The sequence below is a fragment of the Ochotona princeps genome, chromosome 1 (assembly GCF_030435755.1).
Source record: "Ochotona princeps isolate mOchPri1 chromosome 1, mOchPri1.hap1, whole genome shotgun sequence".
Taxonomy (NCBI): domain Eukaryota; kingdom Metazoa; phylum Chordata; class Mammalia; order Lagomorpha; family Ochotonidae; genus Ochotona; species Ochotona princeps.
In genome coordinates, this window is record NC_080832.1 from 61,375,291 (window position 1) to 61,519,469 (window position 144,179).

Here is a 144,179-nt window from a genome sequence, read left to right on the forward strand (position 1 = left end):
TTATAAAAGGTACATGAATTATCACCTGCTGTAACTATAGAGAAGATTCTAGGTAATAAATTACTTGTTGCTATAGAACATGTTAACAAATGCAATAGTTTTGTTGCTTCTAAGTGTCCTACAGGACTTGGGGAAAACATGTAATGAGTTCACAGCTTTAATTCCAGGACTGGATTCTGCATAATAGAGCTTAAGATCCTCTGTAGCTGCTTTAAAACATGAAACAAAATGAAATAATTTCTTATGCACTGTGATCACAGAGTTGAGATTCTGTACAAAGCCAAATCCAAAGTCTAATCTTGGTGCTGAATTCAATTTACCCAAAAAGTGGCCCTTTTGGTTAAAGTTAGGGCATTACAAGGCTGTGATTTAGACGTGACTTGCTCATGTGCCTCAGAAGTTTCACAGTTAGTTTCTGGTGTGGCAGCGCTAACCCAGTGAGAGCATTAGGAGGGAAGGAGGGTGATTAGGTCACTGAGGTCCTGTTCTCGGAAGGAGTGAATGCTGTTCTCACAGGACCCTGCCTAGTTCCTGGGATAGTAGACTGACTCCTGACTATCCCCTGCTTGCTGTTTCACCACATGCTCTCTCACACACAAGCCGATTCCCCATCAGGCTGCCTTCTACCACTGAGCAATATGGCCAGGAACTGAGGAGCTGCCAGCACCATGCTCTTGGACTGATGCCTAAACAAACTTCTTTTCTTTAGGAAGTACACAGCTTATTTTGCTCTGTGGTAGCAACAGGTAATGAACTCATGGAAGAAATGGAATCCTGTTAGGATAGGGTAGTATGGGCTGATTCTAATGGAACTAAAAAACCTTGTATCCCCAGATTCCACCAACACTTCTTTGGCCAAAGAAACATCTTGATGATTTTCACCTCGAATCTGATCTCCCCTAAGCTGAAGAAGTAATAATGACCTTCACTAAGTCAAGCTGTTTTACAAGAGACTGCTAGTGTTCCCAGGATACACCTTATCACTCACTTCTTATTTCCAAAGCTTGTAACTAGATTCAGTTATACATATAGCCCCCTAAGGATAAGACAGAAAATATGATCTATAAGAGTATGAAAGATATGTGAAAATAATTACATAATCTGATAATTTATATTGACAAAATCCTGAAGACGATATGTGGGTGTTGATCTTAAGGTTTAGGGCATGGGGTTGTGACAGATGGAATACAGCCTGTACTTAATGATTTTGGATCACTTAAGTAAGCATGGATTCGTTTGTGTATTAGGTTGAAGGGTTGGGAATGACTCTAATTGCTTGGTTGATTTTTGTTTGCTGGATGTCTGAAATATAGTGCAAAAAATGATACATAATAAATAAAGTTGAAAGTTCAGAACTTTTTGGTACACTGTAAAGCAGTGGAGAGCATAAGCAACTGCACATAGAGGATATGGCAGTCTATCGGAACCTGCAGAGGATACCCGGCATCACAACAGAGGTCAGAACAAATCAACTACCCCAGCCGTATGTTGGCAGTGAAAAATCTGGGCAAACTTAGACTTTAAGGTGGACTATGTCAATCAGTGGATTCTGCAGCGACCTCATCATGCTTGGAATGGCGAGATTGGCAGCAATTCATAACTGTTGAACTATTAAAACCACTTGAGCAAGACCCTTGGAGCATGCCCCACATCAGGGACCTGGGGTGGGTGGGAGATTGGTGGAGCTTCTCCCTTTGTCTCCCCATTTACCCCAGATACAGGAAAAAAAACAATGTGGAAATAATAGTTTTACCCACATTCCTGTAGCCCTTAAACCTTTGTGCCATAATTAACTATGTAAAGATTGTCAAAAATAAAGAAAAAAGAACACCTTGGAAAGTACAGAAAATCACCATGCACAAAGATAACTACTTGATGACATGTAATCTATGTTATTCTGGCTTTTTCTTTATAATTCCAAAATCTATAACTGGACTGTTAGGTTTAACCTGTAGCAAGTGGAAATCGTGGAGCAAATCAAATAGTTTTTTCTTCAGCCACCAATATATCCTCATGAACTCACATCATGGTGTTGCGTGTGAGTAACTTGTTTTCCAAGATAAAATTTTATTCTGAGGGCATTCTGGATTTAGGAACTGCACGTTTTTCACTAGGGAAGACTTTGATGATTCAGGAATCTGAATGGTTTATATCAAAAAGCAAGATGGGCATTGCATCTCTTACCTATCCATCTAGCTGTACTCTCACTATTTAGTTTGTACTATTGCTGTTTCTTCTCAACAACTTCCCAGCAATTTGGTGACAGTGCACTTTCTCCCAGAAGTTACATGTTACTCCCTATTAAGACATTAACATTTTTTAAAATTATTGATTACATTTCATTTTGTTACAGTTTCGTAGGCTCTGGGATTCCCTGAACCCCTCCCCGTACCCTCCCCCCATGGTGGATTCCTCCACCTTGTTGCAATATTACAGTTAAAATCCAGTCAAGATTCTTTCATTGCAGGTATATACCAAGCATAGAGTCCAGCCTCTTATAGTCCAGATACATTCAACGGTTTTTGGGGGAGGCCATCTCTGATCTGAAGGCTGAGCTGGCCAAATATTATCCCGATCACTTAAAACCCCAACATAACATCAACAACAATTTACAACAGTATGGAATTAATTGACATGGTATTGAGCAACCAATATGTTAAAAAATGCAGGTTGTATATAAACCAAAATTGAAATGTCAATGAAGTAGTCACAGGATGTGATTAAGAACCTGCATTTTTTCAAAGATTTATTTATTTTTATTACAAAGTCAGATATACAGAGAAGAAGAGAGACAGAGGGGAAGATCCTCTGTCCGATGATCCACTCCCCAAGTGAGTGCAACGTCCGGTGCTCTGCCGATCCGAAGCCAGGAGCCAGGAACCTCCTCCAGGTCTCCCACATGTAGAAAGACACTTTCTAAGATTTAGTTTGTAACGTAGTTCTTAGCCTGGAAATCGGTACTTTTATACATGAACGTTGTTCGCTTTAAAACACTGGAATCAAAGCGTTGTTTTCTAGGAATCGCATTACATTATCTCCCCGTTGGGAGGCCATCTTGTAGTTGGGAGAAAGGAACAGCAAGACGAAAAACAGACCTGTCACTTTTCCTTAAAGATCCCCTGGCGAGACTCAGAGGTCGGTACCAGCTTAGAGAGAGCGGAGCAAGTGTCCCCAGGAGGGGGCGCGATGCTGAGGGGTCGGCCCAGGCCCCGCTCTCATCGAGTCCAGACCGGCCTGGACACCTTCTCAGAGCCCGTTTTCCTGAGGCGGAGCCCTCAGCGGCGCCCAGTGAGACACAAGGCCGGGCTACTTCGGGAAGTTTCGGCGCAGATCCTGGCCTGACTGAAATGCCACCAGACACGCCGAGCCAGCAGCGCGCGGGGGGGGGGGGGGGGGTTCGTTTTGACCCTGAGGCCGTTCCGTAGTCTCAAAGTGGCGTGGCCAACTCAGCTCCTTTTCCGAAGCGGAAGGGTTTCTGGCCGAGAAGAGACTTTCCCTTGAAAAAGGAACAGGTTGCTAAACTGGAAAACCGGAGGGCTCCTTCTATGTAGAACTCTAAAGCTCTTAGCTTTTGGCCCAGTGAAAGACGAAAGGGGGCGTGGCATTGCGGCGCCCACGTACAGAAATGTGGTGACAATTGTTTCGAGCACGTAAGTGGCTTTGCCCTCAAGAAAAATGGCGTGGACACGTTACCAGCCCGGTAGTCACGTGCTCACAAACCGGGGTAATTGCGAGTATGGCTTCAAATGACAAGCGGATATTCTCATCCACTTCCGGGTGAGAGCAGTCAGGCGCCATCTTGTCTTGTTCGTGAAGTAGAAGCATCAAAAGGGTTGGAGAGATATTACAGGAACGGTTAGAGAAAGGCGTGTTCCGGCAGCGGAGTGGGTAAGTGATGGAGGGCGATGGTACGTGAGGCTCTGCCGGACAATGACAGTGCTCTGGGTTTCTGTGATGAGATTACCATAAGTCAGGCTGCGTACACTGCTCGGCGCGAGCGCCGGAGCTTCATCGGCGTGAAGCGGCGGCGTCTGCCCGACTCAGGGAGTTGGAGCGGCGCTCTCGGCGGAAAGGGAGTGTTCCCAGCCGGCGAGCGCTCACGACCCTCCTGAGAGCCTCCCCTCGCAGGGGAAGGGGCTGGTGGTTGGGTTCCTGGCCGGCCGTTGAGCACTGCGCGTGCGCGGCGGGGCCGCGGGCGGCGGTAGCGCGGGCGGCGGGCGGACCGACCACGCATGCGCGCCGCGGACCGCGCGGGTCTCCGACCTGAGTGTTTCTCGTGTTCTCATCTGATGATGGACATTGTGTGTGAGGCGTCTGTGATGGAACAGGCCGGAGCCAGTGGACGAATTTTGAACTGTGGCAAATTGTTACCTGCATGTTATGGTTTAATATGTTGACTTCTCATGGATGTTCGTGCCTCCTCTGCTCCCAAGGAAAGCAAAATAAACTTGGAATTTCTCACTTATCTGCAGCAAGAGAAACTAATAACAGAAAAGTGACAAAGCTCTCAAGGTTTTTCTCATGAAATTGTGTTGCATAGCGCCAGAGGCTGTGGGGAAAGTAACAGAAATTCACTTATTTCAACACGTGTTTGAGGAGCCCCGTATCTTAACGTTTTTGAATAGGTTCTGTGTTCGTTTTTTTTTAAAGATTTATTTATTTTTATTACAAAGTCAGATATACAGAGAGGAGGAGAGACAGAGGAAGATCTTCCATCCAATGTTTCACTCCCCAAGTGAGCCGCAACAGCCGGTGCTGCGTCGATCCGAAGCCGGCAACCAGGAACCTCTTCCGGGTCTCCCATGTGGGTGCAGGTTCCCAAATCTTTGGGCCGTCCTCGACTGCCTTCCCAGGCCACAAGCAGGGAGCTGGATGGGAAGTGGAGCCGCCAGGATTAGACCGGCGCCCATATGGGATCCCAGGGCGTTCTGGGCCAGGACCTTAGCCGCTGGGCCACGCCGCCAGGCTCCTGAATAGGTTCTGTGTTTTAGAGCAATGTTTGGTTTACGGAACAATTGAGCAAGTAGTAGTTACTGCTTCCCCATCCGCGCCCCACAGCACGCAGAGGGAGAGGCGTCTTTGATCAGTGGTTCACTCCCTAACGGCCACAGCAGTCAGCGCTGGGCCAGCCAGGAGCCAGGAACCTGCGGCTTCTCTGTGAGTGGCAGGGGTTTAAATACTGGGGTCAACTTTGGCTGCTTTCCCAGGCCATAAGCTGGGGAACTGGATGGGAAGTGCAGCAGCCAGGGCACGAACAGAAGCCCATATGGGATGCTGGTTTTGCTGGAGTAGGCTTTACTTGCCGTGCTGTGATGTGGGCCCGTATATTTTCTTTTGTAACACACATTAGTGTGACGTTTTTATTGCAGCTGGTGGAGTGATAACTGGTGAATAATTGCTAATTAAGGTACATATTCTGCTCTTATTTTCTTAGTTTTTAGCTGTACTTTACTTTTTCTGTTCCAGGATCACATCTACAATATCACATTATGTTTAGTTGTTCAGTCTCCTTAGGTTTTTCTGGGCTAGGACAGTTTGTTAGGCTTTCTTGTTTTGTTGTGGTGGCTGATTCCCCCCTCCCCACTTTATGTGAAATAGAGAAATACACACACACAGACAAATAAGGATCCTGCACCTGCTGGTTCACTGCCTAGGTTTCTGCAGCAGCCTAGGCTGGACCATCCTTAGCTAGTAGTAGCCAAGAACTCTGAGTTCTCTGTGATTGCAGGGATCCTTGTACTTGACCTGTCGTCATCCCCTGCTGCATCCCGAAGTGCACATTCACAGGAAGCTGGATCCAGAAATGGAGCTGTGACTCAAACCTTGACACTTTTGTTTGGATTGTGGGTAGCTGGCGCAGTTGCTGCTTTCTTGGTTTTTGTTGACTGCTAAAAGCTACATTGGGTTCTTTCTTATCCTCCCTGTTCATTCATATGACAAAGCCCTAACCCTGGTACTTTATTGGGAGATGGGGGTCTTTAAGAAAGCAAAATGAGGTCATTAGTGTGTGCTCTGTGCTCTAACTCCATATGACTGGTTATGTTAAAAATGAGATTAAGACAGAGGTAAGACTGCTGATGCTTTAATATTGAACATGTAGGCTCCAAAACTATGAAGAAAATTTCTGTTGTTTAGGCCAGTCTGTGGTGTTTGTTGTGACAGTCCTAGCTGTCATGCTCAACAACTTTGACATTTTTGAGGAGTACTGCTTGAGTGTTTTCTCGTGATTATAAAAAGTTTGGGAGGATAATTGGAGGGGTGAGGTACAGGTGCCTACCAGTCTGACTTAGCAAGTGGGTAATGATACTGATCACCTGCCTGAGGGAACGTTTGTCAGCTTTCTCCGCTGTAATACTACTTTCTCCATTTTCCCAGACTCCACCCTTTGTGTGGAAGTCATTTTGTGTAGGGATTGAGAGTCATAAGGGCTTGAGAATTCTGCTCTTGCAGTTTGTTTGAAATTCTTGGCCTTCAGAGATGTGTCCTGTTGGTGTGTATCCATGGATATTTATTCCATAGTTTGTTTTAGCCACTACTGCAGTATCTGTTGCTCCTGTTGTTCCAGCGTGACCGCTGGCAGCTTTTTCTGCGTGTGTACTTTCCCCCTTTGACCTGTCTCATCAATTTCTTTTTATAGCACTGTCTTCCTGGCACTGGAAGATACTCCAGACTCATTTTTTTATGTTCTTGTCCTATACTAAAATCAGTTATTTCTTGAAGTAGCCCTAATTCCTTTTTACTGAAGAATGGTGTGAGGACCAGGTTTGAAGTGGTTACTGATGCTGTGACATCATGTTAGTCCTCTCTCTATTTACTTATAGTAGCCACTATTCTGGGGAATCTTTACAAGCAAAATTTCCAAGTCTGTCATGTTTTTTAATGTAGTATGTTTTTTGAGCTACTAGTGCAAAATGTTTCAGTAGTACTAAAACATATGTCACTTCCAGCAGCAGCAGAAGGGAAAAAAAGAAACAGTTACCACAAATAAAATGGTTAGAAGATTCAGTCTTAATCAGTGCCATTTCCACTTGACCTGAATTCAGTAAGTGAATTATTTTTGATGTTAACATTAGTCAATGGTGTGTAGGGCTGAAATGCGAGGTGAAGAGTGTTTTTTGCATTTTGTGATGGGAAAACTGTTTGACCATGTATACGAAAGAACAGTTGTGTTTCTGTATTTTGATTTTGCAGTTGATGCACATTTCGTTACTCATCTTCTTGTCACAGTCTGAGTGACTTTTGTAAATGTTAATGGTTATCATTTGAACAAGTCATTTTAGCAAATCTCAGGGCTATCCAAGTTGCAATATAATCACTTAAGAAAAAGCTAACGGCTGGCTCCTGTTATGTTAGGATAAGCCTGGGGCATGAGCACCCCGTATGGTCGTTGGTGGGGTCCTGGCTGCTCCACTACCTATCCAGCTCCCTGCTCACATCCTGGAAAAGTGGTGGAGGATGGCCCAATCCTTAGGACCTGCTCCCACGTGGGAGATCCAGAAGAGGTTCCTGGCTTCAGATTGGCTCAGCTCAACTTCATCCATTGTGGCCAGTTGGGGACTGAACAGCAGATGGAAGATCCCCCTGTCTCTCTAAATCTACCTTTCTAATAAAAATAAATAAATCTAAAAAAAAAAAGGTTGAGATAAATGATGGTCATTTCTAGTTGTATAAGTTTCCCAGGGGTGTCACAAACTGGGTGACTTAAAACAGCAGAAATTCATTTATTTTGAAGGCTAGAAATATAAAATTGAGATTTTTGTATAGCCACGCTCTTAGAGCTTTAGCTTAGGATACCGTTTTCTTTCCAGGTTTCATTGGTTCCTGTCAGTGTTTGGTGTTTCGTGGCTTTTGGATCCATCATTGAAATCTCTGCAATTGTCACATGGGGTTCTCTCTGTATCCTTGCCTTTTCTTAAAGAAGACACTAGGCATTTGACTAGCTACCACTGTAATCATGTATTACCTTATTTTAATTTGAAAATGTCTGCAAAGCCTTGTTTCCATATAAGGAGGCTTTTGGAGGTATGGGTGAGGGTTTAGGACTTCTGACTTTTAGGTGTCTTTGATGGCTGGGGACATAGTTGGAGCCATGACATTAATAACAATCACAGGTTGCTTGGGTTCTTTTTTCTCCTGCCATGTGTGATAGTTTTCATTATGCAGTTCCTCTTGATTATCATTCTGTTCTCAGTTCTAATTTGTTTTCCAAGAAAGTTAGTTAACTTTGTCCTAAAGGAAAGTAGTCTCAAAAAGGTCTTGCATTCTGACTCAGTAACCAGATTTCTCAAAATTTGTATGCCCAACCATCTTTATAATTGAATCTGAAGAAAGAATGAGTACATTGGAATCAATTTTTTTATATTGTAAGATCACAGTAGCAGTGTTAGGATGTTATTACACTGAAACATTTAAGTGAATATGTAGAATGCTTTAACTGCTCAATATGGGTAAAGAACTATGAAGAATTGAAATAATTATAAAATATTTCCCCTGCTGTCAAGATTACTTGAGCCAAGACAAAAAAAAAAAAAAAAAGAGAGAGAGAGAGAAAAGAAAATTCTAAGCAATTCTTCTGTAAGAATTACTGAGTCATCTTGTCATTTTGGAAATTTTCAGACAGTGCAGAAGTAGAGTGTACTGACAGTTATCAGCATTTTCAGAATAATTCAAAGATTTATTTTATTTTTATTGCAAAGTCAGATATGCACAGGGGAAGATCTTCTGTCCAATGATTCACTCCCTAAGTGACCACATTAGCTGGTGCTGTGCCAATCCAAAGCCAGGAGCCAGGAACTTCCTACAGGTCTCCCACATGAGTGCAGGGTCCCAAGGCTTTGGGCTGTCCTTGACTGCTTTCCCAGACTGCAAGCAGGGAGCTGGATGGGAAGTGGAGCTGCCGGGATTAGAACCGGCGCCCATATGGGATCCTGGCGGATTCAAAGGCGAGGACTTTAGCCACTAGGCCACGCCGCCTGGGCCCCAAATCATTATTAAACTAGTGTATAAATGTTATTTTTTAAAAAGAATATCTTTATTTTAAAAAGCAGATTTTCAGGGAGAAAAAGAGACAGAGAGGAAAGATCTTCCATTCATTGGTTCACTCTCCAAATGGCTGCCATGGCTGGTGCTCAGTCGATCCAAATCCAGGAGCCAGGAGCCTCTTCTGAGTCTCCCATGGAGGTTCTAGGTCCCAAGACTTTTGACTATTCCTCCGCTGCTTTCTCAGGCCACAAACAGGGAGCTGGATGGGAAATAGAGTAGCCAGGACATGAAACCGGCACCCATAACGGATCCCAGAACTTGCAGGCTGAGAATTAGCCTGTTGAGCTGTGGGTAGGCCCCTGTAAATATCCCACCCCCAAAAAAGTATTTATTTTTATTAGAAAGACAGATTTATACAGAAAAGGAGAGATTAGGTATGTGGTGGTTCACTCCTCAGATGTGTACAGTGGCCAGAGCTGAGGCAACCTGAAGCCAGGAGCCAGCAGCTCTCTCAGGGTCTCCCATGCAGGTGCAGGGTCCCAAGCCTTTGGGCCGTCCTCGACAGCTTTCCTAGGCCACAAGCAGGGAGCTGGATGGGAAGTGGAGCAGCTGGGTTATGAATCAGTACCTATACAGGATCCCAATGTATGCAAGGCGAGGACGTTAGCATCTAGGCTATTGCACTGGGCCCAAATCAAGTTTCATAGAGCACTTAATTAAATGGAGCCTTACTTTTTCCTTGACTTTTCCTATCTTTCTTATGTTTTTACTTTTCTTTTTCTCAGAATTTGACATCTTTTTCTTAGCTTAAGTATTTTCAGTGCTAGAATAGTAGTTTCTGTAAAAAACTTGGGATAAACAGTTTTGGACAACAACAAAAATAGAAATGGTTTAAATAATAGTTTCAATTTATATTGTGTGACATACAGAAAGAAAGGCAAACTTAGACAGATACAGAATTGTTGTAAAGAAATAATGAGGAGAGGGTAAATATTTGCTTCTGGGGAAGAAAATAGGGTTGAGAGTGGTGTTGTGGCACAGTGTGTTAAGCCACTGCCAGCTAACTTCTGATTCAGCTTCCTGCTAGTGCTTCTGAGAAAGCAGAATAAGATGCTTGGTCCAAGTACTTTGGCCCCTGGACCCACATGGGAGGCTTGAATGGAACTCCTGGCTTTTTCCTGGCCCAGCTCTGGCTTCTGGGGAGTGAACCAGCAGATGGACAATGTCCCAGTGTGTTTCTCCCCCTGTGTTATTCTCCCTTTTAGATAAATGTAAGTAAACTCTCAGAAAGAGTTGAAGAGGAATAAGTTGTTTTGATATATATGTGTGTGTGTGTGTGTGTGTATATATGTGTGTGTGTATATATATATATATATATATATATATATATATATATATATATATATATATTTTAATCCCATGCTGTTGATTAAATTTCAGGAGTGCTGCCAGAAATGATGTTGGGAAAACCCTCATAACAATATTAGCCATCACTTCCTGTGCTGAGTTTGCCTGTGTTGCTCGTTTAATTCTAACAAGCACCCTGTGAGGTAGACACTATTGTGAGTAGGAAAACCAAGGACTGGAGAGTGACTTGTCCCTGCTCACACAGCTAGTGCAGGAGTACGTGTTGGCATCTCACACCAGTGAAATGCTGTAAAGTGTAGGTGGCAAATGGTGACCAAACCATTTAAAAGAATTGAAAAAGTTATCTGTGGCAGGCACTCGTTGACAGTTTATCTAGAGTGACTTATTTAGTCATGAATTTGTACCATTGAAGTTCAGACCAGAGGCGCTCATCCATCTTTCCAAGTGTTCTTTTTGTCTTCCGTCTCAGTTGTTTGACATCACTTTGGATTGTGAATTAATTCATTTTAGAAAGGAAAAAAAAAGATGTTAAAAAGTTTTACATCTAATTCTATGTATCTCTTCTCCTTCACTTCATAATGATGAAATAATTCTGACTTAAGTTGATGACAGGCAAAGTTTCAAATGAATTTGGAGATGACCACACTTTCACGCTGCAAGTTTCACAATTATTTTTGTTCTAGTAAATCTTTCTAATCTGTGATTAGACACATTTTTTTTTCCTTCATAGGGTATAAATATTCTTGCTGCTATGCTTCCAAGCTGTGATCTGAATCAACCTAAGTTTTAATCAGAAGGTCATCCTCTGAGGTCAGTAAAATATCAGCGTTCCCTTGCGTTAATTTGTTTATTAACTTTTAATTAAAGTTTTAGTAAAGTTACTTTTCAAAGGTTCTCATGACACAGTTAACTTTAATAAGCTTTAAAGATGTTATAGGAAATGAGAGGTAAAAGGGAAGTGGGGTAAGAAAAGAAACACTGAAGACAGATTAGAAGAAAAGGAAGTATTCCAGCATTTACTTGATACTGATATCTACTCCAGTTATTGGCCTCAGGTGAGGAGCCTTTTTTAGTGCACATATTTATACATTTATTCCGTTAATGCCACTGTAATGACTATATTGGTGTAAACAGAAAATAAGTACATTTAATTCTTAATGGTAGCAAATGTACCTTTCCTAACTCTGTCCTGCAGCTGAGAAATCAGAACCTGCCACTGATGAAACTAGGTATTACAAAAACTAGAGTTGGAAGTTCTTAAAAACCCTGCATTTGTCTGGCTTTCCTAGTCTGTGTATTAAGACTTCATTGGCTTTGTTTTCAGGATAAAGGAAAGGGTTGATCTAGAAGCATTCATTTAGTAAATACTTAGGGATTATCTGCTGTGTGCTAAGTCCTAGAATACAAAACAGAAACATACCGTTTCTTGTGTGTGTGTCCTTGGTTCTTGAATAGGATTATGTATCATTGTTGAGTCAGGTACAAAAATATTAGACTTGTAGGGATTTTAAACTTTCTATAATGAATGTTTTTAAACTAGCCTAAACAATAAGCTAGTGTGATGATCCATGCCTCTCCGTCTTACCTTTCTGGTGACACACACAATACCTGCCACCTAGATCCAACAGTTTTTGATGTGAAGCGTCCTTCCTCTTTTCCATACTATATGTGTTAAGAAATAAGTCAGTCGCAGTTCTCTCTAATAATAGGAAACTTTCTTGCAAAATACAAAGTCAATAGATAAATAGGTAAACATGCATGTACGTGTAATCATCTAGAGGAGCTACATAATAGAGACTGTGCTATCCAGATGTGAGGATACATTGCAGTATGCATCTCTACTTGCAAATCAGAGCTGGACTCCCATTGAAACTCTTAAGCATATCTAATTTTTAAGATTTATTTATTTTTATTACGAAGTCGGATATGCAGAGAGGAGGAGAGACAGAGGAGAAGATCTTCCGTCCAATGATTCACTCCCCAACTGATTGCAATGGCTGGTGCTGCACCGATCCAAAGCCAGGAGCCAGGAACTTCCTCCAGGACTCCCACACGGGTGCAGGGTCCCAAGGCTTTGGACCGTCCTCCACTACTTTCCCAGGCCACAAGCAGGGAGCTGGATGGGAAGTGGAGCTGCCGGGATTAGACGAGATGGGGCGCGTTCAGGGTGGTATGGCCGTAGACAGAGCTGCCGGGATTAGAACCGGCGCCCATATGGGATCCTGGCTCATTCAAGGCAAGGACTTTAGCCACTAGGCCATCGTTCTGGGTCCTGTTAAATATATCTTGACAATAAGATGCTGGACTCTGTCATTCTCCATACCAAGAATGTCAGGATACACTTAAATGTCAGAATGATGGGCTTAAAGACTGTTTTATGAAGGACTGTATTGTAATAAAACGGGAAATCAGTGGAGGGAGTGGTGGAGAGGAGAAGTCCTAGAACCTATGGAATTGTATCATAAAATAAGTTAATTTTTAAAAATTCAGGTTTTATAAACTGTCTCACTTCTGGCTTTGTTTCTTTCTTTGTCTCTTGTAATTTGTTTTTACTAGAAATAAAATCCAAAACTCAGTTGGGTTTAGTTAATAATAATAATAACTACGAATATTGTTTAGGGGATGGGGAGATAATACTGAATCTTATAGATAGCTAGTAACCTGTGGGGTGATATTTTGGCATTTGTATTTTGAATTTCTGATTTCTTATTAACTTTTGTAAAGTTCGTAATTATTAGATTTGACCATATTGTAATATTCTCTTTGTAGTCTTCATCTGCCTTTATTTTTTTTATTAAAAATTTTGTTAGGACTTTATTTATTTACTCATTTTTTTTAAGATTTATTTATTTTTATTGGAAAGCCAGATAAACAGAGAGGAGGAGAGACAGAGAGGAAGATTTTCCGTCTGATGATTCACTCCCCAAGTGGCCATAATGGCTGAAGCTGAGCTGTTCCGAAGTCAGGAGCTTCTTCCATGTCTCCCACGTGGGTACAGGATCCCAAAGCTTTGGGCCGTCCTTGACTTGCTTTCTCAGGCAACTGGCCTGAAGCTGGATGGGAAACAGGGCTGACAGGATTAGAACCAGTGCCCATATGGGATTCTGGTGCATGCAAGGCTAGGACTTTAGCCGCTAGGCTACCGTGCTGGGCCCATCTGCCTTTATTTTTATGATTATTTTAAAAGGAACAATTTTTGTCACTTTAGTGCTATCTGTTTACCCTCTTAAAGGAGTTTTGGCTGGATTAAATTGCCTTGTTCTTAAAATAATTCATTTTCCAAAGGTTTATATTAGGAGAATTAGGTGGTTGGTTTTGTTCATTTTTGCCATTTTTAAGATAAAATGATTACAGCTGTATACTTCCTGCCAAACTCTGATGCCAACATTAACATAACAATTTCGAGTTTTGCTTGCTAACCTAAAAACTTCAGTTGCTGCTCAGAGCCTGTTGAATTGTAGAGTTGTTGTCAAGTAAGCACACCATAAGATTTCTGATGTGTTTAGTATTAAAATTAAAGAACTCTCTAATTTAGTTTTTAAACTTTTTATTTTACTGAGGATAGCTGTTGTCACATAAGCATATCATAAAACTTCTGATATGTGAAGTTTTAAAATTAAGGAACTCTCTAATTTTTAAAACTATTTTTATTTTATTGAAGATAAAGAATCAAGTGTATTTTAGGAGAAAAGATGTGGGATCAAGGAGGACAGCCTTGGCAACAGTGGCCCTTGAATCAGCAGCAATGGATGCAGTCATTTCAGCACCAGCAGGATCCAAGTAAGGATAAACATTGAATTTTGCCTGGAGGAGGGTTGCATATATGGGGATGGGTATGAGATAAAGTTAAGGGAGATGAGATTAGGATTGGGTTGCTTTATGGTCAGAATACAATTTTTTATCATAAATGCTCATATTCAGTTAATCATTTATACCTGAGGCATATGTTTATCCTAGCAGTTCGGAGTAAGTGGATTACAGTCTTGGCACCGCTCCCAAAACCTTCCTGCTAAAACACTCTCAGGTAATGACTCAGGTAGTTGAGTCCTTGCTGTGCACCTGGGAGATCTGAATTGAGTTCTTAGCTTCCCGAGTCTGGTCAGACCCAGTTTGGACCCTCTGGGCTTTAGCAGATAAGCCAGCAGATCGGAACTCTTCATTTCTCTGCTCTTCAAATAAATAAAAGTAAAAAATTAAAATATGTATCCATTATTTTCTTTTTTCTTTTAAAGACTTTTTTTTTTTAAACTTGAAATTCAGATCTAGGTAGAAGGAGAGAGATTTTCCATCTTCTGCATCACTTCCCAAATGTCACAGTGGCCAGAGCTGGGCCAGTCTGAAGCCAGGAGCTTCTTCTGGATCTGCCTTGTGGGTGTTGGCTCCCAAGGCCAGGAGACGGCCATCCTCTTCTGCTTTCCCAGGCCATACGCAGGGAGCTGGGTAGGAAGTGGAGCAGCCAGGATACGAACTGGTGCCTATATGGAATGCTGGTACTTGAAGGATTAGCTTGCTGCACCACTGTGCCCAACCTAGGATCTCTTATTTTGTTAGGAAAAAAGCTAGTTGCACATTTGAGAAGTCTTATACATATTGCTTAACTTCATAAATTTTATGCCATTCTTACAGTTTTTTTTAAGTACTTATATGAGAAAAAAAAAACAGATAAGCAAAGAACTCCCATCTGTTGCTTTATTTCCCAGAAGCACACAGTATTTCCCAGTAGTTACTGAAGAAGTGAACTTGAAAGCTGAAAAAATTCAGGTCTCTCTTGTGTGGCAGGAACTCAGTTACCAAAGCCATTGCTAATACCTGCCAGCATCCTGAGGGAGTCAGGAACCAAAGCCAGGTTTCACACACTTACCCCTGTCCCTGCAGCTGTGGTTTTTTTTGTTGTTGTTGCTTGTTTGTTTGAAGATTTTTGTTGGAAAGTCAAATTTACAGAGAGAAGGACCTTCGATCTACTGGTTCACTCCCCAAGTGACCACCATGGCTGGAGCTGAGCTAATCTGAAGTCAGGAGCCAAGAACTTTTTCCAGGTCTCCGATATGGGTGCAGGGACCCAAGGCTGTGGGCTGTCCTCAGCTTCTTTCCCAGGCCACAAGCAGAGCATTGGATAGGAAGTGGAGCAGCGGGGGCACAAGTTGGTGTCCATATGGGATCCTAGCATGTGCACAGCAAGGACATTAGTAACTAGGCTACTGCTCTGGACCCAGACAGTGTATTTTGAATATAGAATGTCTAGGAGATATAGCCAGGCTAGAGATGACAGGGAGCTTCAAGTTAAGGCCAGCGTGTGGAGGAGCAAGGATAACTAGCTATACTCCTCTAAAGCCTCTAGGCTCAAAATATACTTGAAGAAATAAATAAGAAACGCAGATGCTAGAAATGATTGTCTTTTCACAAGATTTATTTTTTTTATTTAGAAAGTAAGAGTTACAGAAAGATATCTTTTATTCCCTACTTTACTTCCTAGATGACCACAGTGACCAGCTCTAGGCCACGCAGAAGCCAAGAGCCAGGAACTTCTTCTGGTCTCCCATGTTTGTGGCAGGAGCCAAAACATTTGGGCCATCTTTTGCTGCTTTTGCCAAGCTAGTAGCAGAGAGCTGGGATCAAAAGTGGAGTAGCCATGGTAGAAACTGGAGCCCATATAGGGTGCTAATGTCACAGGCAACAGCTTGACTGCTGTGCAGTAGTGCTTGGGCAGTGGAAGGTGACCCAAGCTCCTTGCTGCCAGCTTCAGCCTGGCCCAGCTTTAACCATTGCAGTCTTTGGGGGAGTGAACCAGCGGCTGGAAGATCTGTCTTATCTCTCCTACTCGTTCCTCTATTTTTTAAATAGAAAAAAATAGAAATTAAAAGAAATAAAGAGATGGGTTAAGAGTGTTTTTATGAGGACCTTGCCTGAAAATCTGAAATAGTTTATATTCTAGCCTGAATTTGGATTCTTTTTTAAGATTTTTAAAATTAATTTATTTGAAAGGTAGAATTACAGAGTGAAGGAAGACAGAGATGATCAGCTGCTTTAGCAGTTGCAGCAGCCAGGGCTGGGCCCAGGTGAAGCCAGGAGTCCGTGTGTGTGCAGGGGCCCAAGCACTTGGGCTGTCTTCCACTGCTTTCCCAGGCACAAAAGTAGGGAGATGCAAGGGAAGTGGAGAAGCTGGTTCTCGAACTGGTGTCCCTGAGGGATACTGGCGTCACAGGCAGAGGCTTAACATACTGTTCCACAGCAGTGGCTCCTGGGTTATTTTCTAAGCATCCTTTCAGCATTAACATTCTGTAATAGTTAAAATAGTTGTAAAAAAAAAAAATAGCTTAAAAGCTTGTTTTGACTAGAGACATTATTTAGCCCCTACATTTTGAAGCTAAATATCATGCTGATTTGTGTTAGGTCAGATTGACTGGGCTGCATTGGCTCAAGCTTGGATTGCTCAAAGAGAAGCTTCGGGACAGCAAAGCATGGTAGAACAGCCACCAGGAATGATGCCAAATGGACAAGACATGTCTACGATGGAATCTGGTCCGAACAATCATGGAAATTTTCAAGGGGATTCAAACTTTAACAGGATGTGGCAACCAGGTTTGTTTTTGTTTGTTTGTTTGTTTGTTTGTTTTGTTTTCCAAGTTGTAGGACTGTCTTTATAATAAAATGAGGATGATTTGAATTATTTAATTTGCTTAATTTTTATGACTTCCTGAACTTACTGCTCCTTAAAGAATAGGTAGAATTCAGTTTGATTTAACCTTAACGTTTTACGGTTAAAATTATTCTGTACTCAGTTGGCTAGCATTGTGGCACTCAGTTTGATTCTTCTCTTGGTTCTTCATTCCTAGGCTGACAGGGGCTGGGAACACTCTGGAAACCTCACTTGGCATCTAGGGAAGAGAGCATTCTTTGCCTCTCTGTTGCAACCTCTGGCCTTTTCAGAAGCAGCAGTGGCAGAGTAAAAACATGGCTAGCCTCTAATTAAGGAAAATTGTGTCACTATGTGACAAATAAATCTGTCAGATATACTCTGCCCCTACCATCTACCCACCTTTTTCTTCCCTTTTTTCAGATAGTGAAAATATTTCTTAAATTTTTGTCTGTTTTGTTTTTCTGTTTGCTTGATTTTTACTTCATAGAATGATTTAGAATCTTTGATGCTAACTTTTCCATGACTTGTGTTGTTAATTTTTAAGTCATCTCAAGTTATTTATAGAGTAATTTCATTTGGCTGTGTTGGTATAGTCATATCTTTTCCCTGTGAATATTACTGGTTTTCATACTATGTAAGAATGAAAAACTAAGCTAATCCCCTAACATCACTTTTGAAAGGATAGCAAATCTTGTGTATTTGATTTTGTGAGGTGATTTATTATTAGCTTTTTTCAATGCCAGATTTATTCCTGTTTGAAAATGTTTCGATTCCCCAGTCTAGTGTATAAGTGAATCATGCTCTCCCACCTCCACCCAGCCTCCTGTTTTACTATACTGGATTCTTTTGTGACCCTAGCAAATACTTTATTTCTGTATATTTCTATTTTCCCTCCTGAAATTGGCAACAATAGTGCCTGATTTTTTTACCCCTACCTCACAGGGATGTTGTGAGGATAAATGTGTTCATAGAAGAAAGAAATTATATAAAATCTCAAGGTATTATTTTTATGGTGTGTTACTGAACAGAAATAGAAAATCTATTGAAACAATTGCTTTTGATTTTGTTAACGTTCATTAAAAGTAATTTTGGGCTTTTGGTCTCCATTTGTTTGAGGAATGAATTAGTGTTGATGTAGTGCATTTAAGTTATTTATAAGATAATTTAGTTCATTGCTTACTTTTAAGATATGCAGAAGGAGTTTGGCCAAGAAGTTATGTGTTTTCTATATTTGGTTATAAAAAAAAAATCTAGTTTTCTTAAGATGTTAAAAATTTGTATTGATTTTGTTATAACGCCCTGTTGAATGTTTTTATGCCTAAACCCTAAATAGAATGGGGAATGCACCAGCAACCCCCACACCCCCCTCCAGATCAGCCATGGATGCCACCAACACCAGGCCCAATGGACATTGTTCCTCCTTCTGAAGACAGCAACAGTCAGGACAGTGGGGAATTTGCCCCTGACAACAGGCATATATTTAACCAGAACAATCACAACTTTGGTGGACCACCCGATAATTTTGCAGTGGGGCCAGTGAACCAGTTTGACTATCAGGTGAAAGATATTTTGTTGTTTTAATATTGTAGATGTGCACGTAACCCATTCTTTGGAAGTGTCTCATCAAGAATTCCTAAGATATGTGTTTCACTTACTAGATTTGTACAGATAAGCACATACTATGTCTTAGAAGTTTTTGAGTATTAGAAATCATTAGATTGCTAAGGGATTATTAGGAGGTTTTGATTTGCTAAGAGATCATTAGGGAAAAAATTTGTATAAAATAAAAATGTTTAAGTACAGCATTTACCTATTACAGTTCCTGTGAAATGGGAGCCTCCACAAATTGGTAGCTATTTACTTTAGTGAATTCATTTTCTAATTTATAATTCCAGAATGGCACATTTAAATGTTAAGTAAAGTTTAGAAAAACAGTAGTTGAATATATTATTTTATCATTAAGCCATGAATAAAACACATGGACATGGATCATCTTACTAGTTACAGTTCCTTCTATGTAGAATTGTGACTGGTTCTCTAATAGTTTTTGTTTTTTCATTTTGACATGACATGTTAATAGGTTGTACAGAATTTCCTTTGTAGGGTCCAGTTCATTCCTAGGGACATAGAACTCTATGGGAATAGTGGCCTTGTGTAACAGGCTTTATCTTCATTACCCACTTGGCTAGAATCTATAATTAAGTTATAGTGAATTATTTAAAAATACTTCACAATTGCAACCAGCCTTTTTAAAATAACTGGTTTCAATTGTCACTTTATAAACTGAGTTATCATAATTCAAAACCTTGAAAAAATGCGTACTTTTGTAAAAATTCTGGAGTGCATTTTGTGTCTTTTGCTAATAAACACACAGTGATCACCTTAAGACAGCATTCCTTTAATTCAAATATAGTCAGATGCTTGTTGTATACTCATGTGAAATACAAGAGACAATTTTTGGTTCTGTTTTGAAGAAATGCAGCATCAGGGAGCTTCTGCTTATCCCACTATCACTGGTGGGTCCCATTGACAGCTAAAAATATTCTGAAAAATATATCAGTATCTTTTGTCTTTGCTTGTAAATAAATATGTCTTATCATAAAAACAAGTTCACTAGAAATAAATGAAATTGACAGAAGTTTTCTGAATTTTCTAATTAGAGCAAATCTGTTACTTATTTGTTGTCTGTTTATAAATGGATTCAGAATGAAAAGGTTCATATATGTTCATAAAACACACGTGTGTGTGCATATATATAGATCCTTTTCTATACTTCTTGAAAATAGCATATCAACTTACTTTTTAGAAATCAGAAATCTCTATGTAGGCTCTTGGGGCTACAGCAGTTATCGGTGGATGCTAGAGCATGGAATTCTTGGATTTGCTGCACACATGGATTTCTACTGTCCCAGTTCATAACACGTGTGTGTCCCAGAGAGTACATTGTATTAATGTGAAGAAAAATAAACTGCAATACTCTTTCAGCATGGGGCTGCTTTTGGTCCACCGCAAGGTGGATTTCATCCTCCTTATTGGCAACCAGGACCTCCAGGACCTCCTGCACCTCCTCAGAATCGAAGAGAAAGGCCATCATCGTTCAGGGATCGGCAGCGTTCGCCTATTACACTCCCTGTGAAACAGGAGCCTCCACAAATTGGTAGCTATTTACCTTAGTGAACCGTATTTGGCTTGCCTTTTTTTTGTTGTTGTTGTTGTTGTTGTTGTTAAAGGATATGTTGTTTTCTTAAATTTTTCTCATATGTTAAAATTGATTATTTAAAGAATGCTGTTCTTTTTTTATGTTCAAATATTATATGTTGTATTTATTTTTTCTTTTTTTTATGTATTTTTGTGAGAATGCTATTCTTTTTAAATATTTGTATATTTGGAAAGGCAGAGTGTGAGAGAGTGCTTTCATTTGTTAATTTACTCCCCAAATGACTGCAATAGCTAGAGTTGAACCAGGCTGTCACCAGTAGCCAACAGCTTCATCCTGGTCTCCAATAAAACTGTGCCCCTATATATCTGGAGGGTCCCAGACCGTCCCGTATTTAATAGACCAGAACATTTAAGTGTTTCCCTTTTTACATTTTCTGGATGTACATTTTCTTTTTTAACTGGTAATACTTGTTCAAATGAAATTTTAGTTTGAAAACAGCTTATCCTTTAGACTCTGCTCTTATTTTATATTTTATAAAGAACTTATAAGAAGTTGGTTCTGAGTTAACCTACATCCCTGCAGACCGGCTTTTTAGCCTTTGGTATATGGCTTAATCTGTTAGAGCCTGTTTGCTCACCCTCAAATGAAATCTAATAGAGGTGATCTCTTAAGGCTTTTATAAGGATTAAGGAAGGTTTTTGTTTGTTTGCAAAAAGAGGTGTTTATGGGCCCGGCGGCATGGCCTAGCGGCTAAAGTCCTCACCTTGAACGCCCTGGGATCCCATATGGGTGCCGGTTCTAATCCCGGCAGCTCCACTTCCCATCCAGCTTCCTGCTTGTGGCCTGGGAAAGCAGTCGAGGACGGCCCAAAGCTTTGGGACCCTGCACCCATGTGGGAGACCCGGAAGAGGTTCCTGGTTGCCGGCATCGGATTGGCGCGTACTGGCCTGTTGTGGCTCACTTGGGGAATGAAGCATCGGATGGAAGATCTTCCTCTCTGTCTCTCCTCTTCTCTGTATATCCGGCTTTCCAATAACAATAAAAATCTTTTTTTTTTTTTTTTAAAAAAAGAGGTGTTTATTTGTTTGTAAGGCAGACTGACACAGAGAAGAGATCTTCCATCTGTTGGTTTGATTTCCTGAATTGTTGTGGCTAGGCAAGGCTAAAGCCAGGAGCCTAAAACTCCATCCAGGTCACCATGTGAATGGATGGGGCCCAGCTACTTGGGCCATCTGCTGCTGCTTTCCCAGGCATAATAGCGGAGAGATGAGTCAAAAGTGGAGCAGCCACGATTTGAACCAGCACTCATGGATGCCAGAGTCATAGATTGCAGCTTTACCCACTGTATTTTATTGCCAGCATCAAGATGATATTTTAATTTAATTCTGGCCCGAAAAAAATCTAAGCATAAGACCTGTTATTACTGTTAAAAAGGCTTGGTTTTGAAAAAAAGTGTGATATTTGATACGCTTCAGAAATTTACTCATAGCGTTTAACATACTTGGAAATGCTTTTTCAGATGCAGTAAAACGCAGGACTCTTCCAGCTTGGATTCGTGAAGGTCTTGAAAAAATGGAACGTGAAAAGCAGAAGAAGTTAGAAAAAGAAAGAATGGAACAGCAACGTTCACAGTTGTCCAAAAAAGAAAAGAAGACCACAGAAGATGCTGAAGGAGGAGATGGGCCTCGTTTACCGCAGAGAAGTAAATTTGTAAGTAAAATCTGCTCACATGAGACTCCATGTGAGGGTTTTGTCTGTCTAAAGAAATCATTAAAATAAATTTTTAGCTTGTAGAAAAGAATTGTTCCTGAGATTACATTTAGTTACTGTTCCAGGAGGTTTATGGTTTGATGTGTGTTTTTATCTGAGAAAAGTTTCATCTGCTGGTTTACTCTCCAAATGCCTCCAGCAGCTGGGAGCTGGGAGCTGGGTCTCCCATATGGGTGGTGGGGACTCAACAACTTAATCCATTGCTTGCTGCCTCCCTAGGATGTACGTTACTAGCAAGGGCTAATCAAATATGGAGCTGATATTCAAAGCCAGGTACTCTGCTAACGGATGCAGGAGTCCCAGTGGATGTGCTCCTGGGGATTATGCTGTAATGTAATTAAACTTAACGGAAATTTTGATGGTTATCTTCCATCTGATGATTCATTCTTTTAAAATGTTCATGATCTCTGCCATCGGCCCAGGCTGCAGCCAGTATCGTGGAGCTCAGTGCAGGTCTCCCGTTAGGTGGCAGGGACTATTGAGGTATCTATCACTTGTTATCTTCCGGCATATACATTAGTAGCAGCTGAAGGCTGAGCTGGGACTTGAACCAGGCACTTTGATATGGAATAAGGTCTAATGACACCATGACTGCTTTGACAGATGCCTGACTTAAGTATTCTTTTATTCAGCAATAACATGATTCTAGCTGATTTGACATTGGCGCTGGTCAGTAAGAAACTCAGGAAATCAGTCCTTCTCCCAGGGACATTTTCTGAGTCAGAAGTAAATCTCAGGGAGAGGAAGGCAGCTACATTTCAGCTAAAACTTAGTTTTAAATTCTGTAATTAGAGTAAATTATTTTTTCTAAACAAAATATGTCATAGCTATGCTTTTGTTTTGGATATTACAGAAATAAATTATTGAAAATATTATTTAATTTTATCAGTTTTGATTTTTTAAAAAAGATTTATTTAGGAGCCTCTTCTGGGTCTCCCAAGTGGTTCAGGGTCCCACGGCTTTGGGCCGTACTTGACTGCTTTCCCAGGCCACATGCCTGGGAAGGGAGCTGGATGGGAAGCAGGGCCACCGGGACACGAACCGGTGCCCTTATGGGATCCCAGTGCGTGCAAGGTGAGGACTTTAGCCTTTAGACTACTGCACCAGGCCCACCAGTTTGGGTTTTTAAATCTTAACATTAAATTGTGTATTTTCAGATTTTACACACTATTTATAACCCCACCACCACTACACAGTCTGTTCTGTCTGTTTGCTCTAGTCCAGGTCGACTTTACAGGGTAGAATTGAAGTGGTCATCTTGTCTTTGACTTAATAGGATCATCCAGAATCACTAGAAGTGTCTGACTAAGGAAGGTCCCCTTATTAGCTTGTGCTGTGGATATAGAAACATAAAACTGAAGATCAAGACAAACTGCTGGCATTTACTCAGTCTAAAGTAGATGAAAACTTTTTTTTTATGTAGTTGTTCATTATATGGCTAAAGAAAAATAAGTTTCACTACGTTATGTGGTCAGTTGAAATCTTGGAACTCAATAAAGGTGTTTCACTTTAACTCACAGAGTTTTAGGTAATACGATGCTGCAAAAGGCTGAATGATAAATATGCCATTTATCTGAAGCTCCACAAGCCATTCATTTTAGAACTGTCATTTTCTAAATTTACTAAATCTTTCTCTGGACATACTTTTCTGGTTGTTTTCAAACAAATTAGGGAGAAAGAAAATTTAAGAATTAAAATAATTCTTGGGGGCCTATGTTGTGGTATAGTGCGTAAATCTTCTACTTGCAACAGGAGGATCTCATGTGGGCATTAGTTTGTATCCTGACTGCTCCATCTTTGATCCAGCTCCTTCCTAATGGCCTGGGGAAAGCAGCAGCAGATGACCCTAGTGCCTGACCTCTGGTGTCAGTGAGGAAGACCTTGAAGAAGCTCCTGTCTTTGGCCTAACGCAGCTTTGCTTGTTTTGGCCATGGAAGATGGATCTCTCTGTTCTCTGTTGCTTGTCTCTGTCCCTGCTATGTCTTTTCCTTTTTCTCTAATTCTGACTTTGAAAAAAAGAATTAAAATGATTTTTAAATTTTTTTCATCTTTTACTAATGTAAAAAGGGGAATATTTAGCAAAAAACACACAGATAATGAAAGGCTACAGCCCAGGAGGAAAGGCAGGGAGCTTGTGCCAACCTGCTGAGCCTCAGCCCTGGGCTGAGCAGGAGAAAAGCTAGGGGAGGGTGAGAATCAAAACTGGACAGGTCACCTGGCAGGGAGCACGGTGACCTCATTGCCCACTCTGGTGCACAGGGGTCTGGCGAGGGCTGCAGGCTGTAACCAGGGCTATGCCTGGTTTCTGGTCTGGCACCATCCCCCATTCCCGCTGAATGGGAAATATAGAGGCCAGGAGGGGCAGGTGCTGAAATAATTATTTCATGAACCTTACATTCCTAAATTTGTTTCCAGGTAGTAATAATTGAAGCCATCACAACTGTTAATTATAGAGGAACTTTACTCTTATACTTGTGTTTTAATCATTTCTTAACCTGGAGTTTTAATTTTTGATATGTAAGGTAAAGATTTTTGCATTGTAAGTATGAATTTGGGCTACCGTACTTTTTTTTTTTTATAGGATAGTGATGATGAAGATGAAGACACTGAAAACCTTGAGGCTGCCAGCAGTGGAAAAGCCACAAGAAGTCCATCTCCCGTTCCTCAGGAAGAGCAGAGTGAGCCAGAGATGACTGAAGAAGAGAAGGAATATCAAATGGTAGAATGTTAAGTTCCTTATTGTATATAAGGATTTATTTTATTTGTAATTGTGACTGACCTAAACATTTAAGCTGAAAATTATAACAGTTAGAAAATGTTTCTTCATAGATTGTTATATTAGGCAAATAATGTCTACAAAATTCAGATAATACTTAAAATCCAAAATCGCAGGGGGGCCAGTGCTGTGGTTTAGTGGGCTAACCTACTGCCTGTGGCACCATGATCCATGTGAGTTCCGGTTCATGTCTTGGCTCGCTCCCTCTGGTCTGGGAAAGCAGTGTGGGATGGCCTAAGTTCTTGATCCCCTGCACTCATGTAGCAGACCTGGAGAAAGTTCCTGGCTCTTGGCTTCATATGGGCCCAGCTCCGGTTGTTGCAGTCACTTGGGGAGTAAACCAGTGGATGGAAGATCCCTATCTCACCCTCTCTCTCTGACTCTGACTTTCATGTAAAATAAATAAATGTAAAAAAGATATAAAATCACAGCCTAAGAACACCCATCAAGCCTGTTTCCTATTACTAGTGTTGCAATATAAACAATTTTTTACCGTATGAAATCAAAGAGAATATTTATTAAAAACATAATGTTTTCTTAAATAGAAACACTGAGACAGAACTGAAGAGCTCATATAAATCTGTTTAGGAAGCATGGGAATGAGACATATATTTTATTTCTTCATTGTAAGAATTCTGAATGCCTCTGTCTTCTGTAATGTGTATTGTCATTTTGTGAGATTAGGATTTTTTTTTAAGGTGTATTTATTTTTATTGGAAAGTCAGATGTACAGAAAGGAGGAGGGACAGAGAGGAAGATGTTCCGTCTGTTAATTCACTTCACTCCCCAAGTGACTGCAACAACCAGAGCTGCGCCAATCTGAAGCCAGGAGCCAGGATCTTCTGATGCTCCCATGTGGGTGCAGGATCCTGAGGCTTTGGGCCGTCCTTGACTGCTTTCCCAGGCCACAGGCTGGGAGCTGGATGGGAAGTGTGGCCACAAGGATATGAGTCGGTGCCCATGTGAGATCCTGGCGCTTGCAAGGCGTGGACTTTAGCCGCTAGGGTACCACGCTGGGCCCAAGATTAGTATTCTTAATGTGCTGTGTTTCTCACATGAAAGACCTATGGTTTTTAGAGTGTATTTAGAAAATACCGAGTCACTTTACTCTTTATTGCTTGCTTTTTAAAGTTTATTGATTTGAATGGCATAGTTAGAAGGACAGACAGAAGGAGCGATTTTCCATCTGTGGTTCAGTTCTCAAATGGTTGTACTGGCTGGGACTGTGCCAGACTGAAGCCAAGAACCCAGAGCTGCTTCTGAGTCTGGCACATGGTCACAGGGGGCCAATTGCTTGGGGCGTGTCCTGCTGCTTTTCAAGCTGCTAGCAGGCAGCTGGATTGGAAGTAGAGTGGCTGGCCTTGGATTTGAACCTGAGATCATTTGGGTTGCAGGCATCACCGGTGAAGGCTTAACCAGTTATGCAATAGCACCAGCTCCAAGTCATTTTACTTTTATTTTAATAGATGAGCAATGTGGAGCACAGAGTTTCAGAGACTAACAAAGAACAATCTACATTTCAGGAAATTGTTGGTAGCCCAGCCAGAGCTAGAATCCAGCACTTGCTTTAGCTCTGTTGAACTTGCCATTTCATATTGTTGACTCTTGAATCAGTTCTGTTATGGTTTATTTGCATATTGCAGTACTCAGGAATAAAAGAATTTCATTTGGTAGAATAACATCTTTATATAACTTCTTTTTCACCAGAGGTTTATCAACCTAATCTTGAAAAATTGGCTTAGGAAGCTAGTATTATACTGTTTACCAGTATTATTTAGTGAAGGGATGCTCCTTTTGAGAACTTCTTTTGCCTCGGTAAGAATTCATTGTCTTTATAGATGAATTCATAATACAAGTTTTCTTTGATTTGTATGATCCTGGAATTTTTTTAAACTTTTAATATTTTGGAACAGTTTTCAAAATATTTCAGTGGCTGATCTGATTCAGAATTGTTGTACAATGGATTTACATTTAGGTTTTCTGAGAAACTATATAAAATATTCTTCCTTAGATGTTGTTGACAAAAATGCTGTTGACTGAAATTCTATTGGATGTCACAGATGAAGAAATTTATTACATAGCCAAAGATGCACACCGAAAAGCAACGAAAGGTATATTGTGGATGTTCTTGGTTTTATTTTTCTGGGGTTTTAATTTTGGTGACTATTTCGGACTCCTTTTGTGGTCCTTGTTGGATTATTATCAGAGATTTGAATATTCTCCTCTTGCATGTTCTAACTCTGGGAAAGGTTAGATTTGTAGATAGCATATTAAAATTATACGAATACTTTTGTTTTGTCTGACCCACCTCAACGCAAATTGGCTACATGCTGTTGTTTGTAAAATGTATTGTGAAAAATTCCTAATGTTTTTTTTTCACCTTTTTTTTTATAGATACCATGGTATTGGTGTATGACTTCTGATATAACTTTTTCTGACTAGTGAATTTTGAATTACAAATCTTCAGAATTTTCAGTGTATCAGTTATTCTTTCACAAACAAGTGATTCTTTTCTCCCCCATATTTTTAGTAACACTTTAAAAATATATGGAAAACAAAAATTACATGCCATATTTCAGAAACATGAATACAGATATAGTGGTCAACATTTTTTCTCATTTTAAACCATTTTCAAGTCACATCAGAATTAGAATTTCAAAGCCAGACGTGCTACTGGTTTGAAGTGAATGTTATGCTTTTAATGTTTCTTTTCTCCCCAAAAAGCAGCACTAGTAGTAGATTTAACAATACCATAGACTCATGACTATGAAATCGTGGCTATTTGTGTTAACATGTTGTTCCTGTTGTTGATGTGATACAAAGCTCCTGCAAAACAGCTGGCACAGTCCAGTGCACTGGCTTCCCTCACTGGACTCGGTAAGTGTTCTCATTATTTATGAGAGGGCCTAAAGGGAAAGTCACACTTACATTGTCTCTCTCCATGTTCTGTTTTAAAACTGTACTATTTTTACTCAGTTTATAAATCTGGGTCTCAGGGTTATAACAGCAGTCTATTAAAATTTTTTTTTTTTTTAACTAAGACATTCACCATTGGGAATATTTAAATGTGATAGCTAATTCAGTTATTGGGGCAAATTGTAATGTGGATTTCCTCATCAGTTGCTCCAATGCATGCATTTTGTAGATATTAAATTATATATTTTATATATATATTTATATATAGATACATATCATATCTATATATAGATGTGTGTATATATATGTATATATGATATGTGCCTTAATAGCTCAGATTTAGCCCAGATAATATCTAAATTCACTTTCAGAATTGATGCATACATGCCTTAGGGAAAAATCTGTTCATTAATGCTTTGAACAGCTGTTATGTAGATTGTGTTGCAGCAAGTCAGGTTTTAACAGTAGAGATATATTCATAATTTACTACTTGCATGTGTATTACCAAGGCTATAAAAGTTTAAATTTGCCTTTTCCACATCTCCCTTCAATTTAGTTTTGTGAGGATTAAGAAGATGGGTTGAATCACTTGCCCATGTAATTTTGTTATGATTGCTATTTAGATTGCTTCAGGGTGGGGAGTAGTTTGAATACCATTTCTGTTAGAAGGATTACAGTATTATGATTTTCTTGTTTTAAAGAGAAAAATTAGTGTACTACCTGGGGTTCTTATACTTTGAACAATGAAACAGAAGTTCAGAAATATCTTCAATAGTCATTATCATACATTTTGTAAATATGGTTGAATTAAGTTTTAGTGAGTCATTGTTACTGCCTTGTTAAATAAATGGTTTTGTTCTTAGCATGGATGGCAAAGCAGAGTCATTATCGTGCTTCATTTATGATGAGCAATGTATGAAATATTCCAGAAAGATGAAAATGCAGAGTAGCCACTGCCTGAGGCTTCAGTGACCTCCTTAATTTTTAAAATTTATACTTCTCCCCACCCCGAATAAGCAAACATCTTCCAGGAAAAGGCAATGGAAAAAGAAATGAATTTTTTCTTCTCGGGCCTTAAAATTTTTTGAATGGAGATTATAATTTTTCATATGATAGACTGAGCTTTATGCACACAGGTGGACTGGGTGGTTATGGATCAGGAGACAGTGAAGAGGAGAGGAGTGACAGAGGCTCTGAGTCATCCGACACTGACGACGAGGAATTACGGCACCGAATCCGGCAAAAACAGGAAGCTTTTTGGAGAAAAGAAAAAGAACAACAGCTGTTACATGACAAACAGATGGAAGGTATATAATGAAGCTTGTTTTTGTCATGTTTTATATGTTAAAAAAAAAAGGGTCTTTGTGTGTTTGTAAGGATTTATTTAGATACTGGAAATGCAAAGTTACAGAGGACAGACAAGCAGATCTCCTTGGGTTCGCTCTTCAGTTGGCCACAAGAACTAAGATTGGGCCAGGCTGAAGTCAGAAGCCAAGAGCCTTATCTAGGCCTCCCACGTTGTGGCCAGGGCCTACTATTTGGAGTATTATTATGTCTTTCTAAATTTATTTCTTTGTAAAATTTATTTATTTGAAAGGTGAGGTAGGGGAGAGAAGAGAGTGAGTGAGAGGTATCTACCTTCCATCCACTGGTTCATTCCCAAAATGCCCTCAGCAGCTGGGGTTGAATCAGGCAAGGTCAGGAGCCTAGAGCTGCATCCAGGTCTCTCACATGGGGCCCAAGCACTTCGGCCATATTCTGTTGCTTTCTAAGATGCTTTTGCAAAGAGCTGGATTAAAAGTGGAGCAAATAGGACTTGAACTGGTAACCATATGGGATCCTGACACTAAGGGGTGTGTTTTAACTTGCCATGCCACACCATTGCCCTGGCCCCAGTGTTAAAATTCTTCTTCATTTTTTTTTTTTTTTTCAATTGGAAACTCAGATATACATAGGAGGAGAGACAGGGAGGAAGATGTTGCATCTGATGATTTTCTCCGTGAGCGGCCGCAATGGCCAGAGCTGCGCCAATCCAAAGCCAGGAGCCTCTTCCTGGTCTCCCACGTGGGAGCAGGGTCCTTAGGCTTAGGGTCATCCTCAACTGCTTTCCTGGGCCACAAGCAGGAAGTTGGATGGGAAGCGGGGCTGCCGGGATTAGAACTGGCACCCATATGGGATCATGGCACTTGCAAGGCAAGGACTTTAGCTGCTAGGCTGCTGAGCTGGGCCCTGTTAAAATTCTTAAAATGAAAATTATGGCTTTGAAGATATAAGAAATGTATTTGTAAAACTAGGTGGGGGGGGGCCGGCGGCATGGCCTAGCGGCTAAAGTCCTCGCCTTGAAAGCCCCGGGATCCCATATGGGCGCCGGTTCTAGTCCCGACAGCTCCACTTCCCATCCAGCTCCCTGCTTGTGGCCTGGGAAAGCAGTTGAGGACGGCCCAATGCATTGGGACCCTGCATCCGCGTGGGAGACCTGGAAGAGGTTCCAGGTTCCCAGCTTCGGATCAGTACGCACCGGCCTGTTGCGGCTCACTTGGGGAGTGAATCATCGGACAGAAGATCTTCCTCTCTGTCTCTCCTCCTCTGTGTATATCTGGCTGTAATAAAATGAATAAATCTTTTTTTAAAAAAAAAACTAGGTAGGGGGCCCAGCGCTGTAGCCTAGTGACTAAAGTCCTTGCCTTTCTTACACTGTGATCCCATACGAGTGCTGGTTTGTGTCCCGGCTGTTCCACTTCCCTTCCAGTTCCCTGCTTGTGACCTGGGAAAGAGGTGCAGGATGGCCCAAAGCCCTGGGACCCTGCACCCATGTAGGAGATTTGGAAAAGGTTCCTGGCTGCTGGCTTCAGATCAGCTCAGCTCTGGCCATTGCGGCCACTTGGGGAGTGAATCAGCAGATGGAGGAGCTTTCTGTCTTTCCTCCCTGTGGATCTGACTTTCCAATAAAAATAAATCTTTAAAAAAAAAAAAAAAACCTAGCTACAATATTTTAGTTTGTAAGACCATTGAAATTTGTTGTGAGGCTGTGTATGGATATTAGATAGGAGAACCAGAAAGATGTTTAACTGTCTAGTTACTTAGGGAGTTGCTCCTACCTGCTAGTTCATTGGCCAGATGTCCATGATAGCCAGTACTGACCAAGCTGAGGCTGGGATCTTTGCACGCAGTCCAGATGGGTGGCAGAGCCCAATTACCTGAAGCCGTCACCACTGCCTCCTGGGGCTTGCAGCCCAGACGTGGAGCGAGGCATTCCAAGTGTGACGACTAGGCTAAACGCCTGCCTGAGTGTATTTGTTAGGTGTTTATAGAATAGTACTAGGTGTAATGAAAGAGAATATTTAGAATTTCATTTTTGAAACAATCTGATTTTGGTAATTGGAAAAATAATTTAGGAGGACATAAAATTTTCTTGTAATTCATTTGTTTTTAAGTTGCTTGAATTGGACAAAAGGGAAATCCTTCTGACTTGCATTATTTTCCTCTCTACATTTTGCTGTTCATTGCTACACCAGGAAGGGTAGCTCACTTGTTACAGATATTAAACCCTAATGACCTAATATATAGTAACCACTAGATTTAAAAAATATTGTAATGCAAAAAGTTAGAATATTTCTGGATTCTTTAAAAATTAATAATGTGTTAAATGCTAATTTTTTGGACGAAGTCTAGTATCTTAAAGTTTCAGGTTTGTTTAGTTTTTCATTTTATATTAGACTTTTCTTAATATTTTTTGTCTTTTTCTTTTTCAGAAGAAAAGCAACAAACAGAAAGGGTTACAAAAGAAATGAATGAATTTATCCATAAAGAGCAAAATAGTTTATCACTACTAGAAGCAAGAGAAGCAGATGGCGATGTGGTTAATGAAAAGAAAAGAACTGCAAATGAGACATCAGTTTTAGAACCAAAAAAAGAGCATAAAGAAAAAGAAAAACAGGGAAGAAGTAGGTCAGGAAGTTCTAGTAGTGGTAGTTCAAGTAGCAATAGCAGAACTAGTAGTACTAGTAGTAGTGTGTCTAGCTCTTCGTACAGTTCTAGCTCAGGTAGTAGTCGTACTTCTTCTAGGTCTTCTTCTCCTAAGAGGAAAAAGAGACATAGTAGGAGTAGGTCTCCCACAATTAAAGCTAGACGTAGCCGAAGTAGAAGCTATTCTCACAGAATTAAAATAGAGAGCAATAGGGCTAGGGTAAAGATGAGAGATAGGAGGAGATCTAATAGAAATAGTATGGAAAGAGAAAGACGGCGAAATCGGAGTCCTTCCCGAGAGAGACGTAGAAGTAGAAGCCGTTCGAGGGATAGGCGGACCAATCGTTCCAGTCGCAGTAGGAGTCGAGATAGGCGTAAAATTGATGACCATCGTGGAAATCTTAGTGGAAGCAGTCATAAGCATAAAGGTGAGGTTAAAGAACAAGAGAGGAAAAAAGAGAGGAGTCGAAGTATAGATAAAGATAGAAAAAAGAAAGACAAAGAAAGGGAGCGTGAGCAGGATAAAAGAAAAGAGAAACAAAAAAGGGAGGAAAAAGATTTTAAGTTTAGTAGTCAGGATGACAGGTTAAAAAGGAAACGAGAAAGTGAAAGAACATTCTCCAGAAGTGGCTCCATATCTGTTAAAATCATAAGACATGATTCTAGACAGGACAGTAAGAAAAGTAATACCAAAGATCGTAAGAAACACTCAGGCTCTGACTCTAGTGGAAGGAGCAGTTCTGAATCTCCAGGAAGTAGCAAAGAAAAGAAGGCGAAGAAGCCTAAGCATAGTCGCTCGCGATCCATGGAGAAATCTCAAAGGTCTGGTAAGAAGGCAAGCCGCAAACACAAGTCTAAGTCCCGATCAAGGTAGTATACTTTTTAAAGTATTTTGTCTGATTTAAAAAAAAAAATTTTTTTGACAATTTATTCAAAGTTGAAAGTGTCCTTTCTCTCTCTCTCTCTTTAATAACTCAGTTTGGTACTTGATAAATGATTAGTCTTAAGTATTAGAAATCCTATATGATATTATGTATTAAAAGTTACAGTTTTTTAGTTTAAAATACATTTTTATTTTTAAATCTGTTTTTTCCCTATTCTTTTTCAGATCAACCACGCCTCCCCGTCGTAACCGCTGAGGAATGATGTGGCAAGATTGCCATGATGTTGTTTTAAAAATTCCATGAGTTTTAAGGGCTTGTCTCATTATAGAGGCACATTGTGGCTGTGTAGGTGAAACCAGAATTTTTTTTTTTTTAATCTGTAAATAGGTGTACTTTTTTCAAATGCTGCTCCAAGTTACGTAATAGTATTTCTTTGTATTTTTTTTTCAAAAATAGTACATAATAAGACTATAAATATGCCATTCTCTTTCAGCTGTAATGTTCTTAAAATTATTCTTGAATGTACTGTGATGTCAATAAAGCTCTTTAGTTCATTTTTGTTAAACTCTTGTACCTTAATTTTATGACTTTAATCTAAAGAATGTACTTTTCTAAGAAAGGCAGCTGGAATTTTTGTATAACAGGTTTTAAAGGAACCTCCTTCCATATCCCCATGGCCCCGAAATGGTTTTAATTCAATAGTTTGTCAGTTTGTAAATTGTACCCATGGCTTTTTGTCAAATTCCAACTTTAAAAGTGTGGAGGGAGAAAGCCAGATATAGACCTTCACTTTTCATCTGGAAGCATTTGACAGCTTTCTAAAGTTACTATTTTGGGGATTTTTCAAATAATATATATATATGTATATATGTATGTAGAAAATATGGTTCACTCTTGTAAAATGAAATTGCTGGAATCAGTCAAACCAGTGCACCAAATAATTATTTTTGACAAATAATTGTGTTGGACACTAATAGTCAAATTAGAAGCCTATTTAAATACGTGGGTATTACAGAAGTGGGACTCATTAAATATATTTATATTTTTTAATTGTAATATGACCTCAGTGGAAGAAGGTGGTATTATACAGGTTCTTGTCAATTTCACAACATTGAAGTGATCTAATATTGTCAGTTTCCTAAAATCATGATTAGTCATGGGTCTAATGGTTTATCACAGTCATAGCTCACATAAAGAATGGGGTTCTCAAGGTATTTTAAGTGCACAACTGCTTACAGCTTCCATTTTCCTAAGATTATGCACTTACAAAATGATTGATGAATCTCTTCAAATGCTCTCAAATTTAATCTAAAATAAGAGTTTGTGCAGGACACAGAGAAGGTTTCAAGTATGCCTTTTTATCAGCCATAGTTCATTTAAAAAATAATGTCAGATTTCTGCCAACATCAGTGTTATCCTAAATGAAGATAGAAACGGATTTGTGTAGTGTGCTGTTGTACCTCCATATAGGTTCTTAAATAATTTTGAGCACTTACGCATTTATCTAAAGGAAATAAGTCAACTGAGTAAATGCATGTTTATGAAAATGGCTATTTACAGTGCACTTAGTTCCGGTAATTATAAAAATGACATTTTACAGAGTAATTTTAAAATACTTTTGAAATTAAATATAATTTAGACATCAATGATATCTGAAGACCAAGGAAAATGTACAATATTTTTTAAGAAGGTGAGCTAATACGTTTAAGTTAATTGCAGAATGAACTGATAAATCTGTAATAGATAAATTATATATATAATGTTTTCGCATCTTTAAATGGTTTTTAGATTCATCTTCAAGTGAAATACTATTTTTAAAATAAAACCCAGAAAAATTCTGCTGCCTGTGGATATGCACATTTTGGGGCAGAATTTGAACTAGAGCCAGAAGTGGTTGATAGTTTGAAGTGCTCTGCCATGATTTTCCAGCTTTTTGTCAGTTAAATCTGTTGGTTAAAAAAAAAAAAAAAAAAGAAAGAAAACACTTGATTTTTGTGATTAGTAGTGTTATAATTAGATATTTGGATTTTTCAGGTTTGTATGGAAACTTCAGATTTCATTATTTCTTCGAAATGTGACTGGTTACCCTGAGTGTTAAGACCTTATAAAAAAACATCCAGCAACTTGGGATGTGAATTCTAAACCATACATATAAGTTAATCACGTGTAGTTTGGTATGAAATTTTTTTCTAAGATGACAGAAAATTAATAGGTTCCATTTTTTTGTGAGGCAATTGGTATGGATTGGTTATTAAAAATTGTCTTTTTAAACAGATTCTCTTTTAAAGTATTTTTAGTGTATTAATGATACTTGGTTTTGTTGGGGGAAGGGTAAACCACACCATTAAGATAATAAATGTGATTTGGAAGAGGTTATTATCTGTTTCAGGCCCCAGAGTATAAATAAAGATTGGTGTGGAGTATCATTAGTGTATATGTTTTCTACCACTGCAAAATGTCTTTAGCATCTGTTTCTATGGTTGTAATATGACAGAGGTAAACTTCCCATGCAGAATTTATTTTTGTGCCATTTTCTTTTTCCAAAGGAACAGATGGAATGTAATGCTAGATGAGATTTTTTTAAACTTTTTTTTAAAAAAATGCATTTTATTTTTATTGGAAAGGCAGATTTACAGAGAGAAGGAGAAAAGGAGGGAAAGATCTTACATCCACTGGTTCACTCCTCAAGTGGTTCTAACGGCAGAGCTGAGCCGATCTGAAGTCAGGAGATTCTTCGAGGTCTTCTATGTGGGTGTAGGTTCCCAAGGCTTTGGGCCGTCCTCGACTGCTTTCTCAGGCCACAAGCAGGGGGCTGGATGGGAAATGGAGCACCTGGACATGAATAGGTGCTGTGTGGGATCCTGGCACATGCCAGGCAAGGATTTGATACTGAGCCTTTACATGGCACTGAGGTGTTATTTTTTTTTAACGTAGGAGTTATGTTAGATCCAAAGTTCCTATATACTGGCTTCTGGTAGGTTTCTATATTTAAATTGAATTTTTCTTCTCATACATAACAATATAAATGAAAATACACTTTCGTTTATTGAAGTTTGTAAAATGTATTACAGTTTAATTGAAATATTAGAGACTTTGGATTGACCTAATTCTGCTGCTTTTTAGGCGAATTGCTAAATCACTATGGACTGCATTTTCTTCAACTGTGTGAAGCAGTTACAGATCATTTGTTAGATCTTGGGTACTCCCAGCCGTTAAGCAGTTCAGTTTCAGGTAGAATTTGGTTGTAATGTCCATAGTCTAAGGAAGAAAATCATTTTTATTAGTCACATACAAATTATATATATGCATGGATTTCATTTTTTTATGACAACAAAATAAACTTTTGAAGTTTCCATTTCCTGTGAACTTTCTGAAGTACTCTTGTATTTAAACCCTAAATGTTATCAGATATCATCCATAAAATTTTCATATAAACAAAAATTTAGTTATATCTGTCACATTATATGAATGTTAGTTGATAAAATTATTTTTATTTTTATTGGAAAGTCAGATACACAGAGAGGAGGAGAGTCAGGAAGATCTTCTGTCTGTTGATTCACTGCCCATGCTGCTGCAACGGCCAGAGCTTTGCCTATCCAAAGCCAGGAGCCAAGAGCCTCTTCTGGGTCTCACACGCGGTGCAGAAACCCAAGGCTTTGGGACATCCTTGACTGCTTTCCCAGGCCGCAAGCAGGAAGCTGAATGGGAAGCAGGCCACTGGGATTAGAACCGGCACCCATATGGAATCCTGGTGCGTGCAAGGCGAGGACTTTAACTGTGAGGCTACCTTGCTGGACCCCAGAAATTTTAAGTGATCAGTTTTGTGACTTTTTTTTTAGAGATTTATTTGTTTTTATATGAAAGGCAGTTTTCCAGGGAGAGGAGAGACGAGATCTTCCATCCACTGGTTCACTTCCCAAATGCCTACAACAGCTGGAGCTGAGCCAATCTGAAACCAGGAGCCTGGGAGCTTCCTCCAGGTCGCTCACATGGGTGCGGGCCCAGAGGTTTGAGCCATCCTCTGCTGCTTTCTTAGGCACATGAACACGGCAGCAGAGCAGCCAGGAGATGAGTCTGTGCGTAGGGGATGCCGCCGTTTGCAGGCAGAGCCCAATCCAGTTGAGCTGTAAGTGAATTTTTGTAGAATTTTTGAATAAATGAAAAACTGAGTTGTACTTCAAGTGTATGAACCATTTCAAAGGGATGAAAATCAGCTGGGAGTGCTTTACTCTTAGATGAATACTATATATGAAACAGTTGTTAAATATGTGCCAGTTTTAGAGAAAAATGAATACGTAGACTACTAAGCCATGTAGTGTGGGAAGTGAGAAACAACCGTTCATATACTGCATTCCAGTCAGCACTACTGTGACTTAGGTGTGAGGATTGTTGGAAAAGATTTTTGTTGATTTTAGTAGAGGAAAGTATTATAAATTAATTGTACATTTATAGGCCAAACTGGTTGTGAGGATTTAAAAGCTGTTTGCTTCCTATGTTAAGGCATACCTCTGGGCCTTTGTTGTTGAACTGAAAACAGCAGGAAAGCTGAACAGCCCAGAAAGGTGCAGCATATTGAACAAAGTACAGTGCATTTAAATAAAGCTAAGAGCTGTTTAATAATCCGTAACACTTTATTCCTTGGATCTGTCACTCCAGCAAATACAACATGCTGGATTTACTTTTGCGCAGAACTTTCTGGAGATGTTCATGTATCTAAAGAGAGTTCTGATGAGGATGCAGCAGCTAAGAATTGTCTGCAGCCATTCTTAGGAGGTCACTGTGTTAGCTAAGGAGCCCTAAGTGAAGGACTGTTGCTGAGTGGTAAAACTAACCAATTCAAAGAATGCTAAGTATTTGATCCTGCCTGTTGAGAATGAAGAATGAGGTTTTTTTGTTCTATTTTGCCTTCAATCATTGTTTTTACTCAAGGAGATGGGATTTTGTACATCTGGATGAAAGTTTACTGATCAGTACTCCATCTGTAAATGAAATTTTCCTGGACTGTTATCAGTCTCCTGTAATATAGTCTCCTGTCCAGGATGTTAGCAGATAACTTGCAAAAAATAAATTTTAAATTTGGATTTCTGGCCCTCTGTCATACTTGAATACTTTGAAAGGGGAAATAGCTCTACCGTTAGGGAAAATACTCTTAACACACTTCTGTGAGTCTGAGCGTTAGGATCACTGTTTTTGCAGGAATATAAATGTCCTTGGGGAAACATCTGTTGAAATCCAGCTGCACGAAAATAAAGACCAGAGCACAGAGTAGTGGCTGGATGTCTACTTTGACCATAAAGTTGGAGGTCGCTATATAGGAACAGTTGTAACAACACATCCAGAATCATTTATACTTTAGTTGCATACACAATGTGCTACACGGTGAACGTGATTATTTTACGATAGCCTAATGTGTGGTAGCACTTAATGCAGTCCTGAAAGTTGGCCCTAGAGGGTGTTCGTGGGTCCCGGAACTTTACTGTTGGGGATTTTTTTGCGGGAGGAACCGGAAAGGAGGTGGCTTCCGTCGTCGCGATGCTGGGAGTCGGCGGGCTGCGCGCCTCCGGGGTTCGTCTTTTAGGAGCCGCTCGGTCCGGGTTCCGGGACGGCTTCTCCCGGGCGGGTGAGTGTGGCGGTTTCGCTCGGTGGGCGGCTCTGCGCAGGCGCGGCGGGCCGCGACTCGGCGCTGTGGGCTCCTCTGGTGGAGGTTATCCTCCTGCGCTTCGCGGGCGCCTGGGAAACACTGTGGATTAGTGGTCCTGGCCAGGAAGAAGGCGTCGGTGCAGTCACCTCTGTGTCATTTAGTGGATTCCCCTCGCCGGGAACCGGACACCCGCCTTGAGTGTGCGCTGGTCGCAAGGTCGGGGCGGGAGAGAAGACAACGCCCGCGCTCTCCTGGCTTTTTCCACCGCGCAGTAGTTGTGGTTGGTTCGCACGTGTCTTGACTTTTCAGAAGAATTTAAGGGAAATCGTACTCCTATCCGTGGTTTCACTTCCCACCTACCTGCTGGCCGGCTGGGAGCCAGGAAGTCAATCCCTGGCTTAGGTGGGCAGGGACCCAACCCCTCGAGTCATCCCCTGCCGCTTGACGGGGTGGACCCGGAGCCGGAGCCGGAGCCGAGCATCGAACCCAGGCACCTCGTTGTGGGATGTTAGCGTCCCAACTTGCCTCTTAACACTCTGGGCTTATTAAAGGCCTACCCATATACTGCTTTTTGATCAATAGGTAAATCCAATAGACTGTATAAATGTAGGGAATGACCAACTCCACTTGCTGCTTGTGGATGACAGTCTTAACGGGCAGTGTTAACTAGGAAGTTAAGTTCATCCTTAGCATAAAACACTTTTAACATACAGTATTATTATATATCAGTACAGAGTCAAGGTCAGGAAGTCACGTGCAAAGCACAGCAATGTAACAGCCACCTGTAGAGTTAACCAGTCGGCATTTGTGAAAAAAGTCATTAAAAGATAAAGTTATTTATATTATCATTGCAAAATGGTTAGGACGGCTTAATAAAGCAAGTTACAAATCAGTGTATACAATGAATGACCTTGAAGTACACTTGTGCATCTATAGGCAGATTAAACTAAAGCTTTAGCAGTGATTGCCTATGGAGGAGCAGCTGATTTTCTACCATCCTTTATGTAGTTTTGTTTAAAAAAAAAAACAACTTACATATGTTTTTAGAAAAGATTCAATATGAGCTGTTTCCAAAGTTTATGGCATGTAATTCATATGTAGAACAGGGGAACTTCTTGTTTGAGATATTTAGAGAACTGTCTAGTTGGCTGATTTTAGAAGCAGTTGGAGAGGCCAAAGGATACCTTAGGACTCTCGACTGAAGTTTGTTGGAAAAATCGGATGTTCCTTAAAACATAATTAGGTGGGATGAGAGGGAGGGAAGGTGAGATGGCCTAATTGACTAATTCTCTATCTCCAAGTGTGGGGATTCCATATGGTTCCAGTTCATGTCCCTGCAACTCCACTTCCCATCCAGCTCCCTGTTTGTGGCCTGGGAAAGCAGTAGAGAGCTCAAGGCTTTGGGACCGTCACTTGCATGGGAGACATGGAAGAAGCTCCTGATTCCTGGTTTTAGACTGGCTCAGCTTTGTCTGTTGAGGCCATTTGGGGAGTGAACTAGCTAGATGGGAGATCTTTCTGTCTCTCCTCTGTGAATCTGCTTTTCCAATAAAAATAAATCTTTTTTAAGTAAGTAAACTGTGTGGTACACGGTGAGAAGCTGGTGAATGGCCATGTGCAGTTCCTGAAGTTGACCTTGTCCTGAGGACAGTGGAAGTTGCTGAAGGAGAAGCAGTATCTGACTTAGGTTTAAGAAATAACAGCAGCTGGATGAAAAGTGAGACGGGTAAATCCAGGCTCCAGGGGACGCCTTAGTAATCCACGGATGGGTGGAGATAAACCATTGGCGAAGACAAAATAATCTGTTGCCTGTGTTGTTCACCATCAGCATGGTAACTGTTGATAAATGACTTTAGGATGAATTAAATGGGGAAAATAATGCCATTCCTTTAAAATCTCAAACACCAGAATGCTCACAGATTCAAGGAAGAAAAGGGATCCAGTAGCACTGTGTTTATTAGTACAAACTCAGTAGCTTTCGCTCGTGGTGCGGTGGTTTTTCAAGCTTTTGAGAATTCTGGCAGTACCGATCACTGAGGTTTTCCAGAAGTGGGGGAGATGTGTGGGAGATCAGGGGTGGCCGTTGAGTAGAGGGAAGGGAAGGTTAAAATCTCAAGAGGCTCAGTTCCAGAGTAATACTCATAATACTGTAAGTATCCTTAATCACGTTCTTTGTAACTTTAGGTAGGCAAAGTTAGATATTATTTTAAAGATTTATTTGTTTTTATTGGAAAGGCAGATTTACAGAGAAGAGAGACAAAAAGAAAGATCTTCCAACTGCTGATTCACTACCTAAGTGCCCACGAGAGCTGAAGCCTAGCAAATCCGAAGCCAGGAATTAAGAGCCTCTTTTGGGTCTCCCATGTGGGTGCAGGGTCCCAAGTCTTCAGGGCGTCCTCAACTGCTCTCCTAGGCCGCAAGAAATTAGCTGGATGAGAAATAGAGCAGATAGAACACAAACCAGTACCCATATGGAAAATTGGTGCCTACATGGCAAGGATTAGCCACTGAGCCTTTGTGCCTGTCCCTAAAGTTAGATATTATTAAAGAAATAAATTGTGATACCCATGCTTGATTGCATAATCAAAAGCCTAGGAACTTTGAAAAAATATTGAAATGAATTTGGGTCAGATAGCGAAGGATCTATTAAAACAAACGAAACAGAACAGTAGAAAACAAAAAGAGAAGATAATGATCTTCAATGATCATGAAGTTTCAGGACGGGTGCTAGCTGTTTTCATGTGTTCAGTCAGCAAAGATCAAAATACTAAATTGACACACTATCGGTGACAGTGTGGGGGGAGGTCAGAGCAGTCTCATACACCAGGAGGTTAAAAAATTCATGGAAAATGCGTATTCTGGAAAAATACATGCATTTCAAATTATTTTTGCACTAAGACTATTTCTTATTCCTTTTTAAAGAAATTTTAGAAATACACTCATATTACCCATTATACTCACATTATCCATATACTGGTAAGTTGGTTCAACATCTATGGGTGACAGCTATAAACTTAAAAATCTATATATTGTGTAGCTGATTCTTGAGATTTTACTCTGGGTACTTCAAACACGTGAACATGCGTGTAAAATTTAGTCTGATGATTTTGTAAATAGCAAACAATTAGAAATAACCAAAATACCCATTAGTGGATGACTACATAAATACATTATGATATGTCACACAATGGATTATGAGGCAGCCTTTAGAATTAAAAGGGAACTCTTTATGCCATTTTATGAAACATTCTTCAAGAAAATTATGCTGGAGAACAAAGTGAGCTAGCTATATTTTACTACCCTTTTGATAAAGTGAGACAAATTAATACACTGAAACAATTGTGTATAAAATGTCTCTGGCAGCTTTAATACAAATTTGTTACAGATTGCCTACAGAAGAGGAACTGGTTAGTTATAATCAGGGTTGGTAAATGTACTTTGTATGTACCCTTCTGTCCTTTTGTTTCTACTTCTAGTTTATGCATTTTCAATTTATTGGATAGAACCACAGATTCATTCCATTGGCTGGTTCACTCCTCAGTTGCTCACCATGGTGAAGGCTAGGCCAGACAAAGTAAGGGGTCTGAGTGAGGCCAAAATGAGGAGGGTGGCAAAGTACCAAGTCTTTGATCTTCACCACTGTCTCCTGAGGTAGCCATCGGTAGGAAGCAGTGTCAGGAGCTGTCTCACATACCAAGTGCCTACCAACCTTTTGTATTTTTAATTTTTAAAAAACTATTTGAAAATTTTTATTTTATTTTAGGTGGTGTTTACAGAGTTGAGAAGGATGCATGGCCGCGTGGATTACTGATTGGAGTGGGAAGGATTAAGGAATGTGGAAAAGTGGATGAGACAATTGTTTCCAGTTTTTTCCCTTTCTGTATCTGGAGGAAGGGGAGAGGGCTGCCCCCAGGAGCCTAACCACGTTAGTGCCCAGGGATGGGACAAAACCACTCAATGTCATCCTGGGTTCCCGATGTGGAGCTTGTTCCATGAGTACTACTTAAGTGATTTCGATAGCTCTGAGATATTGATTTCGTTGTTCCAAGGTTGAGGATCCTTCCAAGGTCTGTTGTCTGACAAAGGCTACCTTAGAATCTCCAGATAGTTAGAACTGCCCAGATAGTTGCTGCCAAACGTAGCCTGGAGAGTTGTCCAATTTTTCTGCCATCCATGGTACTAGATGTTCTCTATGGGCCTTAGTGATCTGTCATGTCCCACATATGCATCTGGGCATGCCGTCCACTGCATCAGTTTCAGCAACCAAGGAGACCCAGTTCTGACACATGCACTCCATAGTCAGATCACAGACCTGTGATTTTTTCCGTGTGGTTGGAGTTTTGAGACCAATAGTCTAATTGTGGAGTGGGAACAGAGGAATAGCCACCAAAGAAACCTTGTTAGAGGTGACAGACGCAGTTCCTGTGTGTGCCAGCTAGTGTGGAGTCTGGTTCAGTCTGTCATCCACTTCAGCCTACAATGGTTGCAGTTGCCTGGTCAGTTCTGTCTCTGCCCCCATCTCATATACAAACCAATGGATGCTATGGCTTAGCCCAACCCTGCCTGCCACACGCTCAGCCCTCACACACATCAGCGGGAGCTGCAGCCTACTTGGAGTGACCCCCAAGTCCCTATCAGGCCTGCTTCTAGCCTCAGTTTATGCACATGACAGTATGTGCAACAAACTGGTCCAGTCTGTCCCATATCTTATTTGGTTCTAGTATATATCAAAGAATGCTACAGCCTAGTTCAGGCCAATTGACCCCACTATCCAGTCCATACTTACGCCAGTGGGTGCTACCGCCTGTCCAGGCAGGCCTCCCCCCAGCTCTGGTTCCCATGCCTATGCCCACCTGTGGGATCTGCAGCTGAAAGGTGCCTGTAGTTTCCCTACTAGGCTTATTCCCAGTCCCAGATCTTGTACTTTCCAGGTGGTGCTGCAGTCTAGTCTGACAGGATTGCCCTTCTGTTCCAGCACTTGCCAGCTGATGCTGTGGGAAAGCCTGACCAGCCTCATGCATGCACCAGTGTTCACTTAGCCCAACCTGGCTGACCGCTTAGCCCAGTCTGGCTCTCTCCCTAACCCAGCTCACATGCAGGCCAATGGGTAATATAGCCCTGCCCAGGCTGGTCTTTCCCAAGTTCCAGCTTTCATGATCACCAGTAGGAGCAGTGGCCCAGCATGGGATCCCCCACAACTCCCCTATTGGGCTCACTTTTTCCCCCAACCTCCAGGATCTTGCCTGTGCTGGTGGGTTTTGTGGGCCAGTCTTCTATGGCCTGCCTTACCTTGGCATTCTCCCAAAGGTGCTGAAACCTGGCTCAGCCTCAGCCTGGTCTGTCCCCAAACTTGAGCCACATGTATATGGGCTGGTACTATAACCTGGCCTGGTTTAGGCTATTCCCAGCCTCGATTCTTGCACTCACCAGCAAGAACTGCTTCCTGACAGAGGAGTTTCCTAAGCTCCTCTATCAAGTCACTTCCCAATCAAACATCTTGTGTACATTGGTGGGTTCTTGACCCAGCCTAACTTGGTCTACCTCCTATCCAAGCAGGTACAGTGGCCTTGCCTGATCAGCTTAAGTCCATTCTGGCTCTGACCTTTAGGTGCTACAGCCCAGTCCTGCCTGGCTCACTCCTAGAACCAGCTTTTGCATGGCTCAGAAGGTGAAGAGACCTAGCCCAGCCTATAGCCACTCTGGCTCGCACAAGCATCAGTGGGTGCTAGAGCTTAGCCCAGTCTCATATACTCCGGTCCACACCCATGCCAAGGGATATTTTAGCCATGTCCAGCCCAGTTCACCACACCTATTCTGGCTCTTGCACTCACTAGTGGGAACCTAAGTCCAGCTGGGGCATCCCGCTACCTCCCCAACTAGGCCTGCTTCCAGCCACAGATCATGCACATGCTGGTGGTTGCTCTGATCCAGCCTACATAGCCCATACGCCGTTTTGACCTTTACCTTTGGATGTTAGCCTAGCCTGGTCCGCCCCTAGTTCCAGTTCTCACTGGTGGGTGCTGCAGCCTAACCTGACCTATCCTGATCCCATCCCTGGCTTTTATACAAACTGGTAGGTGTGACAGCCTAGCCCGGGATGGCCCACAGCCCATCCTGACTCCTGCACATGCCGGTGCACTACTATTTGAACTGGCCATGCTCAGTCTGCCACCCAGAGTCAAGCACATACCTGCTGACAAGTGGAGCAACCTTGCCTGACCTTACCAACACCCAGCCCTGACTCATGTGCTCATCACAGGGAGCTCTGGCCTGCCAGGGGAGTTCCCCAAAGTTCTCCCACCAGGCCCGCTCCCAGACCCAGATCTCACTTGTGCCAGTGGATGCTAGACCATCAGTCCACCCCCTCTGTCTCAGCCTTTGTGTGTGCTGGTGGATTTTGTGACCCAGCCTGCCCCACTCCCAATTCTTGGGTGCTCATAAGGGTGTTGTAGTCTGGGCCAGCCTGGCCTGTTCCCAACCCCAGTACCCTTGAGTGTTGGTGATTTCCATGGTTTTGCCTAGTTTGATCTGTTACCACCCTGAGCTCTTGAGCTTACCAGCAAATACTGCAGCCCCACAGGGGTGGGTCCACATATTCCCCTCAAAATCTGCTCTCAGACCTTGTTCTTTCACATGCTGGTTAGTGTCATGGCCCAGCCTAATGTGACCCATCCCCTACTCTGACACTCATAGATGGGTACTGTGGGTCCAGCCCTGCCAGGTAGGCCTCTCAGCCCTAGGTTTCCACCCAGCACTGTCAATGCTCACTAGTCCAGCTTGGGTCTCCCATATAGGCGGGTGCATTGGTCTGACCCAGAATGAGCCTTCAGTTTCCCTCCTTGAAACCTCTGGGTCTCAGTCCCTTTGTTTACCTGCAGGTACAGTGGCCTTGTCAGCAGAAGCTATTCCTCACCTGTAATGTACTTCCTCAGTGGTCCCCCTCCCACACATCCTATACCCCCTTCCCTGATCAGACCATTGCCCCCACACGCATGAGCACATGGATTCTCTTGCCTTGTCTTATGGTGGGGTGGCATGCTGGCCGGAAGCCCTTCTTACCCACTCAGGACCCACCTGAGGCCCCAGATTCAGTACTCTGGTACATGTCCCAGCCTGGAACCTCATCCATCCTCCCATCCGGGACTTAAGCCTCTTCACGAGTCCCCAAGCCCAGTCTACCCACACCACATCAGCATGGTGGCCTGGAGCCCTAAACCCCTCCCCTCCACCCACCTACCTGAGACCCAAACACATGTGGCCTGCTCTGTTCTGCTGAACCCCCGCCCCCAGAGTCCTGAGTCTCCCCGAGACCACCCAGGTGCCAGTGGAAGGAACTTTTTAAAAAAGTTGTAGAAATTGTACAGAGAATGGTAGACTAAGTTAAGCTGCCACCTAGGACACCCACATCTCACATTGAAGTGCCATTTCCAGTTCTGGCTACTCTGTGCTTCTGATCCACCTTCCTGCTGATGCACCTGGCAGGCAGCAGATGATGCTGCAAGTATTTGATGCTGCCTCCCACATGAAGATCTGGTTGAAGTCCTGGCTCCTGGCTTTCAACAAGCCCATTCCTGACTATTGGGCCATTTGGGAAGAGAACCAGCAGATGGAAGATATTTCTCCACATCTCTCTTTCTCTGTTTCAGCCTTTCAAATGAGCAAATCTTCAAAATGATTATAGAATCACAGCTATAGACAGCTGCCTAGGTTGCCTTGTACCTAGACAAGTGTTACAGTGCTGACAGAAAAGCAGCCAATAGCTGGTGGGCATTCTGGGCCTAGTTAATGCCATATTTGTGTTAGTATACCAGGGTGTTGGCATAGTTGCCTGTCCTATTTTGTTGTTGTTTTTATAGTTCTGCAGGGAAGGTGGGTACAGTGGACCAGGAAGACATGCCATACAAGCTCCCAGGCAGGGGTAGGGGACTTCAGGTTGCCAGAGGAAGGGGGTCTTGGGATATGTTGGACTGGGAGCAGCTGAGGGCATGTGTGATAGGAGGATTAAGTTCTGGGGGCTCCCACAGACTGGACAGCTCAGACTGAGTGATTTAGAGAGAAACCTGAGGGCATGTCTGGATCAGGCAAATGCGCTCACCCATATAGGAGCCCTGGGCTGTGCTAAGTGACATTACCCTCCACCTGCTGGCACAAATAACAGCTGGAGCTGAAGGGCATGCTTGATTGGGTTAGGTCGCAATACAAGTGCTGGGGCAGGGAGTGGACCATGTCTGGCTGGGCCACAGCACTACCAGAACACAAAAGAACCCAGTTTAGGGATAGATCCTTTGGGAGACTTGTGGGCTCACATCTGTATCACTGCAGCATCTGCTGGTTTGTGTGAGAGCTGGGGTGATGATGGATTAAGCCAGCTGGACTATGGGTCTCACTGACACTTGTGGGGGCCAGGGATGGGAGGTAGCTGGGCTGGGCCAAGCTGCAACACCTGCCAGAACATGCAAAAGCCAGAACTAAGGTCAGACTATGCCAAACAGGGCTGCTCTACCTGCTGATGCACATGAGATCTTAGGCTGGGAGCAGGTCTGGTAGGGAAGCTTGGGGAAACTCCCCAGTTAGGCTGCAACTTCCACTGGGGAAGCAAGAACCATGGCTGGGGGTGGTCCAGGCCAGGCAAGGTTGTAGCACTTGTGTGGGCTTGGTCTGGGGATAGGCCATGCTGGGCCAGGCCTGCTGGTGCATGAGAGAGCCAGGTCAGGATGTGGGGTGCTTCCAGCTGAGCTAGGCTGCAACACTCACCAGTGAGAGCTAAGACTGTGGCCAGGCCTTGGGTCAAAGCCCTTCCTGCATGTACAAGACCCAGGTTTGGGAATGGGAGTGGTAGGGAAACTCTGAGGACTGCCCTGCTAGCCTGCAACTCCCAGTGGTGTATGCAAGAGCCGGGCCTTTTGGCGTACCAGACTGGACAAGGCTTCAGCACCAGTGGCACTCTTGAGAACCAGAATGAGTGTGGGAAAGGTCATGCTAGGCTGCAGTACCCACCAGTTCACATGAGAACAGCGTCTGATGAGAACCGCAATGAGTGCAGACCAGTCTGACTAGACCACGGCACCCACTGGTGAGTATCAGGACTGGGAATCAGCCATGTCAGTCTCATTAGCAGCATCTGCTGATGCTTGCAAGATCTGGGGCTGGGAGTGGGTTTGGTAGGGGAACTCCAGGAAATTCCCTGCTAGGCTGCAAGCCCCACTGGTGAGCACAAGAGCTAGGGTTGGGGATGGACCAAAACAGGCTAGGCTGCAGCATTCATTGGCATACACATGGATTGGGTTTGGGTGCAGACTGGGCTGGGCCATTCTGTAGCACACACTGGCACAAGTGAGAGCTAGGATGGGGTGATGGGGTGCAGGCCAGGCTGGGTTGGACCACAACATCCACCAGTTCACACGGAACCTGGAGATGAGAATGAGCCAAGCTGGGCTAGGCTGCTGTACTGCTGGCCAGAGCTGGGACTGGGAATGGGCCAAGCTGAGACAAGCTGTATCACCTGCTGGTCAATATCAAGACTGGGGCAGCCCATCTCAGACTGGCCCATAGTACCTGCTGGCACATAAGACCGAGTGCTGGGAGTGAACCCGGTAGGCGAATATGAGAAACTCTTCTGCTGGGCCACTGCTTCCACTTTGGGTATGAAAGCTGGGATTGGGAGCAGGCTGGCCGGGCAGGGCTACAGCATCCCTCAGCCAGCATTTGGGCTGGATCTGGGGTAGGCCATCTGGACTAGAATGCTGCACTTACTGGTGTGAGAGAGAGCCAAAATGGGTACAGGCCAGCCATAGTAGGCCACAGCACCATTGGCAAATGCTAGAACTGCTTGCATGTCATGTCAGGCTGAACTGTAGTACCCCCTAGCAGACACAAGATCTGGGGCTGAGAATGGGCCTGGTAGGGTAACTGTAGACACTTCTGCTGGTAAACAGGAGAGTCAGGGCTGGGGACAGGCCAGGCTGGTCAAGGTGGCCCCATCCATTGACAAACATGTGGGCTGGATCAGGGGGCAGGTCAGGCTGAGCTAAACAGCAGCACCCATGGATGTGCATAAGAGTCAGATAGGATGCAGGACAGAAGGGCTAGGCCATAGCACATGCAAGACCAGGGCTGGGAATGGGCCTGGTGGGAGTTATTGGGAGTCACCTTGACTAGGCTGCAGTACCCACTAATGTGCGTGGGGACCAGGCCTGTGGCAGGCTGGGCTGAGCTAGACCGTAGCACCTGTCAGTTTGTGTGAGAGATTGAGCTGGGGGCAGAACTGACCAGGCAGCTGCATCCACCAGTATGTGCATTGGCTGGTGCAGGTAACAGACCAGACCTGACCCTGCAATAGGTGGCATCCATGAAGAGTCAAGTCTGAGGTCACCCCAAGTGGAGTTTCTTGGAGAACTCTCCAACTAGATTGCTGGGCTCAAGTCTGACTTTGGAGTGCATGTTTCAGTCATTATGCAGTGTTTGTGTGTGTGTGTGTGTGTGTGTGTGTGTGTGTGAAAGGAACATGAGAGTGAACCTGAATCTTATCACAGATACAGGTCTCTAATAAACATTGCATTTAGGATGCAGGATCACAAAGAAGCTTCCTAGTGCTACTGCTTTATATTCAGACTCCCAGCTTTAACCCTTGGCAATCACCTATCTGTTTCATGTGATTAGGATTTTGCTATTTCAGAAAGATTATGTAAGTTGAATGGTACTATATTATGTCTTTTCAGATTGAGTATTTTTGGCTCAGTATAACCACCCCTGAAATCCATCCAAATTGTTGAACATATGGATAGCTTATTCCTGTTTGTTTCTGAGTACTATTTCATGATAAGAAGACACCATAATCTGTTTAACTGTTCACCTATTGTATTTTTGTTGATTTCAGTTTGGAGCTGTTATAAATAAAGCTGCTGCGACATTCATGTACAGGTTTTGTGTGGATATAGCTTTCACTACTTCGGATCAGTGTTCAGGGAGTACAGTTTGCTGTGCTGTATACTAAAAGTATATTCAACTTTGTTAGGTTACTATTAAGCTGCTTTCCATAGTAGCTATGTGATTTTATATTCCTACTGGCGATATATTCATAGAGGAGATCTAATTGGTTCAGATCCTGGTAGGTGTTTGGTAATATTAGGATTTTGAAACTTTAAACAGTCATTTTGATAGGTGTGTGGAACTGTGGCTTTCATTTATGTCCCTATAATGGCCAGTGATATTGCACATTTATGTGTTTCTGAGTATTCTTTTGATATCTTCATCTTTTTGTTAAAGTACATGTCTCTAATATATAATTTTAAATCCATAAACATTTTTATCATTGGATTGCTTGATTGAGGAGATTATTTTTGTTTTCTACTGTTCAGCTTAGGAAATACCTTATGTACTCTGGGGCCAGCATGATGGCTTCTCAGGCTAACGCTCTGTCTACAAACGTTGGCATCCCATATGGGTGCTGGTTCATGTCCTGGCTGTTCTGTTTCCGCAGTCAAATGCTCTATCCCTGAGCTATATCTCTTGGCCTGCTGTTCTATTTCCATTCCACTTTCCTGCTTATGGACTAGAAAAGTAGTGAAAAATAACTCGGGTCCCTGGTCCCACCGGAAGAAGCTTCTGACTGCTGATTTAGGATTGACTCAGCTCTGGCCTTTGTGGCCATCTGGGGGAGTGAATCAGAGAATTAAAGACATCTCTCTGTGTCTGTCCTTCTCTTTCTGTGAAATCTGCCTTTGAAATAAAAATAAGTCTTTTTTTTTTGAAGATTTATGTATTTTTATTACAAAGTCAGATATACAGAGAGGAGGGACAGAAAGGAAGATCTTCCATCCCATGATTCACTCCCCAAGTGAGCTGCAATGGCTGGTGCGCGCCGATCCAAAGCCAGGAACCTGAAACCTCTTCCAGGTCTCCCACGCGGATGCAGGGTCCCAATGCATTGGGCCGTCCTCGACTGCTTTCCCAGGCCACAAGCAGGGAGCTGGATGGGAAGTGGAGCTGCCGGGATTAGAACCGGCGCCCATATGGGATCCCAGGGCATTCAAGGCGAAGACTTTAGCTACTAGGCCATGCCGCCGGGCCCTAAAAATAAGTCTTTAAAAAAAAAAGAAGTACCGTATGTATTCTGGCTACCAGTTCTTTGCCAGATATGTATCTTTAAGTAGGACTATTTCACCCCAGTCTGTGACTTGTGATTCTTCTTAACTCCTTTTGTAAAACCACAGTTTAAAATTTTGATTAAATCTCATTTATTCAGTGTTTTCCTTGTATTGATTATACATTTAGTATCATGTGTAAGAACTCTGTAACTATCCTTTAAAAAAAACATTTATTCATTTGAAAATGACAGTTATATAGATAGAGAGAACCAGTGACCTTCTATCCACTGGTTCACTCTTCAGATACCACAGTGTCTGGGGCTGGAGCACATGGTCTGCAGCCGGGAGCCAGGAGCTTGTTTCAGGTCTCCCACATAGGTAGCAGGGGCCCAAGCCCTTGGGCCATCGTTCTGCTGTCTTTCCCAGAATGCACCAGGGAGCTGGATGCCAGCATTGCAGGTGTCAGCTGTCATGCTGTGCTGCAACTCTGGCCCCTGTTCCTAACTCTTAAGTCGTAAGGATTTTTCTTTCTAAAAGTTTTACAGTTTTCCATTTTGCATTTCAATCAGTGATCCATTGGGATCTATTTTTGTGTAAGATGTGAGATTTAGTTGTGGTTTTACTTTTTTTTGTTTGTTTTCTTTTTTATTTGAGACACAGTGATACCCACACACTGAGAAAAAGAGAGAGAGAGATCACATCACTGGTTTATTCCCTGAATGTCCATAATGATGTAATCAGTGGAATGGTCTGGGGCAAAGCCAGGAGATGTGTACTCAACAATGGTCTCCCATGTAAGTGGCAGGAACTCAATTACTGGAGCCAGATAGTAAGCCAAGGATCCAAAAATGATCTTACTCTTATTGGTTAAACATATGTAAGTTTTTTTTAATCTATTACTTCAATTGTTTCATCATGATTTATTGAAAAGACTGTTCCTTCATTGAATGATTATTTTGTATCATTGTCAAAAACCAGTTGGGTAGGACCTGGCGTGGTAGCCTAGTGGCTAAAATCTTTGCCTTGCATGTGCCGGGATCCCATATAGGCACCGGTTCTAATCCCGGTAGCCCTGCTTCTCATCCAGCTTCCTGTTTGTGGCTGGAAAAGCAGTCGAGGATGGCCAAAGGCCTGGGAAGCCTGCACTTGCATGGGAAACCTGGAAGAAGCTCCTGGCTTTGGTTTCAGATCAACTCAGCTCTAGCCATTGCAATCACTTGGAGATTGACTCATTGGATGAAAGATTTTCCTGACTCTCCTCCTCTTTGTATATCTGACTTTCAATAAAAATAAATAAACCTTGAATCATGATGGCAGAATAGGGTAAGGACACGTTTAAACGGATGGAGAAACATTAACCAGTATGAAGCAGAGATGGTACATTTCAAGAAATAGGAGAGGACAGAACATCAGCAGAGGGGTACCTGAGACTGGCAGACACAGGAAAGCAGCGAAAACAACGGATTGGCGTTGCAGTGACTGATATCCCAGCAGCATTCAGCAAATGGTGATCTGAACTCCACCAGCAGCCAGAATTCCACCAGCAACCAGACAGGAAGGGACTTGCAATGGGAGCTTGGGAGTTAAACCCAGACAAAGAATTGTCCGTCCTGCTAGTTTGTTTGATTTGACCAGGAGCAGAGACAGAGCGGCAGATCCCAAATGGGTACTTCAAGAACAGGGTGGATTTCACAGTCCAGTCAGCCCCCTAGAACCGAATTGGGCGCCATTTTGCATAAGGAGGCAAAGGCAAGGGAAAGGACTGAGCATACACAGAGCTGAGAGTGAACTCATTTCTGACTGAATGAACTGCAACAACGTGGTATCCTACAGGTTCCACCCAAAACAGGTCTGGGTAGCCCTCAGATCTATGGCCAGCAGATCAAGAACTCTAGTAGTGGCCCAACAGGGGCCATTTTATACAGTGTGGCAAAAGTTTTAGGACTGCAGGGGACAACAGTGAGCTGTGCATGTGCTGAGCTCGCGAGAATGCACTGAGCTCAGTGGATTGCACTGGTCCCACAGGAAAATAATACCAACTATGGCATCGTACGGGTCAAAATAGGTTCGTGTGGCCCTCAGACCTAACAGCCAACAGGTTCCTGCAAGATTATCACCAACAACAACCTAGCTATATAGGATTCCTGGTGTCTCCCTAATCCTGGGACCTGATCCAACCAGAAGTGGGGAAAAGTCTGTACAGACAATGGTGCAGCTCAGCACAGTGTCACAGGAGGTAGAAACTGGTGAGCCAGGAGCTGTGGCTACAGAGACCATGGTGGAAATCTAACATAAGAACCCAGACCTGGAACTTGCTGGAGGGAGTGGCACAAGCAACTACAAAGAGCTGTATACCAACTGCAATAAGTAAAATTGAAGTGCAGACCTGTGGGTGACACAGCTTAGAAATCTTCCCCACGAAGAAGATTCTGATAACCAGAAGTGCAATATCCAAGAGCAAAAGAAGAGACAAAGGTAAAATGAATATTATGAAGACTCCCCTGCAAAGGAGCAAAACCCTTTGCCAACCTCAGAGTTAACTGAGGAAGACATTGAGAAAATGGGAGACACAGAATTCAAAACATTTGTGACCACGCTTCTTATCAACAGCAAGAAGCACATAAAGCAGGCATTCAAGGAATTTAAGGAATATGTCACAGAAAATGAATCAAATGAAAGCTGATACATTACAAATGAAGAATACAGTGGAGCAAATTACAAGTACAGTGGAGAGTCTCCAAAACAAAATGAATCAAGCAGAAGAAAGAATCTCAGAGTTGGAAGATATTTCCTGTCACCAGGGGTGAACAAACAAACAAAAAAGCTCAAAGCAGATCTCGGTCAAGCTAAAAAACATATTCAAGTATTGAAAGACACTATTAAGGGCCCGGTGGCGTGGTCTAGCGGCTAAAGTCCTCGCCTTGAAAGCCCCGGGATCCCATATGGGCGCCGGTTCTAATCCCGGCAGCTCCACTTCCCATCCAGCTCCCTGCTTGTGGCCTGGGAAAGCAGTTGAGGACGGCCCAATGCATTGGGACACTGCACCCGCGTGGGAGACCTGGAAGAGGTTCCAGGTTCCCGGCTTCGGATCGGCGCGCATCGGCCCGTTGCGGCTCACTTGGGGAGTGGATCATCGGATGGAAGATCTTCCTCTCTGTCTCTCCTCCTCTGTGTATATCTGGCTGTAATAAAAATGAATAAATCTTTAAAAAAAAAAAAAAAAAAAGAAAGACACTATTAAGAGGTCTAATATAAGAGTTATGGGAAACCCATAAGATACAGAAAGAGAAACTGGTATTAAAGGTGTGTTCAATGAAATAATAAGGGGAAATTTCCCTAATCTGGAGAAACTTTTGGGGAGCAACATCCAGGAGGGGCACAGAACTCCCAACAAGGTTGATCAAAAGTGATCTTCACCCAACACACATGATAATCAAGCTCTCTTCAACCAAGCATAAGGAAAAGAACCTTAAATGTGATCATGAAAAAAATCAACTGACATAAAAGAATGCCAAACTCACAGGAGACCTCTCACAGGATACTCTACAGGCCAGAGGAGAATGGAGTGACATATTCCAGATTCTAAAAGCAAAAAAAATTGTTAGCCCAGGATAACATATCCAGCAAAGCTTTCTTTTGTCTTTGAAAATGAAATTAAATTCTTCCACAGTAAAGGAGAGTTAAAAGAATTTGGCTTTTTCAAACCTGTCCTATAAAAGATACTTAACGATATTCTCTTGACAGAGAAGAGGAATAGCACCCACCGAAACCAAAAGAAAATGTGAAGAACATTCCAGTAAAATGACAACAGAAGACCAAATCAATGAACAACTTTTTGCTAAAATGACAGGACCAAATTACCACCCATTCATATTAACCTTTAATGCAAATAGGTTAAACTCATCAATCAAACGTCATAGATTAGTAGACTGGATTAAAAAACAAAACCCATCTATTTGTTGTCTAGAAGAGACACATTTCACCAACAAAAATCAGTGGAAACTGTATCTCATGGATTTTGATTTTTATTTTTGTTAGTTTCATCTCTTCAAAACACTTTCTTCTGATTAAATTCTTCAGTGACTATGTCATAGATCACACCAAAGCATCATTTTCTTCAAGAAGGTTCTTGATTTTCAATTCTTCAGCAACACATTCGTCATTCAGTAGCATGTTATTTAACTTCATGGTGTTGTTAATTTTTTTCTTTCTGTTGTTGATTTTGTTTTGTGGCTTTTCATTTAAGGGAATGTATAGTAGCTGTGTAATGGAGACTCATATCTAATAACATGTTATTTAACTTCATGGCATTGTAAATTTCTATTTTTCTTCCTATTGTTGAGTTTGTAGTGTGGCTTTTCATTTAAGGGGATGTGCAGTAACTGTGAAATGGGGACTAACATATCCAGATGTAACGATACAATGCAGTATGCATTTCTACTTTCAGACTAAAGATGGACTCCCAATGAAACTGTTTACTATATGATAAAAGGATGCTGGGCTCTCTGCCATTGTCCATGCCCATAATAATGGACATATGACTGTGTATGAAGAACTATACTTTAGTAATGATATAGGGGAACTCTGTAGGGGAGGGGAGTTGGGGAGGGGATAAGGGAAATCCCAGGGGCCCATGGAACTGTGTCATATAATGATGATAATGATAATAATAAGTTAAAGAAATAAAAATGAATCTATAAAAAATTAGTTGTGCTAATTCATTGGTCCATTTCTGCACTTTGGCTGTGTGTCTTTTCCTTCTCCAATACCACGCTGCCTTAATTGCTATACTTCTGTGGTAAGTCTTTTTGTTATTGTAAAATTTATTTATTGGACAAGTGAAAGAGAGATTTTCTTTCAGCTGATTCACTCTCAAAAAGCCTGCAACTACTAGAGTAAGGCAAAGGTTGAAACCAGGCACCAGAAATTCCATCTGAGTCTCCCATGTGGATGGCAGGAGTTCAAGTGTTTGGGCTATGACATGCTGCCTCCCAGGAGCGTTAGCAGAAAGCTGGATCAGAAGCAGGGTAGCTGGTACTCAAACCATTATTCTGATATGTTATGTGGGTGTTCCAAGTGATGGCTTAGCCTGCTATATCACAGTGCCCATCCTTTAGTAAGTCCTAAAATTGGGTGGTATTATTACTGAAGTGTTTTACTTTTCAGTATTCTAGTTCTTTTGCCTTTCTATATAACTTTAAAATAAGCTTAACTATGTCTACAAAAAAAAAAATAGCTGTTGGGATTTTAGTCCTAAACGTACGGAGCAAGTTGTGGAGAATGTCTTTATTATGTTGAATCAACCAGGAAAGAACATAATGTCTCACTTTTTAAATTTTATTTTTTAAAAGATTTATTTATTTTTATTGAAAAGTCAGAATTATAGAGAGAGGGAGAGACGAGAGGAAGACCTTCCATCTGATGATTCACTCCACCAAGTGGCTACAGTGGCCAGAGCTGAGTCCTCCACTGCTTTCCCAGGCCACAAGCAGGGAGCTGGATGGGAAGTGGGGCTGCTGGGATTAGAACCGGCTCCCATATGGGATTCTGGCATGTGCAAGGTGAGGACTTTAGCCACTAAGCCACCATGCCAGGCCCTATGTCTCACTTTTTTTGCAGCCTATTGAAATAAGTGTGATATGTTTACAATGAAACTAAATTAACAGTGATTTTATTATTTCAGAAGTTGAAAATACCAACAATTATTGTACTGAAAAATTAGCCCTTTTTTCTTTAGTTTTGGAATTTCTTATAATTGGATTATATGTAAGTTAAGGATCAATTTTACAAGCTGAAATATTATTAAATATGTAAAGAGTTAAATGAGCACATTTATGGAACTACACGTCAGCCCCAACATGAGCTCATTCACATGTGCGGACATTGGGGAACCCTAGTTTATGCATACAGCTTCATCTGCTTGTCCAGCGTGGTTAGTCCTCCTCTTCTTGATAGTTTTTTTTTACACATCAAATTTTCTCATTTTTCAAAGATTTGTCTTGTTTATTAGGAAGAATTACAGAGAGAAGGAGAAACAGAGATATCTCCCATCTGATAGTTTACTCTACAGGTGACTTCAACAGCTAAGCTGGGCCAGGCTGATGCCAGGAGCCAGGAATTTCTTCTGGGTCTCTCATAATGGTGGCAGGAACCCAGTCACTTGGGTCATCTTCTGCTGCGTTTCTCAGGCCAATAAGCAGGGAGCTGGATTAGAAGTGGAGCAGATGGGACTCTAACCAGTGACCATATGAGATATTGGTGTGAGAGGCAGTACCAAGTTGTATTCTTTTAAGTTATGTGTATATTTTATTGGAAAGGTAGATCCGATTTACATAGAAAGAAGGAGAGACAAAGAGAAAGGTCTTCTATCAGCTGGTTCACTCCCCAAACAGCTGCAATGGCGATAGCCGAGCCGAGCCGAGCCAGGAGCTACCTCTGGCTTTCTTGTGAATGCAGTTCTGTCAGTTTTGGCTTCATGTGTTTGAAAATTAAAAGGTTTGATAAATACACACTTATGATTGCTTCATCTGCTTGGTGCATTGTCTCGTCTGCTTTGATCAGTGCCCCTCTTTGTTCTTAGTAGTTGGCTGTGATGTTTGTTTTGTCTAAATGTTTATTGGATAACTGAATATTCTGTAGCAGAGAAGCTATTTCATAAAGCATATGTCTGTAAGTTTGAATATAGAAACTGGGAAGTGTTTATATTAGGATGTTAGAGATTTTAATAGTCTTTTAAAAGTTCATAGAGAATCAAAAAAGAAAAAAGAAAAAAAATTCCAAAAAACAAAATAAAAAAAGTTCATAGAGAATATATGTTATTAAAAATCATTTAAAAATATTTTTGCCCCTCACGCCAAAGACACTGCCACAAGGCAGTGAACGAGTCCTCGGCCTCCCCCAGGGCGGCCAGTGCACCATGTGGTGCCAGGCTTTGCCTGCTGGCCACCCAGCGGCAAACTCTGGGGTTTTTTAAAGATATGTTTGCTGCCTGGGAACACCCATGACCAAGTCAATTTTAGTGTAGGTGAGTAGTGAATCTTGGGTGATTCCCAGTGACAGGGTCATGGAAGTTTTAGGCATGCGTGGGGACTGATACCTGGTGGTTTGGAGGGAAGTACCCAGGAGACAATTACAGTTAGTCACATACACCAACCCAATTCGGAATACAGAAATGGCCTGTTTGCCTAGAACATCACTGATCGTCACACACCAACCCACACCAATGCTATGGATGGGGGCCTCTTTGGCAGTGATGGGTACCATTACCCAACTGTTTGGTGGAGTGGTGGAGTGGTCACATTTAGCAGGGTCAAGACTCTATCCAGCACGCGAGAGAACTTGGTCTGGGGGTAGACTCTATGGGGTTTCCAAACCTGTGGAAATACAAGTTCCCCTGGTTAGCTCGCAAGCTGGGGTTGGGATGGACTAAGCTAGATGTGACCATGCCACCTGCCATCACACACGGGTGCAGGAACCCAAAACAGTCAGGGCAGGTCAAGGCAGCAGCACCTGAAAGTGCATCCTTTAACAGGATGTGGGGTGGGCCGTCCTGCCACTGGAAGGGGACAGAATGGGCAGGGCTGAATAAACTTTAACTCACAAGAAACAACAGAAATCCCCATAGGTCATGCCAAGTAGGTCCTTGCACCTATTGATCTGCGTAAGACAGGGATGCTAAGCCACAGCATCTTAGGGGACAGGACAAGAGAGGGGCTCTACCAAGTTGAATCAGAGCAACCACTGGCCTTCATGAGATCTAAGGCTGGGAATAGGCCCGGTTGGGCAGCTAAGGGGATACTATAGCTAGGTTGACTTTCCCACCAATGAGCGCATGGGCTGTAAATGGGGCTGCGTTCCGATCAGGATACGAGTGTAATCCCACTTGGCACGAGTGTGGACTGGGAATGGAAGCACCAAGCCGGGCCAGACTCCAACACCATCTGGTGCTCTGCAGGACCAGGCGAAACGTGTGACAGACTAGGCTAGGTCTCAGCCCTTACTGAACCATGTGTAAGCTGTATGGGGGTATGGAAGAGCCATGGCTGGGTTGAAACATCCAACAATAAGAACCAGATTGGGTTAAAGAACAGTCAGGACACACCACTGTTCCTGCTAGGACAGGAGGTGAACTGAACAGGGCTGGCCCATGGACCCACTGGTATGCACGAAACCTGGCACAGGGAGAGTTTCTGATGGAGGAGCCTGGGCAACTCCTCTGGCAAGACACAGTCCCTGCAGGTAAGCGCAAGAGGCACAATAGGAAACAGCCCAGAACAGGCTATGGAAATTATCCCCCTGGTATACATATGGCATGGATTGGGGGCAGACCAGGCTGAACCTGTTCACATCACCTGCTGGTGAGCCCGAGCACCAGAACAGAGTGTGGGTCGAGCCAGATTCAGTTGCGACACATACTAGTACACAATAAGGAATGCCAAGGTGAGATGAGCCGTACAGATGTGGTTGCAGCGCCCAAACAGCACATGTGATAATTAGGGGGAGGAGGCAAAGCTGACAGGGGAATGTGGGCTCCCCTGCTGGACAACTATTTCCATTGGAAAGCGTGAGTCGGGATGGGGGCAGATCAGAATAGGCAGGGCTGTTACACATGTGGGCCTCATGTGGGCTAGATAAGGGAAGGGCCACGGTGGGCTGACTGTTCCGACTGGTGCAAGCAAAAACTAGAGTGGGTGAGGGTTGGTTGGGCTAGCCACAGTACTAGCTGGCAGAGGCTGGCACTTGGAGCTAATTCTGTCAAGTCAAATGCCAGAAGTACCTGGAGCGTGCATAATCTGGGAGTGGGTGTGGTCTAGAAGGGAAATAGTGGGCACCTCCTTCGGGGCTACCACTCTCATTGGACAGCACGAACACCAGGACAGGGGCAGGGGTGGCTGTACAGAAGGGCACCTGCTAGTAGGTGTGTGGGCTGGATAGTAGGTTGGTGGGCTTGAGCTGGGCTTCAGTGCCCATCGACATGTGCAAGAGCTAAATGGGATGTGGGACAGACTTGACAAGCCTGCAGTGCATACTGGCAAGCATGGGAACCAGGGTAGGGGGCAGAGCTGGTGGGGGTTATGGGGAGTCGCCCCAACTAGGCTGCAGCTCCAACCGGTTTGCTTGAGGACCGAGTATGAAGTGGGCAGGATTGAACGGGACTACAACACCCGTTGGTTCACGAGGAAGACAGGGCTGGAAACAGAATGAACCCAGCAATCCCAGCGACCAGCAAGTGGATAAGCTGATTGGTGTGACGGACGGTGTTGGACTCTGTACTAGCAAACTCGCACAAGAATCAGGCCTGGAATCATCTCAGATGAAGTTTCTATGGGGATCCCTTCAACTGAACTGCTGATCTTAGAACCCCAACCATGAAGAGACTGTCAGCCAGTGGATTCTGAATAGGGTTCATTGCGATTGGAACTGAGAGATTGGCAGCAATCCAGAACTGATGAACTATCAAAACTGTATGAGCAGGACCCTCAGAGCGCACCTCCCGTTGGGGATCTGGGATGGGTGGGAGGTTGGGTGGGGCTTTTCACTTTGTTTTTTCCCTGACCCCAGATACAGGGTAAAATGATATTGATGTGGAAACAATGGTATTACCCACTTGACCCTGTAGCCCTTGACACTTTGTTCCCTAATCAACCAAGTAAGATTATTAAAAAATAATTAAAAAAATATTTTTGCCCCAAAATAACATCTTTTAATTACATTTTCTACCAACTTTTTAAGTCTCAATACACATCTGTTTTCCTTCAGAAAAGATGTTGACTGAATATAAAAATTCATTTCATGTAGCAGAATTTGAGCTAGTTTTGGCAAATAACATCAGAATTAATATTAACCTATTTTAAAAGGTGACATAGTTTGTATTTGAATGTCATATTTTGTAGTTTTGTGCATCATAATGGAGATGTAAAATCTAAATCATTTACATATGCGTTATCTGTTTTTGCTAATTGTGATTTCAGGAATATCTGATTAAATAGTTAGTGGCAAATACAAGACCTTTATATTTTCAGTAAAATCCAAAATTAAGGTAAAAGAATGCCTATGTTTGTAAGTTGTGGTATAATGTATGATTGCCATATAAGTAAAATCTTCACAATTTCATGCATATCAGAGATTCTTACTGTGCAGTACTTTTCTCTAGATTTTTAATTTTGGTTTTAATTTAGGGAATCAGCATAGTTGGGCCCTGCAAATCAAACCATGGATATTCAATAATTACAGTACCGTGTCGTTCAGATCCTATGGGATGGCCTTTTCCTCTTTAAATAGATGGAACAGTTCCAGGTGAGTTTATTACTGTGGCAAATATTTACATAATTTTTTCTAATAGTTCTTTAGTATTGATTATATTTAATAAACCTGCAGAATAATTGCTCATGTGGTTTCTTTAAGGTAACTCTAATTATTAATTTAAATATTCTTAAATAATTAATTTTCTAACAATTTTTATTTTTGCACAATTTCAAGCTCCCAGAAAAGTTGATAAATTAAAATGAGGGGTTGTTAGAAAGTTCTCTATAAGTGAGTACCAAGAAAAAAACCACTTAGCGCCATCCTGTGGTATAGCAGGTAAAGCCAGGCCCACAGGCCCATATGATGTGGCGCTAGTCTGAGTCCTGGCTGCTCCACTTCCAATCCAGCCACCTGGTAATGTGCTTGTGAAAGCAGCAGAAGATGGTTCCTGTACCCATGTGGAAAACCTGGAAAGAAGGTCCTGGTTCCTGGCTTTGAAACAGCCTTGCTCCAGCCCTTCAGCCGTCTGGGGAGTGATTCAGAGGGATAAAAGATCTCCCTTCTCTCTCTCTTCTCTGTAACTCTGCCTTTCAAGTAAATATTTTTTAATGAATGGATTTCAAAAATAATTTGTCTTTTTGCAAAATTTCTTTAAAAATTTTTATTTGAGAAGAAGATTTACACAGAAGAGAGAAAGATCTTCCATCTGTTGTTGGTTTACTCCCCAAATGGCCCCAATGGCCAGAGCTGAGCTGATCCGAATCCAGGAGCCAGGAGCCTCCTGCAGGTCTCCCAAACAGGTGCAGAGTCCCAAAGCCCTGGACCATCCTCTGCTGCTTTCCCAGGTCACAAGGAGGGAGCTGGATGGGAAGTGGAGCAGCTGGGACACGGTCTGGCACCCAAATGGGATCCCAGTGTGTGTAAGGCAAGGATTTAGCCACTGAACTATCATAGACCAGTCTTTAAAATTACAGAAATTTTCCATAGGACTGAACTTTGAGCTTTTTGAAGTGCCTGCTCTTGTAAATGAGCTCCCTTGAGACCAGGCACATTTGCACAACCATCTACTGTTACTACTGTGAATTAGCTGTTGATTGCTGAAATTTTACAGCAAGACTGGAAAAAGATAATTTTCTAAGATAATATTAAAGAAGAATGGTGCTTTATTCTTAAAAGAACAAAAGAGTAATGAATATAGAACAGTCTTGATATATGCTTTTAAAGGTAGAAAAACCGTAACCTAGAGTGATATTGCCTTTCCCAACTTATTTGGGGTTATCGTTGTGATATAGTACATTAAGTTGCCACCTGAGTCACCAGCTGCTCCACTTTCAATGCAACTCCCTGTTAATAATGTGCCTAGGAAGGCAACAGAGGATGGCCCATGTGCTTGGATCCCTGCCACCCATGTGGGAGACCTGGATTTAGTTTTATTTATTTAATTTAGAGGCAGAGATTAGAGAGGGAAAGATAAAGAGATCTTCCTTCTGCTGGGTCACTTTGCAAATGGCTATGCCTAACGGAACCTCATTCTGGGCTCCCAGATGGGTAGCTTGGCTGGATCAGAAGCAGAGCAGCTAAAGTAGAACCAGTGCTTTGACACAGGATGATGGCATTGCGAGTGGCAGTCTAACCCACTGCACCAGGTTGCCATCCCCACAGTTACTGAATTCTAAACCAGCTTATTATCTCTAGTAAGAAAAAGCATATATGTGTATTTTTATAAGAAAATTTATTTTAAAGTATTTGAACATTGGAATCTAATAAATTATAAATAGCATTCTACATAATATATCCCATGATACATTTTCTTTTAAATTGTGAATATTTTCTTGGTTTTTCATTTTCACCTCTTAGGCACCCTAGGATGAAACTTCACAGTGCTTCACAGACCACAGTCGACAGCAGTGAAGTAAAAACCTTCCTGGCCCTGGCTCACAAGTGGTGGGATGAACAAGGAGTGTATGGGCCTCTTCATTCTATGAATGACCTGAGAGTGCCATTCATTAGGTAACACACCAGAAACTCTGAAGTCTTAAAATGTATTTCTTCAAGATGTGGTTTTGCATTTATTTTTTCTCCTACTGTATATGTAGCTTCAGAATGATACATTTTATGCTCGGAAAATTAGGGAAGATTCTTTTCAGTAGTCCATTATTTCAAGCCATTAATTTTTAACAGCATCATCCAAGATCTGGAATGCTTTCATAACTTAAACTGAAGCATTTGGAGACATCCCAGGTCAATTAAAATTAAAACCTTAGGCGAGGAAACCAGAGTCCTCAATCATCAAAGCCATTTTATAGGTGCTGAGCTATATTGGCCTCATTGATTTTTAGGCAGTTCTGATAAAGGAAATACTATGGACACTGTGAATTAACATTTTTTCTTTTTCCTTTTTTTTTTTTTTTAAGATTTATTCATTTTATTACAGCCAGATATACATAGAGGAGGAGAGACAGAAAGGAAGATCTTCCGTCCCATGATTCACTCCCCAAGTGAGCCGCAACGGGCCGATATGCGCCGATCCGAAGCCGGGAACCTGGAACCTCTTCCGGATCTCCCACACGGGTGCAGGGTCCCAAAGCTTTGGGCCGTCCTCAACTGCTTTCCCAGGCCACAAGCAGGGAGCTGGATGGGAAGTGGAGCTGCTGGGATTAGAACCGGTGCCCATATGAGATCCCGGGGCTTTCAAGGCGAGGACTTTAGCCACTAGGCCACGCCGCCGGGCCGAATTAACATTTTTTCAAGACTTGTCTTGTACAAAGGTTGGGGCTAGACTCTAGGAAAGCTGCCAAGATGGATGAAATGTAATCCATGTGCTTCAGGAGCTTACGGTTTGCTGTGAGAGATATTAAGATAGACAGGATTCCATCAAGGCTTACATAGTGGAAACTGTTCATTTGATCTTCTGTCCATTTATTTATTCAGCAAACATTTTTGAGCAAACTGATGTAAGAGACACAGAATGTCAGAGGCAGACTTGGCTCTCAAGGACATCCTGGCTAGTCTTGGCTGGTTCATAGAGAATCGGAGAAGGACCATGGAAAAGTACTGAAATCTTTTCACCACCACTAAATTTGTGTATCCCTGAAAGACAAGGGCCTGAAGAAGCAGGAATGCTTTTCTGTTAGGCTGGGTCACCAGTAGCACTTGGAAACTCATTAAACATGCAAAATTTCAGATTCCTGCTGTTTGAGGGTGATTCTGCTGAATGTTGGATCTGTATTCAAGTTACTGTGACTTTTTATTTGGATGTTATATGAAACAGATAGCCAGTACAGTGCAGTCTATGGTCATAAATTTAGCTTTTATTTTTAGCATAAATAGAGGCTATGAAAGCAAAGGATGAAAAACATTTCAGAACTATTGAAACCACCTGGGCAGAGCATGTGCCACATCAGGATCCTGGGTCGATATTGGGTGGCTGTTGCCCACCCGCTGGGTGCTGGGGTGAGTGGGAAGCTGCGCATGGCTTCTCCCCTTGACTCCCCCTTACCCCCAGATACAGGAAAAGGAAAGAGAAACCTTTTCCCTAACCCTCAATCCTTCCCACCTTGATTCACTTTTTTTTGATCCTTTGCCTTTATTTTCAGTTCATTTATTTTAATTTTTTATTTTAAATGAAGCAAGCTTTTCATTTAAAATAAAAAATTAAAATAAATGAACTGAAAATAAAAGCGAAGGGTTGGGCCCGGCAGCGTGGCTTAGCAGCTAAAGTCCTTGCCTTGAACGCCCCGGGATCCCATATGGGCGCCGGTTCTAATCCCAGCAGCTCCACTTCCCATCCAGCTCCCTGCTTGTGGCCTGGGAAAGCAGTGTGAGGACAGCCCAAAGCTTTGGGACCCTGCACCCGCGTGGGAGAACCAGAAGAAGTTCCAGGTTCCCAGCTTCGGATCGGCACACATCGGCCCGTTGCGGCTCACTTGGGGAGTGAATCATCGGACGGAAGATCTTCCTCTCTGTCTCTCCTCCTCTCTGTGTATCTGACTTTGTAATAAAATAAATAAATCTTTAAAAAAAAAGCAAAGGGTCAAAATTGTGATATAAAGGAGTCATTTCAGCTACATTGAGAAATGTATTGAATTTCATTAGAAATAGATCTTTTTTTGTGTAATATTCCAAAGTTACCTAGTTAGCCATCATCTGTGTTTCCTTTGGATTAAATTTTAATGTAAATACAATTAAAATTCATGTGTACTCCTATTTAACTTGATACAAGAGTACTTCAAACATAGAGCTAAAAGATTAGATCATTTTGTTGCAAATATTTGAAATTCATATATAAAAGAAATCATCAAAAAATTCATAGAAAATGTATTATGAAGGAAACTATGCCTGGACTCCAAATTTTTACATCAAAATAAATAATTCTGTTTTTCATGAACTTTTTGAAGTCTCCTGTTATATAATTATCTTCATCTCTATGTGTGTAAATGTATATTTATGTGCTGTGCTAATGAATTATTATTATCTTAGAATCAAGTTAACATGATATGGATGTCTGTTTGCATGCCACTGACCTAGAAGATTAAGAGATTCTGTTTAGGGGAAAAAATAGGCAAATTATGAGAATATATGTCTCCCATCTGCTTATTTTAAACCCTGTAAAATAACTTATCTGTTGCCGACTTGAAACTGGTCTAGCAAATACTGATACCATAACCAGTAGATGTCTGCAGTGTTATAATCTCAAACAGATAAAATTAGCTTATCTAAAGTAGTTTATTTTTTAAAAAATCTCCTCTCTAGGTTATCACTGCAGGACTAATCTTTTTAAAAGACTTATTTTAATTGTTGAGACACAGAGTTAGAGAGAGACATGGAAAGAGAGATGGAGAGAGAAAGAGAGAGATCTTCCGGCCTCTGGCTCACTCCCTTGATAGCTGGGCTAGGCTGAAGCCAGGAGTTTCATACAGGTCTCCAAGGAGATCTTGGTGGAAAGGGCCCATTTGGCTCATCTTTTTCTTTTTCTTTTTTTTTTTTTTTTGTTTAAATTTAAAAAATTTTTTTTAAAGATTTATTTTATTTTTATTACAAAGTCAGATATACTGAGAGGAGGAGAGATAGAGAGGAAGTGGAGCTGCCAGGATTAGAACCAGCGGCCATATGGGATCAAGGCGAGGACCTTAGCCACTAGGCCACACTGCTGAGCCCTGGCTCATCTTTTTCTAAAGCAGCAATTAAGTCCCCATTCCTACTAGACTATTTCAGAGTTTTAAACTTTCTGCTTTAGAATATTGAAAATGTTTTATAATTTTGAAAAGTTAATGCTGACATAAGATCTTATATAAAATTATCAACAATTTATTGAAATGTGGGTAATATTTTCTTGAAAATTGTATGCTTTTAAAACTCTCCAAGAATAAAATTAATCACTTGATTTTCTCTATTTTGAATTTTTAAAGAGATAATCTTTTAAAAACAGTCAGTGATCATGAGCCTGGAAAACCTTTGTCTGGGATGAAGATTCTTGATGTTGGCTGTGGTGGTGGATTATTAGCTGAAGTAAGTGACTTACAACTTTCATGCTGTTTTTCACCAGGGTAAAAAATTGAGAAATGGGGGCCAGCATCAATAGCACATATCGGCATGATTCCAGTCCCGGCTGCTCTACTTCAGACTCAGCGCCCTGCTGCTGTGCCTGGAAAAGTAGCAAAAAATGACTCAAGTATTTGCATGCCTGAACCTGCATGGGAGACTGGGATTAGCTTTGTACTCCTCTCACCATCCAGACCCTGCCCTGGTGGTTGTGGCCATTGGGGGAGTCAACCAGCAGATGGAAGATTTTTTATCTTTCTGTCCCTCTTTCTTTCTCTTTCTGCTGCTTCCTTTTTCTGTCTGTAGCTCTGCCTTTCAAATAAAATAAATATTTAAAACAATTGAGAAGTAAGCTTGTGACTCATATATCCTTTTCACAAATAATATTAATTGTAATATGTATTTTAATCAGCTTCTTATGATTATGAAAATAAAACCATTTTTAAATGATTAAAAACTTCAGGAAAGTATACAGAAACATGCCTCACTTGAATAGCTTTGAACATTATGTGATCTACTCCAGGAACTGCTTGATTTTTCTTGGTATATTTGCAGTATAAGACTGTCCTTTGACAGTTACTTCAGTAACAAAACCTCGCCAGGTGTTTTGCCTACTCCTCCTTCCTCTAGCATTGGAGGGCTTGGAAGAGTGACAATTTTTTTTCCCTATAAGGAATTTTGCTTTAGCATATAGGAAATAAATGTCTTGGAACTCTATTTTATATTCTGTTGATACAGAGAGGTTTTTTTTTCAATGCCTAATCCTTGAAAGACATTTTAGACCACCATATGGGAAACAAATGGAAGCTGAGGTTCAGTAGGCTGTGGTCTGATCAGCATTGTAGCCCAGGCACCGGATGGTGGAGCTCACAGAGGCCTTGCTTTCTTAGTTAAGGACCCACAAGCACAGAGAAGGTGTTCCCCTGGCACAGGGCTGGTTTTTGCTGACATCAATGTGAATAAGATTTTACTGTTACTCATGTGTGGTCTTCAGTTTTCCAGTGTATGAGGGATCTTCCATAAGCTCCTAGAGGCATATTTGAGGGATTTTTTTGGTATGGATGTCAGGATTCAAAAGCTCAATTTTTACTGGGGCCTGTGTACATCAGAATTTTTAGTAAAGGTAGGATTAGCTGTGATAATGATGCTTTTGCATTTCTCAAAGCTTTCTCAGGTCAAAATTTGGCGATTTTTTTCTAAGATTTATTTTTTATTTGAAAGGCAGAGTTGGAAAGTGAAAGAATCTTCCCTCTGTTAGTTCGCTCTGCCAATGGCCACTTTGATTGAGGAGCTAGACCAGGCTGAAGTCAGGAGTTCAAAGCTGCTTCTACAGCTCCCAAATGGGGGCAGGGACCCCGGCTTTTGGATCATCTTTTCCCGCTTTCCCAGGAGTTTGAAGCATCAGAAATGAAGTAACTAGAACTCAAACTAGCGTGCGTGTGTGATAACAGCATTGCAAGCTGCAGCTCAACGTGCTATGCCACAACACCAGCCCTGGGTGTTGGCTAATTTTAAAGCCACGGACCTTTGATGAAAACTATATGGGTAGAAAAATCAAGGTGGTGTTAATTTTTGTGGAGAAGCTTACTCACTGGGTTGGCTCACTGTCCCTGGGACACACTTTTGGAGTCACTAGCTACTGGTTGGTCATAACAAGTGCCAACAGACTATGGAAGGAAGGAGGCCAGTATGGCTTAGAGGCCACCTGTGCAACTGGAGGACAGGGCATGCTATGATGGTGAAAACAACACAATGAATAGATACAGAACAGGTGCCCTGAAGTTTGTTTAGCACTCACATTAGGCCATACCATTTAAGTGCATCATCAGGTGACATCTGTAGTTCCTTGCTCCTATTAGGAAAACTACATTTGTGGCCTTCTGTTTTCACTTTGCTGCTCGGCCTTGCCAGTTTTCTGATGTTTTCGGTAATTGCAGCTGACTGCTCCTTCAGAGATGTGTAAATCATCAGAATCTTACACAGTCCTTGTTTTTGTTCTCTATTTTGTCACTGAAAATTGAATAAGCAGTTGCAGTTTGAGCAAGAGGTTAGCCGAGATGTGAAATTATATTTGGTGGCATTTAAGTGTTAGGTGCAAATGTGGAGGGGTGTTAGGTACAAAAAAGTTCAAGGAAAATGTGTTTAATGGAAAAAAAAAAAACTGCATGGCTCTCAAAATTTTTGTGCTGAAATAACTTGTTTTTTTAAATTTCTTTTTTCCATAAACTTTTTAAGTGTACTCATATTACTATAGATCTTAATGTCTCTAAAATTAAAGTTATGTGATTTATATTTTAACTTATTGAGTATTATTTTCTAATTTAAAAATACTAGTAAATTTTAGTTAAAATGAATCCTTTGAAAACTTGCACATCATGGGAAGTAACAAAATATAAAAGCTAAAAGAATTCTTCTAATGGGTCATAAAAGAAATAGAAAAAATATTCACTAGAAGATAAGGATTTTCAGAAATTTCTGTTTTAGAATGGATTGTTATCTTTATTACACTTTTAATGTATTGCAAGTGTGTAAATGTATCTGGAGAATATAGACAATTTTTTTCTCTATTTTCAAATAGTTATAAATAAACTTTTTGTAATTGTCTTGATTCTCACTTAGAATATTTTTCATAATAAAAAAGTTAAGTGCAGAAGTATTCTAAGTGTAGAAGACAGTATATGAACTTCTATGTACCCAGAAATGGACTCCAGTAATTGCCACTTCATCATTAACATTGTTTCATTTTTGCTAAGTTTTTCATTGCTAATACGTGTTCTACTTTCTTCCTGTGGGTAACTTTTTCTTTTTCTTTTTCTTTTTTTTTTTTTTCTGTCATTAGCCTCTAGGCCGGCTTGGGGCTTCAGTTATTGGAATCGATCCTGTGGATGAGAACATTAAAACAGCACAGCACCATAAATCATTTGATCCAGTTCTGGATAAGAGGCTGGAGTATAGAGCATGTTCCCTGGAAGAGATTGCGGAAGAGACTGTAGAAATGTTTGATGCAGTTATAGCATCTGAGGTTGTAGAGCATGTAGTTGACTTAGAAACATTTATACAGTGCTGCTGTCAGGTATTAAAGGTAAGACTAACAGAGTTTACTGGTAGCTTTTTCAGTGTGTGTTTGTATCCATGGCAATGAGATGCTCCATAATGTAGCAGTCTAACAGACAAGGTACAGGAGAGAAGAAACTGAATAGCTGGAATTAGGGCACAGCCTATCTGTTGGAAATAACTTATTTTTTTATTATTATATTTGTATTTAGCAGTTTATAGTATTCACGCAAGATTTTACAGAACTTCGTGCATTTTAGGATAATCAAAACAGAGTTATAACTCTAACAAGCCATATATTAACAACTGAAGAGTAGAACAGTCTTAGGAGGGGTGTGCAGAGGAATCCCCAATAACTTAGCAAGTGAAGAATAACTGACCTCTGCATCCTACCTAGTGAGGTCTAGGAAAAGCCAAGCTGACTTTTTCCTGTCTGTTCTAAGCTTTCTATATTAGTCTGTACGTCTGAGCTCATTTTGGGGGTCCTGAGTGACCCTGGTGGTCAGTGCAAGAGAGGATGGGGAGCCAAGGTTGAAACTAAGTAAGCACCAGAGGAAGCTCCCCTCCTGATTCCAGAAAGAAATTTATTATTCTTGTAATTCTGAGGACCACTTGGGGCTCCTGGCTGTTCCGATGTTATCAGACCCTATGAGGAGGGTTCTGGGCTGCTTCAATCCCGTGTGGGAGATCCAACAGGAAATGCTCTGCCTACAAGGGCACTCACACTCCCTGGAGATCACTTCTGCACCTCAGTTTACCCTCAGTCCCAGTGCCTTAGTACTCTCCTGATGTGTGGGAATCTCAAAAAATGATGTTCCTGAACACTGAGCAACATACATTTATAGCAGTAGTTTTCCAGTAGTATGGCTTAGATTGAACACTTAATGGACATTGAATGATAATTAGCAAGGAATTGATTAAGATGAATACTTTAAAAAAATCATTAGCGTAAATAGCCTTAGTTATGTGATGTACGTGTAACAGTTTTCACTTAACACATGTGTCCTTCTGGAGCTTACCTACAACCAGATGAGGAAGGTAAGGTATGGTTGTCATGTCTGACCGGTGCAGACTCTCAGGATTTGTGACAAGTCTGGTGGGGGCTCACAGCTGATTGTTTGCTTGTTTTAATTCAAATGTAGTTCTTTCCACTATTTCTTATATTTATATAATATGCTTCAGATTTAGTCCTCTGAATGTGTTTCCAGATTCTTTGAATCAATATCCTCAAAATGTTATTCTTAGTGTGTTCACAATGTTATTTATGTGGTTTGGAAGAAACACCCTAAGGTCAAAGCTAAAAGTGAAATACTTAGCCCATATCTGAAGAGGGTTTTTGCTTGTTTTCAAACAAACAAAAACTTTATTTTAAAGTAATTTTGGAGACATGGAAGACTTAATACCATTCTTCTCCTGCTGTTTTCCCTGGTTGTTACTGTCTCACATCTTCACTCCAGGAGCTAAGAGATGAGTCAAGTGAAGCCCCAAGGGCACAGCATTGAAGGGAACACTTTCTCAGTTGTGATATTGCACTTGCATGCGCCAGTAGGGAATGCCTATCTCAGTTCTGTGCCTGAGGAGCCTCATTGGCATCACCTTAGTTCTGTCCCTCTGCGTAACCCATGGTCAGGTCTCAAAACTAAGACATGAATGTTTGCATTATACTTCTTTTTAAAAAAACAATTCTTTTTTTTTTAAAGATTTATATTATTTTTATTGCAAAGTCAGATATACAGAGGAGGAAAGACAGAGAGGAAGATCTTCCAGCCAATGATTCACTCCCAAAGTGACCACAACGGCCGGTGCTGTGCCGATCCAAAGCCAGGAGCCAGGAGCTCTTCCAGGTGTCCCACATGGGAGCAGTGTTCCAAAGCTTTGGCCCTTCCTTGACTGCTTTCCAGGCCACAAGCAAGGAGCTGGATGGGCAGCAGGGCTGCCAGGATTAGAACTGGTGCCAATATGGACCGAGGAGCATGCAAGGCAAGGTCTTTAGCCGCTAGACCACCACACTGGGCCCTAGAGCTAGTTACATTCTATCACATCTATGTTCTGGCCCCTGCATTTCATTCAGTGACCATTTCTCCTTTTAGTCTTCATGCCAGTAGGAGACAGTTTCCTGTTGTTTTAAACGGACTTTCTGTGGGGCTAGCTCCTACTTGCCAGGTAAAAATGCTTCGCTATGAATTTTTGTGTTAAATGTCTATCAGAATGTATAAGTGGAGTTTCTTTGGTACCCAGAAGAAATGCAGCATTGTGGACTTCACAGTGACTTTTTTGCTTTGATGAAAAGTCTGTGTTTGGTTTATGTATTTACTTATTTATTTTAAAGTATCATTTTATTTTCATTTGAAAGGCAGGATTACAGAGAGACAGAAAAAGGTCTTCCATCTGCTGATTAACTCCCCAGATGGTCACAATGGCCGGAGCTGGGCCAGTCTGAGGCCAGGATCCTGTAACTTCCTCTGGATCTTTCAGGTGGATGCAGGGGCCCAAGGAATTTGGCCATCTTTTGCTGCTTTCCCAGCCATATTATCAGGGAGCTGAATCAGAAGTGGAACAGCCAAGACTCAAACTGGTACCAGTATGGGTTGTCAGCACTGCAGGGAGAGGCTTAATTTACTACACCACAGTGCTGGTGGCTGTTTATTTTTTTAAAAGGATTTATTTAGTTTAAAACACAGAATTATGGAGAGAAAGTGAGAGGTGACAGCTAAAAAGGGGAGAAGGGAGGGAGGGAGAAAGAGAAAAAGAGAAATATCTTCCATCCACTGGTTAACTCTCCAAATGGGTCAGAAATGGGCCAAGTTGAAGCCAGGAGCCTAAGATTTTATCCGTGTCTCCCACATGGGCCATCTTTGGCTGCCTTCATGGGCCTGTTAACAGGCAGCTGGATCAGAAGCAGAGCAGGGGCCTGACGTGGTGGGCTAGCAATTAAAGTCCTTGCCTTGAACATGCAGGGATCCCATACGGGTGCCAGTTCTAATCCCAGCAGCTCCACTTCCCATCCAGCTCCCTACTTGTGGCCTGGGAAAGCAGTCGAGGATGGCCCAAAGCCTTGGAACCCTGCTCCCACGTGGGAGACCTGGAAGAGCTCCAGGCTCCTGGCTTTGGATCGGCACAGCACCGGCTGTTGTGGTCACTTTGGGAGTGAATCATTGGCTGGAAGATCCCCCTCTCTGTCTTTCCTCCTCTGTACATCTGACTTTGCAATAAAAAAATGAATTAATCTTAAAAAAAAAAAAAAGCAGCAGCAGCAGAGCAGGAAGGGCCTGAACCCACACTCATGGGATGCTGACATTGTAGGTGTTGGCTTAACCCACTGTGTCACAGCACCAGTTGCTGGAAAGCCTATATTTATTATTATTTTTTTAATATTTCTTTTTTTTAGAAGATTTATTTATTTTTATTACAAAGTCAGATATACAGAGAGGAGGAGAGACAGAGAGGAAGATCTTCTGTCCGATGATTCACTCCCCAAATGAGCACAACGTCCAATGCTGTGCCGATCCGAAGCCAGGAGCCAGGAACTTCCTCCAGGTCTCCCACAGGGGTGCAGGGTCCCAAGACTTTGGGCCGTCCTTGACTGCTTTCTCAGGCCACAAGCAGGGAGCTGGATGGGAAGTGGAGCTGCCGGGATTAGAACCGGCACCCATATGGGATCCCAGGGCGTTCAAGGCAAGGACTTTAGCTGCTAGGCCACACCGCTGGGCCCATGAAAGCCTATATTTAAGAAGCAATCACTGGTTATCACCATTTCCTTGGAATATCATTTTATGGAACATAGATATCTATAAATGATTTCTTGTGCTCGCTTCGGCAGCACATATACTAAAATTAGAAGATATCTATAAATGATTTCTAAGATGTTTCTCTTTAAAAATATTAGAGATTTTGTTTTGTCTTGTTTTGAAAGACAATTACAGGAAGTGAGGTAGAGAAACAGAGTGCTCTTTTATTCACTGGTTTGCAACCCAAATGGTTACAACAGCTGGGGACTAGGCCAGGCTAAAACAAGGAGCCTGAAACTCCATCTTGATCTCACTTGCACATGGTAAGGGCCCAAGTACTTAGGCCATCTTCTGCTACCTTTCCACGCATGTTGGCTGGGAGCTTGATCAGAGCTGGAAATGGACCAGCTGGAGCTCAAACTAGTTCCCATATGGAATACTGGTATTACAGGCCCCAGCCTCACCTACTCTATCACAATGCTGGCCCCAGAATTTTTGAGTTTTACAAAGAAGTGTTATAAACAGGAAGTGATATAGAATGTAATATATTAGATTTTAATTTAAGGGCACATTCTAATATTGTATGCATTTATCTGTCTAGTAATATGATTATTTTGAGGGGCCTCTTCTGAAGAGAATATGCAAAAGAAGGAGAAGAGATTAATGTCATGACCATTTCTGAGACAGCACCTTAAATACAGTCTAAAAATTGCAAAGTAAATCATTCCATAAATAATTTGCATATATATATATATATATATATATTTCTTTTTTAAAAGATCTATATGCTGGTTCACTCTGCAAGTGGCCACAATGGCCAAAGCTGAGCCAGTCTGAAGCCAGGAGCTTTCTCCAGGTCTCCCATGCAGGTGCAAGGTCCCAAGGTCCTGGGCCATCCCCCACTGCTTTCTAGCAGGGAGCTGGAAGGGAAGTAGAGCAACTGGGATACGAACTGGTGCCCATATGGGATCCTGGTTCATTCAAGTAGGCTACTGCTGCTTCTAAGTGATTATGTTGATTTCTTCATATTCTTTATATAAATTAAATCAAAACAAAATGAGAGAGTTGGCATTTAGCCTGGTGGTTAGGGCCCCTATTCCGATGCTGTGGTTAGGTTAGTGCCTGGTTCTGGCTTCTCACTCTAGTTTCCTGCCAGTACATACATGAGAAGTAATGATGCCTCAAGTAATTGGCTTCCTACCATCCAGATGGAGATCTGGGTTTCTGACTCCCTGATTTGCAGGCCAACCCCAGCCATTGCAGGCATTTGGAGGAACTCTTTCTACCTATCTCCTGTCTCTCCTTTTCTGCTTATCACATAAAAAATAAACAAGTAAATAAATTTTAAAATATGTATATATATATATATACACACACACACACACATATATATATATATGTATTTGAGAAGCAGATTTACAGAGCTAGTTGGCTAGGCAGAGGAGAGAGCTCTTGCATTTGCTGATTCACTTCCCAAATGGCCACAACAGCCAGGACTTGGCCCCAGCAAAATGTGGAGCCCAGAGCTTCCTCTGGCTCTGCCATCTGGGTGCCCAAGCACTCGGACCATCTGCTGCTTTCTCAGGTGCTTTGACAGGGAGCTGAATCAGGATTGGAGCAGCCAGGGCTCAAGGCTGCATCTGCACGGGATGCTGGGCATGGAAGCAGCTGCTTTCCCTGCTCTGCACAGTGCTGGCCCCACGACTACTTAGAAACCAAAATAAAAACTTTCAAACTTTAATTATGCTTGTTTTTTTTTCCAGAAAACATTTATTTTCCATGCTCTGTTGCCAAGGTGTATAGCTCTGCACTGTGCCAAGGAAGTCAGATCCAATACCTGAGAAAAAGCAGGGCCCACTTATTTTAGAGTATAAAGCTGTACATGTGACAAGGAAAAGCAGCCTGACCTAGTTCTTTCTCTTTATTGTGATTTGTTTGATCTGTACAAAAGAGCGCATATAAACATCAGGGCCCTTCAGGAAGTTCATGGCAGATGGAATTACAAGATTAGTTATTTTGCTGCAAAAGATTTTGAAATCTTTGTTGAAGGAGGAGTCTTCAAAAAGTTCATGAAAATGCATAATATGAAAAAACTGTATGGTTAAGCATGGCTTATCCATTTTTTTTTCTCAAACTTTTTGAGGTAACTATGTAAGTCATGGTAATATATGCTTGTAAGCTTTGCAAACATTATTCTAATTACTTTAGTGAGAACAGATGTTATACACTATTTAATAATGAATTTGTCAAGAGAAAAAAGATAATTTGATAAATTATATCTTATTCATACATTTACAATTATTTGAAAGGGGAGGACAGCATTGTACTATAGCAGGTTAAGCCACTGCCTGCAATATTGACATAGCATATGTCATCCATTTGGGTGTTGGCTGCTTCATTTCTGACCCAGCTCCCTGTTAGTATGCCTGGGAAGGCAGCAGATTATGACCCAGGTGGGAGACCCAGATAGAATTCTAGGCTCCTGGCTTTAGCCTATCCCAGCCCCCAAACCGTGACAGCTCTCTCTGCCTCTCTGTCTCTCTCAGTGTCTCCCTCTCTGTGTAACTCTTCCTTTCAAATAAGCAAATAAATAAATCAATATTTTTAGAAATATTTGGGAAGAAGTTGGCAGGGGAGGGGAGAGCCAAGCCATTGCATAAATTATACTTCTATTCTTTTAAATTTTACTTCTATGTACTTTGCTTCTTTTAGCCTGGTGGTTCTTTATTCATTACTACAATTAACAAAACACAACTGTCCTATGCTTTGGGAATTGTTTTTTCGGAGCAAATTGCTGGCATTGTACCAAAAGGTACTCACACATGGGAGAAGTTTGTGTCACCTGAAAAGCTAGAGAGCATTCTGGAATCAAGTAAGTATGAACAATTTTTCCAATTTTTCCGGGCCTAACAGTACATTTAATTCACTTAACCAAATGGACTGCTGCTCTTTGGGTCTTACTGCCATCTCATTTATGTCATAAACTTCTTGAAGTTAAGAATAATTAGTATATAACACATCTGTCTCACCTGTACACCTTAACTCAGTACAAGTCCAAATGCCTGTTACACATTCCCAGCTGTCCCAGAGACCTACCTGTGTCAGCTTCTCTGAGATTTCTTCCTTCCTTGCTCTCTTTTTCCTTGCTTCCTTTCTTTCTTTTCTTTTTTTTTCTTTTTTATTCCTCTACATTCACATATAATCTGAATTTCCATGACACTTTTAGTTGTTTTGTATTACTTATAACATACTTTATTATTATCTTGGTGTTTTTCCTGGTCTACAAGTTCTTTTAATGCAAGAATTTGTCTCCTTTTGTTCTTCCTACAATATGCCTAGTTCTACTTATCTAGTGAGCACTTGATTCATGAGTCGAAATGCCTGTCAGTAGTGACATGTGTTGGCACTTGGCATTCCTGAGTATTTAGACTTATGTTTTTCTAATCCTGTTGTTCATGTAACAGTGCACTGGTAAACATGATTTTACTTAGAATATGATATAGCAACACAGTAAGTTCTATACCTTCCATAACTTTGGTGCATATAGAAATGAAAAAATATTTTAAATATGTTAAAAATGTTTTATGCGAGCAGACTTATTGAAAGTATTTTCAGATAACAGCTAGCATTTGTTGAGTGCTTCACAAATCCCATGTTACTGTACTGTTTTAAACACCTATCTAATTCCAGCAGTTCTGTGGCATATGCTGTGTATGTGTGAGAAAAACTGAGACGCGGAAAGGGGGACTTGCCCAGACTCACCATCTCATGGGGCCCAGGGCTGGCATTTGGACTTAGGCAGTCTCTAGAGTATGTTTTCTACTGTGCAGGAAAAGGTGGTTTCTGTGTGACTACACAGTATTGTTGCATTGGGAAACCTCTTTAATATGGAGCATTGCAGGAGGCTCTTGGAACTTGAGAGTGAATGTTTATCAAATCTACTCTTTTTTTCAGATGGGCTGTCAGTTCAGAAGGTGACAGGAATGCTCTATAACCCCTTCTCAGGTTACTGGCATTGGAGTGCAAATACCAGCCTTAATTATGCAGCTCATGCTCTGAAAGCCAGGGTACAGGAAGCTGCAGAGCCTGCTGAGTTTGTGTTAAAGGAAGAACTGGAAGAGCTCCACGCTGAGCCTAAAGAGCTGAAGAAATGAATCCTTTCTGACAAGTGCATTAATGGGATTTGGAAATCTGAGGTTCCAAGATATAGAAAGTATATAGTTTGTCTTTTAAGAGAGAATCATGGAAAAGAGAAGGTCAATAAAAAGGACTGCATTGTTGAATAGAGGCTTTTGTTATTTTGTTTAAAACTACTTTCAAAAGATTATTCTATGATTTTGTCAGGGTTTTGTGATCCAGAAGTTTATGCTCCTAAGCCTTTATTATGTAAATAGAGTGTGCATATTTCATCTCATCTTCTAGATTATTTTCCCCAAATTTAAACATATACTATGCTGTAAAATATTTATTTACCTGAAAGGTACCATTAGGAGAGAGGTGGGAAAAGTGGGACCAGGGCGGGGAACAGGTTGGAGAGTAAAAGAGACATGTTCCGTTCACTGTTCATTTCTCAAATGACCACAACCACCAGAGCTGGGCCAAGTCAAAGCCAGAGCCAGGAACTGCTGCCAGGTCTCCCGGGGGCCCGAGCTCTTGGGCCATCATCTTTCTTCTTTTTTTTTTTTCTTAAGATGTTGGCTCTGCCATTTTTAAAAAATTTTATTTTTGATGATGATACATGGTTGAGAAGGATGCATGCCCATGTGGACCACTGATTAGGGTGGGAAGGGTCAAGGAATAGAGGAAAGTGGATGAGACCATTGGTTCCAATATTCATTTCCTTCTCTCTGTATCTGGGGCAAAGGGACATAAGGGGAGAAGCCGCACCCAGCGTCCTAACTGCATCAGTACCCAGGGATGGGGAATGGCCACCTGATGTCATCCCAGGGTCTCTAATGTGGAGCATGTTCTGACAGTACTGCTCAAGTGATTTTGGTAGCTCTGAAATGCTATTGGTTTCATAGTTGAAGAAATCCTTCCAAGGCCTATTGGCTGACATAGGCCACCTTAGATTCTCCATTGGCCCATGTATTTGCTGTCAATGCTTGGCTGAGAGACTTGTCCAATTTATTCTGTCCTCCATGGTACTAGATGTCCTCTGTAGACCTCAGTGAACTGGCTGTCGTGTCCCCCATGTGCATCTGGGCATGCCATCCACCGAACCATCTTCAGGAACTGGGGAGGCCTAGTCCTGACACATGCACTCCAATATCAGACTACAGATCCTGTGATTCTCCTTGTGGTTGGAGTTCTGAGCCCACCCGTTCAATTTTGGACGTCAACAAAGAAACCTTGCTAGAGGTGACCACAGACACAATCCCTGTGTGTGCCAACCAGTTTGAGGTCTGACTCAGTCTGTCACCCACTTCAACCCACACACACCACTGGTTGTCGTTGCCTGGTCAGTTCTGTCTCCAGCCCCACCTTATACACAAAACAGTGGATGCTGTGGACCAGCTCAACCCTACCCACCACATACTCAGTCCTCATATACACCAGTGGGAACTGCAGCCCTGTTGAAGCATCCCCCAATAACCCCCACTAGGCCTGCCGCCAGCTCTGATTCCTGCTCATGCCAGTATCTGCAGCAACAGACTGGTCCAGTCTTTCCCACATTCTATTTAGCTTTTTTTTTTTTTTTAATGGGAAATTTGGATATACAGAGAAGAGGAGATACAGGAAGATCTTTCATCTGATGATTCACTCCGCAAGCGGCCATAACAGCTGGAGCTGAGCCAATTCAAAGCCAGGTGCCCAGAGCCTCCTCCAGGCCTCCTTCATGGGTGCAGGTTCCCAGGGCTTTAGGCCATCCTCGACTGCTTTCCCAGGCCACAAACAGGGAGCTGGATGGGAAGCGGGGCCGCTGGAATTAGAACCAGTGTCCATTTGGGATCCTGGTGCATGCAAGGTGAGGACTTTAGCTACCAGGCTACTGCACTGGGCCCCCATTTAGCATTTGTATACACCAATAAGTAATGCATCCTAGCTCAGCACGACCTATCCCACTATCCAGCCCACACTTACGTCAGCTGGTTCTACCACCAGTCCAACCAGGTCCACTGCTAGCCCTGGTTCTCATGCTCACCAGTGGGAACTGCAGCCCATCACAGAGAGGTGCTCACAGTTTCCCTACTAAGCCCACTCCTAGTCCCGGCTCTTGCACTTTCCAGGTTCTGCAGTCTTGCTTGACAGGATTTAACTCCATTCCTGGCATATGCCAGTTGATGTTGTGGCAAAGACCAACCAACCGGCACCTACTCTGGCTCATGCAAGCATCAGTGGACATAGTCGTTGCCCAGCCTGGCTCTCTCCCTAACACAGCTCACATGCAGGCCAGTAGGTTTTGTAGTCCTGCCTAGCCTGGTCTGCCCCCAGTCCCAGTTCTGATGCTCACCAGCAGGAGCAATAGCCCATGGGGCAGTTCTCAGTCCCCTCTACCAGGTGTGCATCCATACCTACCCCTGGGTCTTACATGTGCTGATGGGTGCTGCAGCCCAGCCTGGTGTGGCCTGCCTCAGCCTGGCGTTTGCCAGAGGGTGCTGCAGCCCAGCCTGGTGTGACCTTGCCTGCCCCCTTTTCAGCTCATGCTGGCGATGCTATAGCCTAGCCCAGTCTGGACTGTCTTGCGCCATTTTCTAATGCTTTCCCAGGCACATTAGCAGGGAGCTGAATTGGATGTGGAGCTTCTGGGACTCAAATTTTAAGGAATCTGTATCACCTGTGTTTCTCTTTATATAGTTTGTTATGCTTCTGCCTCATGAAAACCAAATATAATTTGTGTTAATTATATTTAGGAAGATAATGTATATCTTTCTTTAAATTTTACTTGATTATGCTGAATTTGGCTTCAAACATTAAGGTTAAGAAGTTCCAATTATGTTAGTTGTACTTCTGTATATAGCCTCTTAAGTGTTTTATGGTGCTTTTCAAATTAAAATAATAAATCTTTAAAAAAAATATTGTTTTATCAGAATTCCAGACTTTTAGAAGGAAGAAGAGACAGAGAGAAAGATCTTCTATCCTCTGGTTCATTCTCCAAGTGGGCACAATGGCCAGAGCTAAGCCAGGAGCCAGGAGATTCTTCTGGGTCTCCCATGCAGTTACAGGGTCTCAATGCTTTGGGGTCATCCTCTACTTCTTTTCCAGGGAACAAGCAGGGAACTGGAAGGGAGATTGAGCAGGCTGGGACATGAATCAGCGCTCATATGGGATCCCAGTGTGTACAAGGTGAGGACTTTAGTTACTAGGCTATCTTGCTGGGTCCTATGGGTGCATTTTTTAAAAAATATTTTATTGAAAAATTTAATTGCAGGAACTAGTTGCTCACAATGCTGGCATCCTATTTGTGTGTACGAATTTGAGTCCCAAGTGGTTCACTTTCATGCCTGCTCCTTGCGAATGTACCTGGGAAGCAATGGAAGATGGCCCAAGTACTTGAGTCTCTGCAATGCAGCTGTGAGTCCCAGATGGATTTCCAGGCTCCTGGCTTCACCTGGCTCAGCCCCGGCAGAATAGCCATTTGGGGAATGAACAGTGGATAGAAGATCCCTTTCTCTTTCATGCTGCCTTGTGAATATACACATAATTTTTGAAAACTCGGTTATGAAAGCTTCCCTTTTTGAGCCCCAAAGATTTATTTATTTATTTATTTATTTATTTATTTATTTATTTATTTATTTATTTATTTATTTATTTTTAGAAAGGCAAAGTTAGAGAGAGAGAGTGATGGGGGAGAGAAAGAGAGATGCTCCATCCACTGGTTCAGTCTCCAAATGGTCATAGGAAAGCTGGGGACTGAACAAGAGCTTCCTTTGGGTCTCCCACATGGGTGTTGGAGCCCAAGCACTTGAACTATCTTCCACTCTTTCCCAAGCATATTAACAACTAGAGCAGCCAGAATTTGAATGAGTACCCATATTGGATGCAGGTGCTGCAGCACTGGCCCCAGAAATTTCTTTTAAAAAAATTATTTGTGAGGTAGAGAAAGAGAGCTCCCTTCCAGTGATTCACTTCTCAAATGCCCACAACAGCTGGCATTGGGCCTAACGCCAGGAACCAAGAAGTCAGTTCATGTCTCCCACATAGGTAACAGGGACTCATCTGCCTGAGCCATCAACGGATGCTTTCCAACGTATGCATTAGCAGGAAGCTAGAAGCAAAGGTGGAGCCAACACTTAAAGCAAGGCACTCTGATTTGAGATGCTGGCTTCGCAAGTTGCATCTTAAACCACTGAGCCAAATGCCTACTCCTAGAACTTTCCTTTTTGGGTAGTAGTTCTAAAATTAGAGACTGATTTAAAAGATCTCTGTCTGTCTATCTATCTGTTTATCTATCTACAATTATTATTAGGAACAAAGAGAGAGAGACAGAACTCCCATCCAGCGCTTCATTCCCCAAATTCCTGTTACAGCTGCGGCTGGGGCAGAGCCAAAACCAGAATCTAGAAAGACTGTCCAGATTGCCCATATGGGTTGCAGGAACCCAGTTACTGAGTCATTACCGTTGCCTCCTGGGGCCTGTGTTGGCAAGAAGTTATAATCAGGAATTAGAGCCAGAGATTCAAGCTAGACACTCAGAAGTGGAACATAACTGTCCGACTGGTAAACTTATTGCCTGTTCCTGAAATATATATTATAAACCACTTGAAGTATGTGCATCTATAGCTTTTTCTGAAAGCCCAGATGTTATGTCATTTGTACAGAACTGGTGTCGACTGTGACTACATGGATTGAAATTATGTGTCCTCTGTGGAAGGTCAGCTTTTACTTCCTAGCCTTTTGACATTTCAGCTTGTATGGTTCCTGTATTCCTTCATCTGTTGCATTTGGGTTCTTCTGTCAGCCATTTCCCAATCATGTTAGCTTATCATTTGTTCTTAGGAGAGGAAACTGAACTTTAGAGTTAGAAGAGAAATTTTAACTTCAGTTACTAGGGGTCAAAAATTAGGAGTTCTCAGTGGTCTTCATTAAAAAATTTGATTCATTAAAAATTTTGATTTTTCATTAAAACTACTGAATTCTAGTAGTTTTCTTACCAAAAAAAAAAAAAAAAAACTTTCCTCACTTTTTCTGTTGCAAAATAAATAAATATGTTAAGGTTAAATAGTAATATAATGGAATTGACTATAAGGCAGTCACCCAGACAAAATGCATTCATGTTAAAAAGAGATTCTTAACATTCAGTTATTGAAAATATGTTGCTGAAGTGCTGGAAGCTTGCTATGATTCAGTAATAGTTGATGATAAAATGAAAATAATACAAAGGATTATCACATACTTTTTTCCCCAAAAAAACATTGAAGGAAAATTTAGTTTTCCTCATAATCTTCAGAAAGTGATAGTTAAAATTTGCAAAACAATACGTGACATCTGTAAGTTTCAATCCGAAGATGACAGGAAAATATGAAACTTAGAAAATTGTATTTTTTTCATTTTAATTTTAAGTATCTGTGTTTCCGCTAATTTTTTTGTTTGTCTCTCTCACCCACCCTGTATCTCAACAGATTCTGAAGCAGAAATCATGCTTCTTACACTACACTCCCTCCTGCCTGCATCTCCCACCGGCTCGCCTCCTTCCTTCCTCTTTTTAAGAAGGTTTTAAGTAGCATACTTCCACTCAATTCTCAAATGATGACATCTTAAGCCACATAAAAATTGAAAAACCAGATTAGCTGGTCTACAAACCATTGTGTTGGATGACAAGGTATTTTTAAGTTTTTTTTAACATCCTACATTGCACTAAATTGTCCCATCTTTTTAGTCTCCTTTAATTCAGTGCATTCCTCCAAATTTGTGTGAAACTCATGACTTCAGGCTTGAAGAGAAGTGAATATACTTTGAGTTTTCTGATTTTCCTTCATGATTCCATCTGGGTATTTTTGACAAGAATATATATTTTTTAAAGATTTATTTATTTTATTACAAAGTCAGATACACAGAGAGCAGAGGAGGAGGAGGAAGATCTTCCGTCCGATGATTCAAGTGAGCTGTCCAAGTGAGCCGCAACGGCCGGTGCTGCGCCGATCCGAAGCCAGGAACCTGGAACCTCTTCCGGGTCTCCCACGTGGGTGCAGGGTCCCAAGGCCTTGGGCCATCCTCGACTGCTTTCCCAGGCCACAAGCAGGGAGCTGGACGCGAAGTGGAGCTTCCGGGATTAGAACCAGCGCCCATATGGGATCCCGGGGCATTCAAGGCGAGGACTTTAACCGCTAGGCCACACCACCGGGCCCAAGAATATTAAGATATTATATTTTTCCCTCCCTGGCCAGGAGGCATACGATGACTGTTTTGTTACTTGTGATCTTAACTTCTGTTACTGCATTAAGGCAATGTCTGCCAAGTTTCTTCACTGGGAAGCTACTATTTTTCTTTTAGTAATGATTAATTATCATGTAGTAGGTACCTTGAAAAATATATATATAGGACCTGGCACGATGGGCTAGCGGCTAAAGTCCTCACCTTGAATGAGGGATCCCATATGGGCGCCAGTTCTAATCCTGGCTGCTCACTTCCCATCCAGCTCCCTGCTTGTGGCCTGGGAAAGCAGTCGAGGATGGCCCAAAGCCTTTTGCATGGGAGACTTTGAAGAAGTTCCTGGCTCCTGGCTTTGGATCGGCTTAGCTCTGGTCATTGTGGTCTCTTGTGGAGTGAATCATCGGATGGAAGATCTCTCTGTCTTTCCTCCTCTCTCTATATATGACTTTGCAATAAAAATATAAAATATATACATATATAAACCAGTTTGAAATAATTATGCCTATAATAGTTGTCTAATGGCAGTTTTCATCTCTTGCATACTTCTTCAATGAAAGTCAACTAAAAGGAATTCTGTCCCGTCTCCCTTTATTTTCTGATGCATTTATATCCAAATGAATTTGTGGGGATTTGTGGTTTTTTTCCAAATGTGATTTATAATCCATTACCATGATTTTGGTTCCTCATATTGCTAGACTTGGCCATTGGGAGCACCTTTTGTATTCTTTCAATTTTTTGTGTGTGTTTTCCCAATTTTAAAAACATTTTCATACTTTTTGGAATCACAAGACAGTGCAGGTGCAGTCCTGTGTTCCTTGAGTCAGCCTTGGAATTCAGTTCCTTTTACTGGGGAACACATTTAGAAACCCAAATTTGAGCAATGGGAAAGCTTAAAAAGTAGCTCACTTTAGGTCAAGGAACTGTGATGCACAAAGGGTGAAGACCAGCAAGGGCCAGAACCCATGTCTCTGAATCTCTATCCTCCTACCCTCAGCCCAAGTATCACCTCCATCAATCTGTTCCTGCCAGTGCAGAATTGATTTTTACATCTTAGAGCTTCTCCTGTCCATCTCCTACTTTCTCCTGTCCTATCACCTTCCACCCACCATCTAATACTCTGCATTTATTTTGTCAGAGGTATATGTAACATTTTAGCGCTTTTGATCTGTGTTAGAAAACTCATTGAAGGATAAAACTTGTCTTTCTCATCTCTGTTTCTAATGTAATGTCTGGTCATATAACCACTAGTAAATGAAAGTTGAAATGAATAAATCTTACTAGAACCAACTCAAGAAACATTTATAACTGCAACGTGAAGCCATTCTTACACGTTGTGTAGGCATCCACACAGTCTCCAAGCCCTTGCTGATTTCCCTCGTATTTTATGTGTTTCTGTTGTGCTTTAAGCTCTGCTGCTACTCTGCTGTGGAACTGACCAATCACTCGAATGGAAAAGTGAAAGCATTTGCATTGCCTACAGTTTAGTAGTTGATACAGGTAAAGATCACCAATGAAAACTAAAACCATTAATGTAAAAGTTGAGAGGAACAAGACATTTGCTGGATGCCAAAAGATCCCCCCAGCAGATTTTACTTAATTATAAATAAATACTGCTTTACAATGGAAAGAGTAAAATTAACATCACTTAAAGTGAGCCAGTCTGATATATCTTACTGATACAAAGCACTAAGAGATTCCTAGTATCAGAGCCAATGGTGTGGTGTAACGAGTAAACCCACTGCTTGCAGTGCTGGCATCCCATATGGGCACCAGGTTGAGGTCTAGCTGCTCCACTTCCATTCCAGCTCCCTGCTAATGCACCTAGGAAGGTAGCAGAGGATGGCCCCAGGGTATGTGTCCCTGCACACGCATGGCAGATGCTGGAGGAGCTGCTGGGCTCTGATTTCTGGCTGGCCCAGTTCTGGCCCTTGCATCTATCTGGGGAGCGAACCAATGGATGGAAGTTCTCTCTTTCCCTCTCTCTGTTTAAAAAAATTATTAGATGTCCCTAATACTACCTGCAGTGCGTTATTGTTAAGAATATTTAAATGTAAAGGCATAAACTGAAAAAAAAAATAGAACAAAGGAAAGCTAAGAAAAGCTTTCCACAAAGGTAAAGTCAATCAAGACGAAAATGTGAGACCTATAAGTTAAGGAGCTTAAACTGGAACACAGGTTAAAAGTGACCAAAGCAATGCAAAATTAGATTCTGGATTGAATAATAGAAACAACAGCAACACCAAGACCATTATAAAATATGTTTGAGGCAACTGGAAACATTTAAATATTATTTTATAATGTACTAAATAAGGGATAATTTGGAATTATGTTCAGTTTTCTTATATGTGGCGATTTGCTTATGAAGGAAAATGTTCTTAAGATGTGCATGTTGAAGAAAGGAGATGTTTGAAGCTTACAAAGTTTTAGGAAATGAAAATAGAATATAGTTTTAGGAAAAATAACAATAAAGACAGACAAAGGGCTAGTACAGTGGTATAGCAGATAAAGCTGCCACCTATAATGCTGGCATTCCATATGAGTGCCAGTTCATGTCCACTCCATCTCCTTACTAGATATGGAAAAAGCAGGAGAGGACAGCTCAAAATATATGTTCCAGATTAGACTACTGACTTCTGGCTTTTACTTGGTTCAGCCATAGCTATTACAGCCATCTAGGGAGTGAATGAGCAAATGGAAGACATTCTCTCCCTCTCTCTTTCTTTGTACCTCTCTCCCCACCCCCCTAGTTGAAGTGACCCATGATAACTCTGAAACAGGGCTTTCTCCTGCCCTGGTTCTCATACTTTCTAGTATGTGCAGCAGACTGGTCCTGTCTGTCTGACATCCCATTCAGCTCTCATACATGTCAATGGACATTGAAGATCAGTTCAAGCCAATCAGCCTCACTATCCAGCCCACACATGTGCTGGTGGGTGCCACTCCCTGTCTAGCCATGCCTGTCTGAGTCCTAGTCTCATTCTTACCAGTCAGAGTGGCAACCCAAGAGGGAGGTGCCCACTGTTTCCCTACTGGGTCCACTCCCGCTCCAGGATCTTTTACTCTCCAGGTGGTACTGCAGTTTAGCTCAACAGAGTTTCCCCCCTATGCCGGCATCTGCTTGCTGATGCTGCGGGAAAGCCCAACCAACCCTCACCCCCTCTGGCTTATGCATGTACCAATAGTTACAGTCCACCCAGCCTAGCTTGTCCCTGATCCAGCTTACATGCAGGCTAACAGGTGTTGTAGCCCTGCCTGGCCTGATCTGCTCCTGATCCCAACTCTCACCAGTGGTAATAGTAGCCCAGCAGGGGATCTCCCTGCAGCCCCCCCACCTTTCCAATAAAAATAAATAAATCTTTAAAAAAGTTTCAGGAAAAAAGGATTGCTGCTTTTCAATAGAAATAAACATATTAACAGGTAGATGATGGGGTATATGGTCACATGGAGGATTGAAATAAGAGATACTTAACCACAATATTAACTGACCTCAGAAGATCCATTTTATGTGTAGGAATCCTAGAGCAGTACAACACCTGTTCTCATCCACCCTAGCACACACCAAGGGTTGCACTCAGACCACGACACACTGACCAGGCTTCCCTTTCTGAGCATGCAATAAACTGATAGTTTTGAACCCAGAACTCTTCTAGAAAATAGCTTGGTGGATTTTAAAACGTACTCTTCTGGAGCCAGATGTCGCTGTTCCCTCTGTTCCACTGTCCCTAACAGTGGTCAGCTCAGTCCCAGGCTATTAGTGCTTCTGGGCACCACTGGGACCCAGGGTTTGTGCCATTCTTGTAGCTTGATAGAATCTCTGCTGTCCCTAATCATTGTTCAGCTTATAGACATCCAACACCAGTTGCTTCCTAGACTGTCTCCCACAGACTGTTTCTTGAACTTGTCTTCCCTAACCTCTATTTTCCATGGGTCTCCAATACATTTTTTTTCTTTGCTATAATCTCTATAAGGTCAATTTTGTTGATATTACCTTCTCAACTCTGCATGAAGGTTCTTTTATACTTCTTTTTGCTAAAGATTTATTTAATTTTGTTGGAAAGGCAGATTTACAGAGAGAGGGACAGACAGAGAAAGACCTTCCATTTTCTGGTCCACTCCCCAAAAGGCAACACAGCTGGAGCTGAGCCAGGAGCCAGGAGCCTCTTCTGGGTCTCTCAAGTGGGTGTAGAGTTCTAAAGCTTTAGTCTATCCTCTACTGCTTTCCCAGGCTGTAAGCAGGGAGCTGGGTTGGAAATTGAGCAGCAAGGATACAAACCAATGTCTATATGGGATGCTGGTGCTTGCAGATGGATTAGCCAGTTGAGCTACTGTGCTGGGCCCTTATTTTGTATTTTAACTGACACCTGGTTCTCCTCTGAGGACCTTATTTTTACTTGAAGTCATTTTGAGAAGTTCCACATGTTTTGAACCTCAGAGTTTGCACATGCAATCTTTTTCATTCACTGCCATTATTCTTGTATAAAAGCTCTTCTCTCTACAACCTCTCAAAGAAATCTATATTCCAATTTTATTTTTTGAATCTCCTGCATCTTTCCTTCTCTAGGTTGTCCCATAGTCTGGAGTGATTTCAATGCTGTTATGGGTGAGTCATGACTTCTTCATTCAACAACAAGATTTTTTTTTAAAGATTCATTTGAAAGTCAGAGTTGGATAGGGAGAGTGTGAAAAAGGGAGGATGGGAGAGAACAGGCAAGAGAGAATCTTCCATTCCAGATGACTGCAATGACTGCAAGGGCAAGGCCAAAGCCAACAGCCAATACCTTCATCCCGGTCTCCCTTATGGGTGGCAGACACACAAGTACTTGGACCATGTTATGCTGCTTTTCCCAGGACATCAGCAGGCAGCTGGTTTGGAAGAGGAGCAACCTGGATGTGAATCGGTGCTTATATGGGATACTAGCAATTACAGGTGGCACCTTTAACTGCCGCAACACAATAGCCCCAGCAGCAAGATCTTATACTTAATGGCTACTACCTTCACAATTACACCTAACAAAGACTCTTTCCTGGCACCCAGAAAGGAGTTCTAGTAACTAAGCCTCCATCTTTGGATTTCTGGGTCCGTAACTTGCATTGTCCAGTTTTAGCAAGGAGCCTAATTAACCTAACCAAAATCTTTTTGTTGTTGTTATATTTTTATTCTGAATTTTTGAATTTTGTGGTACAATTTCATATAGACTGGGATCTGCCCCCTCTCCCCCCGCCAATTCCCTAACCAAAATCTTTTTGTCAGCCTTTGATTTCTAGTGAAATTCTCATTTCTTTTTCTCCCTCTGGCCCTAGGTGAAATCTGATCATTTAGTCCGTCTTTCCCAAGAATGCTTTTAGGTCCGGTTAGCACCAGTTCTATCTGGCCTTGATGTCTCCTTCCAGTAGTTTTCCACCTAATGACATCTCCGCATGCTACTTCGTGACTACAAAACTCTGTTTTTCCTTGCTATATTTGGAATTAAGCTCAATATTTTCTGCTACTACAAAGTACCTGTCCCTTGAGTAAAGCCTTGCTGTTTTTAGCAAGTATCAGAATGATTTTATTTTCTTTGGGACACTCCAGCCCTTGAGGTCATCCATGAACATTGATCAGATTTGAACGTCCCATTCAGAACAGAAAGGCCTTTCTAAAACTATGGTAGAAAGCCAGAAATTCCTAGTAGGGAAAACACCTGAAAAATACCAAGCTGAGGAAAATTTTGCAAATCAATTTGCAGATAATGAGTTATTGCTCTCATTTGAGAGCTCCTATAAATCAATTTTAAAATCCTAAAAACTAATGGCCCCATAAAAACTGAATAAAAGTCAATGCAAATGCATCTTTAATAAATGCTTCCAATCTCACACAGTTTTAAACAAGACGCTTTTCTTGCTATCAGTTTAGAATAGACCAAGCATTTTAAAATGTCATGTGTGGTAAAGGTAAGTAGAGGAAGCAGATACCTGTCTAAATTATTGAGAATAAGCTTTTTTTTAAGCCTAGGGTCTGCATCCTCAACATTTGAATGTGCTCACTGACTAAAATCAGGAATATCTACCCTTTGTCAAATTTGATTTGATTTGATTTTTGGGACACATGTGGTTTTGTGGCTCCCACCCCACACTTTCTTGAAACTCAACCTCCCTCAGGTTTCTTCCATTTGTTCCAATTTCCAATCTTCCTTTGCCCATCCTCTAAATGTGGTATTCTGGGGGTTTTCTCCTTTGTGTTAGTATCCTGGTATACTGGCAAAACTCACAATGTCCTAAATTCTCCTCATGGCTCACTCCTCCCTCATTTGAGCATGGTTATTATATGCATATTTTTCCCTCAGTGCTAAGTTCATCTTGAAGGACATGTTTTTTGAGAGTTGTGTGATAATTTATAAAATGCTCAAATCCATTGAGTTGAAAACAAATAAGCAAAATTTCTTATGCTGACAGAATGGTTTCTTATTGCAATGTTGGTTAGGTGTAAGGAATTACCTATGTCAATGGATATTTTATAGTTTTCTGAATATAATAAATTGTTAAAGTTTAAAAACTCCTAAGGGGCTAGTATTCTGGTTCAGTGGGATAAGCTTGTAATGTAAGCATCCCCTATCAAAAATTCAGTTGGTTGGAAGCCTGGCTGCTCCACTTCTGTTCCAGCTTCCTGCTAAAGTGCCTGGGAAAACAGTGGAAGATAGCTAATTTCTTGGATCCCTGCCACTCAGAAGGGATCCGGGTGTTCTCAGCCCCTGGCTTTTACCTGGCTTGGATCTGGCGCTACAGCCATTTGGGGAGTGAACCAGCAGATGGAAGATCTCTTCTTGCTCTCCTTTACTTCTCCTCTCTCCCTTTCTACCATTCCACCTTTCAAATAAAAAAGTTTTCTAAAAATTTCTTAAGCTGTATGTTAAAATGTGGAGCACAGCATCATTTAAAAACATTTTCTAGATAATTTTCTGGTTTTTTTTTATGCTTTGTGAATTGTTACCCCAAAATGTGCCTTGATACCATTAATTTTCCAGGCAGGGAAAGAGGCGAGATAAATCACCAATCCTATCCTTTTTCTCTTCTGGGTTCCTCTAACAGCTTTCCTGCCTAGTTTCTTTGTCCTTCAGTTCATATCAGTTCATTCTCTCAGAAGGGATATATATTATACTCTGTTCTAACAGCTCTTCTAGAAGGTATACTCAAGCCACAGCCCTCACCATTTTCTAATTGCGCTTCTAGGATTGTGATTTGTTTTCTATTTCTAATTCCAATGCTTCCCTTTTCTTTTTATCTGTATGTCTGATACCCAAACCAAAACTGCTTACTTGATTTGGTTGATCAGGAGCCAACAAACCTGGGATTCCTCTGGTGGGCAGAGTTTTTGATCTTCACAAATCAGTAGACAACTGGTGTAGGCAACTATTACCTCAAAATGTAGTTTGATATTATCTGGAAGGTTGTTGGAAATGCAAAATCTCAGTGCCACTCCAGAAGTACTGAGTTAAAACTGCATTTTGACAAGGTCCACAGTGATGCAATGTGTACTGGTATTTGAAAAGTACTGATCCAATTGTCTTTTGATTTTCTTGGCATAATCCCAGCTGATAGATAATGCGCTTAATTTTAAAAAAAGATTTATTTATTTGAAAGGTATAGTTATAGAGAAACAGAAATAGAGGGAGAGAGGGAAAGATGGAAAGAGACAGATGGAGGGAGGAAGAGAGAGAGAGAGAGAGAGAGAGAGAGAGAATCTTCTCTCATCCGCTGACTCACTCCTCATTTGGACACAATGAAGCCAGAAGCCAAGAACCAGAGTCATCTCCCTGGTCTCCCAGGTGGATGCATGGCCCCAAGGACATAGGCCGTCTTTAGCTGCTTTAACAGACACACTAACAGCAAGCTGGAATGGAATTAAAGCTACCAGGACTTGAACTTTACACATAAGGGATGCTGGTGCTTTCTGGAAAGAGTTGGCCCATTATGACACAGCACCACCCCTACATATGCACTTTAAAGTTTGAGAAAAAGTGATTTATTTATGCCTTGTCTAGAAGCTGCAGACTTAGATGGCACAAGGCATATCTTAATAAAAACTGTGTGAAACCAATTCACTCAAAAGATGACAGCATAGGGGCTCCCAGTGCGATGGCTCAGTGGCTAAATCCTTGCCTTGAATGCACTGGGATCCCATTTGAGTGGCTCATGTTCTGCCTGCTCCACTTCCCATCCAGCTCCTCGATTGTGATTGGAAAAGAAGCAAAGGATGACCCAAAGCCTTGGGATCCTATACCTGTGTGGGAGACCTGGAAGAAACTCTTGGCTCCTGGCTTTGGACTAGTTCAGCTCCTGCCATTGCAGTCACTTGGGGAGTGAATCAGCAGATGGAAGATCTTTCTGTCTCTCCTATTCTCTGTAAAGCTGTATTTTCAATTAAAAATAAAAAAATTTTAAAGGTGACAGTATAATTATCAGGTACTTTAGGCTTTGTGGCCATTCAATTTAGACAGTTCAGAATTGAGGCACTGACTGACGGTGCAAATAACCAGTACCATGGACAGCGCTCCAACATTCACATGGTTTGGGAAATGATGAATGCCTAGGAGCTGGAAAGCCTATTGGGCCATGGTATTCTGTCTCTATCACCACCTATCTACAATATCTATACTTGCTAGTTTATCCTTCTGAACCTCAGTTTCCTCATTTATAGAAATAAGATGATGATACTTATCCAATACTACTTGTTTTGGAAAGTTTTTGGAAAAATATCATGTATTACCAGATTAGACAGGCAGGTATTCAGTCAATATTAGCTTCTTCCCTTTTCTAACCAAAGTTAATTTTTTCTTTTAAAACATTATATGAAAAAGAAAAAAATAATTGACTCTAACTTGAAGTTGTGTAAGATGGTTGTGACACAAAGGCTGTCAAAACTGATGGTGTTGGACCTGGCAGGTTAGCTCAGTGGCTAAACGCTTGCTTTGCATTCTTCTGGATCCCATATGGGTGCCAGTTCGAGTCCCGGCTGCTCTACTTCCCATCCAGCATCCTGTTTGTGGCCTGGGAAAGGAGTAAAGGGCGACCCAAAACCTTGGAACCCTGTACCAATATGGGAGACCCAGAAGATGCTCCTGGCTCCAGATAGGCTCAGCTCTGGCCATTGTGGCCACTTGGGGAGTGAACCAGGGGATGGACTACCTTTCTGTGTGTCTTTCACTCTGTAAATCTACTTTTCCAATAAAATAAATAAATCTTTTTTAAAAAAGCTGATGCTAGTGGCTGATTATGGCACTCTGGGTTAAGCTGTCATGTATGACTCTGCCAGCTCATTTGGGCACCAGTGTCAGTGCTGGATGCTAAACTCATGATCCCACCTCTTGATCATGGCCCTGGGAAAGGAGCATATGATGGCCCAAATGCTTAGGCCCTCTTGCTCATGTGGCGACAGAACTCTCAGATGTAGTTCTAGGTTCCTGACTTATGACCATTTGGGGAATATACCATTGGATGGAAGGTTCTTTCTCTGTATGTGTGTGATTCCCCTTTCCTTTCAAAGAAATATAAATATATATATTAATGTTGGTGGGAGGAACAAAAGGGTTCCTGGAGGTTCTGCTGTAGCAGGTAAAGCTGCCACCTGCAAAGCTAGTATTCTTTATGGGCACTGGTTTGTGTTCCGGCCGCTCCACTTCTGATCTAGCTCCCTGCTAATGCATCTGGAAAAGGCAGAGGAGGATGGTCCAAGCGCTTTGGCCCCTGCAGCCACATGGGATTTGTGGAGGAAGCTTCTGCCTCTTGGGTTTAGCTTGGTTCAGCCCTGCCGGCTGCAGCCATTTAGGAAGATGGAAGACCCCTCTGTCTCTCTGTTAACTCTTTCAAATAAATAAATATTTAAAAAAATAAAAAACAAAAAGTCTATATACAGTGGAATTAAAAGCCTGTTTTTTCCACAGACCGGCAGCTGGTCCCCTCATCCACTCCCAGCAGGGTTTGGCTCCCCTCTCCTTGGTGCGTGAGCATCAGCCTGGTGATTGCTTTACATCACACGTATGTTCTAGTAGTAATAAGAATCAACGAAATGGTGCAGTAAGGGAGGGGACAAGGAACCTGCCCCCACGGCTTGGGCAGGCAGGCCTGGAGGCTTCCTTTACCAGTTCTTTCACTTGGGAGTGATGGGCACCCACGTCTTCAAGTGTCTTTTCAATTCCCTCAAACAATTTTAAGGTGTCCGTGCATGTTCTGTCCAGTCTTTGTGTACACATCATAAATCTCCATGAGTAGTTTTTAAAAAGAAACTTTAAAACAACTGAAAGCAATCCATTGAAAACATTGTGATGCGAAATATCTGGCCCAAAACTAAGAAAACATCCCCCCACAAGCACCTATACCTGCGAGCTCAGGGTAAGTTCAAATTTGAGCTAGCTGTGCCAGAGAGGAAATTTCTTCACTGGCTAGGGAGCATTTGATTGTTTGTCAAACCTGACATCGCTCTGGGAGCAGCCAGTCAAGACCTAGAAGGTTAACCATAACGTAACCAGGGTGTTTTCATAGCCTTGCAAATACACAGGCTTCCCCAGCGGCCAGGACGTTCTGGTTTGTGACCTTGGGCCCTGGTTTGCTGGCCCGGCCGCGGGGGGCGTTTCCTACCCGCAGCTCCGCACCGCCCAGGTGTGTCCCGCGTGCTCCCGGCTCTCGGGCCTGCGGGAAGCGGGGGCTGGAGCGACCGCGGAGGACGGACAGGGCCGGGAGTTGGGTGGGGGGTGGAGGCAAGATCCGGGCCCCGACTGCCGCTGGCTCGCGGGAGAGCCGCGTTTGCGGCCACCTCCACAGCCGTGCCCTCCCGCGGCCAGCGGTGCCGGGGCGTGCCTCTTGGAGGCGCCGGGGCTGCACGGCGCACCCCAGCCCTGCAGCTGCGGCCCGGGCGGAGGCCGCGGGACCGCGGAGATGCGGGGCGGGGACAGGGCGCGGGGTAGGTGACTTTATTCCGCCTCTGTTTCCCTGCCCCGGGAGCAATGACATCACGCGGCCTTCTCCAGGCGCCAACACAAAGAGCGGCGCGGAGAGGCCCCTGCGGGGGAAGCCGGCGGCCGTCGCCGCTGCCGCCCAGGGTCCTGGGGCTCCACCGGTCAGCCCCGCCGCCTGCGGCCCGCGCCCATCCTCCTCCTGCTCTGCCTCCGCCGCCTCCTCGGTCGCCGCGGTCTGCGTCCTCCTTGAGCAGCTGAGCCCGCGCCGGGCTGCGCCGGCCCCTTCCCATGCGGGCGGCGCGGGCCCTGGGAGGGGCGCCCGGAGCCAGCCGCGCAGCATGCACTGGGGGGTTGGCTTTGCCTCGTCCAGGCCGTGCGTGGTGGATCTGAGCTGGAACCAGAGCGTCTCCTTCTTCGGCTGGTGGGCCGGGTCCGAGGAGCCCTTCTCCTTTTATGGGGACATCATCGCTTTCCCTTTGCAGGATTACGGTGGGATCATGGCAGGGCTGGGCTCCGATCCCTGGTGGAAGAAAACCCTTTACTTGACCGGGGGAGCTTTGCTGGCCGCAGCTGCGTATCTGTTCCACGAACTCCTGGTCATTAGGTGAGCTGAAGAGAGGGCCGCGGCCCAGGGGCACTGAGAGGGGCACCTGGCCAGGGCAGGGCTGGCACGAATGGGAGCCCGTGGTGGCCCCACTGTCACGGCACCCGAATGCCCAGGCATCCTGTCTTTACCTTTCCCCAGAGGCATTCCGTGGTCGCGTGGTCGCGAGGGGCAGTTCAGAGTTGACAGGAGAATATAACAGGTATTGGGAGGGAGGGCTATTTGTTCCCTGAATGGTGCTAAAGAAAAAAAAAAAGCTCTGGGTCACTAGTCGTTATGGAGCTGAAGTCTATAAAGAAACATACGTAGGATCCTAAGAAAAGATCTTGAAGATTCCTAAGTGCCGTGTTTGCAACAGAATTGGTTTTTGTGGATATCGTAAAATATGCATTTGTGCAGCGCCTTGTTTATAGGTGACACTGCTGGGATAGTGTTGACCTCGACTTCTACTTAAAGGGTTAGTTCTCGCATACTCCTTCCTAAATGACTGAAATAGCAAACCCTCAGGAAGCTGCAGGTCCCTCTGAAGGATGCATGGCTGTGTGCTGATGTGTAGCTTTAATAGTCTTCACCTGGTTATCTGCTTATCCTGTTTGGGACCTCAGCCCCATCTGGAGGCTTATATGTTATTGTCGGGTGAGCAGTAGGGGACCCGAGGCCAGGGCTGGCACATGGGTGTGTTTGCCGTAGCACGGAGCACGACAGTCGCTCAGTGCCGTAAACAGTTGCATCCACTGCCGCAGAATGTTTGCAGGATTCACTTGGACATGCCAGAAAATGGAGGTCCCTGGCTGTTGGTCATCAGCCCCCCAGGAGATCTTTGATTGAGGGAGATTGTTTGACTCATTGATAAATCAGTTTCTGGTTCGAATTTCCCCGGGAGTGACCCCCTCTGTCACTGCTGGACCATGAGCGAAGCCTGGCAGTTCTCACTCATTCAAGATGTTCTTCCTGGCCAGTGCTTTCTGGTGAGAAATGTGCCCACGATGCCTTTTTTCCGTGGGGAATCCCACACACTGGATTATAAACGAAGGTGATGGGAGGTGACCTTTCCCAGGCCCCCTTCATCCCCAGAGGACATCATGTGGCTTTACTGGAGGGCAGGTGGGAGCTGTGTTTTGAGGATGAGAAGTGACTTAGGTCTGAGAAATGTGTTGACTTTCATGAGGTGTAGTCATCACTGAGAAGTTTATTTTAAGCTGGATACACATGGAATTCTCTGAGCACAGTTGCTTGAATCTAGTTGAAACCAAAAGATGTTCAAAGTAATTTAAGTCTCTAGAGACTTTGGCATTGAGGGTAGTTGTAGGACACCCTTGCAAGCTAGATGTCAAGCGAGATAGAAAAGCAAAACACCTGTGCAGTATTTGAAATAACCCCTTTGTTCTGTGCCAGTCCAAAACCTTTGAGGGTCCCAAATCATGTGGCTTCTTGACAGCTTTCTGCTTTGTGGAGGGTGTGAAGGCTTCACAGTACTGAGCCTGAAACACTGCTAAAATGACCTTGCAGAAATAGTGGGCAGCTCAGAGCTCACTCTGGAATAGGCCACACCCTGGTATGAGTGGACGCTGGAGAGTGGAGGGCCTTCTGCCCCATGAAGGAGAATAATGGCCCAAGCTTTGGTTACTTGGTGGAAGAAGTTTTCAGTCCTTTGCTTATTCACTTTTGGGTCTTGACCGATGTTTACAAGGAGTAGGAAAACCCTCTTACAATGTAAACAAGGCTGGCCCAGTTTCGAGCTCCTGTGGACACTTCTGTGGGGAAAAGCTTTGCACATGTGATTGTGTTTGACCCTCCTGAAGACTGTTTTGAGGTTTTATTCCCATTTAATAGGTGAGGAAACTATGGCTGCAGATTAAGTGAGAATGATGGGAAGCAGGTTAGATTTGAGAATGTGTGTCCACGCAGCCTGCATTTGTTACCATCACCTCCCAGAGAGGCCCCATTGTGGAATAAGTTTTGTGAGAGAAAGAAAAATGGGAGGAACTGGATCATTGTTCTGGAAAGATGAACCTGACTTTCCACCTGCCTCCAGCGGGCATGGGAAGCTTTTGCTCTGCCCAGGACTGTTTCAGTATTTATAACATCGCTACCCAGCCACACAAAATTATTGCCTTAAAAATTAGCCTGCTGTGTAGATTTGTTGGTTGCCTTGGCAGGGCCAGACCCAGTGGTTCTGTGGTGCTTCCCATCCCTGCAGTGGTCTGGGGGAGGGAGGTAGTAAGGAGATTGGGGACTAAAGCATTGGAGGTTGCAAGTTAGAGACAGCCACTAGATGTGACACCTATTTCATTTAGCCAGTAAGCAGGACAGAAGCTGAAATATGTGGTTTAGAAAATGCACCTTGAAATGACTGCGTTACAAATCATTGTAACTCCCAGCTTTATTTTATGCACTGTAGATTTAACCTGAATCTATGGCTGTGTCTTCAGAATGGAAAGCAAGAAGTTGGGAGGTGAGAACAATTTAGGAAGTTTAATTAATAAGTATAATCGAAATAGGCATTTTGGGTTTTATCCGTGTTTGTCCCATCACTGTATTTTTAAATGGAAACTCATATTTTCTCAGTCCTCTGCTTTATTTCTCAGAGTGGAGTCAGCTTGGCAAGTCTCTTAAGTTCAGTCAGGCATTTGGGAATTTTCTATTTGTAAATTTAATGACTCAGTAATGACATCCTTACCAGTATCTCATTTGCACTTTTTAAATGTTTAAAGCCCATTCATTCATTCATTCATTCATCCATTTGTTTGACAGGAAGAAAGATGCACAGAGATCTCCCATGTGCTGGTTCACGTTCCACCTGCCCACCATGCGTGGAGCTGGGCTAAGTTGAAGCCAGGAGCCCACAACTCAGTCTGACTCTCCCATGGGGGTGGCAGAGGCCCAAGGACAGGAGCAGCCGGCACTGCTCCTCAGGGTCTGGCAGGAAGCTGAAATCAGGAGCTAGTGCTGGGAATTGAACCCAGCAGTCCTGAGTTCAACTCCTGCCCCTCCTTTGCACTTTTGGTGCTTATGCTTACCCTGTCCCAGAAAGTTGAAAGGATCAAGGCAGCCCATGGGTCAGCATCTGGTCCCTACAAACCTACCACTGATGAGCTGCATACGTGGTCACCATGCTAGTCCATTACCAGACTAACTAGCTGATGCTCTGCTGCAGTCCTTTTATACAAACCTCATTATGCGATCACCTTGTAATATACACTGTATTGGAAACAACCTGCCTGATCATAGGGTCCTAAGAGAAGTGTCTGATGTGTAGAGGGTGGGAGCCGTATTTTCTGGTTTCACATCCAACTCTGCTTTTAACCAGTCATGTAACCTTAGGTACTCAATTTTCTCGTCTGTAGAATGAGGATGTTGAGGGCCGTCTTTCTGCTAGGCTTGATGAAGGAACTTTACAGAGTTTAGAACAGAGTTTGTCATATGGGGAGCACTCAGTAAATGTTGGTCACCATTTAGCTAGTGTAAATGTGAATTGCAAAGGCCCAGGCTTGAGTGGTTTGAATTGAACAGACTGTGCTAAGAATTAGGTGAGGCACGAGTGTCCATTCCAGTGTCTGTGACATGCATAAGTACTTTGGTATTGACGTTATTACCTATTTGATCTTTTTTTTTCTTAAAGATTTATTTATTTTTATTGGAAAGGGAGATATACAGAGAGAAGGAGAGACAGAAAGTTCTTTTGTCTGCTGATTCACTCCCTAAGTGGCCACAACAGCTGGAGTTGAGCTGATCTAAAGCCAGGAGCCAGGAACCTCCTCTTGGTCTCCTCTATTGCTTTCCTAGGCTACAAGCAAGGAGCTGAATGGGAAGTAGAGCAGCTGGACACAAACCAGCGCCCACATGGGATCCTGGCAGAATTAAGGCGAGGACTTTAGCTCCTAGGCTGTTGTGCCTGGCCCTACCTGTTTGATCTTAGTGTCCTATGGATGAGGTGTTTAATCTGACCTCTCTGAATTTCAGTTTCTTTGCCTACTATAAAATATTTTTAGTATGATACCCTAAAATGAAGCTGTAATAATGCTTACTCTGTACTGTTATTTTCACTATATGTTCAGTAGAATTCAATACTTGTGATGTTTTTAAAGTGATTGATATATGCCTGGCACATAATTAGTGTCTATTCTCATCATGAAAGGCCAGAATTAGCCACTAGAATTAGATTGTTTTGACCGATGGAGAGGAGATTTTATATTTTTGTCCTTTTCTTTTAGTTCTTAAGTTTTTGCCTGGCTTGTTTACATGAAAATACTACCTTATGATTTGAATTATTTGATCGATAAAATCAACGAGTTAATTGTCAGCTCTACAGTGCATGCTGCCCAGGAACATGATAGAAGTGGGTTCTTAATTTTTAATCTCTGACTTTCCAGAAGTTTTGTCTACATGAAAACCTTTTTGTTTTCTGACAATAATGCATCATAAAACAGCAGAATTAACAAAAAATTCTTCTGACTAGACCAGCATTTTGAGCGTGAGTCCTTCTGGGTTCTAAGCTGACTGGGCCCTTGGGTGGTAACTATATTCAAGAGAGTTTGTTTTACTACATGAGGGTGCTGAAGTAAGCATGCTTATGACAGTGATTCCAAAACCTTGTTTTTGCATGGGTGAAAGAGACGTAGTGTGAACTGAGGACACTGCAAGGGAGCCAAAGGCTCAGGCAGGGCCCCAGGCAGAGTGACGTCAGGTGACTACGAGGGGGCTGGAACAGAGTGGAAGATGAACTGTGCCAAGGGTTCTTGAGCGGTGCTGAGTACATGGGCCTATGTGACATGATGAGATCCTTCAGGGGATAAGATCAGATCTTTGTGGATGGGAACAAATTCCACTACTCCTATTCAGTGCTTGTGAGTCCCCTAAAAACAGTATTTACATAGACCACCGTAAGTCATCTTCACGATGACCATTGCAGGATTGGAACGTCCTCAGTGTCCGAATGAGGGAGGTGGTGGGCCATATGGCCAGTGGGAAGCAAAGACTTGGACTTGGGCCAAGCAGACAGACTTGGAATGCAGCCTTTGGTGACTACTGCAAGGCCAGATCCAGGGAAGTCCTTCTCATCCAGAAAGAAAGCCAAAGAAAAAAAAGGATGTGTGACTGAGATAGAAAAAAGGGGGAACCCTATGAAACTATGACACATAATACAATGTAATTAATGAATTAAAAAAAAAAAGAAAAAAGGGGAAAACAGCAGTAAGAAAACACGTGGTGTGTCATTGATGTGCAGATTGTGAAGGTGGAGGGAGGGGGGACAAGAGCGGGGATTGGGGAAGTGGCAGGGGTGGGGAGAGAAGTCAGAAGACAGTTTTGTCAGCACCACAGGTGGCAGGCCAGGTAAAGTCACAGGTGGCTTGGAAAGGGACCCTAGTAATCAGGATCTTAGAGGCTGTCTGTGGTTATTTCTGGGCCTTATGATATGGATGAAGACTTTTTTTTGAGGTTTTAGGATAAAGACTGATAACCAAGAACAAGGGCTCTCTTACTACCCGGTTCAGCCCAGGCTCAGCTACTTATTAATGTGACGCTGGGCAAATTGATAATCTAAGTCTCTGTTTCTTCATCCAAAAAAATGTGAAGAGCAATGTACCTGCAACACAAGGTTGTTGTGCAGGTTCAGTGAGAAACCTGTGAAACTCAGAGCAGCGACCTGCACTCAGCCCAGAATACCATTTTCCTTGGCAGGCAAACTCTCCTACCCAGAGAGGCTGCGGAGAAGAGGCAGTTACAATGTGGCAACTTTTCTAGGCTGTTGAAACTCTAGTAATGTTAGGGTATTTGTAAGGTTCTCTTGTGTTTTGACTAAGCTTCCATTTTTCTCTGAGCCTCTGACAAACACATCCTCTTGTTCATTGAGATGTTACAATGCAGCGGGTTGTCTAAAGAAACGGGGAACTAGATGGTTGACATGTGGATTGTTCTTTATTTCTGTTTTGGTTTTAACAGGAAACAGCAAGAGATTGACTCCAAAGATGCTATTATTTTGCATCAGTTTGCAAGACCTAACAATGGTGTCCCCAGTTTATCTCCATTCTGTTTGAAAATGGAAACCTATCTAAGGATGGCTGACTTACCTTATCAGGTACTTGTGTACAAAAATGTTTTGATTTCATGATTCCAGTATCAATTAGAGATTGGAGCATTCTGTTTCAGATACTTGGGTCTACAGTCTTGTGGGGTTTACATCCAAGTTAATAATGGATCAAAAGGGTCTGGACTTTTTGAGGGATCTTAGGACATGTCGTCTTCCCATAACATGGAGTAGGCTTTAGTTAACAGCTTGAGAAGGCCTGTTGCAAAGCTGTGGTGTGCCATTGTCCAATGTGTTTATTTCATTAGGTTTTTATTTACTAACAGCATTATATTTCATCTTATGAATCTTGGGGCTGGAGGTCCCAGTGGGTTACCATGTAGATGCAGATTGAATGTCCCTAGGACCAGAAGTGTTTTGGATTTAGGATTTTTGAATATTTTTGCATGTTTAATGAGATACTTGGGGGATGGGACACAAGTCTAAAGCCCAAATGTTCTTATGTTTTATGTATATCTTGACTATAAAGCCTAATGGTAGTATTACACAATATTTTTAGTTCATCACCATATATTATCCAGGCAGCTGTTTTCATAACACAGTTTCCATGAGCCTTTTCAAGACTCCTCATATATATGGATTTCCAACTATTTTTTCACCCCAATAAATATTCTTTAATTCCATTTTCTACAGCCATTTTCTGATGTATATTGTGAGAAATGTTTCACAGTGTTCCATGTTCTGTTTGAGTGACTTTTGAGGAAATATTTGCCCCTTTCAGCACTAAAGAGTCAACAGAAGAATGTGTTTTAAGGTACACACTGCTGTGGGTAAGGCTGGAGCTGTGTCTCACCAATCTGACATGTTCTGTTTTCTGTGTTCCCCACTTTCTTGTGCTTTAAACATTTTTCTGTGTTTTTCTTTTTGCACAATTTCTATCTGTGTGGGAGTTATTTTAAGCTTTGATATTTATTGTCATTTTTAATTTCCTGGCCAGAGAAGATGGTCTGTGTGATATTGACTCCTTAGAATTTACCACTTCTTGAACCTCATGTGTGTTTACTTTTTAAAAATGTTGGAGATAAAAATATCTAGTTAACATATAGAACTTTCTCTATATATACTTGCTTTGACGTATTTAGTGCATTATTTAGGTCTTTTGTATTTCCTAGTTTTTGTCTGCCTCTTAGCACTTTCTGAAAGTAGTATGTCAAAATGTTCAGATGTGTTTTTGGTTTATTTCTCTTTCCTCTCATTCTCTTGGCTCTTTATGTAAGAGTATTAATAAATTTGAGGTTATATTTTACACAAAAAGATTATGTAAAATGAAATTATAAATTTCAGTGCAAAGAATTCCAAATTCTTGTATTTTTTTTCATAATACTTATTTTCCATGGACTCCTTGAAGATTTCATTCATTGTGACAATATTTATATACCTTTTTGTTTTTAAAGATTTATTTATTTATTTGAAAGGCAGAGTTATAGATAGAGATAGGCAGAGGAGAGAGAGCTATTTACTATGTACTGATTCGCTTCCCTAACAGGTGCAGCAGCCAGAGCTGGGCCAGACTGAAGCCAGACTCCAGGAGCTTCTTCTGGGTCTCCCACCTGGGTGCAGGGGGCCAAGTGCTTGGACCACTTCCAATGCTTTCCCAGGCACGTTAGCTGGGAGCTGGATTAGAAGTAGAGCAGTCAGGATTCAAACTGGTGAACATATGGTAGGCCTTCATGGCTTAACATCTACACCACAGTGTTGGCCTTGTTTTTCATATTAATCATTTTCTTTAATATTATTCACATCTTTTATTCTTTTGTTTCCTTTTCCAGTATATAGCAGCCATCATTGTTCCTTAGGATTTTTGAAAACTTGAATTCTAGATAGGAAATCTCCAGGAATTTTGTTGTTTTATTTGCTTAAAGTGTCTTTTCCATCCTACTTCTCTATCTGAGTGTTTATTTATCATAGTCAACATATTGCTTGTATAAATTAAATTAAATTAAAATTCTTTTAATGAGTGAATCGTTTATGATTTTATTTGGGTCCATTTAAAAAAATTATTTATTTGAAAGATTGACAGAGAGGGGATGTATATATAGAGAAATATTCTATTCATGGGTTCACTCTCTAAATGGCTGCAACAGACTGTACCTAGGGCAGAATGAAACCAAGAGCCAGGAGCTTCTTCCAAGTCTTTTATGTGGGTGCAGGAGCCCAAGCCCTTGAATCATCCTCTGCTGCTTCTCCAGGTGTGTTATCAGGGAGTTAGACTATAACTGGAGCAGCTGGGACTTGGAAACGGCACCCTTATGGGATGCTGGTGTCCCTGATCTCAACATTCTTGATTTACTATAATGGGTCTTCATGTGGGTCTTTATGTTACCTTAAGCTCTTTTGATCTCCCATCATCTCCTTTTAAACAAATATTCCCTTTTATTTTACATTTGCTTGCTCTCTATCTGTCCTTTCCTATTCCCTGTAGTCTGTCTGTTGCAACTTACACTTTTGAAGTTTTTGAAGAACTTCAATTCTTTCTTGCTTTTTTCTGGGAGCATTCCTCTCTCCGAGCTTCCATTGAATTGCTCTGTTCTCTTACTTCCATTGTGCCAATCTCCCCGCCTCATCTCTTGCATTCTTTGACTTTTGTGTTTTTGTTTTTAATGTTTACCCTTAGCTTGAACTTGATGCTGTAAAAAGCCCATGGAAAGCAGAAGTAAGGGCCCAGCACAATGACTCAATGGTTAAATCCTCACCTTGTAAATCCCATATGGGCTCTAGTTGGTGTCCTGGCTGCTCCACTTTCCCATCCAACCCCCTGCTTGTGGCCTGGGAAAGCAGTGGAGGACGGCCCAAAGCCTTCGGACCTGCACTCCAATAGGAGTCCAGGAAGAAGCTCCTGACTTCTGACTTTGTATTGTCTCAGCTGCAGCTGACATGACCACTTATAGAGTGAGTTAGTGGATGGAAGAATCTTTCCCCCTGTCTCTCCTTCTCTATAAATCTTATTTACCTTTCTGGTAAGAATAAATAAAATTTAAAATATATTTTAAAAATATTTAAATAAATCTTAAAACCAATTAAAAGGTAAGTTTACCTTGGTTAGAAATTTCTGAAATCCATGAATGTAAAGAGTCTTCAAAAAGTTCATGAAAATGTCATGTAATGATAAAAGAACAGCTTTTATTTTGATTTTTCATGAACTTTTTGAAGTAGTCTCATATTGCTAATCCCTTCCTTTACCCGTTGGAGGACATTGATTGTGCTAATGAAGTGTTTTTGGTCTTGTAATTCTACTTGGTGCCATGTATAATCTGTACATTGCCCTTGTCCTCACGTGTGATTAGTTTGGCTTAAGAACTCTTTTCTCAGGGATGCCAGCTTCTCAGCTTCCGAATTTGTACAGGGCAAGGCTAAAGCACTGGCTGTGGTTGTGTGCCTTGGATCAGGTTAAGAAAAGGAAGGAGGCGTGCCCCGGTTTCTGCAGATGACCAGGATCTTTGGTGGCTGCCATGCCTCCATGTGGCTGTCAGTCAGCGGTTACCTTCAGGATCTTGCAAAGCAGCAGTGTTAGGAGCAGCTGGTCATTTCCCTTTGGTTGCGACAGATGGGTTGGAGGTGGTGGATGGCGTCTGGCTTTGGACTGCCTCCTAATGATATCACCTCTCCAACTCCACGGTCCCCAGAAGAGGGGATGAGGCTAACTCTGACCCTTCTAAGGCAGTGCTTGGACAAGGTGGTTGACAGACTCTCTACTTGACGAGTGCTGTCACATAGGAACTTGGTTGAAGTGACACTGAACTTGGAGTGGAGAAACCAATGAGGGGGGTGTTTGGGGTGGCCTCAGAAAGTAGAATGCAAGGAGTGCATCTGGAGAGGGGGGCAGGGAATAGATTCTGTGGGACTTGCTAAGCCAGCCAGGCAGGAGACACTGGCGATAAGAACAGAGACGGCTTGAATCATCATGGCACTGGATCAGAATTGAAAGGTCATTCTTCTGCTTGGTGTTGGCGGTCTTGAAGATGCGAGTCATTGAGTCATTGAGGCAATGAAATCGGAGGAAATTGCTGCTCAGCAGCAATTTGTCTGCATTCGATCATCACTCTTGACCAGGTGGCTTCCCTTAGTCGTGATGGTTTTGGTGCAGTCAGCATCCTGACCCTGCTGCTCTTACTTTCCGCCTCCATCCCTGCTCAAGTCATCCTGTTGTTTGCAGTGGTTTGAACAGCTGCCAGGTTGCCCTGTCCTGGCCTCTCTTACCCTGCTGTCATCAAGTGCTGCCAGCCTGTCTTTACCTGTGGCCTCACTACCTTGTTCCCAGCCCAGGGCAGTTGATTTTAGTGAGCCTAGCTGGAGCATGGCTGTGAAGCCTGCAGCTCTTCCTGGGGCCTTGGGGAAGGGCTGCATTTGCCCCGTCTCAAATTATGGCACACAAATAAACACACAGATACATACATATTAAAGAAATTGGCTAGAATTGCTTTATCTTCTGTGAAGTCTCTTGGGAAATTAAGTCGAGTGGATGATAGGGAGGTGAGAGATCCTTGGTGATAGGAAGAGGTCCTGGGGGTAGCAAGGGGTGCTCTCTGCCTGCCAGGGGTGCCCTGGTGCCGTGAGGCCTGCGAAGTGCTGGGGAACTTGCTTCTGGCATCTATCAGTGCCGAGGTAAACACCATGGACTCAGGAACTTCACCCACCATTGCTTTTCCTGTGCCATTTAAAAATATTAAGATGCCATATTCCTAAGATGGCTCTGTACTTTAAGCTTTTAGAATTTTTAACCTAAATGGGGTGGAAATGAATATTTGATGACCAGTTGTAGAATATCACAAGACGTGTTTTTTAGCCCAGTGTATTGGACACTGTTACTATTTTTATTTATCAGGATATGAATACTGAGAGTTGAATTTAAAAGCCTCTTTTTTAAAATAACTAATTGTAGATTTGTGGGAGGTTGCAAAAAGCGCAGAGACCCTATGGATATGGCTAGTTGAATTTCTAAAATTTATAGTTTTATTTAAGAGGGAGAGACAGACACAGAGACATCTTTCATCCTCTGATTCATTTCCCAAATGCCATGGTGGCTGGGGCTACTTCTCCCCATGGTGGTGGGGACCAATCATTTGGGCCAGCACCTGCTGCCTTCAGGAGCAAACAACAGTAGGAAGCTGGAATCAGAAGTGAAGCTGGGACTTGAACCCAGGTATCCTGATATGGGACAAAGTGTCCCAACTAGCATCTCAATTGCTGAGCCAGATATCAGACCCTGGCAGACCCTTGTTTTTTCTCTCCCCTTCCCTCTCCTCCTCTCCCCTCCTCTCCCCTCCCCTTCTTATTCCTTTCTTTTTCTTCTTTTTTTTTTTTTTTTTTTTTTTTTTTTAAGATTTGCTTACTTTTATTGGAAAGGCAATTTACAAGAGCAGGAGAGACACAGAAAGATCTTCCATCCACTGGTTCACTGCCCAAGTGGCTGTAGTGGCTGGAGCTGAGCTGATCTGGGTCTTGTGAGTACAGGGTCCCAAGGCTTTGGGCCATTCTCCACAGCTTCCCGAGGCCACAAGCAGGGGGCTGAAAAGGAAGTGGAGTAGCCGGAACACAAACTGACACCCATATGGGAATGCTGGTGCTTTCAGGCAGATTAGGTAATTGAGTTATTGCCCCAGTCTCCTCCTATGTTTTCTCAAAAAAATAAAATGAAATAACTTTGCTTTTTCTCTGTGATGTATAGCAGTGGCATATGGTCTTTCAATTTTAAAAAAGTTATGCAAAAAAGCATGTTTGGAAAGTGAAACTCATCTACCATCCTAGGAGCTAGAGATGGCCATTGCTGGTAGTTTTGGCCATATATGTCCGCAAATGAAAGTGAAGACACCTGCTTCATTTGACATCATTGGGTATTGTATAAGAAGCATATGCTGCAGTTTATAAAATAGCTATCTTTAATTAAAAGAAAGAAGTTCCATGAAACTTTGTCTTAGCTCTCAGCTCTAACTGAACAAAAAAAATTGACTTTTGGAATGGATCTATTTGTTTTCCTGTCTTATTTTTTTTTTCCCGAAGATTTATTCATTTATTTGGAAGGCAGAGTCACAGAGAGAGAAAGAGGGAAAGGCATCAGAGTCAGAGGGGGAGAGAGAAAGAGAGAGAGACATTGTCTATCTACTGGTTCCCTCTCCAGATGCTCCTAGTGGTGGGAACCGGGCCAGACCAAAGCCAAGAAGAGCTTCATCTAGATCTTCCACATGGGTGGCAGGAGCCCAGATACTTGGAGCATCTTCCACTGCTACCCCAGACACATTGGCAGGCAGCTGGATTAGAAGTGGAACAGCCAGAACTTGAACTGGGACTCATGAGACGCTGGTATTACAGGCAGTAGTTTAACTGTTGCATCATAATGCCCGCCTCAGCTCCAAATTGTAATGTTCTATTTATTTTGTCTTGTCCTTGTCTTTTTTTAACGTTGTCTGTGCTGCAGCACGTTAATATAATATTATAATGAGTGTCCCAAACTCTTCATCTGGGTATATTAATGCTTAACATTTGCTTCCTTTGCTTTTCTTCCTGTGTGTGTGCGTGTGTGCGTGCATGTGTGTGTACACCTATTTGTGATCACTTGGATAAACCATTTAAAAGTTGTAGAGATCATGACACTTCACCTTGCAGTACTCGGGCATTTATCTCCAAAAAGTAATTATTTTTGCAAAATACACCATGTAATATATGCATGTCTTTTTCAATGTGTTCTCAAAGTAGTTTAAATTTCACCAGTGGAAGATTCAGGGCTCAGTGAATTAATAGAAGTTTAGCTGAGAAGTTGAGGCACCAAGACCTATGGGGCAAATCAGAGCCTGCATCTGGCATCTATCTCTCTCTTTTTAAATTTTAGTTTCTTTTATTTGAAAAACAAATTTGCAAAGGGAAGGAGAAATTGAGTAAAAGAGAAAGATTTGCTGGTTTACTCCCCAAATGGCAGAAACCACTAGAGCTGAGCCAATCTGAAGGGCGAGGTCAGGAGCTTCCTCCAGGTCTCCCATGTGGGTACAGGGGCCCCAGGACTTGGATCATCCTCCACTGTTTTCCTGTGCCAAAAGCAGAGAGCTGGATTGGAAGTGGAGGAGCCACGGAACGAGCCAGTGTCCAGTTGGACTGCTGGTGCTGTAGGCGGGGCACTTGTGTGCTGTGCCAGGGCAGCAGCCCCTAGGATCTCTGCAAAGGTTTCAGGTTTCTCAGCTGAAATTGGTGATGGTGATGACCCTGTTGCTCCTTCTCGTGAGGTTATGATGCATCTTCTCACTAATTCTGGCAACAATTGCTATTTGCTTTCTTGAGGAGAGGACACTGAGGTTGCAGGGAGGATTGAGGGCAAGCCAGGTAGGTTCGAGGTCACACAGAGGATAAATAATGGGACTAGATAAATAAATAACCTTAAAAAATTTTGATTTGAAAGAAAGTTAATGAAAGAGGGAAAGACAGAGAAATCTTCTATCCACTTGTTCACTTCTAACTGTCCACAATTGCTGGGGCTTTCCTAGGTGGAAACCAGCAGCCAGAAACTCCGTCCAGGCCTCCCGTGTGGATGTAGGGACCTGAGGAATTGGCTATCCTCTGCTGCTTTTCTAGGTACAATAGCAGGAAACTGGACTGAAAATGGAACAGCCAGGCCTTGAAATAGTGTTCATCTAGGATATTGGCCATGTAGGTGGCAGCTAAACCTGCTGTACCATGGCGCCAGTCCCTGGGCTTAGATGTTTTAAATTTTTATTAAATTTTTATATATTTGAAAGGCAAAGAGAGAGAGAAAGGGAGCGAATGGAAGAAAGAGAAACATCTTCCGTGACTTTCATTTACGGATTCACTCCCTCAGCGCCCGCAGCAGCTGAGGCTGGGCCCTGCTGAAGCCAGGGTTTGTGTGTCCCGTGTCGGTGATCAGGGCACAGACACTGCTGATGCTGCCTGCCAGGATCTGCACCAGCAGGAAGCTGTTTTGGAAGCCTTCCAGGGTAGTGTGCAGGTGTCACAAATGGCAACTTCACCTCTGGAGCCATAGGGCCTGTCCCTGATAGATTTTTAAATCCAAAGCTTGTGGCTTTTGCTGCTGTGCTAGTAATGTAGACAATGTGTGGCTTTTTCATTCTCTCCTGGCACTGTCTTGAAAGAACGATCAGCTTGGGAATTCACGTTTTCATTTTTCTTCTCAAAATAACTAGTCACTATCCAGTTATTTAAATTAAAATAGAGCAGCAGTTCTTGAATATATTTAAGGAATTAAGGAGTCTGGCACTGTGGGCTAACAGGTGAAGCCACTGCCTGCGAGACTGGCATCCCACCAGTTGCTCTACTTCAGACTCAGCTCCCTGCTGATGTGCCTGGTAGAGCAGTGGAAGAGAGCTGAAGTGCTTGGGCCCCTGCATTCACGTAGAACACCCGGAAGAAGCCTCTGGCTCCTGGCTCCTGTCTCAGCTAAGGCCACTGTGGCCATTTGGGCAACGAACCAGTGGATGAATGATCTCAGTGTCTTTCCTTTTCTCTTTCTGAAAAAAAGAAAAAAAGAAAAAGAGAATATTCAAAAAGAATAAAGGGAGGGAAGAAGAAAGCAAGGAAGAAAGCAAGGAAGAAAAGGAAGAAGAAAGGGAAAGTTAACTTACAATAAAAATATGTGTTTTTATTGTAAAATTTATATGACTGCATTCAGAAATATTGAGAGAAATAGGAAGGATTACCTGCTTCTCAATATTTGTATGAAGTTTTGCCAATTATTTTAATTGTTTTTGAGCTTTTTAATTGTTAAGTCCATCAAAATTAAGATTTATTTATTTTATGTAAGTTATACGCAACATGTAGATACACAGTTACACACATACACTCACACATAGATACAGAGAGAGAAATTTTCCATTTGTTTCTTCATTCTCAAGATGGGCCAGGCCAAAGCCAGGGACAAGAAGCTTCTTCCTGGTCTCCCGCATGTGTAGGAGCCCAAGCACTACGGCCATCCTCTACTGCTTTCCCAGGCATGTTAGCAGGGAGCTGGATGGGGAGTGGAGCAACTGAAACTTAAATTGGTGCCCATATGTTATGCTGGCACAGCAGTGACTTAACCACTGTGCCACAGCACTGACCCAAATCCACCTAATATATATATATATATATATATATATATATATGTATTTTATTCTGGATATGATCTTGCTGTTTCTTAAATGTTACTTCCTACCTACCTTTTTTTTTTAATTTAGTAAATAAACTATTGGGTCATGAAATCATATTAGAGCTTTCATTTGCACAAGTTGATTGCTAAGCTTTAGTACTCTGATTTTAAACAGAGTGGCATCCCCACTGCTTCACAGCACCAGCCCCGTTTTTAAAATTTTTTAACATTACCTTTTTAAAAGATTTGTCGGTATCACTGCAAGTAAAATTCTGCAAAACTTTGTTTTATTCTTTTGTCAAAGCAATGATTAAAGAGGTTAATTACTACTATAGTTTTTTTTAAGTTTTTTTTTGGCGGGGGTGGGGAAAGACCGATTTACAGAGAGAAAGACAGAAAGATCTTCCACCTGCTAGTTCACTCCCTAAGTGGCCACATGGCCAGAGCTGAGCTGATCCAAAACCAGGAGTCAGGAGCTTCTTCCAGGTTTGCCATGTAAGTGCAGGGTCCCAAGGTTTTGGGCCATCCTCTACTGCTTTCCCAGGCCACAAGCAGGCAAGCTGGATGGGCCAGGACAGGAGCAGACACTCACGTGGGATCCTGGTGCATGCAAGGCGAGAACTTCAGCCACCCCACTGGGCACCCATTATAGTTTTAATGGCCTGTGATTGCTTTGTAATTTATTATATGTGGATGAAATGGTCATTTTTAATTCAGTTGTTTATAGCTATTATCTGTATTCCCACTAATCTAAGGTTTTTTTTTCTTTTTATTTGTTAAACGTTTTGTTGAAGTATTAAACTTTATTGTGGGTTTTAGAGTAGGCTATCTTGAAAGTTAAAAATAAAAGGCTAGGGGCCCGGCGGCATGACCTAGTGGCTAAAGACCTTGCCTTGAACGCGCCGGGAGCCCATGTGGGTGCCGGTTCTAATCCTGGCAGCTCCACTTCCCATCCAGCTCCCTGCTTGTGGCCTGGGAAAGCAGTTGAGAATGGTTCAAAGCCTTGGGACCCTGCACCCGCGTGGGATACCTGGAGGAAGTTCTTGGCTCCTGGCTTTGGATCGGCACAGCACTGGCCGTTGTGGTCACTTGGGGAGTGAATCATCAGATGGAAGATCTTCCTGTTTCTCCTCCTCTCTGTATATCTTTGTAATAAAAATGAATAAATCTTTAAAAAAAAAAGCTAGGTGGAGAGAGGGAGGGAGGCTAGGAGAAGGGAGGAAGATGGGAAATGTTGTGTTCTTGAAATTGTATCTAATCTGCTACATATTAATTAAAAACAAAAATATGAAAAGAAAAATGCATTGGGCATACAGTAAGTTGTAAATACTCCAAGTGTATAGCTTGATTAAACTGACTTATGTAAATACTGATGTAAACATCACAGTGACCAAAACAGTGAATATAATCCTTGTCTCTAAATCTCTTCACGTTCCTTCCTGTCTTCATTGTCCCCAGCAACCACTAATGGGCTGTCTGTCACTGTGGATTGCCTTGTGATTTCTGGGATTTTGTATAAATGGAATGACATTTTATCTAATTTTACTTGGTAAAGTTTTTGAGATTCATCCATGTGGTAGATAAAGAATTTGTTCTTTTTTGAGTTACTGAGTCATGCTCCATTATTAGGGTGCATCAGATTTGTTTATTCACTTATCTCTTGATGGGCATGTTTTTTCCTGTTTTTGGTAGTTGCAAATAAATATTCTGTATCTGGGTTTTTGCATAGACATATCCTTTATTTCCTTTTTGGTAAATAGGAGTGAAATGTCTTGATTAGAAAGCAGGTGTATATTTACTGTTTACGAAGCTGTTGCATGATTTTAACATGACTCATTTTACATCTCCACTATAAGTGCCTGAGCATTTTTTTAAAGATTTATTTTATTTTTATTGGAAAGACAGATATATCGAAATGGAGAGACAGAAAGGAAGCTCTTCTTGTCCGTTGATTAATTCCTCAAGAGACCGCAATGGTCGGAGCTGAGCTGATTTGAAGCCAGGAACCAGAAGCTTCTTCTGGGTCTCCCACATAGGTGCAGGGTCCCAAGGCTTTGGATCGTCATCCACTGCTTTCCCAGCCCACAAGCAGGGAGCTGGATGGGAGGCAGGGGTGTCGGGACACGAACCAGTGCTCATATGGGATCCCAGTGCATGCAAGGCGAGTTAGCTGCTAGGTTACCGCACTGGGCCCAGTACTTGAGAATTCTATTTCCTCCATATGAGCAAGCATTTGCCATTATCTAAGAATATGAATGATCTACATATAGGAAATACAAGGAAGAGTTGAGTTTGTTTGTTTTTTAAATTTATTTTATTGTGGTGTTATTGACAATGGTTACATAGTTAATTACGGTTAAAAAAAAAGGTTCGGGGGTATAGGGAAGTGAGTAATACTATTATGTCCATATTGTTTCCATCATGTATCCGAGGTAAAGGGGAATATTGAGGGAGAAGCCTCACCCGGCTTCCCGCCCACCCCAAGTCCCGGATGTGGGTCATGCTCTGAGATATTTGCTCAAGTGGTTTTAATAGTTCTCCAGTTATGAATCGCTGCCAGTTTCGCTCGATGAGGTCGTCCACTGATTAATATGGTCCATCACAAATTCTCCATTCGCCCCATATTTCGCTGCCAACAATATACAGCTGAGATGAATGATTGACCTGTTCTGTCTTCTGTCTTTTCTTGGTTAGAGTTCTGAGTCCAGCAGTTCGATTGGCGAGAAAGAAACTTTGAGGTATTCCCAGACTCGATTCTTGTATGTTCTAGAAAGCACAGGGCATGGCACAGTCCATCACCACGATCAGCTGGTGGTTTCAATTGCTGGGTTGGTTCTGTTTTCAGTCCCGACTTCCACTGGAACCAATGGGTGGTGCAGTCCAGTCTGGTTCTGTCCAGCACATACTTGGCCCTTACATCAACCAGTGGGAGCTGCAGCCTAGTCGGGGCGACCCACAGTAACCCCCACCAGTCCTGCCCCCTACCCTGGTTTGCCAGTACATGTAGCAGTAGACCAGTCTGTCCCCCATCCCATTTGGCTCTTGTACTTGTCAATGGGTATTAAAGCTTAGTTCCATCTAACCAACTCAACCATCCAGCCCTCACGGATGTTGTTGAGTGCCTCTCTGTCTAGCCATCCCAGCCCCCGTCCTGGTTTTCATGCCCTCCTGCGGGAGTAGTGACCCAAGAGGGAAGAGCCCACTATTTCCCGCCCAGGTCTCTCTCAATCCCGGTTTATGCACTCTTTAGGTGGTTCTGTGGTTTGACTTGACAGAATTAGTCCCCGGTGCCAGCTGATGCTGCGGCTAAGCCCAAACATCCCTCACCCACTCTAATTTATGCTTGCACCAGTAGGAATAATCAGCCCAGCCTGGCTTTTCCCTGATCTAGTCCACATGCAGCGCACAGGTATTGCAGCCTTGCTTAGTCTGGTCCCCATCCCAGCCCACGTTCTCCAGTGGGAGTAGCTGTCTGGCGAGGGGACCAGCCCCTTAATCCCCTTGCCGGCTCTGCCCCTCCCTTCCTGGATCTCACGTGTGCTGGTTGGGTGCTGCAGTCAAATCCAGTACAGGCAACCTCACCCTAGCGTTCCATAGTGTGCACTGGTTTTGTCGCGAGCAGTCCCGGCCTGATCCACACTCTGTTCTGGTGCTCGGATTTACCAGTGGATGACATGAACTGATTCAGCCTGGTCTGCCCCTGACCCATGCCGAATATATGCCAGTGGGAAACTTTCCATGGCCTATTCTGGGCTGTTTCCTTATTTTGCTTCTTGCGCTAACCTGCAGGGACTGTGTCCTGCCAGAGGAGTTGCCCAGGCTCCTCCATCAGAACCCCTCCCAATGTCAGATTTTGCACATATCAGGGGGTCCTTGAGCCAGCCCTATTCAGTTCACCTCCTGTCCTAGCAGGAACAGTGGCTTTTCCTGGCTGGCTTTCACCCCATTCTGGTTCTTGTTGTTGGATGTTTCAGCCCAGCCATGGCTCGTCCGTACCCACATACAGCTCACACATGACTTAGTAGGGGGTTGAGACCTAGCCTAGTCAGTCCCACATCTACCCTGGTTCTCCAGGACACCAGATGGTGTTGGGATCTGAACTGGCCTGGTGCATCCAATCCCAGTTCACACTAGTGCCTTGGGTGACTATGACTGTTTCCTAGATAGAACGCAGCCCCCATTCCAGCACACGCACCCCTTGGTGGGAACCTCAACCCAGTTAGGGTGTCCCCTTACCTCCCCATTTGGGCCTGTTCCTAGCCATAAATCACGCACCTGCCCGTGGTTGCTCTGAGGACCAGTAGGTGCAAGAGCCTAGCTCAGTATGATCTGTGCTCCATGCTGGTTTCTAGTTTTGCTTGTAGGCTAAGGTTTGCTCAGTCCTGCCCAGTACATTCCATTCCATTACCAATTTCACAGCTCAGCATTTTTAAGTGATTAGAAGTTCTTCAAAGGAAGAGTCACTGGCATTGGGAATCTTTATGACTCAGATCCCAAAAACAGTGCGGGCAGCCTGGAGCTACCTAAGCAACAATTCAGACAACCAATACCCCAGAGCTCCCCAGCCGGGTGGCCAGCAGGCACAGCCTGGCGCCAAATGGCACAGTGGCCACCCAGGCCCAGCTCACCATGAGCACATGGTTGCTGGGATCGGGATCCGAACTAGATGCTCCCTCCTGCAGCCCACAGCAGCCTCCTGGCTGCTGAAGTTTAAACCCGCAGGCCCAAGGTTGCGCCCCACCCCAATCCCGTCCACTGCCCAATGAGGGCGGTGGGTGGGCCCTGGACCCACCCAGTCCCGGAGACTTCCCCCGCCTCAGTGTACTCACCCTAAAGGAAGCAGTAAGGAAGAGTCTTAATTCAGTTAATTGGGGATGCATAGACTATGGAAATTTGATTCTGTTTTAACATCAATTTTGGAGTCTAATTTATCTAGAGGATAAAGTGAATGAACACATGGAATGAAAATCATTAGACTGAGGCCTGGTGCAGTAGCTCAAATGGCTAATCCTTCCCTTTTAAGTGTCAGGATCCCATATGGATCCTGGTTCGTGTCCTAGCTGTTTCACTTCCCATCCAGCTCCTTGCTTGTGGCCTGGAAAAGCAGAAGAGGATGGCACAAAGTCTTGGGCCCCTGCACCCACATAGTAGACCGAGAAGCAGCTCCTGGCTCCTGGTTTAAGATAAGCTGATCTCTGGGCCCAGCACAGTAGTCTAGCGGCTAATGTGTCTACCTTGAATGTGCTGGGATCCCATATGGGTGCCGGTTCTAATCCAGGCAGCTCCACTTCCTGTCCAGTTCCCTGCTTGTGGCTTCGGAAAGCAGTCGAGGACGGCCCAAAGCCTTGGGACTCTGTACCCATGTGAGAAATCTGGAGAAAGTTCCTGGCTCCTGGCTTTGGCTTGGCTCAGCTCCGGCCACTGCAGCCATTGCAACTCATTGGAGAGTGAATAAATGGATGGAATATCTTTCTGTCTCTTCTCTGTAAATCTTCCTTTCCAATAAAAATATAAATATAATAATAATAATGATAGCAAATAAAGCCATTAGAATGCCCTCTGTCAATATAGTTAAGGTCTTTACTTTTTATATGATGGAAAGCAAAAGTCATTGTTTATTTTAAGTATCTATAAAATTTGTGATTCCCATCCTTCCCTCATTTGGGGGTCCAGGGCCTCAGAGATACTGGAAAGATCTAGCATGGGCATATAGATAGTAAATAAGGTCTGAACCCATAATAAGCCAGAGCCTGATAGAATCGATGGGAGTAAAGAGAGATGAGGAAATCAGGCTTTCCCCCAGAGTCAGCATTTTTATGTTAAAGTGTTTGACGTGCTGAGTTCAATCCCTCTAAGAGTGCAATTGCTGTCGGAGGTGAGGGTGGGTGCATGTTTCTATTAATCATAGACTGATAATTTAATACAACCTTGCTTTTGTCTTCTTTCAATGTATACTCAGAACTATTTTGGTGGAAAGCTCTCTACTCAAGGAAAAATGCCTTGGATTGAATATAACAATGAGAAAGTTTCTGGCACTGAATTCATAATTGACTTTCTGGAAGAGAAACTTGGAGTGAATCTCAACAAGAACCTTGGCCCTCATGAGAGAGCCATCTCCAGAGCTGTGACCAAGATGGTGGAGGAACACTTCTACTGGTGAGTCCCTTCCGGGTGCGCCCGCCCCCCCCCCCCCGTCCTCTCAGAGTAAGCCCCAGATGCTGGGTCATCTTTTGGAAGCCCTTCCCACTTTGTCACATGCCTTCTGGTGACAGTTCAGGAGAAGTTGACTGAGGTAGGGTCAGATAAGTCACTAGACAATGGGTGAATACACACTTGAATCTTTTTGCAGGTTTTTTGTTGTTGCAGTTCTGCCAATTGCTATCGCAGAAACAGCCTTCAGCCATGCGCAATGAAGGATGAATGTTCCAATGAAGCTTTATTCTGGTCACTGGGGCTTGCATTTCATTTTATGCAACTTATTCCTCTTTTTTTCTGATATTTTCCCTCCATCCATTTAAAATGTGTAAACATCTTAATCGGTGGGCTGTAGTTTGCCCACCCTTTATCTGGACTGGACTTCCCCGAGGTGAGGGCGGACATTGCAGTTGGTTAGACTCAGGGCTCTCGACCAACACAAATCGCTGAGTGAGAGTAATACTACATCACACAGCCAGTGGAGGGAATGGAAGGCCAAGTGGAGCCAGGGTCCTTCGGTGAAGTACACTGCGAATCCTTTGCAAGGCTGCTGTCAGTTTTCTATCCATATCCGGAGTCTTTTCTCTGTTCCAGAAGCAATGTGCACTGCTCTCCAATGCCCGGCCCTGGTTTGTGTTCCTCTGGTTGGGAACATCCCTCAAGCTGTGACATTCTGCTTCTTGTGGCCGTGAGCTGCCTGCGACACCACATAAATTAAGCGGCTATATTCTCTCTAGTACTTTCCAAACTCATTTTTTCTTGTGGCTTTTGTTCTTTTCTTTTACCAGTTTTTTTTGTTGGTTTGGTTTTAATCAGGAGTTTCTGTATCTTTCTGTGTTGTTCCAATGACTTAGTCAAGGATTGTTTAGCCCACCTTTTGGCATTTGTGGTTCTTCCCTTGTCGGATGCTAACCTCCCTCCTGGGGATGCACTCAGATCCTTCTCCTCCTCATCATCATCTTCCTGCTTAATCTATTACTCTCTCAATGACTTGCTGCTCCCTTCTCTTAGACTTGAAGTGGCCTTCTGCTTTTCTTGTTTTATTCCCACCCTTGGGCCTTGCCTGTTTTACTCCAGGGCTGAGCTGAGCCTTACCTCAGAAGCGAAGGACGAGTGAAGCAAGGAAGGACCTTGAGAGAGGGTGGAGACAAGGTACTGGTCAGTGAGGATGAAATCATACAGTGTTCCAGGAACAAATCTGGGTTCTTTCCTGGTTATCTTGGTGAGGCTGTCCTTGCCAAGAATACAAAAGTGCGTGACTGCATGTGGTGTGCTGACTTCTGGGAAAAGTGGGAAGCATCCCACGTGCCAGGCTTCAGCCTGGCTCTGCAGCAGTTACAATGACAAAAGAAGCAGCTGTGTGCGTGCCCCTGTGGGGTGACTGAAGGCCCGTGGACGCAGAGAACTATTACTCTGTAATAGGCAACTGAGAAGCCCACAGTTGTGCTACTCAGTTGGGTTGAACTCATGTCTGTAGTGTGGTTGAGAAAATATATGTTCTGGTTAGAAAGTTTTTAATCCAGCAGAATTTCCAGCCACCCATGGCACTGCTGTTGGCTCTGGACTGTGATCTCTATCAGTTTAGTGCCTTGCGGAAGGTCATCTCATGCCCTCCCATCTCCTTTCCTTTCACCATCTGAGGTGCCAAGGGGAGCAGAGAGTGGGTGGGGGTAAGGTAGGAGGAGAACCGACAGGTGCAAAACTGATCAGGGACAATTTGTATTTATATTATAGACTGTGAGCCCTCAAGCGCTTAGCGAGTGGCTTGGGTCTTAAGGAGACTCTTGTAAGCATGGCTTTGTTTCTTGAATTTACTTTCTAACTACGAAAGATGCTTTAGTTGGCTCATCTGTTTCTTTTACTTGTGCCTACAAATGGTTTGAGGAAGAAACAGTGAAGGTTGGAGGGAATGTCTTGACTGAGATACAAATGACCAGTGAGGTTTGAAATTGGCATGCGTAGGCCTTAGTAGGAGAAGGAAAAGCTTCTCTGGGTTTTTCTTTAAAGAAAAGCTTTCTCTCTCTCTTTAGAAGACTTTTTTTTTTTTTGGTAAAGATTTGTTTTATTTTTAAAGATTTGTTTTTTATTGGAAAGGCAGGTTTACGAAGAGAAGGAGATACACAGAGAGAAAGCTCTTCCATTTGCTGATTTATTTCCCAAATGGCCTCAATGGCCAGAGCTGAGCCAATCTGAAACCAGGAGCCAGGAGCTTGCTCCCAGTCTCATTTGGGTACAGGGTCCTAAGGCATTGGGCCATGTTCCACTACTTTCTCAGGCCACAAGCAGGGAGCTGGATGGGAAGTGGAGCAGCTGGGACACAAACCAGCACTCATATGGGATCCTGGCACTTGGAGGTGTTGGGTTAGGCTGTCAAGCTCTTGCACTGGGCCCAAGATTTATTTTATTTTTACTTGAAAGTCAGAATTACATGGAGAGAGAGAGAGAGAGAGAGAGAGAGAGAGAGAGAGAGAGAGAGAGAGAAAGATCTTCCATCTGCTGGTTCACTCCCCAAATGGCCTGCAACAGCCGTAGCTGAACTGGTCCAAAACCAGGAGCCAGGAGCCTCTTAAGTCACCCATGCAGGTGCAGAGGTCAAGGTTTTGGGCTTTGCTTTACTGCCCTCCCAGGCCATTAGCAGGGAGCTGGAAGTGGAACAACTGGAGCTTGAGCCAGTGCCCATATGGATGCCAACACCACAGAACGAAGCTTACCCTACAGTGCCACTGTGCTGGCCATCTTTCTGGCTATTTTAAATTTCTCAAACCTTTGGCTAGGTTCCTGCTTTGGGGAATGCCTGAAGAAACTTTCCCAAGAGCTCTAAATCCCAAGAAGAAAAGACCCCTGCTCCTACCTGCAGGAAAGCACGCTCAGGCTGAATCTCCAGCTCTCGCCTCCTATCTATCCCCTCCTTCATCTCTTCTGGTCTCAGAATCCACACACCAAATGTGTCACCCTGGACGCTGGGCCCTCAAGAAGTGGCTACAAGATGGAGGAAAATTACAAGCAGGCCATCTTGTTCTGTTGTGACCATCAGTGAGCTGCTAGCTCTGTCTGCACTCACAGACGTGGAAATGCAGCAAGCCTGTCGTTGACTCGCTTGCTTGATGATCTGCTGTTTTCGGTTATGTTTGTTTGCTCAGCCTTAAAGACACTTTCATTTCAGGTATGACGTTCAGAAAATCCCTTATGATAGGCAGCATCTTTGTTATGTAACATCACGTAATTCTGAGGTTCTGTATTAGGTCTGTCCAAAGTAAGAACACTCAGATGTACAATGGATTTGTGTGTGTGTGTGTGCTTGAATCTATGCAGTTATGTCCCACTTGCATTATAAAAGCTGTTATTGAAGAGGAAGATGGCTGTTTCTCTTATTCCCTATGTTGTACTGAACGCCCAAGATAGATCCAATTCCGAGAAGCTGGTAGCTGATATAAAGGGATGCCTGAGACATGGAGTTAAATTACTGGAATGAAATTGATTTTTATACACTTTATAGCTTCTTTAAGTGTGTTATTCTGCCCCCTAGTGGACATCAGATAACTTCTGAAGTGTTTGACATCTCTGTGTAGGGCTCCACGGCAGGACTATACATACAAATGCCAATGTAATGAATTCCAATTCATTCATAGGTTGACCATGATTTTAAAATTTTATGCCTGGCTTTTTATGTAGCTTCAGTGAGTGGGGGATGTAGGGTGCCTTTATTGTTTTTATTGTTAAAGATTCATTTGTTTTTATTTGAAAGGCAGATTTACAGAGAAAGCTGGAGAAACACAGGTAGAGAGATTTTTTATCTGCTAGCACACTCTCCAAATGGCCACTGTGGCTGCAACTTGGCCAGTTCAAATCCTGGGACCAGATTCCCAGTAGCATGGACCATCTTCCATTGCTCACAGTGCTTTAACAGGGAGCTGGATTGGAAGTCAGACAACTGGGACTCAAACCAGCATCCATATAGGATTCTGGCACTGCAGGCTGGCCCCAGTAGGGTGCTTTGTAAAATGGCTTACCCAAGAAAATCTTTTCAGAAAGTCAGGGGACTCCCTTTTACATCTTGATAGTTGTGCTTTATGTTTTTAGAAAACACTTATTTGAAAAGAGAGAGAGAGAGAGTCTTCCATTTGCTGCTTCATTCTGTAAATGCCTGGAACAGGATTATGCCAGACAAAAGCCTGGTCTTGGAACTCCATCCGGGTATTTGGGCCATCTTCTGCTGCTTTCCAGGACACATTATTAACAAGGAGCTGGATTTGAAGCAGAGCCTCAAAAGTTCGAACTGACACTGTTATACCCATAGGATACCAGTATCACAGGGGAATTTAACCCTCTGTGCCACAATGTTCCCTAAGACAGTTTTTAGAAACATTTTTTGTAGGAGTTATCACAAATGTTTATTACCATAATGAAGATCAGTATTTTAACTTCCTGAAATAGATTTTGAAAATGATAACTTAATGGCTTAACTTATTCTACTTTCCAAATTGGCCCTTCCTATCCTTTCCAGTTAATAGAAGCTCATTCTTTTTACAGTGAGCCCCTTCCCAGTGGGAAGGGAATGATGGCTCCTTCTCCATCCTTCTTAGCATATCCTTCCCTCCATTTTTCCATATAAGTTTATATTATTCTTCAGAAACCACTGCTAGGCAGTAGTAGGCTCAGAGCAAAGCCTTTTTGTTTTCTTTGATCAATAATTCACGCTTTCATCAAACTTAAGGAAGGGTGACTGGTGGCCAGGTACAGTGTCGCTATCAAGTGGCTCACAGCTTGAAGGCAGACATCCAGCCTTTGTGTTGGTCATCACTGGGGAGAGCTTGAAGAACAGACTACGAGGCCAACTGCTGGAGAAAGGGCTTCTCAGTAGCTGGTGGCACAGTGGACTCAAGGTGGTGTCACAGTTGGAGCTGTGAAACAGCAGGTGGGAGGGGAAGGTCAGGATGTCCAGGCAGGAAGTATAACATCTGCAAAGGTTTAGAGGCAAGAACACAGCCCCGGATGAGGGCTTTTGTCCATCGAGGCTACCATAACATTGCCAACTTGATAGCTTCTGTTTCTCTCAGTTCTGGAGGCTGGAAAGTCCAAGGTCAAGGCTCCACGTCTAGTAAGAACCTGCTTGGTGGTTCATGGTCATTTCCTCACTGTGTCCTGGCAACAGAAGCAAGAGGGCTCTCTAGGCTCACTTCTCACCTCCCTTGAGATACCATCACGTGGATGATTGCATTTTCTAGGAGTGTTGGAGAAGCATGAATAGCCCACTGGTTTGGCTGGTGCTGGGGGCATGGTAGGCAATGGTTGGAAATAGGACCAATAACAGACAATAGAGAAGATAGGCGATGTGACGGCAAAAGTCAGGAGAGAATAGCCCTGGGGATTGTGGAAAGAGAAACAGTGGACAGGTAAGCTAGGAGAAAGCTCCAAGGAGGAGGCCGACAGTGTCAGACGCTGCAGAGAGTGCAAGGAAGCTAAACAAAGGCCCTTGGGTGTTGCTGCAAGGAAGTGATTGTTGGCGTGGCAGAGAATCACTTCCGTGGGGTGATGAGGGTGGGTGGAGTTTTGTGGAATTTTGTTGTGAGAGGAGGTAGATCATGGTTATAATGATATGGAGACAAGTATAATATGATCTTCTCCTGGTAGCAGGAATTGACAATGCATTTGTTTTCTTCGGTATTTAAAGTGCGCATATTCAGCAAGCTGGTGTCTGAAAAGAGCCTGTGTTACCCTTAGTTGCATCTCTTCCTTGACATTAGGCAAGAGAGGAAGAGAAAATAGGGCAGGAAAAAGGAAGAATTTCTAAGGTTATGTGTAACCACAAGATTTCAGATGAACCCCATGTTCCTTTTTCTGGCCTAATATTCAGTGTGGATAGAGAACCTTACACTGTTGCACCCATGTGATCTTCTCCATGCCAAATGATATAGCCTGGAACAGGTGCGTCTTCCTACCACCTGCCACTCCAAAAAATTCTGCTCATTGCTATATCCTCACCTTTTGCATGTGCCTTTATACATGTTAGTCATTCTACAAAAGTCATTGACATTATTAAGCAGGAGCTTTAAAACTCTGTAGCCCTTGCAACCCTTGCAGCACCTTCCCTCCCTTCATCTCAGAGAATGAGCTGTGCCTTCTTCTCTCCAAACTGCCCCCTCTCATCTTCTGACTTACCCTGAGCATGGTTTCCCTGACACTCCTCCTCATCTTAGAAACTCACTTAGGTCCCCATGGTCTCTCAGAGCTTTAAAATGACCACCAACGTGCTCCTGCCCACTAGCTCTCTATCTTGAGTCTATCCCTATTCTGTGAGTTCCCCACCCTCTACATCTCTTGGGGGTTCTGTGGGACCTTCAAATGCAACACATTACCTCATCTTTCAAGGTCAGATCTGTTCTACCTTGTGTAATCCAGTGTTGATTAATGTTGTTATCATCCACTCAGGCCATCAAGCTAGAAAATATCCCATGTATCCTTATGCACAATTCTTCTATCCAGTGATCAGGTGACTTCATGTATCTCATGGTTCTCTTGTGTTTTCCTTATTTAGCATCCTGTCCACTGTTGACTTAGCCAGTGCATCATTCTCTGTCTTGTCTTGCTGTGGTCTTTTTGGAAACAACCCTTCTACCAACAATTTCTCTGACTTTCAGCCCCTCCTTCACCTTACCACAAGGCTGGTTATGTTTCCTGTCTGCATAGACCCTCCAAGTGCTTAGCGTTTGCTTTTGGAGTAAAGTTCAGCTGCTTGTGCTGAGGCCGGTCCTGAACTGATCCTTGCTTACCCCTCAAGCCTCATTTGTTAGAAGCATCCTCCTTTGCATCATGTGCCTGACCACTCTTGTTAAAGTCCTTGGCAGTCAGCTAGCCCCCTGTGTTCTTGCTGGGGATGTCCTCTCCCTCTCCCCTGTGTGGAACTTCTGCTCTGAGGAGAAAACCTGTGCAATGCCTGGAGAGAACTTTCTTCAAGTCAACCTGTCAGTGTAGACGCACACATTCCTCATTTTTGCATATTAGGTGCTTCTCAGTACTCTTAGGTGGTCAGACTGAATTTAGGATGACTGGGGTTTATTTTCAGATCACCGACTTAAAGAATAATTGAAGATTGTAGCACACTTTAGAATCAGAGAGCTGAATTATGCTAACAGTTTGTGAAAACTGCCACCTTAATTACCATAGTTATAGAAATAAGAGCACTAGAAAAGCATCTAATTTTTGTGCATATGTAGAATTTACAATAAATGTAAGATGTTTATACGAAAGGTCCATTGAATGCTATGATTGTATGCTTTAGGCATCATGAAATTTATTCTGTGACTCCTCAATACTTTATTTTGAGAGACAAACAGAATTAGGCAAAGATCTTGAAAAGATTTGTGGGCATTCTGGTATGCCAGTAATAATGAGTTATGGCTGCAATAAAGCCAGGGGCAGGACTTTTCAGTCCCAATTAGTAATGCTTCAGAATTTTTAAAGAACTCTGTTGCTTTCTTGTTTTCATTCTTCAGAGGAAATTCTAAAAATATTGGAGTGTAAAATTGTCACCTCCCCCCCCCCCCTTAATATGAAAAAGAGCATATCATGGTAGCTATACTACCCCCTTTTGTTTTTCCTAAAAGTATTTTTCACTCTTCTGGTTTTTTGAGGGAAGTTCTGCTCATCCCCGGTCTATCAACGAGTACTGCTGTAGCGGTGACTGCCAATAAGTTTGTTTTTTATAATTATGAAGAAAAGCTGTATGTATTTTTACTGCAATACTCTCCTTGGCTTTTCGTAGGGAACCCTAATACAAGTTACTGTCTACGATTGGCCATAAAAGCATTCTGGCACTTGCAGAGGTTAAACAACACCAGTGAAGGTCTGGGTGTTGGGGCCGTCAGGCGGTGTGAACAGAGTGTGGCCACTTCACTGCACATGGCACGGGGGAGCATCTGGGTGGGAGTTTACTGCAAGCAGCGCCCGGGTGGGGAAGGCGCTTCAGCCAAGCTCCTATTGTATGCTTACAATCCCTGGGAACAAACTAAGGTAGAAAGTTGTGTTTGCTGGAGAATGAATCATTGGCATAGTATTTATAATTTCTGTAACTTATAATAGACATTACGCTCAAATTTTCTATCAAGAAAAAATTCCTTTTAAAGTACCTTTTATGTTGTAAAATATAAAATGCATAGAGCGATAATATAAAGAAATAACTCAGCACAAAAATTTCATGGGAAATAGGTATTATGAAAAAGAATGTGCATGGCTTTCTAATTGTTTTTTTGCATCCAAATTCACTTGACTTTGATTGTTTTTGTCTGCGAGCTTTCTGAAGTCCCCCCCACTCCTGGGGCCACCATTTTGCCTGGGAAAGGCAGATGCTGGCACCTCAGTCACTAATGCCACCTGCCCTGTACCCCCGTAGATGCTCACTGTGTTCACTAAAAGACTTTCAAAGTGAGCTTTTATTTTCTGTGTAATTGCATAAGGGAAAGCAAAGGCTTGGCCCTGGGAGGAAGAAGGGAGGGGTCTGGGGGTGGGATCAGGAGTGGTTTGGGGGAGTCGGAAGGTGCAGCATTGTTCTCTGGATTTCTTCCCCCCCCCCCATTTCTCTCACAGGCTGGTGAGTCTAGGCAGCGCCTGGAGCCTGTGTTCCTGCCACGCCGAGTGCCCTGTGTAGAAGCTGCACATGCTCAGTTCCTCCACAATGTGTGCTCCATTCTGAACTTCTCTCTACAGAGTGCCTCCATGCGCTGATATTTGCATGTGTCCCATGCACTGTAGTAACTTGTTTCCGCACAATTCCAGGACGTTAGCTTATTGCCAGTGGGTGGACAACCTCAACGAGACCCGAAAGATGCTCTCCTTTAGCAGTGGCGGTCCCTTGAGTAACCTGCTGAGGTGGGTCGTGTGCCACATAACAAAAGGAATTGTCAAGCGTGAGATGCACGGCCACGGCATTGGCCGCTTCTCAGAGGAGGAGATTTACATGCTGATGGAGAAGGACATGCGGGCCTTGGCAGGGCTGTTGGGTAATGTACCATTGCCTTCTGTTCTGTTTTATAACCTGACTTCTTGCATGCTTGGTCAGACACTGCTGGTTTACTCACTGTGTTTATTTAGTTGATGTAGATGGCAGCCCCATGATGGAGCCAGATTCTCTAATTTTCAGGAGCATGTGCCTTTGGGAATCACTGGCAGGTGTATGACAGCGTAAGGGTAGTGAGGCCCCATGTGCAGAGATCGTAGAGCATACTTCAGAGTCAGTGCCTGGGTAGAAGTGAGGCTGGCTTGATTCTGAGCACTCAATGGTTCTGTTTATAAACAGGTCAGGGTTGAAAAGCTGCTTTGGAACAAAAATGCTCAGCAGGTTTGACTATGTGCCCACGGGCATCAGGTCAAACTTGAAACACCTGCTGACAGTGGTAATCTTAACTGGTTTGTGTGTGCACACATAACATGTATCGTATTTGCACCACTTCCTGTTGGTGTTTTTGTTCCTCTTCTTACTACCAGATTTTCACTCTGGCTGCTGAAGAGGAGATGCACTCCTGGTCACCTGACTGACTGGAGGTGGCCGGGATGACCTGGCTCTGTTTCATCCAGTGCGGCTCTGCTAGTTCAATATACAATTTTTTTTTTAAAAGATTTTATTATTATTGGAAAGCCGGATATACAGAGAGGAGGAGAGACAGAGAGGAAGATCTTCCATCCGATGTTTCACTCCCCAAGTGAGCCGCAACGGGCCGGTACATGCCAATCCGATGCCGGGACCAGGAACCTCCTCCGGGTCTCCCACGCGGGTGCAGGGTCCCAAAGCCTTGGGCCGTCCTCGACCGCCTTCCCAGGCCACAAGCAGGGAGCTGGATGGGAAGTGGAGCTGCCGGGACTAGAACCGGCGTCCATATGGGATCCCGGGGCCTTCAAGGTGAGGACCTCAGCCGCTAGGCCACGCCGCGGGGCCCATCAATATACAATTTTAATTCAGGGCCACGTGGGTGGGAAATAATGCCGTCTCTTGGAGGAACAGCTGATGTACAGGGCTGAAAGCTCTCTGTGATTGAGTCACACAGCCTTGCACTTCAGGGGTCATCTCAGGTGTCTGTTGAAGGTGGATTTCACAGTTCCTCCCCAAGTGGCATTCATTTCTTGACTCACCCTTTCCTTCCCACCCTGGGAGAGGGCCCAAGCACTTTGCTCCCACTCCTGGCTTTGGCGTGGCCAGCTTCTAGCTGCTGCAGGCATGCGGGGAGTAAGCAAGTGGATGAGACAGCTCTCTGTCTCTTACCTTTTATATAAAACAAATTACTTATCAAATATTGTTAATAGGAAGGAAGCTGGGCATTTGCTTTTTGGAATCCATCTGTTGCCCTAGGAACAGAAGCCTGGGCTGGGTGTGGCCCGTCCCTTGCAGAGTTGATTGACTGGCTGGCATCTTTCTGTTCTGCACTCCAGCATTTGCTAGCTCTGGAGTCTTTCCTTAAACCCCGGGCTGCAAGAGGCAGCCCTTGAATCACATCTAGCTCTCCACAAGCTTTGCTGTAGAGTTATGGTCTGTAGGGGTTTGGATGCTCACTAAACCTCAGAAGCTCTGTCTCATTTGCAAAACTGATATTATCACCCCTCCCCCATCTATTGTTTTGCTTCACTGAGAGCAGGTGGAGCTGCTTGGCATAGATATGAGTGCAGTTTGCTTCAAGTTTACCTTGCTCCTTTGGAAACAACTACAGACTCTTGACCTCAGAAACCATACTGATGGCTGGATTATTTCTGCCTTAACAGTGACTACGTCTGTTCCTGGCTTTTTTCTTTTCTTTGCCAGCTCAGGGCCCCATTGATTTGGCGGAGATTCAGTCAGGAAAGCGCTGCTCATCTTTAACCGTTCAGCAGAGGTGGATTTTGAGCAGAGAAGGGTGATCATGGCTTTTCTGGGACGTTTCTTTTGAGAGCCCAGGGGCCCAGATTGCTGGTCCTGGTTCCTGACAGGGTTTCTGGAACCTCTGATGTAGACAATACTTTATCCTCAACTTTCAAGAAGTGGAGAGAAATAGATGGCAGAGTACTTGAAAGTACAAAAGTGCCCCCATTATCTACGCTCCCATTTTCCACAATTTCAGTTATTTGTGGTCAGTTAAACTTTGAAAATATTAAATGGAAAATGACCAGAGTTCCTAAGTTCTAACTGTGTCGTTCTGTGCAGTGTGATGGGATCTCACACTGCAGTTCTGTCCTGGGATGGGAGTGAGCCGTTAGTCCAGCGTTATCCATGCCATATACCCTATCCACCCATTGATCATTTAGTAGTCCCTCTTGGTTCTCAGACAACTGGCACAGAATCTCAGAGCTTGTGTGCAGGTAATGTCTATTGTACTTACGAATGGCCTCAAAGCAGAAACATATGGGCATCTTCAAAAACTTCATGGAAAATGTGGATTTGTGACAAAACTATGCAGATTTCAAATATGCTGCACCAAGATTTGTCTTTTAATTGCATTTTCCATGAATTTTTAAAAAAAACTTTTTCAATTTTTTTAATTATATTTTTGACAATCTTTACATAGTTAACTAGGGTAAAAAGGTTCAAGGAAAATGGGTAAGACTATTATTTCCATATTGTTTCCTTCATGTATCTGAGGTAAACGGGGGTATTGAGGGAGAAGCCCCACCCAGTTTCCCACCCACCTCAGGTCCCTGATGTGGAGTATGCTCTGAGGGTCTTGCTGAAGTGGTTTTGATAGTTCAACAATTCTGAATTGCTGCCAGTCTCTCCACTCCAAGCATGATGAGGTCGTTGAAGAATCCACTGATTGACATAGTCCTTCATAGAGTCTGTTTGCCCAGATTTTCACTGCCAAAATATAGCTGAGGTGGTTGACTTGTTCTGTCCTCTGCCTTCTCATGGTCAGGGTTCTGAGTCCGGCAATTTGGGCCAAAGAAACTTTGTCTGAGGTGTTCCCAGAACAGATTCTTGTATGTACTAGCAAGCACAGGGCCCGGCACAGTCCATCACCACAATCAGCTGGTGGTTGCAATTGCTGGGTTGGTTCTGTTTCCTGCCTTGTCTTCCACTGGAACCAATGGGTGTTGCAGTCCAGCCTGGGTCTGCCCAGCACACACTTGGCCCTCACATAAACCAGTGGGAGCTGCAGCCTAGTTGGAGCGACCCACAATAACCCCTACCAGGCCCGCCCCCTACCCCTGGTTTGCCAGTATGTGTAGCAGACTAGTCCAGTCTGTCCCACCTCCCATTCGGCTCCCATACATGTCAAGGTATTAAAGGCTAGTTCCATGTAACCAGCTCAACTATCCAGCCCTCAGCATTTTCCATGAACTTTTTAAGTAATTGTGTAGTAGACTGTAATTCCGATGTACTAGGAATAGACTGTGAAGTGTTTTTTTTAAGTGGAAATGTGAAAATTCCAAGCATGATAAATTGAGGTTGCTGGGGTCTGTAGAACCTGATGGTTGTGCCTAGTTTATAAACTAAGTTTTCTTACAGGCTTCTAAGTATACAAAACACGTAGTATAGGTAGGGTTCAGCATCCCCTGGGAGTTGTAGAACACATCCCCCGAGGAAAGAGGGCACTGCTCCATCAGTCTACATTACAGAGTGTGAGGATTACATGTGACATTTTCTGTAAGGTACTTGTGAGAGGAACTGGCAAGAAGACTGGTTCTGTTATATTTTATCATTCACATTTTCACAGCCTTTGTAACTTTATTAGCAAAAGCCTTTATTGTGATTTTAAAATTTGCTCTTATTGGGCTTGGCAGCATGGCCTGGTGGCTAAGGTCCTCGCCTTGATCCCATATGGCCACTGGTTCTAATCCCGGCGGCTCCACTTCCTCTCTATTTCTCCTCCTCTCAGTATATCTGACTTTGTAATAAAAATAAAATAAATCTTTAAAAAAAATTTGCTCTTATTGGTTGCAATTTCAATTTCAATCACTGTCATTCTGTACCCTGTTGCTAACCACAGTTACTATTTTGGTACACATTTTTTCAACATTTTCTGCGTATTTTAAATCATTTTTTATTTTCTGTTTCATTATATCCTTAAATAAATATACTGGGTGACTCATTTAGTGTCAGGAAAACTGATGTAAGTTTTATCAGACAAAAATCCTCTGGCTTCTGCCTTTTAGGTATTTTTGTTCTGTGATTAATCCTAAGTCCACAGATACAATCGTAAAGCAGATAGAAAATAAGAGAATGAAAACAAACTTTGTTGTCCTGTGTTAGCACAGAGTTCCTTGGCTGGTTGTTAGAATCCAGTGTGAAGTCAAAGTACACCAGCTTGTGACAGATAAGGAAACTGAGGCACAGAAAGGTCAAGTGACTTACCACAGTAAGAAACGGAGGCACCAGATTGGTACTGTGGTATAACACATTAAGCTGCTGCCTGCTACACTGGCATCCCATATGGGCTCCAGTTTGTGTCCTAGCTACTCTATTTCTAATCCAGCTCCCTGTTTGTGTACCTGGGAAAGCAACAGTTGATGGCCATAACCAGCAGAGGGAAGTCAGGGGCCCTGAACTTAATCCAAATCTCCAGTTTAGGTGAAGAGACCCAAATAACAGCCAGCATGAGCTGCTTCCTGGGATGTGCATTAGCGGAAGGTTGGATTGGAAGCAGACGAACTAGGACTCCTGTTCTGAACTGCATGTCCCAGGTTCAGGATACAGCCATTCCAGACGGCGTCTTAATTGCCTCGCTAAACACCTACTGCCAAGTGGTAGAATTTTATAAATGTTTACCAGTATTGTCTCCCTCAGGGGGGCAGTTCTGGTAGCTCAGGGATGTGTCCAGTTTGCTCATTACCAACACTCAAGCCCCTAACAGTGGGAGGTGTTTCAGTGTGTATGTTTTTGACAAATGTCAAATGAGTCATCCTTCAACCTGAGTTTTGTTTCCACCATGGTAAAGTGGCTGACAAGCATGTTATTCTTTGACAGGAGATTGTAGGGGGTACATGGAGAGTTGATTACTGCATCTGATCCTATCAGTTAAATACATTCACAAGTTTATCTGCTCGACAAGCCCTGTTATTAGTTTGTTCTTTTCTTCACCCCTTCATTAGTTTTTGACCACCATGCACGCAGTTAAACCTGAAATTGTATTTTTTATTATTCTCTCCAAGTGATTATATCTCCCAGTTACTTCTTTATCAGTTATCTACCCAATTTTCCCATGAGGTAATTGCTCTGTCAACACCTAGAGCCTGTGGGAGTGCAATTAAATGAGGAGGCATTAAGTTTTGTTAGTATGTCAGTTCCATCTTGTCATTATAAGATAAACACAAAGTTTTTTCCCCAAAGATTTATTTATTTGACATATGGAGTTACCGAGAGAAAGGAAGACAGAGGTGGAGAAAGATCTTTCATGTGCTGGTTCACTGCCAAAATAGCCACAAGGGCCAGGTTAAAGCCAGGAGCCAGAAGCTGCATCTAGGTCTCCCACATGGGCATAGAGGACCAAGCTCTTGGGCTCTTCGGTGCTACTCTCCAAGGCACATTAACAGAGAGCTAAATTAGAAGTGAAGCAGCTGGGACACAGCACTAGCTCCCAAAAGGGTTGCTGGTATCGCAAATCAATGACTTAACATATGAATCAACTCTAGTTCCAACACACATAATTTTAAAGATCATTGCCCCAACCTCAACCCCTTAGGGTTAGTGATGACTAACGAAGAGACTCAAGGCCCAGTTTCAACCCCATCTGCTATGTCCCTAACCCCCACCCAACCCCTGGCCATGCACACCAGCAATGGTTACCTTAATTTTTTTTTTTTTTAAGTAATAGTTAGCTCTGCTAAACTTTATGAAGGATGCTTTGCAAAAGCATTCAAATTGCAATCTTGAATTGTGACTGGGAGAAATTTGAGAACCACAAGACAGGAGGTACAAAACCATAGCAAGCGTTTGGCAGCAACTTATGGCACACTCCCCAGAGAGTGCTGTTGCTGCCACATCTACATTCTATTTCCCACAAAAGCCCAGTCCCTTTCTTTAGCTCCAAAGCTCTTTGAGACCAACTCTCTCTACTTTTGGTATGCCATAGTAGTAAAGGGGTCTGCAATGCGACTTTCTTCCTTTCCAAGATCTCTACGTAGGCCAACACATAATTGCACTCATTTCTTTTTACCTTTTCCACAACACACACCATCCCTCTGCCGAGTTCCTTTGACTTCCCCAAATCTGCTCCTTGAACAGCATCAGTTCTTTGCTTCATGAGGAGGCTGAACAGGATGGATTAGAGCTGTAGTTTAGAAATAAATTTGACAAAATGCAGTGACTTGATATGTGGGTGTAGGTGTACTTGTGGGGTAGAAACAGAAAGGGCAGAGGCAAGGGGCAGTCAAGTACTGGACCTGGCAACTTAGTGGCTGAAGTGGCCATTCACGAAGCTGAGGAAGACTGGAGGAGTGAGGAGACTCAGGTACATCTGTGGCAACTGTGGGATCCCCGGAGACAGGCCCTGGAGCAGAGATGCAGTGTCTCAGAAAGGTGGCCTTTATCACTGGAGAAAGGATGCATGAATTTAATAAATCATGTTGGGGTTCCTGGCTAAACATTTGGAATAGGTGATACAGTTCGGACTCCCTATCACGCACCTGAATTAATTGCATCAGTTCTGTGGTCACAGTCACACTGAAAGCAATGGCCATTACCTCAGAGGAGTCTCTGAAAAGCTAACTAAGCCTTGTGTAGTGGTATAGGGAGGTTGGAATCTGGTGGAATCTGGTTTTTAAGACAACCTGGGACAGTTAAAGGATTTTTAATTAACAGGATGAGATGAACCGTCTATAGGGAGAAAGTGAAACACCAAATTCACAATTTGCTTCTGTAAGGGTGAATTGAAATCCAAAGTAGGTGAGCAGGTTAAACAGTATTTTTACATAGACAACAGGCTAACCAGCAAATTGATCATTTAAATGTTAATAACTTGGAACTTAGTTAATTTAAAATGTATTGATTTGAAGGACAGAAAAACAGTGCTCCTGTTCATTGGCTCGCTTCCCAAATGTCCGCAGTGGCCAAAGCTGAGAGCAGGGAACTCAGGCCTCGGCTTCCCGTGTTGGTTTTGCTCTCACTGCCAGGCACACGTCAGCAAGAAGCTGGACTCAGAAGCCCAGGCTGAGAATGGAGCCCAGGCCCTCTGATGTGGAACACTGGCAGCCTACCTGGTGGTTGAGCACTGGGCCAGAAACCTGAGTCTTAACGTTTGCAAATGCCACGCTAAGCCATTAGGAAGCAAAGAGTGAGAAGGATCACTCCAAGAAGCTTACTGTGTAGTGGTGCTCAGTTCCCTAGCCCCAAGCAATGTCTGAGGATATGGAAAATTTTCCCATGTGATCTTTTTTCCTTTAGAAGATTTATTTTTATTGGAAAGGCAGATTTACAGAGAGAAGGGGAGACAGAGAAAGATCTTCTGTCTGCTAGTTCACTCCCTAAATGGTGGCAATGGCTGGAAGTGAGCCGATCTGAAGCCAGGAGTCAGGAGCTTCTTTTGGGAAACCAAAGGAGTTCAGGATCCCTAGGACCTGGGCTGTCCTCTGTTTTTCCAGGCCATAAAACAGGGAGCTGGATGGGAAGTGGAGCAGCAGGACACAAGCCAGCACCCATAGGGAATGTCAGCACTGCAAGGTAGAGGATTAGCCTGTAAAGCCATTGTGCTGGCACCTGAACATTGAAATTTTGTTTTTTTAAAAGATTTATTTTATTTTTATTACAAAATCAGATATACAGAAAGGAAGGTCTTTTGTCCCATGATTAACTCCCCAAGTAACCGCAACAGCCAGTGCTGTGCTGAGCTGAAGCCAGGAGCCAGGAACTTCCTCCAGGTCTCCCACATGGGTGCAGTGTCCCAAGTCTTTGGGCCATCCTCGACTGCTTTCCCAGGCCACAAGCAGGGAGCTGGATGGGAAGTGGAGCCGCCTCGAGGACTTTAACCACTAGGCCACCATGCCAGGCCTGAAATTTTATTTTAAAGTGTCTTGTCTCTTAACTCAAAGAGAGCTTGGGATTATGCTATTTTAATATCTGCATTTCCAGCTCTGTTTAATAGTATGCCGATAACTTCATAAAAATGCCCAGGTTATGTTTATGGTTGGCTGCGGGCCTTAGCTGGGAGCAGCACAGCGGCCGTACAGGTGTGTTCCAACTGAGGGTAATGGGAGAAAGCCTTGGGATTACTGAAAAGAGTTAGGCTACAGTCTTAAGTGTCCCCTCAGTTGATTATTCTCACAGTTCTACAGTGAGTTGCTTTAAGCAGAGGTCATGTGAAAAGAAGTCAGTATCCCAGGTCGAGAGCCAGTGAGTGCCTGAGGTGTGCTAGCAGTCATAGGAGCAGATTTGGAAGCAGATTGCCTGGAGTCTACCCTTGCAATAACTATAGTCTTGACCACTGTCTTGCCTGCAGTCTGTAAGAGACTCCAAGCCAGGGCATTCAGCAAACCTTCCCGAGTCTTGACCCATAAAGTGTGAGATGATGTGTTATTTTGAACTGCTGACTTTGGAGGTAATTTGTTATATAGTCATTAATAAGTAATGTAACATAGTAGTCCTATTAAGCACAGTAGGCACTTTTTTCAGCTGAAACTGAGCTATGAAGAATGAAGCCAGGTATCAGAGCAGAGAGTACTGCTTCTTCTGCTGGTTGTATGGCAGGTACCAGCTCTCTGTCTATTTAGATTAAAGGTTTTACATATTCAAGAAGTGGAATCTTATCTTTCAGTCTCCTAGGGGACTTATTACCCATTCTGATTCTAGCAGATTTTTCTTCTTGGCTATGAACAAAGTGGGATCCATTCCAACTTGGTTTCTTCTGGATAAGGGATCTTGGAGAAAGTTGTGAGCACTGGGGAAGCAGTAGTGTGGTCAGGGCACGTGGCCAAGAGCATTCAGCAGGGGAATCAGGTCCAGAGTAGGAGACAGATTCAGTGCTGGCCTTGAAAAGAAAAAAAATCTCACACAGAACTGAGTTGGTGTCCAGCATGCTGAAAGGGTATTATTTGAGAAAGTGTTGGGTTCCCATATTCAACGATGAAGTGGATGGCAATTTGATTTGCTCTGAAAGAACCTGTGTTTACAAAGCTAATTTGAATAAGGCTTATTCCCCTGGGCGTATTCTAGGCAGTCCTGGTAGTTGAAGATCTTTACTAGTTTTGGGTGTTTGTTTAAATGTTGGAATCCAAGGTCCTGAACAACTTTCCAACTAAGGATAAGTTTGGATTCAATAAAAGGGGAAGAACAGTCCTTCCAGACTGTGGTGTCCGCTTGCAGAGCCAATCTCCTTGGCCCTGATGGAAAAACACAAACCTTCCTAGAATCCATTACTGTGTTGCTGTCTTAAAACAGGATATGCTCCTTATAAAAAGAATCCAAACTAAAATTTTAGTGCATTGTAGAGTTCTCTGGATCTGTTGTTTCATTAGCCAGAATCTGGGGCCTATCAGATTGCCTTTATTGGGTAAAGAAAGGGAATAATTGGGCCTGGCACAATGGCCTAGTGGTTAAATCCTCACCTTGCAACCACTGGGATCCTATATAGGTGCTGGTTTGTGTCCTGGTTGCTCCACTTCCAATCCAGGTTCCTGTTTGTGGCCTAGGAAAGTAGCAGAGGATGGCTGAAATCCTTGGGACCCTGCACCCACATGGGAGACCGGGAGGAGGCTCTTGGCATCCTATCTGTGGATTGGCTTAGCTCCAGCTGTTGAGACCATTTGGGGAATGGAAGCGATGGAAGATCTTTCTCTGTCGCTCCTTCTCTAAATCTGCATTTCCAATAAAAATAAATACTTAAAAATGAAATTACATTAAGTTGAGTAGGCATTTGCTTCTCCTGAGTTCTTTCCTTATCTGGATTTCATTAGTGGAGTTTTTTCCTCTTGGGTGTAAATCCTTCATCCAGGTTTCCAAAAATTACAAAATCTGACCATGCATGTTTGAGTGACTGGAGCTTGGAATGTGCTCAGGTGCAGTAATCTGAGCCCTGAAATGCAGAAAAATAGGTACAACCTCATCCCCAGGGAATTCTAAGGGTTGGGAAAGAGAAGGTTGGGAGGAAGAAACTGGGTGATTGTTATTGGTGGTCAGTGGAGCAGATGTTGAAATAGTTGCTTTAAGAGGAGGAAAAATATTTCTTGAGAGTTCCTTCTGAGAATATTATAGAAAATTATGAGAATGTCTAGCTGCTTCCTGGAATGAAAACTGAGCAGGGATTAAATAAAAGGGCTTCTTCTGGAATGTTCCCTCATCTGCCTTATGTTGTCTCTGACTGTAAGTTAATTAGTGCAATTAGACGTCAGCAAGTTGCCAAAGTTGATTTTAATTCTGAGATTCATCCCTCAGCATTATTAATAATCTCAAGTGTAACACAGCAACCTTCTGTAGTTGAATGAACTATCTATGCAGCTATTTTAGAATATGCTGAGAATATGAGCTCTTTAAAGGAAGTGGCCCATCACATATGCACATTTTTTCTTAAGATTTATTTATTTTTTCTTCCGGGATGCGCTGCTCTGTGGTGCTCTTGCAACGCCTGGTTGCCAAGTAAGTTGGGGAGGGTGGGGAGCTGGGAGACTGCAGTTGCCTTGCCCTGATGCTGACCTTTTCGAGGGCCTGCTGTCTGGCATGGCATGGATGAAGGAGCTGGTGGCCGAGCTCCTGGGCCCACCGGGGGGCATGGGAGGCACGGGGCCAACTGGCAGCAGGTGGAGGTGAGGTAGTCTGTATTACTCAATCACTATACATTCCGATTTACATGATGGTTTCCTTAGGTTAGAGAGAACATATCGTATTTGTCTTTTTGGGATTGACTTATGTCACTGAGCATAAGGGTCCCTAGTTGGGACCATCTAGTTACAAATGGTATAATTTCATTTTTTTAATCGTCGAGTAATATTCCATGGAGTAGATGTACCAGTTTCTCTAACCACTCCTCTTTGGAAGGGCATCTGGATTATTTCTATGACTTTGCTATTGTAGATAATGTTGCTGTAAATATAGGATTACAGATCCCCTTGTCATATGCAGTTTTCATTTCATTTGTGTATAATCGTAGGAGCAGGATAGTTGGGTCATATGGCTTATTTGCGATAAATTTTTAAAAACTTTCTGTATCATTACTGATGTTTAAGGAAGATGTGGGCTCTGATTGGAAAAGGTGTTTGTTTTGTGTCCCGGGATAGTTCTGCCAAAGAGAAAACTGCTTTTATTAAACAAAGATGAAATAGGTTATTTAGAAATGAAGTTTGTTTTCACAAGTATGAAATCCAGTCATGGAAATAAAATAGAATACTAAATTGAAACTGTGAAACTCTAGTAGAATACTCAGTAGTATGTAGAACTCCTCTAAGTTGGTGGTTGAACTTTTGTTTTCTGTTTTTAAAACGATTGTTAAGTTGGGTATCTGCATCATTTAGCTTCTGTTGTAAAAAAGCGCAGGTCATGAGCCAAACTATGAAAATTGGATGTTGGATGCTATGTCAGTTGTATATAAGTAAAAGTAACATAAGAGGTAGACATATTGAAGAGAAAGAAGAATCCTTGAGAGAGATGGATGGAAATCTTGAATTCACACCTGCGCCCAGTGTCAAGCCATCCAGAGGTGATCCACTCAATGATGCTATGGACATTCATACCTGTGCCCAGTGTCAAGCCATTGAGAGTTGGCCCACTGACTCGATGGCATGGATTGCCGTCTTGAGTGTCTTATATTTTGAGAGGCTGAAGGCATATGTTTTCTGTACTGATATGTTACACCTACAAGTACAAATAAAAGACCCTAAATAAAGAGCAACAAAAGATTTATTTTTATTGGAAAGTCAAATTTATAGAAAATCTTTCTGTCTCTCCTATTTGCTGGTTCACTCCCCAAGTGGCCACAATGGCCAGAGCTGAGCTGTTCCGAATCCAGGAGTCAGGAGACTCCTCTGGGTCTCCCACATGGGTACAGGGTCCCAAAGCTTTGGGCCGTCCGTGACTGCTTTCCCAGTCCACAAGCAGGGAGCTGGATGGGAAGTGGAGCTGCTCGGGATACAAACCGGTGCCCATATGGGATACCGGTTCATATAAGGCGAGGACTTCAGTTACTAGGCTACCGTGCTGGGTCCATGAACATTATTTCAGACTAAGATGTCTGATCAGGAGCACTAGGAGAGGACAAGAAGTAGATTTTTTTCCTATAGCTTTACCTTCTGGGACATTCACAGGCAGAATAATGGAAAATTGTGTGTTCTTTGCTGATTGATGAGATTACAATGATCTCCTTTACTTTCCTTGAGGAAAGCATTCAAAGGTTTTGTTTTTCAGCTCTTGTTCAGTTTGCTCAATGATGGCAATGGGACAAGTGGAAATATGAATAGTGTTCATGTTAACACCTCTATACCTGTGCTTCAATATAAGGAACTCCAGGTGAAACACATGTTGTTTATTTCCTAGACTCATAAAGATGGATCCTTGAAAAGTTTTTACCTTTCTCTTTAATGTCCTTCTTGAATTTGTTATTTTCTAGAACAGTTAGTCTTCTCTGCTACTCATAAAGGCACTTAGAAATTTAGCCAAATTGCAAAAGTGGAGTTGACAGTGAACAATGGAAAATGTGAAAGGAACTAATAACAGGAAGAAGTTGAGATTCAAAGTCTCATTTCTGTAGCTGTTTGCAATGCTCTGGTATAAACTTTCTACCCATCATCCCATAGTAATATGTGCAAACAGGTGGCTACTTTTTACTTCAGAATATATTAGTGGGGTATAGCAGTGGCTGCTGTTGTAGAATAATTGTGATCAGGAATTCTTTGTGTTGTTTCAGAGGAAAGAACTGGGATCAGTGATCAAATTCCTAGGGAAATATACAGTTTCTTATATTGAGACAAAATATAACTACAGAATAGCCTGCCCTGCCTCAGAAACAATGAGGGAAAAGTACCAACTAGGGTTGGGGGCTGTGGTTAGAGTATGTTTAGGAAAGCCCCTTTATAGTGGAAAGAGGTTGGATTGGTTCTGTCCCTAGGTAGTTACTTCAAATATTGGCATTGAGTAGAAAAGAATTCATTATATTAGCACCTAATAGTTTGTCCAATGTGTTCAAGGAATATAAAAACTAAACAAGGAGATAGGATATGTACAGGTAAGACTACAAGCTAGTCTGTGTGAATTACTTCATGATTGCTATAGACCTACTGTGGTCCCTGGAGCAAAGCATTAGGTTACCTGGGATGTCATTAGAAAAGCAAGTTCTTGAGTCCTGCTTATACCCACTAAATCTGAAGCTCCTGGGCTGAGGGTAGGGTTAGAGTAAGGTCATTTGTCAGTGTTTTTGAAGCTTAGTGTACACAAGAGACAGACCTTAGCTTGTCCTGCCTGGATCTGGAAAGCATCACACGCTACCAGTTCCAGTGTATCCTCCCCAATGAGGAAGCATTGAGCCAGGCAGCAGGCAATCAGCCTAGGTTTGTGAGAATTTACAGAGATTCTGTGCTATATAAGATCCCACCCTTAGTGGGACTTTAAGACTCATGTTTTTCTGCTTGTTCCTTTTGATTTTCTTGCTCAACAAGTTCAACATGCTTTTACTCTGTATCTTGCTTATTCCCCCACTTTGGCTTGAGTCTTGGATTCTGGCCAGATTCATTCTTCTCACATTCATAATGATTTAGTTTTCTCTGATCAACTGTGTACTTTTGTTCACAATATTCACCCTTTTCTCTCATCTCTCAGCCATCACCTCAGTACTAGCAGGGCTGAGACACAGATAATGGGGTGGAGGGATCAAATCTATAAGTTGAACCTCTTCCTCATACTGTTCTCTTTGCCGTGTTCTGGTATTCCCTGACCTGCCTTGTTTCTGACTGTAACAGAAGAGTAGGAGATGGTGTAGGTCAGGCCGGAGATCAAGATAAGCAGTGTAAGGTTAACAGAGGTCACTGAAGATTTATGTCCAATAACCTATGAAAAAATTCAGCCTCACGGGTTCAAGTCTGCAGTGCACAGAGCAAGTAGATAACACCAGATAACATTCTTGGTTTTCATGATTCAGTACTCCCAATTCAGTTTTGGTCATTGTTAGGTGCTCCAGTGGTTCCTGCATATTCAGTATGGACATCTTCATAATGGATCTGCCTCAGCTACCCAAGAGATATCACAGTTACTGTAACTACCCAGGACCAGCTGTTATTTCTCAGCTCATCAGTGGAGCCTCCTGCCATTCCTGCTATGGATCCTCCTCTAAGGTTGTTTGGTCATTCCCCTTGCATCTCCTCATTGATCTCAGCTCCCTGCTGGCTACTTGGAGACCCAGCCAGGGAAGTCTTTCAAGTCACCTTGGGCATCTGAAGTCACCTTGCTGTGGTTGGGATGGGAATTCACCCTCATAGTTAAGTGGTTTGTTGTCTTAGGAAAGGTGTTCCTGGTTGGGATATAGAGGGAGCTTAATAGCTTGTGCCTGTTGGAGCATACTTGAGAGAACCTGTTTTCTGGATTCCTCTGTTTATGGCTTTTAGCCTCCAGGTTGGGAATGTGGACTAACAGAGTCCAAGATTATATACTCCTCAACTGCTGTTGGGGTGTTACACCAGTTCATATGAAGCTCAGGATGCCTCATCACCCAAGCCTGCCCATTCAGTGCTTTTTAAAACTATTGTTACTACTTGCTTTTTGCTAAAATCCTGTAGTTGAAGAGTCTGTGGCATCTCGCTGGACCCTGAAATTGTTGCAAGCTTGAAACCTTTAACTTGGACCCTGTGTGTTTCAGCAACATCAAATCTAATTTAATTTTTCTGTTAAAAATGCTCCTTGCCGGTCCTGGTGTGGCCTAGCAGCTAAAGTCCTCATCTTGAACGTGCCGAGATCCACTATGGGTGCTGGTTCTAGTCCTGGCAGCTCCACTTCCCATCCAGCTCCCTGCTTGTGGCCTGGAAAGCAGTCAAGGATGGCCCAAAGCCTTGGAACCCTGCACCCACGAGGGAGACCTGGAGGAAGTTCCTGGTTCCTGGCTTTGGATTGGTGCAGCACCAGCCATTGCAGTCACTTGGGCAGTGAATCATTGGACGGAAGATCTTCCTCTCAGTCTCTCCTCCTCTTTGTATATCTGACTTGCATTAAAAATAAATAAATCTTTAGAAAAAAATGCTTCTTGCCAAGATCCCAAAGGCCAAAGATGGAACAATCTGAACAAAATAAGGATAATGGATTATGTCTTGTAGAATAAAATGAATATTCACAAATCCATTCTTTCATCAATAAATAATTGAATTACATTAGTAAATGAGACACAGGGACAACAGAGTTATAATCAATGCACTTAGGAGGAATGAGAGAAATAGCAAAATCACAAGGTAGCAAGCAGCATTGTAGAAGTTGCTTCAGATAATATCCACCAGTTGCTAAAATTAATAAGTTAAAGTGAGTAAAATCAATATTTTAGAGTTTCTCTCCCAGGCATATTATTTGCAAAGAGAAAAATAGTAACATTATAGAGAAGAACGCCACCTTTACCAAGTGATCAAGGTTAATATCACCTGTCAAGACATGCATATTGATGCTCCTCCTGAACATTAGTTAGGATTCTGCAGAGAAGCAGACCTGACTAGAAATGAAGAGATTGGGCCCTGCACGATAGCGTAATGGTTAAGGTCTTCGCCTTGCATGCCCGGGATCCCATATGGGTGCCAGTTCTAATCCTGGCGGCTCTGCTTCCTATCCAGCTCCCTGCTTGTGGCCTGGGAAAACAGTCGAGGACAGCCCAAAGCCTTGGGACCCTGCACCCACATGGGAGACCTGGAGGAAGCTCCTGGTTCCTGGCTTTGGATCAGTGCAGCACTGGCCGTTGCGGCCACTTGGGGTGTCAATCACTTGGGGAGTGAATCATGGGACAGAAGATTATCTTTGTCTCTCCTTCTCTCTGTATATCTGCCTTTCCAATAAAGTAAATAAATCTAAAAAAAAAAAGATTGATTATAGGAATTGGCTTATATGATTGAGGCTGACAAATTCCCCAGTCTGTGGAATGAGTTGGTGAGCTGGAGGTCCAGGAAAACTGATGGGTGATTCAGTCTGAAAGACATGGGGCTGGAGACTCAGAAGAGCTGATGCTTTCAGTCCAAAGGTAATAGAAAGTTGGTTTGCAGAGAGTCGAGTGAGGACTTCTCGTTGACTTGAGAGGCTCAGCCTTTGGATTCTATTTGAGCCCTCAGCTGATTGGGCAAGGATACTCCTGTTTAGGGAGGATACTTCCTTTTATTCGGTCTGCTGACTCAAGTGCAAATTTCATCTGAAGACAGCTTCACACACACACACAGGAGAAATATTGTTTGAACAAGTTTCAGGGCACCTCATGGTCCAGTCATATTGTTCTGGGGATCATGACCTCTAAGATGATGGTGTGCAAGTCAGGAGACCTGGGTGCCATCAGGCTTGGTCTGCTTTTGCTGGCCAACTCTGTAGCCTGCCACTTCTTTTTCTTAAGATTTATTTATTTTTATTTGAAATGCAGATTTTACAGAAAGAGGAGACACAGAGAGGTCTTCCATCTGCTAGTCCACTCCCCAACTGGTCGCAATGGCTGTAGCTGAGCTGATTCAAAGCTGGGAGCCAGAGCTTCCTCCAGATCTCTCGCATGGGTGTAGTGGCCCAAGGAATTGGGCCATCTTCACTTTTAACATGCGGAGAGCAAACTACATTTTGGCTTAATGCTGTGTGTACTAGTTGATGTAGGGGTTCAGTTGGTTTATGTATTTGAAGATGAATTTATTTTTTATTAAGAGCTACGCGCTCTTTTGTTTTTTCCAATTTTTTAAGATTAATTCCTCAGTCATTGGCTTCTACGTCAGAGTTCACAGTTTATAGATTTCACTTTCACATTTTCCTTTGTGTCCTGGTTTTTAGCAGTTCAAGGAAATCAGCATGTTCTTTGTTTTATATATATGTATATATTTCATTTTATCAAGTTTTTGCTGCCCCGTCTCACTCCCCCCTCCCATTCCTGGAGCTGTGTGTATCCCTCCTCACGATAGCCCTGGTCCTCTCCTGTTGGCTACCTATCTTTGTTATTGTTGCCCTGGTAATATTTTACCCTTGTTTCCCAGCATTATGTTGCTTTTAAAGACTTATTTAATTTGAAAGTCAGAGTTGGAGAGAAGGAGAGTGGTTTTCTATCCATTGGTTCACTCGCCAGATGGCTAAGATGGCCAGGATTGGGACAGGCTGAAGCCAGGAGCCAGAAACTTTCATAGTCTCCCACGTGGGTGGCAAGGGCCCAAACGCTTGGGTCATCTTTTGCTGCTTATTAGCAGGGAGCTTGAGAAGTGAAGCAGCCAGCACGTAAACTGATGCCCTTATGGGATGCTGGTGTCACGTGGCAGCTTCATTTGCTACATATGCTGGCTCCAAGGATTGTGAAAACAGACTTAGATTCTGGGTAAGACTCAAATGATGAAGAGACTGTTGACAATGACTCTTAACATGGACAACTTAATTGTCCCCACAAAAAGACAGTTTGGCTAGGTTCAGCTTATTGTATTAGTGTAAGGATTCCTTGGTCTCCCTGGAATACATTGTAGCAATAACTTTGTAAAAGTCCCTTCCGTTTTCTTCAGTGCAATATTGGTTTGCTGGCGTCTATTCCCATCCCCAGTCAGTCCCCCTTCTGTTACTGTTGCATGGTCTCCATAACACTTCAACTTTTCGTACAAGACCAATGAGATGTGTGGATGGTCTTAGTCTACCCAGACCATGCCAGGATGTAGAAAACATGGTTTAAGGGTTTGTTCCATGAAAATAATTACTGTATGTTTTCATTTGTTTATTTGGAGGGTAGAATTAGAAAGAGGAAGAGATAGATCTTCCTTCTGATGTTTTATTCCCCAGATGACTGCAGTGAATGAGTTTGAGGTGCAGGGATCTCATATAGGTGCAGGATCCAAGCACCTGGGCTATCCTCTGCTGCTTTCCCAGCTACATTAGCAGGGAGCTATATCAGAAGTGGAGCAGCCAGGACAAGAAACAGTACCCATACAGAATGCTAGAATTAAAGGTGTTGGCTTAGCTTGCTATGGTACCATGCTGGCCCCAGCCATTACTTTTTTTTTTTTTGCCATTTCTCTTTTTAATTTTCATGAATTTATTTTTTAAAATTCCATTGGCTCAGGGTTTTCCCCTCCAAAGCTCCCCACTCCCTGTTTCCCCCCTATATTATTACAGTAGTATAGTCCTGATTCTTACTTTCAAAGAGCTTTCTATCTAACTGGAAAGACAATACGTACATAGACAATAGTTTGTACATAGAGCTGGGTGAAGAAAGGGCCAATGAAGACACCTGGGGGTGGGCAGGATGTATCCGCTAGGTGTTCTGTTTATTTATTCTTTTCAACAATTAGAGCTTTTTTCACTTGGAACCTCTGGAAATTGATTTTTTGGGGGGAGGGCTAGAATAAATCTTTTATTAATTACACTGCATTATGTGACACAGTCCCATATGCAGTGGGATTCCCCCCACCCATCCTTAAACCCTCCCCCCTATGGTGGATTCCTCCACCTTGCTGCATTACCACAGTTCAAAATCAGTTGAGATTCTTTATGCTGGGTATATGCTTGCAATGAGAGTCCAGCATCTCATTGCCCAGTGGAAATTGACGTTAACAAGTATTAAATGCCTTGGGGCTGGTGCTGTGGCTCACTTGGGTGATCTTCCACCTGCAAGCTCCAGGATCCCATATGGTCACCAGTTGGAGTTCTGGCAGCTCCACTTTTTTTTTTTCACTCCACTTCTGATCCATGGCCTGGGAAAGCAGTGGAAGATGGCTCAAATCCTTGGGCTCAGACACCCACATAAAGGACCCAATAAAAGGCTCCTGGCTTTGGGTCAGCTCAGCTCCACTATTGTGGCCATTTGAGGGGTGAACTAATGGATGAAGATCCCTCTCTGTCTCCTTTTCTCTAAATCTGCATTTCAAACAAGAACAAATCTTTATTCTTAAAAGGCATTAAATGCTTTAAAATTTGTCAGGTCCTATATGTAGGAATGAGATTTGGGCATGGGTTGTGGTAGCTGAAGTTGTTGTTGCCACTGGATGGAATAGGCAGAGTGCCTGAAAGGCTGTGGTGGGCTTGCAGGATGAGAATTGACCTGGTAGAGATAGATAAAAGTGGGGATCACTTAAAGGCGGAGTGAGCTGAGCATGGCATGGAGGAGTGGGGTGTGGGACTTCATCCAGTGTACAGGGAGTAGGGCTGTTCCCCAGGTTTG

At 42.8% G+C, this 144,179-nt stretch overlaps 3 protein-coding genes across 9 annotated transcripts in view; all 3 read left to right on the forward strand.

Moving 5' to 3' along the window:
* Window positions 1-3,399: 3,399 nt before the first annotated feature.
* Window positions 3,400-33,333, forward strand: PNISR (PNN interacting serine and arginine rich protein). 7 transcript variants are annotated; one of them, XM_012925588.3, is made up of 13 exons: window positions 3,400-3,888; window positions 11,081-11,160; window positions 14,012-14,130; window positions 16,741-16,929; window positions 18,321-18,544; window positions 19,973-20,144; window positions 21,667-21,857; window positions 24,499-24,636; window positions 26,705-26,804; window positions 27,517-27,570; window positions 28,746-28,916; window positions 31,362-32,445; window positions 32,684-33,333. In XM_012925588.3, the coding sequence occupies exons 3-13, from the start codon at window positions 14,043-14,045 to the stop codon at window positions 32,712-32,714; spliced, it is 2,442 nt and encodes an 813-aa protein (XP_012781042.1). In that variant the 5' UTR covers window positions 3,400-3,888; window positions 11,081-11,160; window positions 14,012-14,042; the 3' UTR covers window positions 32,715-33,333. The 7 variants fall into 7 exon arrangements, with proteins under 7 accessions (XP_012781042.1, XP_058516538.1, XP_012781044.1 ...); XM_058660555.1 differs by lacking the exon at window positions 14,012-14,130; XM_012925590.3 differs by lacking the exon at window positions 11,081-11,160.
* A 4,610-nt stretch (window positions 33,334-37,943) lies between these two features.
* Window positions 37,944-77,037, forward strand: COQ3 (coenzyme Q3, methyltransferase). The gene is made up of 7 exons (XM_012925571.3): window positions 37,944-38,079; window positions 60,365-60,482; window positions 62,289-62,441; window positions 65,840-65,939; window positions 68,812-69,054; window positions 75,467-75,626; window positions 76,709-77,037. Exons 1-7 carry the CDS (start codon window positions 37,992-37,994, stop codon window positions 76,906-76,908), a joined length of 1,062 nt encoding a protein of 353 aa, XP_012781025.2. The 5' UTR covers window positions 37,944-37,991; the 3' UTR covers window positions 76,909-77,037.
* A 17,297-nt stretch (window positions 77,038-94,334) lies between these two features.
* The window catches only part of FAXC (failed axon connections homolog, metaxin like GST domain containing), a 63,145-nt gene continuing 13,300 nt past the window's right edge, over window positions 94,335-144,179 (forward strand). The window contains exons 1-4 of the mRNA XM_004580362.2: window positions 94,335-94,600; window positions 100,544-100,679; window positions 115,733-115,929; window positions 124,741-124,964. Coding sequence (XP_004580419.2) covers window positions 94,335-94,600; window positions 100,544-100,679; window positions 115,733-115,929; window positions 124,741-124,964 — 823 coding nt within the window. The remainder of the gene's footprint in view (window positions 94,601-100,543; window positions 100,680-115,732; window positions 115,930-124,740; window positions 124,965-144,179) is intronic.

Coding starts and splice junctions, on each gene's coding strand:
- PNISR (XM_012925588.3), top strand. CDS start 14,043: ATGTGGGATCAAGGAGGACAGCCTTGGCAACAGTGGCCCTTGAATCAG. Junction 26,805..27,516: donor ACACCGAAAAGCAACGAAAG/GTATATTGTGGA, acceptor TGTGATACAAAG/CTCCTGCAAAACAGCTGGCA. Junction 28,917..31,361: donor ACATGACAAACAGATGGAAG/GTATATAATGAA, acceptor TTTCTTTTTCAG/AAGAAAAGCAACAAACAGAA.
- COQ3 (XM_012925571.3), top strand. CDS start 37,992: ATGCTGGGAGTCGGCGGGCTGCGCGCCTCCGGGGTTCGTCTTTTAGGA. Junction 60,483..62,288: donor AATAGATGGAACAGTTCCAG/GTGAGTTTATTA, acceptor TTCACCTCTTAG/GCACCCTAGGATGAAACTTC. Junction 65,940..68,811: donor GTGGTGGATTATTAGCTGAA/GTAAGTGACTTA, acceptor TTCTGTCATTAG/CCTCTAGGCCGGCTTGGGGC.